Raw genomic sequence first — 144,179 nt, 5'->3', positions numbered from 1 at the left:
AGTGTTCCCTCCTTAAAGAAGGGAACACAGCCTATCAAATCACCCCATTTTATTTTCCTCATAGCCTTATTCACCATCTGAAAATAGCTTGTTAATCGATCAATCAATTAATTCTTTGATCTCTGCCTCTTAGAACATACTCTCTGCAAGGGTTATAACCTTGACTGTTTTGTTCATTGCTATACTCCAAACAATAATGGCTGGTCAATAGTATACTGGTAACCAACTTTCTGGAAAAAAAAAAATCCAAAAAACAACAAAACCCTGATTTGCAGCATTTGCCAGTTACTGTGGTGTTAATATTCCCACCATGGCCAATTTCAGGCTACTAACACAACATCAACCAAATTTGGAGTTGGGAAGAGATGTGCCAATTGGCTTTTACGAGCCACTACAAGCCAGCTGCACTGTACTTGGCATGTAGGTGGGGTGGTGCCCAGTAAATATTGGTTGAGTGAAAGGATAAATAAATTAGCATTAGCTTGAGCCATGATTCCATTAAAGATAGGCCTCTGGATGTTCTTGGAAGGTTTATATTTTTCCCGTTGCTTTTTAATCTGCTGTCTCTGCTCTTTTTTCTGTCCGCTGGACATTCTGTGCCTCCTGCACTTCCTTGTTGGAAACCGTCCATGATGTTGCACATACCAAACTTTTACTGAAGGTTTGAGGCAGTGGAGGGCAGTTCTGTCAGGTCCCGACTCTGGGAGCATCTTCCTATTTATCCCTCGGCACAGAGCTCTGGGGTGCAGGGTTATTGTTATCCTCCTTTCTTTTCTTCTTCATCAGCTGCTTTTTTAGAAACTAAATGTTTTCCTTTCAGGCCCACCAAACTAGCCTGGAGACCATCTTTCCATAGCTAAAATTCATTAATGTGTCCCCTTGCCCAAAGGACATCTCTCTACTCAGCATCTTCTAGCACCTTCGAGCATCACGGTGCAACAGGAGAAACCCTGCAATTCTTCTTTTCGTAATGGGCAGGGTTGCTGCTCTGATTCCCACCTCCTCACTCCTCCTCGACAGACTTACACATCTTAGAAGGCAAAAATGGCTTCAGTGAAGTTATTTCTCTTCACTGGAAAAAGTCTTTTCTTACAAGAAGAAAGTGTGTAAATGGGTAGAGAAGACATTTGCAAAAGCAGTCCCTGGGAATCGTACTGAAATGATTCTACTGTTTTGACTGCAAGTGTCTAATGGCGTCTCTGGTCAACATGGCTGTCTCAGATATTACCCGAAGATTCTCTAACTCAAGATTTCAGAAAGACAATAAAAAAATTAATGGATATGGAAAGTCCTAAAATGAACCTCTGATTCCTCTTCTTGAGTGGAAACTCACCTGAATGAGGTTCTGGAATTGTCGCTTCTCTGGTCCCACCTGGATTTCTCTTTGGTCCTGTTCCGGGTCACCTAATTCTGTTTGCGTGTCCTATGCAGACAGTGTCCTGGCCTATTCTTCCCTGTGTAGCTGCTTGCTTGTACTGGGGACTCCATTACTCAATGGCAGGAACACGTCAGTCTCTGTACCTGCAGCTAATCCAAATGAAATCAAACTCTTTTTCAACTGTGATGGAGAGTGTTTTCCTCTAGTGCTCTCTGCAAAAAGACCTGTTGTTTGTTATTTATAAATTTGGAAATGACTTTTTTTTTTCCTATTTGCATAGTTCTCTGCCTCTCTTCAGTATTCTCCACTAGCTGCCTTTGCATTTTCTCATTTTGTTAATTGTTCATCTGGGCTGTGGTGGGAAGGAATTTATGTGTGTTCTTTTCTTGTGGCTGGTGTTCATTACACAGCAATATAAAGGCCATTCAGCTTCCTGTGTAACTCTCTTAAGCCTCTTCCCTAAGGTTAGGAGAATTTCTGTTTTATCACCTTGCTCCAGAGCGAGCTATTAAAACCCCTTGACAACTTTATGAGCTGATTAAACACTCTTTTCAACTTTTCATTTCTTCTCCAAACAACAATGGAAATGGAAATAGTGACAAAAAATTGTTACTATTTATTGAATACAGGCCAAGTGTTCTACTCTTTTCACATATTTTTAAATTTGATTCTCAGAACAACCCTACAATTATTTCTATTTTCATATAAAGAAACAAACATAGAAAGGAATGTGCCCTAGGTTAACTGATCTAGTAAAGAACTGATCTAGAAATCAAAGCCAGGGCTGGCTGACTCCAAAGTCCTTGCTTCTAACCTTTTTAATAAATTTTGAGATCTGTCTCTGCCAGAGTCCATTGCAGACAATTTATTTTCAGGGCTGGAACACCAATGACAAAAGCCACACTCACCTTAGTGGAGATGAAATTAACTCAAGGGCTAGCCCTGCCCAATGGATGGAGGATTTCTACCTTTAGGTCTCTTGTGCTGTAACAACTTTTATTTCATTGATCAGCGTCCATTGAGGTTGCTTCTTTAAAAATTATTTACGTGGAGGCCCAAGAGAGACCCAGCACCATGGAAGGTATTTATTGCTCTGTATCAGATGGTCCAAGACAATTAATGTTAGTGAAATGGACGCGGGATCCATGATGATGACGGTGATGATGATGATTTTCTTAGTCTGGGTTTATTTCTTGACTCCATAATCAAAGTGTCAGATCTTGGACTTTTCTTAGAAGATGTTTTAATTCCTCTGGAAGGTACAAGGAGCTATCTTTCCTGGTTACACTCAGTTTATAATTAAAACCCTTTTTTCCAAAATCGCACTATATTCCAGATGTACCTTCGTCTTTGGGAACTTGGTAGAAATGTAGATTCTTTGGCCCCACCTCAGACCTACTGAATCAGAATCTCTGGGGCCCAGCCATCTGTGTTTTAAGAAGCTCTCCAGGTGACTCTGATGCATGCTCACGTTTGAGAACTGCTGGTGTAGACACTCATCTTGCTGGTGTAGACTACTCATCTTACCCTACTTCCTCTCCGGGGCAACCTCAACTACTCCCAAGGCTTCAGTGACTTCCAAATATCTGCATCCCAGACCTGCCTCCTGAGCTCTGAACTCAATATATCCACCTGTCCAAATGACATCTCTACTTGGATATATCACCGGGACCTTAAACCCAGCATCTCAATAAACATTTATGTTGCACCTTAAGTGGCATTTTCTCATTGGACTATGTTTATTTGGCCTTCTATCTCTGCCAATACACTTTATTAAAATTTCTTGTTTAAACTGTGCCTTCTCTGACACACTGGAGCTTGAGGAGGGCAGGGACTGGGTCTGTCTAGGGATGGCTCAGTTAGGAACACAATTAATATTTATTGAGTGAATAAATGAAAGCTCTTATATTCTTTTTTTTTTTTTATGAGGAAGATCAGCCCTGAGCTAACATCCATGCTAATCCTCCTCTTTTTGCTGAGGAAGACCGGCCCTGAGCTAACATCTATTGCCAATCCTCCTCTTTTTCTTGCCCCAAAGCCCCAGTAGATAGTTGTATGTCATAATTGCACATCCTTCTAGTTGCTGTATGTGGGACGTGGCCTCAGTACGGCCAGAGAAGCGGTGCGGCAGTGCGCGCCCGGGATCCGAACCTGGGCCGCCAGTAGCGGAGCGCCCGCACTTAACTGCTAAGCCACGGGGCCGGCCCTGCCCTTATATTCTTAATACCACAGGTTGTGGACTGAATTGGTATGTTGGAGCCCTAACCCCCATTGTGACTGTATCTGGAGGAGGCAATAAAGGTTAAATGAAGTCATAAGGGTTAGGCCTTAATTTGTTATGGCTGGTGGCCCTATAAGAAGAGGAAGAGACACTAGAGATCTCTCTCTCTCTTTCTCTCCACACCTGTACAAAGGAAAGGCCATGTGAGGACACACGGAGAAGGTGGCCATCTATAAGCCAGGAAGAGAGCTCTACCAGAAACCAAATGTGCCAGCACCTTGGTCTTGGACTTCCATCTTCCGGAACTGTAGGAAAATAAATATCTGTTGTTTAAGTCACCTAGTCGGTGGCATTTTGTTATGGCAGCCTGAGCAGACTAATACACAGGGGGTGACAAACTACAGCCCATGTGCCAAATCCAGCCCATCACCTGTTTTTGTAAATAAAGTTTTATTGGAACACAGCCACACCATTTGTTATGTGTTGTCTATGGCTCCTTTTGTCCTACAGCGGCAGAGTAGAGCAGTTGCTACAGAGACCTTCTGGCCTGCATAGCCTAAAATATTTACCATCTGGTCCTTTACAGAAAAAGTTTGCTCAGGCCCAGCCTGGTATGTCTCCAGAAAGGCCAGGTCCAGATGCTCTTCTGTGCTGTACTATGTCGAGCCCTCTAGGATGCCAGCCTGGCCCACCGGGATTCACATGGCCCCACAGCTGGCATAAACACTCCTGAGCAGAAAACAGTGTTATGGGGAAAAACTATCTATGGATATTAACCAGTTTTGCATATATTAGCAAATTCATTTCAGTCTTCCTTTGACTTGACTGACATAAATCTCAGTTCTTCAAAATCTCCTTTGAGGGGCCGGCCCGGTGGCGCAAGCGGTTAAGTGTGCGCGCTCCACTGCGGCGGCGCGGGGTTCGCCAGTTCGGATCCCGGGCACGTACCAACGCACCGCTTGTCAGGCCATGCTGTGGCGGCGTCCCATATAAAGTGGAGGAAGATGGACACGGATGTTAGCCCACGGCCAGTCTTCCTCAGCAAAAAAAAAAACAAACCAAAAAAAAACAGTAGGATTGGCAGATGTTAGCACAGGGCTGATCTCCTCACAAAAAAAACAAAAACAAAAACAACAAAATCTCCTTTGAACCAGTTTTAACATCTTTCTGCTTCTCTCGTTAGTTAATGAATTAAATAAAACCACTGACATATGTTTACTTTACATTTGTATGAGAGCTGTTTTTAGTCTTTTGGCAAATTATAACATAAATACAACCTATTCACCCCTTCATGGATTGCTCTGCGGCCAGCTGGGCAGAAAGAGCCTCGTGACACACAGGTAAGGAAGATGAGACCTAGCGACACTTAGAAGGGGACAGGATGGTGGAACACTGCGGTCCACAGTTAACACTCTTCACAAAGGCCATATGGAAAGAGTGCTGAGAATAAACATTTGAAAGAGGTCACAGTATTTGTCCAGTAAACCATCTAGGATTTATAAAGAGTTCTTAAGATTTGTGTCAGGGAGAAACATATTAAGGATTTGTTTGTTACTTGGGATTTTAACTGTCAGGATTTGTGACATGCAGTTCTTTTGTTTACGGGGACTTTTCGTCTTCACAAGGCAGGGGAAACAGGTAACTCCAGGCACCGTCACACCTGCTCTAGATGCTTGCTTGCCCCTGGCGGATGCTCTATGTACATCTTATTTCCTGGGGCCAGAGCCATGACGCTGTCTTAGTTATGACTGTCAGTCTGAGCAGACCCGTCCTTTTCTCTGTATGGGACCCCTCATGAACACACAAAGCGTTTGGTTCTGTCTGCCAATCGCACATTTCACAAAGAGCTCCCATTGGTAAGGAGGGCCCTCTTTATGTCGCCTCTGGCGTGGAGACACTTCTCCACCACACCTCACCTCCGTTGCCCATTAACTCGTGCTAGAAAATACTCAACTGCAGGGGTGAAGCTCTCCCCATGATAGGGTCCACTTACAGCAACCCACTTCACGTCCCCCCTTGAAAGACAGCTGTCTGCTGTGGTTATGCTCACCTTAACATCCAGATTTTTCTTTACTGTTCAAGCCACCATTGAGACTCCACTTTCAGGAAGCACTCACAGGTGGAGAATCTATAGGACAAGCCAGTGGAAGCCAATAGATTGTGCTCCGGTGGACGCTGTCCGGATGAGTATCCAGGTGCCATCTCACTGCTCCGCAACTTCAGACGCCCCCTTGCTCACTGCGTGAGTGCTCTGCGGGGAGCTCACTCCGAGCATTGCAGCCTAAGGGGAGATCCAGAGGACAGGATGCCTTGTCCCTGGGGACTCCTAGGCCCAATGAAGGTCCCAGGGACCTAGGAAGAGGGACAGATTAGATAGGGGGTAGAAAAGAGTCAAAGACACAGGGCCTTCTCACAATTGGAACTAAAACTTCTTTGTCTAGGTCGTAAATCCATTTATGCGCACATGAACTGCCGTATAGGAAAACCATCTCGTGCACCAAGTCATTATGCTAAAGCACGCTTATTTATAAGGAAATAACAGTACTTCTAACTTTGATTTTGAGCTATTTGGTTAGAGAGTTGAGAAGAAAATTCTACTTTTCCAGGACGGACAACAAGAGGAATTGGGAGAGGAAAAGGTAAGAGACACCTCCGCAGGGGCTTGTGCAATAGCAACACTCTGCCACCAGAGGGCAGTGTAGACTCTCTGGAGATTCTGGAGAGAGGACGGAGGTACCAGAGAACCAGCTGGTAAAATACAAATTTAAAATAAAAAGTTTCACCTGCTAAAGTTAGAATAAACAATAATCCCTGTAGTAGAGTCTTTCATTCCTTCATGTGCTTATTGGCCATTTGTATATCTTCTTTGGAGAAATGCCTGCTCAAGTCCTTTGCCCATTTTTGAATTGAGTTATTTGTTGTTGTTGAGCTTCAGAAATTCTTTATATATTCTGAATATTAATACTTATCAGATATGATTTACAAATATTTTTTCCCATTCTGTAGGTTGTCTTTTCACTTTCTTGATAGTGCCTTTTGATGCACAAAATTTCTTAATTTCGATGAAGTCCAATTTAACTATTTTTTCATTTGTTGCCTGTGCTATCGGTGTAATATCCTGAAACCATTGCCAAATCCAATGTCATGAAGATTTTCCCCAGTTTTCTAAGAGTTTTATAGTTTTGTCTCTTAATGTTAGGTCTTTGACCTATTTTGAGTTAATTTTTTTTTTTTTTGGTGAGGAAGATTGGCTCTGAGCTAACATCTGTGCCAATCTTCCTCTATTTTGTATATAGGATGCTGCCACAGCATGGCTTGATAAGCAGTGCGTAGGTCCACACGCAGGATCTGAACCTGTGAACCCTGGGCTGCCAAAGTGGAGTGCGAGAACTTAACCACTATGCCACGGGGCTGACCCCTTGAGTTAATTTTTGTTTACGGGATTAGGTACGAGTTCAACTTCATTTTTGCATGTGGATATCCAGTTTTCCCAGCACCATTTGTTGAAAAGACTCTCCTTTTCCTGTTAAATGGTCTTGGCACCCTTGTTGAAAATCAACTGACCACGTACATGAGGGTTTATTTCTGGGCTCTCTCTTCTGTTTCATTGATCCATATGTCTGTTCTTATGCCAATACCTTACTGTTTCAGTTACTGTAGCTTTGTAGTACATTTCAAAGTTGGAAAGTGTGAGTCTTCCAACTTGATTCTTCTTTTTCAAGATTGTTTTGGCTGTTCAGGGTGCCTTGCAATTCCATATAAATTTGAGGATCAGCTTTTCCATTTCTGTGAAAAACGATGTTGGCATTTTGATAGGAGCTGTGATGAATCTGTAGATTGCTTTGGGTAGTAGGGGCATCTTAACAATGTTAAGTCTTCCAATCCATGAACATGGGATGTCTTTCCATTTATTTAGGCCTTGTTAAATTTTTTTCAGCAATGTTTTGTAGTTTCAGCATACAAGTCTTTCACTTCCTTGGTTAGATTTATTCCCAAGTATTTACTTCTTTCAGATGCTAATGTAAATGGAATTGCTTTCTTAATTTTTTTTAATTGTTGAAGAATATCTCTCTGGGGATCAGCCTAAGGAGAAAGCTTAAGGTCTTTTCAGGTTTTTTCTGAGCCTACCTCTGTCCCTGGGCATGTGCAGTGGCTTTCTAAATTCCCCTGTATTTGTGGTTGCTATTGAGTGTCCTAATCTTAAATGTCTGGCTTTCAAAAGGGGAAAGGGGGAAAAAAACATGACAAGCCAAGTGCAGCTCCTTTAAATCTCCAGTAAACCACCTCGACCAGTGGAGGTTGCAACAATGGCTGCCTGCACCTCAGCAATGAAAAGCAGTGATCAGCAATAAGAATACAGTCCAATACAATATTTGGAGGACCAGTTCCCTACTGCCCAGCCTGGCTGCAGAAAGCCACCTCAGGAACGTGGGCACAGTTGCCTGCCACTGGGCTGCGAGGTGGGGAATAGGTAGCCACTAGAGCGCTCAACACTGAAATTGGCCAAAACTAGCCATACTTTACCAGTCAAACTTTCTCCTGGAGGCTGTAAGCATTCAAATAGACTCTAGAGTTCCAAAATAGTGACTTCAGACAGTTTCTGCTAGTTCAGTTGTCGTCTAAGTGAAGAGACAGATTCCTGGTGCTTCGTACATTGCTATCTTCCCTGATGTCCCCTCCCATTATTAAGCCCCATAGTAAAATTAAGGGCCCAAAAATCTGCCCTTCTTTGTAGGTTAAGCTCCCAAAGAAATTATAGCCCCAAAGTCTCCTGTGGCTGATGTTCTTGTTCTGCTCAGACTTAGCCGCAGAGGATTAGGTGCAGTCCAGAGTCTTACTGCCCTGGCCTCAGCAGCCTGGGCCCCTTGGGAGATGTGGCTCTTTGAGCACTACCGACATAGGTTCATCCAACCGTTGGTCTTCCACGTGTCCCACATTTCCTAAGTCCAAGAGGCCAGAGGGTCACCAGAACTAATGAGAATATCACAAGTCTGGTTCCAACCCACAAAATAAAAAAAATCAAAAAAGCAAATTTGTAGCCAACCTAGCAATGTATAATCTGTGACAATTCCTTGATCCCAGGACCCCCATAGCCACAGACTCCAGCAAAGATTTTCTCTTATCTTGGGGGTGGGGAACAGACAGATCAAACCATAGAGGGAAGAAAAATCATCAGTCAATGTCTGCAGTTCATTGTGGAACCTAATTTTGACTGGGAATAGCTTTCATCTGAAGATCAATTATGGCCTATGTTTTCTGCATCCTGGGGGAAATCTACGTATTTGAATGGCTTCCTTTTTCAGAGTGGCATTTGCCTGCCTGAAAATTTTGTAAATTTTCAGTAATAGCCTCCTCTGTTCTCCAGGTTTCTTGTGGCTCTCTTCTCCCCCATAGTGTCCACCCCAGATATTTAAAACTTCTCGATTTCCATTTGCCTTTTGAGCCCTGTGCTCTGGCACATCAATGATGAGTCAGTGTTGGACCTATCTAGGAGGCAACTTCATTTATAACAGGTACCTCTCCAAGCAAAGACTATAACTATGTATCTCCCTTGGTTTTTGTGGGGATTTGAGGAGGCCCCACAATAACACCTTTTACGTGCTTGATTTCAGAGCCACTTAAGAGAGAGATAAGCAGTCAGGTAGTTGGAGAGGATAACATCAGCTTTATTACTAATCAAAACTTGATTGAGGGCCATGGCTTAGATATGTGACAACAACGGGTTTCCTCATATGGGGCACCATGACTAGGGAACCCGCCCCAGCCAGGCAGGGCCTGATCTCGCAATGCCTATACCTGGAGCCTCAGTCTAGAGGCCTCCTTTCTGCCCCCAGGCTGGCTCCAGAGAAATAGGCAGGAAGAGACCACGCCTTACAGCCTGTACTCTTTCTTCAGAAACATCTAAGAACTTACCTCTCATGGGGAGGAGGAGGATGCAGGGAGGGACCAGGAGTGTCACATCAATAAATGTCCCCCCTCCTAGAAGGAGACATTGGGAGCTGGGAATAAAAGTTCCTACCCAAAGTTCCCAGGCTCCTGCTCTTTGCTTCCAATTCTCCTCCACAGGAGGAAACCTGGGCTCTTTCTTCTACAGCCGCAGAGGCCACTGTTGCTGCTGCTGCCTCCTGCCCTTGAATTCCACAGGCCCAGGGATCCTACTCCTCTGGCCAATAAACCCCTGGTCTCAGCTTGGCCTCACCCCTCAAAACAGAATCCTGAACTGAAGCTGTCCTTGGTGAAGCTTATAAAGACAGTTACCTCAGTTGTCCAGTAAGGACCAAAATGTCTGCTGGCCTGTGCTTTTCCCCAGCCTCAAATCTCCCTCTGCTTCTGAGTGTTCCAGGCCTTGAATAATCTGAGCTGTCTCTGTGGGAGCAGAAATGTTACATGTCGGTCCCTTCCCTGAAGCCATGAAAAGCCCTCTGTTATTCCATACTTCCTTCAAGTTGTTCCAGCAGGATCTTTCAAAGTTCAGCCTGCTTCTAGGTTAGTTCTGCCCTTGTCTTCTATATGTGGGTCTGGTGCTGTTTCTGGGATTAGAGAATCTTTTTTCTTTCCCACTCCTTATGTCTTGACCACTCGACCAAAACCTGGTTTTTAAACAATCCCTATTTCTTCCAAAGCCTTTTTTCTTCACATACTGAATTCTGAGGATTTTTAAAGTTAGTATACTTTCTGCTACAAGTTAACGAATACCTTGACTCAAACTGGCCTAAATAATGAGAAGATGTATTATCTTTCAAAACGGAAAGTCTAGCAGCAGGACACAGGTTTCAGGCTTGGTTGATTCAGTGGCTCAGTGATGCCATCAGACACCCGGGTACTTTCCGTCTTTCTGCTCTGATGCCATCAGCATTAACTTCATCCTGAGGCTGCTGGTCCCTCTTGTGGTGGTAAGATGGCTACCAGCAGCAACTAGGTGACATGCTTTCTTGTTTAGAGCCACATGGAGAGAAAGACTGGCTGGTTCTACATAGAAGCACCAGGGAAACTTCTAGCAACTCAGTTGCCCAAATTGGCTTAGTCCTGACCACCCGTGAGCCAGTCACTGGAAAGGTAGTGGGATGGATTACCACAACTGGCTTAGATGGGTGGGTTGTCTGGGACAGAGGGGTTTTGGGAAGCCAAACAGAATGCCCTCTTCCTTTGAGCTGAGTACTCCCAACATAGATCTTTTAATCTCCTTAGCACTTAGCTTGTGTTCATTCTACTGAGATTTCCTCTACCTCAACCAGGAACCTAATATACCCCCCTACATCTTAAGGGCCCTCATTCCTTTTTATCTGTCTGCTAATAAATCTACCACATCACTGGGGCTGAAATGACAATCAGTTCTCTGCACTTCACCACCATGGTCAGGCCTCTTCCACTGGGGGAACATGATTCCGTCAGAGGAGGAAGGAAGATGGGAGTTGAAACAGGCTTCGCCTTTACTGTTTGAACCTGGGTGGAGTTCCAAAGAAGATAAAGACGAATAGAAGTTGAGACAGTTAACATTGAATGTCCACGAATTCCCAGCTGTAATAGCCTGAAGACCAAAGGAATGCAATGTTTCTCAAGGTGGGGTTTACGGACCACCGCATTGGAGACGTCCTGCCTAGATCTCTCATAGCCTGGTTTTATTTCATGTCCCTGCTCTCATTTTCTTTTTGCTCCAATTTACATTTAACTTTTACTTATATATTTTAAGTACTTCAAAAAGTCACTTTAAATCCTTTGTTGAATGATGGCAGAGTATGGACGAAAAAATCATTGTCTATGAACATAAATGTAGCTGGATATTAGCCATGTTCATCTTGTCCCTTAAGATCTAGATGGTCTTGGTTCCTATCCCCTTGGCGTATCCCACGAGAAGCCTTCTTGACCTCCTCAACACTCTGCCTAGAAATCTCCTTAACTAGATCATTGAGTTCATTAGGTATATTTTCTATTTTCTACATTGATGCAGGTAAGAGTTTATGATATTTTCCACCACTGCATAACCAGGGTCTCCTTTCCTCCAGCTTCCACTAATATTTTTCTCACTTCCCCATACGCCCTACTGACATCTCTTTGGGGACATTTAGACTTTCACCCACTGCTTGGTCTCAAGCCAATGTCACATGTTTTATGTTTTTATTTCAACATCTCACTTCAAAATCTGTCCTAGTTGTACTACTGCAAAACAAACCACCCCAAAATGTAGAGATTTAAAACAACAAAGATCATTTATTTTGCTCATTCATCTGCAGTTTGGGCAGAGCTCAGTGGGGATGGCTTATCTCTGCTTTATGTGACATCACGGGGGCAGCTTGACTGGGGCTGGAGGATCTACCTCCAATACAGCTCCAAACCAGCTTCCAATATGGTGCACCACATGGCTGGCTGGTGCTGGCCTGTGTCTTAAGGCCTGGGCCTAGAAACTGACACAGCGTCACTACTGTCATATTCTATTAGTCAAGCAGTCACAGACCCCAGACTCAAGGAAAGGAGACATAGGCCCCACCTCTCAGTGGAAGGAGTGTCAAAGAATTCTGGGGGCATGTTTTGAAAGTGCCACACTACCTTTAAAAGGTTAACTATTTTTACCAACTTGGCTCCTACCTCTGTCCCCAGTGGCCAGGAGGTTCCTCTTTTTCTTCCCTGGCTGCTTTCAGAAACTCTAAGAACATTCTCCCCACTTTATAATGCAAAGCATTTTGGTTCCCTCCAGACTTGTATCCAAATGCTTGGGGTCTAACTTGTCCAGTCAAGGTCACTAATGTGCCTGACTAACTCACGGGCCTGAGATACTGGAATTTTCTGGTTTTCTCTTTTCCCTCCCACAGAAATCTCTGCAAGGGGAAGAGGCAAACGTGGAGCTTTACTTCCTTCCAGTGTAAGTGATGTCACCTAGAAACAACTTCAGTCTATTTTGGTCAAATGGACTTTTTGGCCCTCTTTCCTTTGCATAAACACATGGTCCCTTGTCTTCTGTGGCCTCCTTGGAGCTGGTCCTGTTCCTCCTCCCTGGGCTGCTCCTTCCCCTGGTCCTCCAAGCCTTGCCTCTGTAAGTCCTTCTCCTCAATCCCCTGCCACCATATTCCCTTGAGTGTTGAGAAACTTCTTGGAGATTGAGAAAGGAGATTAAAAACCTTTGTGTCCTAGTTTTCAATGTTCACTAATATTTGCATTTCTTCTCCCCTCTCTGGGTGAGTCAGTTCAGACTTTTTCTCTGAGCCCTGAGAGCCACCATGGGAGTCCCAGTCTGGACCTCATTGATCACAGATGTCCTGCCCAAGGGGAGTCACCCCCATCAGGCTCTACAGTTTAGAAAGTGGCGGGAACAGGAGGCCAGCAGGCAGAGGCAGCAAGCCAACAGTGAATTAGTTTTTATCTCCCTTCTTTTATCACCTTGTCAATGTGTGCTTTCATATTTATTATTTACTTGTGCCTAGTCTCATTCCAAAACTTCTTTGTATTGGGTTATAAAATGCATTATACTATTGTAATGTATAAAAAAGTGAGCAATATGAAATCAGGCAAAAACTGGCAGGGTGAGACACCATCTACCCCAACTTATTAACTTGCAAATGTTAGCAAGTGAGAGGGAACCATTTGAACCCTGAAGTCCCTTTTATTGGCTTTGCCTCATTGGCTGATATTTCCCCATGGCATCTAAATCCTCTCAATTCCCTCACCCTTCTTGTGTTACATGGAAAGAGACAGAGACTGTACACACCTTTTCTTAGAGGACAGGTTGAAAAAAATTGATATCGCACGTGAACTAGACTTATATTCCAATTTTAGGTGTTGTGGATGGGACCTAGTGATTGCCCCTGATAAACTCCTGTCTCCGTGGCCCTGAGCCTCCCTCATTCTTTATTTTTCTTTGGCGTACATCTCTCCACCTGACATGTTAGATCTTTACTTGGTTATTATTTCTTTCTGCAGTAGAGGGTAAGTTCTATGGCAACATGGACTTGGTCCATTTCATTCACTGCTGTGTTCTCAGCACCAAATTTAAGATTCTGGTGTGGTGTGCTCAACTCCTCAGTCACACTGGGAAATGTGAGACAAAAAGACACCAAGTTCTCATAAGAGATGGAGCAAAGAACTCTCTTTTATTGGTGGAGTGAGTGTAAAAGGGTACAACCACTTTGGAAAAAGATCCAGTGGTTTCCAATAAAATTAAAAATACACTCACCCTACGACCCGGCAATTACACTCCTAGGTATTTACTCAAGATAAATCAAAACTTATTTCCACAAAAAGACTTGTACAAGAATGTTTATAGCAGCTTTACTCATGATAGCCACAAACTGGAAACAATTCAGATGTTCATCAACAAGTGAATGGATAAAAAAATTGTGATGCGTGCATACAAGGGAAACTACTCGGCAGCTAAAAGAAATGTACTATTGACACACACAACCCCATGAAGGAATCTTAAACACATTGTGCTGCTTGGAGGAAGGCAGAAAAAATGAGTACATATTGTGTTTTTTCATTTATTTGACATTTTAGAATAGGCGAAATAAATCTATGGTAGAAAAACACAAAATAGTGGCTGCCTCTGGGACTGGCGTGATGATTGGAAGGAGTAAGAGAGAACTTTCTAGGTTGATGATAATTTTCTACGTCTTGATAGAATTTGGGTTATATGTGTGTATGCATTTGTCAAAACATGAGGAGTGGGGCCGGCCCCATGGCTTAGCGGTTAAGTGCGCACGCTCCGCTATTGGCGGCCCGAGTTCGGATCCCGGGAGTGCACCGACACACGGCTTTGTCAGGCCACGCTGGGGCGGTGTCCCACATATAGCAACTAGCAGGATGTGCAACTATGACATGCAACTATCTACTGGGGCTTTGGGGAGAAAAAGGGGAAAAGAAAAAGAGGAGGATTGGCAATAGATGTTAGCTCCGGGCCGGTCTTCCTAAGCAAAAAGAGGATGATCAGCATGGATGTTAACTCAGGGCTGATCTTCCTCACAGAAAACAAAAAAACAAAAAAACAAAAACATGAGGAGTGATACACTTAATATTTATGCATTTAAATGTATGTATATTTTATCTAAAAAGTACCCAAATATTTATTGAACTCTAGTTCTGAAGTGCTTACGGGTAAAGTGTAATGAATGTAATTTACTTTGAAATGCACAAAAAGATCCTGAGATGAGTTGACAGACGAATAGATGGATGGATTGTTGGATAGATATGTGATAAAGCATTATAGTAAAATTTTAATTGTAAAATCTGGATTTCATTCACTGTATAGTTTTTTCAACCTTTCTATGTTTTTTCTGCATGTTTTAACATTTTCATAATAAAATGTTGGAAGAACTGATAGTAAATTCAGGTCCAATTTGTAGAGATATGGATGTCTGGCTGCGTTATCCACTTAAGGTAAAGTGAAGGAGAATGGGAGTTATAGCATACCATCACCAAATCTCAGCAGAGGCTGGAAAAACTTCTAGGGCTAGTCATTTTCGCATTCTCTTAGATTAAGCTGAAAAGCAAAAGTGGGACATGCCCCTGGCACTGAGCCATTAGCCTAGGAGGACATTTAATGGGGTCTCAGAAACCAGAGCAGTGCCCAAGTTTTTATTGATTGTTTATTTTTATTGTTGAGATGTATCACATATGCAGTTATGTGCATTAATCTATTCTACAACCCACTACATATTTACATATGAATATACTTGGTAAATCACCACCTAGATTAAGACAGAGAACACTTCCACACCCCAGTAGCTCCCTTGTGCCCTGTCCAAGTCATAACCATCCCCCATCAGGTAACCGCTATTCCTACCCCTATCACTATGGATTAGCTTTGCTTATTCTTGAGTTTCATACAAGTGGAATTATGTGGTATGTTCTCTTTTGTGTCTGGCTTTTTGCCACTCAACATAAAATTTGAGTTTTCTTCTTTTTTTTATTGTTGAAAGATTATGCTATCATTTATTTTCCATTCTCCTGCTGATGGGTATTTGGGTTGTTTCTGGTTTTTGAGTATTATGAATAAAGTTGCTATGAATATTCTTGAACATGTATTTTAATGGACATACACACTCCTTTCTCTTGGTATAGACCTAGGAGTATAATTGCTGGGTAATATAGCAGCTTTAGTAGACAGGGCCATTTTTCCAAGGTGAGAGTACCAATTTTCACTCCCACTAGAAATGTATGAGTGTTCCAATCACTATATTCTTCTCAACATCTGATATTAATTTTTTTTAAAAAAAATCTTAATCATGTTGATGGTTGTATAGTAGTATATTATTGAGGTTTTATTTTGCATTTCCCTGATAAGTAATGCCTTTGAGCAGCTTTTCATATGTTTACTGGTTATTTGGATAACCTCTTTCATGAAATGCCTGCTACTTTGCCTATTTTTTTTAAAAAAACAAGGGGATCATTTGTGTTCTTCTTACTAATTACTAGCTATTCTTATATATGTTCTGGATATGAACCTTCTGTTGTATATATGTGTGTTGTGAATATCTTCACACATTCCCCTTCTCACTCTCTTAACAGTGTCTTTTGATGAACAAAAGTTCTCAATTTTAAGTAAGTCTAATTTATCAATGATTTCTTTTACAGTTAGCGTTTTGGGGTCTTGTATAAGTAATTTTTGCCTTCTTCAAGCCAAGAAGATATTATCCTACATATTCTGAAGCTTTATTGTTTTACCTTTCATATTTAGGTCTATGAGTCACTTAAAATTAATTTTTGTGTGAGGTAGGCTATTCAATTGCTCTAGCACCATTTAGTGAAAAGACCATCCTTTCCCAATGAAATGCAGCAGTGTCTTTGTTGTAAATCTGGTGACCACGTGTGTGTCTGTCTGTTTCTTCACTCTCTATTTCATTGATCTATATGCCTATCTTTGCGCCCATATTTCATTTTCTTAATTACTAAATCTTTATATCAAGTTAAACATTGTTATTCTTTTTCAAGATTGTCTTGGCTAGGCTTGGTCTTTTGCATTTCCATTTATATTTTAGACTCAGTTTGTCAATTTCCAGAAAAATCTTACTTGAATTTTTTTTTGGAAACCAACATTTTATTGAGCTCTCTCCACCCCTCAGAAATCTATTCCAGCAGATTTTCTTTTTGCCATGGGCATCACAGACAGGGAGGTGTGATCAGAACTTTCCCTGATGCCTGCCACATGACCAACCCAGGAAAGGAAGGCTTCTTCTTCAGGACAGGCAACCATAGAGTGGGCTGGGGTCAGGAGCAGAGCAGGCCCAGCCAGTCTTGCCTCAGGCAGTTAACTAGTAACGACTCCAGGGATATAATGAATTAATTTCTTTCACAGAAAACAAGAAAAAACTAGTATGACACCTCAGTAGTGTCCCAGCACTCAGAGTTTAAATATAAAAAAGGGGTCACAAAACAGTTAAAAAGACAACAAAACCAACAGGGTCACCTCCAGCGTGGTAGTCTAGGGAGAAGGGCCAGTCCCATCCCCCGAGCTGACAGGGAGTGGGCATCACTGGAGGTGGTGGAGCCCCTAGCTGAGCAGCAGCAGCACCATGGACAGTACCGGCCCCTGCCATGATTGGGGGTCACCTTTTTCCTGAGAGTCAGGAAGTTCCAGAACCTTATGTTCTCCCTGAGGTTAGTGAGACCATTGATAAAACTTGTAAAAACACCCTTCACACCTGTCTGGTTGTAAGTGAAAGCCAAGGTGTACATTGGCATCTGGGGCAGCTGGGCAACGTGGGCAGCATCCATCTCAATTCCATCTTGTCCCAAGGAAGGCCAGCCACAGGACCACGTAGTTGGGGTTGTCACTGTTGGAGGAGGACTCATGATCTACGTACTCCATGAGATCAATCATGCCAGGAACCTTCCCAGGTTCCAGGACATGCTTATACAGGGCACGTGTCCAAAAAGAGGTCCTTGGAGAGGGATACTGCTTGAGACATTTCTCTCCTGTTGGTAGTGATGGTGGCAGCATCTGTAACACTTGAGCTAGGAATCATATTGTCTACCCCTACCTGAATTTTATTGAAATTATATTGGTTCTATAGATCAATTGGAGAGAATTTACATCTTAACAATATTTAGTCCTCAATCCATAAACATGGTATACCTTCCCATTTGTTTAGGATTTAAAAAAATTCTCTCAAAAAATGTTTTGTGATTTTCAGTGTAGTATTCTTGAACATCTTTTGTTAGATTTGTCTTTGTTATTGATAGTTTTTGAAGCTTTTGAAAATGGTATTGTTTTCTGTTTTTATTTCAACTTCTTTGTTGCAAGTATATAGAAATTCAATATGTAAAACTCAAATGTATTTCTACATAGTTACCTTGATAAATTACTAATTAATTCTAATTGTTTGTCTATAAATTCTTTTATATTTTCTACTCCATCATCTGCAAATAATGGTAGTTATATTTCTTCCTTTTTAGGTTATTTTTTAAATTTGTTTTCCTCGCCTTATTGCATTGGCTAGGATTTCCAGTAAATGTTAAATAGAAATGATGACAGTGGCCATCTTTGTCTTGTTCTCAAATTGAGTGGGAAGTACTTAATATTTCTCTTTTAAATATGATGTTAGGCATAATTGTTGATTTTTTCTTCTTTTTTTGTATATACACTTTATTAGAGTAAGAAAGTTACTTTCTATTCTTTGTTTTTTGAGAGTTAAAAACAATCATGAATGGATGTTGAATTTTATCAAATTCTTTTCCTGGATCTATTAAGATTATTATATGGTTTTCTTCTTTATTTTGTCAATGTGTTGATATACATTCCTTGATTTTAAAATGTTAAAGAATTCTTGCATTTCTAGAATAAGTCCCACTTAATCATGATGTATTATTATTTTTTATATATTGCTGGATTTGATTTGGTAATGTTCTGTTGGAATTCTTCCATCTATGTCCATGAGAGATATTGACCTGTACTTTTCATTTTTGTAGTGTCTTTGTCAGATTTTTGTATTAGGATTATGCTTCCCTCCTATGGCAAGTTGGGGCATGTTCTTTTTTTTTTTAATTCACTGAAAAATTTTGTGTAAGATTGGTAATATACTTTCTTAAATATATGTTTTGAAAAATTGACAAGTGAAGTCATCTGGGCCCAATTTTTTTTCTTTTTTGGGGGGTATGAAGGGCATCTTGAAACATTGATGTTTATTTTATCATTTAATTTTTTTTCCTTAGAAGGTTTGCAATAGTCCAGAACAAGAAGACTTTCCATGAGATCTTTTTGAATCACTTCAAGGAAAATAAAGTAGAAGTAGCAAATGCAATAACAAAGCCATTTCCTTTCCTTGAGAGCCTCAGAGACTGCTCCTTCATCACCAAAAAAATCTATAAGTGAAGTGATATAATATATCTCCTCCTGGTAACCCAGCCCCACATTAATTTACGTTTGGCATCCTGGATTCAAAATTTAGTGTATCATTAACTGGCTGATAGCCCTTTTATGCTTTTCATGGGAAGACCCTTTTAATCATCCTATAAGGTGGTGGTGACACGGCAAGCAGACTTCACTAAAGATACTTCTATTCTAACTGAAGCCCTTCTCTTCTGTGGCACATGTTGGAATGGGGGGTGGATGGTGATGGTAATATGGCTGGGTTGAAACTTATGGACTTTGCAAATGCATAGCAATTTATACAATATAACAAAATAAAACAAAATTATAGTAATTAAGAGAACTGGGGCAGTATTCCATTATAATATTTTCTTATACCAAATGAAATCCCCAGAGAATTTGTGCTATTGTAAATCAACTTGCTGCCTTGCTATTGTCCTCTCCAATGTGTTTAAATTTTGTTAGGTGGTTCTGGAGTCTCAGAATGCAAGTAAATTTGATCTATTTCCTTGGGAAATAGAGGAGGAAGCCATCTCCCCACCGTGTGACTGTGCAGTTCCTTTTGTGCGTTTTACAGCAAGGGCAGGACCATCTCCCTACTTCCTGGAGCTCTTTCAAGACTTCTCACACCTGGGGGAGGGCAGTGGTTGCTGTGCAGTCAACAAAATTGCTATAAGATCCATTCTTGACACAGCCCAGGCAAGATGAAAGCTCAAAAGTGAAGAGAAAGTGTTCATTTGTTATTTTAAGCAGGTGATCAGATATTTAAGAAGTTCTAAAGTGTTACATGAAAAATAGTAGTCTATCTACAATGAGAAAGAGAATGAGTATTCTGTACAATTGCTTCCTAGGTGTCTGTTTAACTTTGCAATTATTATATTTTTTTCCAACTATTATTGTATATGCTTTTTCCATTGTACTTTTTAAAAGGATTCTCAAGAAGCCTGTAGAAACTTGGTTCCTGTAGAGAGTGGTATATCATATACTCTGCCACCTTGAGAAGGCATTTGATAGTGACTTCTACAAGCCCTGTTCAGCAGGGTTCGTTTGAGGGAGTATCCTGATTTAATTCAGGTTCACAGGAGCTTCAAAAATGGTTATCAATTCTCTCTCCTCCCTTTTGGGGTCCAGGTCTACTTTTCATACATTCATTCACTTAGTCATTCATTTGACAAGTATTCATGGAATGCTTACCACATCTCAGGCCCTGTGCTAGGCAGTGTGGGTGTCAGTAATTGTGGCCCAAACAGACATGTTCTCTGATCTCATCATTGAAATTATCAGTCAAATGACTACTCTGCCAGGGCCTAATTTGGGTTTAATTATGTCCTTTTTCCTTCTGGAAATGTGTGATTTATCCTCTGTCACAGGTGCCTGATAAAGAGGAGGCGCTCCTGAACAGGTTGTAACATTTTTCTAAGGTGACCAGGTTGTCACTGATTCCCACAGAAGGCTTTATCCGAGACAGTCTGGTGAAAGTTAAGTCTCCAAATAAACAATGGGGGAAATCACAAGAGCCCACTCAGCTTAGAAGGGCCAGCATATGGAAAGGCATGGAAGTTAGGAAGAGATTTCAGGAAGGCTGAGCTGACGGATAGAGGCAGACTGTGCACTATCTGACATCCTAAATGAGGAACTGGAATTTTATTTTCACAGTAACAGGGAAGTAATACCAGTTCTTAAGCAAGGAAAGAAAAGAATGAAAAAAAAAACTAATATAAAATATGGAGTGTATTTGCAAAAATAGTACATTGATTAAAATAAGAGCAATCTAATTTCTATACTGATACCCGTGTTAGAGAAAGAAATAGAGAGTACCAAACACGTGGGCACAAATTTCAAGTGAATAATTTTTAAAAGCTTTATTGAGACGTGATTCACGTAGTTTAAGTCAATATATTTGTAACAAGGATGTTCCCAGGCCATGGGTACAAAGGAAATAGCAGTTACCTTTACTGTCCACATCTCAGGGGCTCTGATCCTCTCCATGAACTGCCTGGACCCCGCTTCGTGGTCCCAGTGTCCACAACACACGTGTTACTTTCTGGGGCTCCCAGTGCTGGGGTGACCCGCACCTACACTCACTGCCGCCCACCTGATGCTGGGGAAGGTTGCAGTTGCTGCCTCTGGGACCCTGTTGTCCATAGGAGCAGAGAGTCAGCGACCCAAAGCTGAGAAGATGGGGACTGTGGTCCGGGGTGGAACACCCTTTTCTGCTGACTGGTCCCCACCTTCACCCCGTGTGCAGAAGCCATCCACCCCAACCCCAATCCCGATCCCTCATCAGAACGTCTGTGCACAGGCCTTCTTCACCTTTTCTGGGCTTCAGGCCTTTTGTTCTCCTTTTATCTACCACTTGATTTTGCTGGGATTTGACGACGTGTCCTGGGAACCATGATCCCCAAGTCCTTTCCATCTCACCTCCCATGGGCATTGTCCCAGGAGGACCTCCTGCCATCACCTCTGGGGCATTGCGGGCCCTACCACCTTCACCAGCATCTCCTCCTCCCTGGACTCCTTGCAGAGACCCACCCCTGGGCTTCTTGGTTTATTTCCTTCCCTCTAGGTTTCCCGGGTCACCTACATGCAGGGTCCCTGGGTTGGTGTCCTGGTTTCCCCTCTCTGGCAGCCTCCTTGGTCCCTGGTCCAGGTGTCTTGGGATGTCCTCCAGTGCAGCAATACGCACTTCCTGCTTGTAGCTTCAGAGAGTCTTTGCTTTGTTCCTGGGATCTGGGCTCCCTGGGAGATCTGTCCAGTTACTCCTCCTGTCTTCTGGTTTGTTTCTTTGGGAGCCACTCATCCTCCAATTAAGCCAAACCCTCCCCTTGTTTAGCTGCATCTTTAACGGACTTTCTTTTTTATACACAAGGATCTCTTTAGGATATTAGCTCTTCTCTCAAGGAAATCCCTCTGTTTCTTTCCCTAGGGTTTGTAGAGTTCACAGAGACATTCCACTTATAGAATTTATATTGAGATAAGCTTTCACTCCTTTCTGATCATCTTGTTGGGTGACTAATTACTGTTTATAACTTTCCCACTGCTCCACCATCCTTAAAACCCAAGAAGCTCATCACCTACAGGATTTCAGTGGTTTTTGTTTTTTGGGTTTTTTTCTCTTTGTTGTCCTTGGGAAAGGGACAAGCAACACCAAATCAGGAGCCACTGAGATTCAGAGTGACCCAAGGGCCAGAAGTTCCCCACTGAAGTCTGTGGATTCACGCACAGTCCAGATATGTGATCATGAGGTGGTGTCCCTAGTCACTTGCCTGCATCCTCTAATTAAGTTCTTACTCTGTTCAGTGATCCAAGACAAATATTTTTCCCAGGAAAGTGATAGAGAAGAGACACAAAAAATGCCCAGCACTCAGCCAAGCTATGAGCGAGGTAATTATGGTGGGACGCAAACTTTGTTTTCTGGTTATTAAGAGGAAAAGGAGACAAAGGAACCAAGTTCTGGAAGGGAGACTATGATGCTGGAGAAGTAATACCAGAGGAACTTGGGGCAGGTAGATGAGTATTACTTTGTATCCATTCTAAAATGATCCGACTCTGTGTGGAATCCAAGACATAATTAGCAAGGAGTGGCAAAGAGAGACTTTCTGCCCAATAACCTGGAGGGTGGAATAAGAATCTAAGTGTGAATTATGAATTTCCACATAGAGACCTTCAGTGTGAAGCTGTGAAGGGCTAGAACTATGGGCTCATGGTCAACGTCAAAGAGGAGACTCTTGATGATGGTAGAAGAAGGGACTGATTTAAATGTGAGGGATGTTGTTCAAGGGCAGGAATATTCAAGGAGAAAGGCAGTCATATAGAGAGAAGAGAGGAAGCGGTCAGGATGTGGAGAAGAGGATGTGAGTACTTTGAGAGCGAGAGGAAGAGGGAGGGGAAATGACAGATGAGAAAGGCATAAAGGACACAATAAAAACAACAATATTATTCACATCTCACTTGCCTGAGCATTTACTCTAGAAGTTGCGGGTCTAGTGCTCATGGCTGCCATTGGAAGGTAGTATTGTTTATGTGCCCCTTTTGCAGATAAGGAAGCTGATATCTAGAGACCATGTATGTAGTTGGCCTGAGGTCAAATGAGCAAGGATGAACCCAGGCATTCTGAACCCGGAGCCTGTGTTCCTTTTTTTTTTAAAGGAGGTAATGATACCACCTCAACACATGGTTGACATAAGGGAAGACATGTCATAGAAAAGAAACCCTGTTGTAACTTTGAGTAACCTCTGATTAACTAGCCCAGACATGCTCTGTGGATTGTATGGCTCCTCTCAGCTGCTATAAGTTGATAACTTTGTTCTCTTGAGTTCCTTGGGAATGTGATGACCCCCAGGCAGAGAGTCTATGCTGACAACCATCATCAAGGACAACTGAAAGACCAGGGAATAGGGCGTTGCTCCGGTCTCTGATGCATATCCAGTAAAACCAAAGACTGTCAGGAACTAAGACCAGACGTCTGTCCCCACCTGGAGATCAGATGGATGCCCCCACCCAGATACCAGCTGCCTCCCCCACCTGGAGACCAGCCCCCTGTATAACTGGCCTGTAGTCTTTGTTCTGTAAGATGGTTTTTTTTTTTTCGGACATCGGTCGGCCATCTTCCCTCTTGCTGGCAGGCTGTAATAAAAAGTTCTTTCTCTCCTATCACTTTGCCTCTTGACTGTTGGTATGTCTTGTGGCAGGCAGACAAACCCTCTTTTTGGGCGGTAACAGCAAGATTCACATAACGTAAAATTAACCATTTTAAAGTGTAAAATTCAGTGATATTTAGTACATTCACAATGTGCAGCTGTCACCTCTATTTGTTCCAAAACATTTCAATCACCTCAAAAGGAAACCTCACACCCATTAAGCTGTCACTTCTCATTCCCCTCTTCCCACCAGGAGACGTTGATATAACTAAAAAGTGTATCTTTTAGTTTCTGTCCTTTGAGTGGGGGAAATCATGGACAGACAGAGAGAACAAGAATGGAGCCTGAGATATAAGGTGGGGGAGATGTAGAGGAAGAGAGATGGGAGGGAAAATCGAGATAGCAGGGACTGAGCTGGAGAGCATGGCTGGAGGGAAGACAGAGACAGAAACACAAGGTGACAGGAGAAGCCAGGGAGACAGAAGACAGTGGAGGCCAAGATGCAGAAATATCCTCATGGGATAGAAGCAGCAATGCCTGGAGATTGGATCTTGGTGGAAAATTGAGAAAGAAAAAGAAAGAGAACGAGGTCTAACAAGATGGAAAGAGGCAGAGCAGGGCTTGGTTGGATTTCCAGTGGGGTTCTTGGGGCAGAAGAATGTCTTCACAAGGAGCAATTCACTTTCGTTTCCAATCTCAGAGTTCAATATGGCCATACCTTAGTCTATTTCCTGGCCACTGGCTCTGGCCTCTCCTTTTCTTTTCTCTCTCTTCAGTTCCTGGTAAATCCAAAGCTCTTGGAATGAAGAAGGAGAGAAGATGAGAAGAGTTGTGCAGCCCACAGCTGAATGGTGGACAAAGTAACTACAATTGAGTCCCACATTTTAAATGACCAGTTACTTGATTAGATCACTATGTGGAGGGAGGAGAGGCCACACACAAGAGCCCAGCCTCTGGCTACTTTCTAAGGTGTGAGGGAAGGAAGCTGAGACATGTGAGAGGCCTAGGGTACAAAATTTAGAGATATTTACCTGCACGAATCTGAGAGTAAGTGCCTCCTTAAATCTGGTGCCTTTGGCCTCTTGCTTTTCTCACCCTGGACCTGCCCTGGAGGCAAGAGAGAAAGGAGAGCTGAACTCAGTGGAGGAAGGTGACTGGGTGGAGAACAGGAGGATAATGGGTATAGAAAAGATAGATAGATTGGGCCATCAAACAATGCATTATAGGGACGAGCCTGGTTTTACCTAAGTGGACATGAGATCCAAACTCTTCCAGGTTGCGGGGGTGGGGGTTGCCAGGGAGATAATTTTTATCCTACATACTTGCCAGATGTTGTCACAGGAACAAGCAAATAATGTGGGTGACTGTCATATTGCCACATAAGAGAGACGATTGTAGAAGACCTTTAGAAGGGAGAAGTTGGGGGAAGGGGCTCTGGAGGTGTAGTCAAAGCCAGAAGAAGAGACCTGTAGTGATGAAAGGGTGCAGCCTTTGAGACAAGGACAACACACAGCAAGACAACGATTGGAAGAACAGAAGCAGACAGAGGGTCAAGGGAAGCCCTAGAGAAACAGCGACAGAAGGGGAGGAAGTGAGAGACCCGACAGAGAGGAGATGAAGGGACAACTCAAACAAGGGACAGTGACAGAAATCACATGCAGAGAGAAACCTAGGGGGCAAAGTCAATCCTAAGAAAAGAGCAAATGGAAAAGAGACACAATGAAACCATGAAGACGGAGATCTCAATTCAGCAGATGTCTGTTTCCTTTAGAAAGAGGAAAAGGAAATCATAATCAAACACATCGGCAAGTGTTAGTTGTTACAGGGTTTATAATTTTCATTAATCAGTTACTATGTCTTTTCCATGGATTTTATGAACAAAGTTCATTTGGAAATATATACTAGGTATAAGAGCAAATAAGATAACTCAATGTCAAAATGTACATTTTTTTCTACAAAAGATTCATTCTAATTGTTTGGTATATTTTTCATAAGTAAAAAACTAAATTTACTTTTTAGGGAGTTCTCACCGTCTGTTTTTAACAAATGTATAATGGCTCAAACACTAGAAGTCTATTTGTTACTCATGGAAACAATCTAAACAAGTTCTCGGTTGGGGAGGGAAGTTGAGTGGAACTGGGTGCAAGTGGGGAGGGAGGGAGAGGAGAGAGCTCTGATTTACACACTCGTTCAAGGATCCATCTTCCAATGTTGCCCTGGGCAAGAAATAGAGGCAGAAGAAATGTATAGAAATTAATGGGAAGGATAACAAGTAGGAAATCAAGGTGTAAAAAAAGGCAGAGCAAGACATAGCAGAACTGTCCATCTTGGGTCAATTTTCTCAGCTTCTGGTGATTGTGACTAAAGCAGCATTAACCTCAGGGATTAGTTGAATTCAAAGAGCAGACTAGAGTGCTGGGACTTACATGATTTTCCCTGGTCTTTCATGATTTCCTTATTAAGGAATTTCCTTCTATGTTGGCTCCTTGGCCGCACATTGAGACTTCCAAGGGATCTGATTCTTTTGTACAGAGAGCAGCAATGACTGGAAAGGAGGGCTGCCGAGGAGACTAGGAGCCTCTAGGTCATCATCTAGAATTATCAGCAGGAACATCAAAGAGCCGACTTAAGAGCATTCAGGAACAGAGAATTATATAGATGGTAAAAAGAAATGTCCAACTAAGATTGCTAAATTAGGTATGTAGCTGGTTAACTAACTATACCACTTTTGGGTTAACTTCTCTACCAGTCTATTAAGTTATAATAATGTATTAGTTTCTGCAGTTTACCTCTAACTTTACCAGGCTAACTGTCTGAACCTTTATCAGTTATAAATTGGTAATCAAATATATTGTAATATTTTCCAAGAGTGGCAGATTACGGTCAATCAGGCTGTTAAGAAAAATTATCCACACTTGGCAATAAGGCAAAAGGATGACTGCATGTCCTGATTTGTAATTTACTATTAATTAGGGCCCTGTCTTTGTGAAATTACATGTTAACTTATAGATTTTTGTTCAGTTGAGAGGCAAATTATTTCTTTGGTAGAAAAGATCACCCCAAAGATTATGGTTTTATTGCCTTGTAGGACGTTAACCAGTTTTGGCTTTAATTGAGGAAACTTGTTTCAGCCAGCATGCCTTTTTCAGCTAACTTTATAAACCTGTGTTCCTTGAATTCTATGTTGGTGAGTCACACACATTGCAATTAATAAGGAAATTCATTAATTTATTCAGAAAACATCAGAGGCAACTATTTGAAAATAAATGTCGGAAAGGGGAACCAGATAGCTTCTAGTTTACCACCAAAAATTGGGTCAGGTAAGGCACGCAGTCTTGGGTTTGAGGATTCCAAAAGTCTGAACTCATAGCTACTTTTTCCTGATGACTTTTACTCTGAGCATCAAACACATGAAAATGAATCAGTGATACTAAAATCCCGTTCTCTGCATTTCCTTTATTGCATGTGCAAAGGGACAAGAAATTATTATAAATTCATATTTAACAGTATGAACACTATTGATTAAATAGATGTGCTCATATTTTTATGTTTTAGAAATATACTCATAAAATGACATCTTTTTGATTACTTATTGCCATGCCTATTAATACTGAAGTCTGCAGATTTTTGCACATTGTTTATTAGATTTGTTTCCATGTATTCTTTTAAAAAATTTTTAGTGGTAAAAAATACATATAAAATTTACCATCTTAACCATTTTTTAATGTGCAGTTCAGTGGTATGAAATACATTCATAGTGTTGTACAACCATCACCACCATATTTCTCCAGAACTGTTTTAATATTGCAAAACTGAAACTCTACACCCATTAAACAGTAACTCTCCATTTCCCCTCTCCCTCCAGCCCCTGGCAACCACCATTCTTGTTTCTGTCTCTATCAGTTTGACTACTTTTAGTACCTCACATAAGTGGAATCGTACAGTATTTGTCTTTTTGTGACTGGCTTATTTCACTTAGCAGATTGTCCTCAAGGTTCATCCACGTGGTAGCATGTGTCAGAATTTCCCTCCTTTTTAAGGTTGACTGATAAGGAGGGACTTACTTCCTTCTCAATCACATAAGAAAGCTTTCAACTTCCAATCATTAAGTGTGAGGTATGTTGCAGGCATTTTATGGATGCCCTTTACTAGATTAAGGAAGTTTCGTTCTATTCATAGTTTGCTAAGCTTTTTTAAAATCACGAATGAATGTTGATTTTTATGAAATGCTTTTCTGAATCTATGGAGATGATCAAATGGTTTTTCTCCTGTAATCTCTTAATGTGTTGCATTACATTAATTGATTTTTTAATGTTAAACCAATCTTGCATTTCTGAAACAAACTCAGCTTTGTCATAAGAATTATACTTCTTAATATACTACAGGCTTTATTTTTTATTTTTGGGAGTTTTTCAACCATGTTCACAAATGAGATTCTTGTTTTAAAGCATTAAATTCTTGTTTTGCCCCTCATCAGGGTTTTGAATCATAATTATTCTGGTCTCACAAAAAAGTTAGGTGTTATTCTTTCTGTTTCTCGTCTCTGGAAGAGTATGATAAAGTTTGGAAAAATTTCTTCCTTAAATGCTTGGTAAAATACACCAGTGAAGCCATCTGGACCTGAAATTTTAATTGGGGAAAGGTTTTTAAATTACAGATTCAATTTCTTTTTTAGTTATAGAACAAATCAGATTTTCTATTTTTGCATGTGTCTGTTTTGTAAGTTGTGTTTTTTCATTTAAATTTTCAAATTATTTGGCATAAAGTTGATCACAGCATCCTCTTAATATATTTTAATGTATTTAGGATACATAGAGAAATGCTCTATTTTTATTCCTAGCATTTGTTTTTGTGACTCCTACCTATATTTTTTAATTATTATTATTATTATTTTTTTTTTTTTGAGGAGATCAGCCCGGTGCTAACATCTGCCAATCCTCCTCTTTTTTGCTGAGGAAGACTGGTCCTGGGCTAACATCCATGCCCACCTGCCTCCACTTTATATGGGACACCGCCACAGCATAGCTTAACAAGCGGTGCGTTGGTGCACGCCCAGGGTCCCAACCGGCCAACCCTGGGCCGCCGCAGCGGAGCGCACGCACTTAACCGCTTGCACCACCAGGCTGGCCCAGACTCCTACCTTTAAAAAATGGTCCAACTTGTCAGGGGTTTGTTAACTTGAGTTTTTTCAAAGAATCAGCTTTTAGCTTTAACTTTGTTGACCTTTCCTGAATGCTTGTTTTCCATATCATTGGTTTCTTTTCTCATCTTCATTTTTTTCTTATATTTACTTTCTTAGGATTTATTTCACAATTCGTTTTCTAGTTTTTTTGAGATAGATCATTGATTTCCAGTCTTTCTTCTTTTCAAATATAGGAATTGAAGGATACAATTTTTTCTTCTAAGTTTTGCTTTAGGTGCATCCCATGACTTTTGATGTGATACTTTTGTCATTCAGGAAAAGTTTTTCTAAGTTCAGTTGTGATTTCTTCGTTGATCCATGAGATATTTACAAGTTTATTTCTTAATTTCCATGTATATGGGAGATTTCCTTTTTGTTATTGACTTTTAGCTTTATTTTACTACTCTCAGAGAATATACTTGGCATGATTTCAGTCTTTCAAATTTGAGACTTGCTTTATGGCCCAACATTTGTCATTTTTACATATCTTCCATGTGTACTCAAAAAGAATGTATATCTACCAAGATCAAGAGGGATGCAAGGATGGTTCAACAAATGCAAATCAATCAATGCAATAGACCACATTAATAGAACGAAAGGTAAAAATAACATGATCATCTCAATAGATGAAGAAACAGCACTTGACAAAATACAACATCCTTTCATGATAAAAATGTTCAACACAGTAGGTATAGAAAGAACATACCTCAACATAATAAAGACCATATACGAGAAGCCCACAGTAAGCATCATACTGAACGGTAAAAGGTTGAAAACCTTTCCTCTAAGATCAAGAACAGACAAGGGTATCCTCTCTCACCACTCCTATTCAACATAGTACTGGATGTCCTAACTAACTAGAGCAATCATGCAGAAAAAGAAATAAAAGGCATCCAGATTTGAAAGGAAGAAGTAAAATTGTATCTGTTTGCAGATGACATGATCTTATATATAGAAAATCCTAAAGATTCCACCAAAAAATTATTAGAACTACTAAGCAAATTCAGTAAAGTTGCAAGATACCCATCAACATACAAAAAGCAGTTGCCTTTCTATACACTAACAGTGAAATCTCTGAAAAAGAAATAAAGAAAACAATCCCATTCACAATTGCATCAAAAATAGTAAAATACTTAGGAATAAATTTAACCAAGGAGGTAAAGGATCTGTACACTGAAAACTACAAGACTTTCATGAAAGAAATTGAAGAAGACACAAACAGATGGAAACATATCCTGTGTTCATGGATTGAAAAAATTAATATTGTTAAAATGTCCATACTACCCAAAGCCATCCATATATTCAATGCAATCCCTATTAATATTCCAATGGCCTTTTTCACACAAATAGAAAAAACAATCCTAAAATTTGTATGGAACTACAAAAGACCCTGAATAGCCAAAGCAATCCTGAGAAAGGAGGAGGCATCACACTTCCTGATTTCAAACTATGCTACACAGCTATAGTAATCAAAACAGGATGGCACTGGCATAAAAAAAGACACATAGACCAATGGTACAGAACTGAAAGTCCAGAAATAAACTTTTACATAAACAGTCAACTAATATTTGACATGAGAGCCAAGAATACTCAATGGGGGAAAAGATAGTCTCTCTAACAAATGGTGTTGAGAAAACTGAATAACCACATGTGGAAGAATGAAATTGGATTCCTATCTTATACCATTCATAAAAATTAACTTGAAATAGAATAAGACTTAAATGTAAGACCTGAAACCATAAAACTCCTATAAGAAAATATAGGGAAAAGCTCTTTGACATTGGTCTTGGCAACGATTTTTTGGATATAACACCAAAAATGCAAGCAACAAAAACAAAAATAAACAAGTGGGACTATTTTAAACTAAAAATCTTTTGCACAGAAAAAAAAAATCAACAAAGTGAAGAGACAACCTACAGAATGGGAGAAAATATTCCTAATCCATAAATCAGATAAGGAGTTAACATCTAAAATATACACAAAACTCATACAACTCGATAGGAAAAGAACCCAAACAATCCAATTACAAAATGGGCAGAGGAACTGAATGGACATTTTTCTAAAGAAGACATACAAGGCCAACAGGTACATGAAAAGGTGCTCAACATCACTAGTCGTCAGGGAAATGCAAATCAAAACCACAATGAGATCTTACCTCAAACCTGTTAGAGCGGCTATTATCAAGAAGACAAGAGATAGCAAGTGTTGGTGAGCATGTGGAGGAAAGGGAACACTGTCCACTGTTGGTGGGAATGTAAATTGGTGCAGCCACCATGGAAAACAATATAGAGGTTCTTAAAAAAAATTAAAAGGAGAACTGCCATACAATCCAGCAATCCTACTTCTGGGTACTTATCCAAAGGAAAGGAAATCACGATCTCGAAGAGGTCTCTGCATTCCCATGCTCACTGCGGAATTAGTCATAACAGCTAAGACAGAGAAACAACCTAAGTGTTTGTTTATGGATGAATGGATAAAGAAAATGTGGTATAATATACAATAGAATATTATTTAGCCATCAAAAGAAGAAATCCTACCATTTGTGACAATATGAATGGACCTTGAGGGTATTATGTTAAGTGAAACAAGCCAGACAAAGACAAAACACTGTGTGATCTCACTTATATGCAGAATCTAAAAAACATCCAGAAATAAAGAGTAGAATGGTGGTTGCCAGGGGCCACGGGATAGGAGAAATGGGGAGATATTAGTTAAAAAGTACAAACCTCCAGCCACAAGATGAATTAGTTCTGGGGATCTAATATTCACTGTGGTGACTATAGTTAACAATACTGTATTATATATGTGAAAGTTGCTGAGAGAGCAGATCTTAAATATTCTCACCACACACACAAATTTGTAATTATGTGAAGTGATGGATGTGTTAACTAACCCTGTTGTGGTAATCATTTTGCAATATATACATTAAAAAAGAAAAAGACTTTATTGTTACAGTCATGATGGTGTTTTGAGTCTCTTTATATCACTGTCTCCTTGAACCCTCTATTCAACAGCCTGTGAATGGACTGGCATTCCCCTTTTGCAACTGCACAGGTACTCTAGTAAAAGGCCCTTCAGGTCTCTTTGGAGAAGATTGGGGATTATTTGTTGTATATACTTGTGGCATATAAAGTCTTTCAATGAGTGGGTTCCAAGTCCATGAATTAGGTTAGATCTAAAAACTGGCTGAGTAATCTCAGTTTCCCTTTGTGGTAGTGGACGTAAGTTTTCTTTCTTCTTGGAACTCTGGGGTTGTGTTGTCTTAGATGCCCATGAGTCAAGGTGTCCTAAGTGCCATTCTGCCTCTGCTGCCCATTTTTGTAATTACATCCACCTTGCCCCTGTTGATTCTGTGGTACTATCTGGCATTTCCCTTCTGGAATTCTATCAGCCCTATTCACACTAGGAATTTTCATTATGTGGTACCATCTCCTAGTGTCAACTCTAGTTTACAGAGGACAGGCAAAAGTGAGGTTCTCAAAAATGCCAGCACTCCCACACCAAGGCATTTCTTATTGCTTTAGTGAAGGGAATGTCCTCTGGGCTTATATGGGTAATGAAGCCATATGGCATGTTTTCTGATCTTGTGTAATATGCCCATTTTAACCTTCTTACCTCCCTGAGCCTTCTGACTCCTTCTTCAATAATATGCCAAGGCATTTGGGGCTTCTCCACTTCATTTATAAAATGCCATCCTGTTTTCCAAGTTTCAAGGAGCCAACTCGGTCACAGATAGGACCAGCTCCAGATGCCCTCGCAAGTCCCTTATACCCTGATGCAGAGGAGAGGGCTTCCATGTCAATGAAGTCTCCATTATCCAATCTTATATTCTACCCTTTCTGGCCCAACACCCTAAAAATCCACTCCTACGAGTGTTTCTCTGTTGTTCCCAACACATACTAGCCAGGTCTTGCGAGGCTATGCTGTGGCAATAAACAACCCTCAAGTTCCAATGGCTTACACAACAAAGTTTACTTCTTGCTTACTCAAAGCCCACAGTGGATCTGGGAGCCCCTCTAGGGTGGTAGTGAATACATGTTCCAGCCTGTTTCAACCTTTAGGCTCTGTCATCTCAAAACAAGGCCTCCATAATCAATGTGGCAGGAAGAAGTGTGCCTGGAGAATTCTCACTGCTCTTCTGTGAATAAGCCTGAAAATGACATATGCCACTTCTGATCATACCCATTGGTCAATGTACGAGTCATTTGGCCCTGCCTAATAATGCAAGGGCCTAGAAAATTTAGGGGGATATATGTGATATCTGGTGAACACTACTGCCTCTGCCACAAATAAAAATGGTAGACTGGAAAAAAACTAATTCTAGATAATGAGGGAAGAATGAAGCCACATTACCGAATCCACCTAAACCAATAAAGCAAACAAAAAAGAAGTTAAAAAGAAAAAAAAATGAAAATTTAAACAATAAATCTAAATGAAAAATATAACTTTATTAGGAGGCAAAGACTGGAACTAGAATATGCTCCAAGAGAGCGCGTCAAGGATAAAATATTTTGCTTGGTCTGCGATGAGATTGATCAGTTTTTCTGGAGGACTGTAGTTCCAAAAAGCTTATTTTCTGGCAGGATCCCTGAACTTTTTACTTGTTTAGGAGACCATCCCCCTTGCGGTCATAACATGAGTAACAGGAGATAGAGATTTGGACACGTTTGTTTCTGAATCATCTCTAAATAATTTCGTCAATTGTAATAAGAAACTTTTCTGACTAGGTCTACCATGAGATCGAAACTGCATCTGTTACCCAAACCTCTTCTGTTAGACGGGTCATCATGGCAATTCAGGCTCCCAGAATTAAATGAGGGTCAGTGTTCAATGATCCTTTAAGGACACGGGAATTTTCCATTTTCCAGAGCATTGTTACCTTGGAAAATAGACATAGGTCTCTCTGGGAAAGGCTGAGAAACATATCAAGCTTGGTTTTTATGGCCTCCATTTGTCTCAATTTCCATCAGCTAGCTGAGCAGAGAACTAGAATTGCTCCCTTTTGTTTGAATTATCATTTTGAATACAGGATCCTTACTATGTGTAGCCACAATGATACATTCGTGTGTCTCAGACACGATTTAGAACATTTTACAAATTCATTTAATCTTTAAAATTATCCACTCCAACAACAAAATTTCATTATTGAATGGAGAAATGTTGTGTTGGAGACTCAACTTTGGAAACACCTGGAGACAATAACTTCTGAGGTTGAAGTACTTCCCTGAAGGGTGTAGTGTATGCTCTGAACCAGCTACCAATATGTGGTACTCTTTTTCCCAAAACAAGAATATATTAGGTCTGGGAACCTGTCAAACAAGGCTGACGGATTTGGCTGGTAAAGAAATCATGTGCCCTTTTTAGAGTCAGACAGTTTACTACTTACATACACAGCAAAAGCAAGAAGAGCAGAGGTTCCGTGTCCTTTGTCCCACAGAGTAGCACCACAGCAAAAGGGGATGTGGGTGACTTATAATGAGTGATAGTACACATTCATGTTGCAGCTAAGCAGTTTTACAGCCTGCAGCTGTACCCTAAAGAAAGAGGCAGAAGTCCTCATACTTCATCAGAACTTGGAGCACGAGGAGAGAGTACATCCTAATAGCCTCTAGAAGATAAGGCGGTGAGTGGGAAACGGCCTTGTAGCAGCTCCTCACAAGCCTCCCACGCTCTCATGTTCTGAGTGGATCACAGCGCATCCTGCCAAGACCTAATTAGATCAGATCGTCTGCAGTTGAGTCTTGCCTATGTGGTCTATATAGAGACAAGCAAGGTCACCAGGATGCCGCAGCAGAGCCATTCCCTCACAGAACCAAGAATTGTCAGAAGTTTTAGTGCCCAAGTGAAGAATGCTTCCATCAGTCATACCAATTATGATTCTGTGAATTGAAAATTGGAAATCCTATGCACGCATGACGGGACTCCTGATGTCACTGGGTATGAGGCGAAAAAGGATGCTATCCTGGGGCCGGCCTGGTGGCATAGTGGTTAAGTTCACGTGCTCTGCTTCGGTGGCACAGTGTACGCAGTTCAGATCCTGGGTGCGGACTGAGACACTGCTCATCAAGCCACGCTGTGGTGGCATCCCACATACAAAATAGAGGAAGACGGGCACAGATGTTAGCTCAGGGCTAATCTTCCTCAGCAAAAAGAGGAAGATTGGCAATGGATGTTAACTCAGGGCTGATCTTTCTCACACACACACACACAAAAGGATGCTATCAAGTATTCAGTAAGGTAATCAGTGACCAAAATATATAAATAACAATAGCTTTCTATAACAGACAATAATCAAAATAATAACAAAATATAATGGGAAAAGGTCACTTTCACAATAACAAGCAAAAAGTATAAAATATCTGAGAATTAAAAAAAAAGACATGAATAAGTCCTGTGCGGGGAGGAGAAAAGAAGAGAAAACTTTACAAGAACCCACTAAAAGATCCAAATAAATGGAAGCACATGATATGATCCCTTAGAGAAAGACTCCATATTTTCTATCATAAATTTCACTCCAAATTATTCAATAAGAGAACTTGACAATTTAAAATTTTATTTAGAAAAATAAATGAGCAGATATGGCAACAAAATAAGTTTGAAAAAGAAGTATAATATGATGTTGTATGTATAGTGGGACCATAGGCACGTTATCACGTAGCTGCTGGAAGCTCTGAAGGGGGAAACAGAAATGGGTTATATTATCAAACTATGGGCTCAAACTGAGAACTGTTTTTACTTATTTCCTGAATTGCAAAAATGTTTTTGAAATTAGTCTCAAATTTGGCCTCTAGTTGAAGTCCCAGCCTGACGAACTTCTGGTCCTGAAAAAGGAAAGACAAAAACAATAATAGCCATTGCCAATGAGTGTAGATTCCCAAAGTTTCAGATCATACGGGGCTTCATTTTAGACTATCCCAAACGTCAACTGAGAATTAATCCAGTTAAGAGTAGCTTACGTTCCCTGATAGCTTGATCATTTCTCTTTATCCGGAAGACAGAGAAGCAAAAATAGTACTATATTGCCATCTAATTTTTCATCAGAAATATATTGATTGATTTAATTTTACAAAATTTTGGTTTTTTGAGTTTGAACACAGCACATATTACTTGTAACAATATGATAGTACAGAAATGTCTAAGGCAAATTCATGGTGTCACCTTTTTTCCTTCATTCTCATCCCTGGAGGTAATCTCTGTTAACTTTTTGATACAGCACTAGGAAATTCGGATGTAAAGAAATACAAGATTTTGAAATTTGAGAAATTTGATTTGATGTCTTCCTTTAGAGAAGAGAAACACTGGTTGCCTTTAAAATGCACTTCTATCTCTTGTGGAAGGGAATAGGTCTGCAGTCTACTGTTGTCTATGGGGGGAAATCCACTATCTAGAGATGAGTAAGCTCTGAGGTCCTAGGGTAATGTTTGCAATGACACCTTGTGGTTTGTTGTTATTTTCCCTTCTGTAGAGTATAGGGCTTTTAGAATACTTCTAGAATTTTTACTCCTGTGGGCTTGCCACATCATGAGAGAAGTTGTAACGTTTACCTGATACAAGAAACTGAAAGGCAAAGTGACCTAATTGAAAGAAAAAGGGGTGTAAGTAGGGCCACTTACCTTGTAAAATGCCCTGTGGTTCTGAAAGATGAGGCGCACATCCCGCACAAAGCCCTCCACTCGGAGGTACATCTTCTTATTCAGCTTTTTCTTGATTTTATTTAACCACATGGGCTTCCTCTGGCCCCAGGATGCCTCTTTACTCTGTTGACAAAAGTCCCAAAGGGCAGGCTCTTAGCATGGTTCTACCTTCTACAGACTTCCACTGTTACGGACTGAGTGTTTGTGTCCCCCACTCCCCCCCAAATCGTATGCTGAAATCTTAACCTGCAATGTGATGGTATTAGGAAATGGGGCCTTTGGGAGATAATTAGGTCATGAGGGTAGAGCGCTCACGAACAGGATTAGCGCCCTTATAAAAGAGGTCCCAGAGAGCTCTTTCTCTCTCTTTCCACTGTGCGAGGATACTACGAGAACTTGGCAGTCTGCAACCTGAAAAGAGTGCTCTCACCAGAACCCGACCACACTGGCACCCTGATCTCAGAGTTCTAGTCTCCAGAACTGTGAGAAATAAATTTCTGTTGTTTAAGCCACCCAGTCTATGGTATTTTGTTATAGCAGCCTAAGTGGCTAAGGGCTGACTAAGTTGACTAGGACATCATCAACAAGGCAAAGAGAATGACAACTTGTACCCATTGGATTCATATGACAAATTCGACAAATGTCAGTTTTGGGCTTTGTTGCTGTTACTTACATAGTATGGTTCTGAGGCAAAAAAGGGGCTTTCTGAGCAGCAATAGATTTTCAAGAGGAGGAACTCACATTTCTGCAAAAGATCGAGGAGATCTTAAGTGAAAAACAGCTTGGAGAGAATGAACCCTTATGCATACTCAGACAGAACACACAACTCCCAAACTTGTGGACTCTGACACAAACATGGAATGGAGATTTTCTTTGGAATACTAATTTTGGTGTTAGGTCATGTGATCAAAGCACAGCAAAGGGACAGCAATTTGTCTTTGGGCACCATTCCTCCAACCCCCTACAAGACTGTGCTTCTTCTTCCAACTAAACACAAAGGAGGAGGCTTCAGGTTCACATGTCAACTCACCAACTTCTCCTCATACAGCATCTGCTTCTTCAGGACCTCAGATTCCTGATGACGTCGTTGGCTGTCTGAGAACCTTTCCTGAATAAACTTTACCCTGCAGAAGAGGCAACTCCACGGGTTCCTGAGAGGTAGAACATAATGTGAGCAAGGGCAGGTCCTCTGTGAGTCAGTCACCATTCCTATAGCTGCTAAAGTCTTCTGTTTAAGAATGACTAATGGTTTCCACCTTGTATCCAACTTCTCTCTTGGAGGCGCCTCTGCACTAGAGCCCCTTTTGGGCTCAATCACCAAAGACACCCCTCCCACCAATAGTGGTAGCAGGGCTGACAGTCTGTTGAGTGAAGTGCCATGGTGGGTGATGGACTCTCATCCACCTCAAAACTTAGGCTTCCCATATGACCCACTGTGAGCTTGGTAATGGGCCTGTCTGCAGAGTCGAGTATTGGAAGTCTGTGCCTTAAGCATTGGAATCTTGGGCCTCAACGAGCCATCAGACCATAGTAAAAATTAGGAATCCAGCTCTCATTTATCCCCTTTGCTGAATAAGCACAGGGCACAAGCTATAGGCATCCTTCCCTCTGGCACTGATATATCTATACCTAGAATCTGTGCTGCAGAAACTTCTTGGAAGGGAAATCGACCAACTGAGTGTCAGATATCTTCCTTTTGCCGCTAGAATCATTCTCCGCTCTTCCCTACCAGGCTCTCTATGCTGAGAGACTCTTTATAATCAGGTGGATACAATGATTCATCCTAGAGATGTCATTTAGCCTCTCTCCTGGGCCACCCCAGTGCTTGCTCAAGAGGCCCATTACAAAGTGCCCATGGTGCAGGGATGGGGAATATATGTGGGCTCAACATAAAAGTGGATTTGTCTTCTGCCTCTGCAGATTGCCCAACTGCAGATGTTTATGCTGAATCCCTGAAATGGCACCATTCCCTGGGAGCTACCTGAGAGTAGGTGGATTACATTAGATTCTTCCCATTATGGAAGGACAATGCTCTGTCCTCATAAGGACAGACACATTCCTGGTAGACGTTGTCCTCTGCCCACACCACCACTTATAGAATTGCCTTATCAATCTCCATGTTATCCTACATACCATCACCTCTGATACATTTTACAGCAAAGGAAATACAGCAGTGGGCTCATACCCTCAGAATTCAGGGTCTTATCATGTCCCCTGTGACACAAGGTCAGCTGACTTGATAGACTGCTGGGATGGCCTTCTGAAGGCTCATCACAGCTCCAGCTTTGTCAACTTTGTGATATTCCCATGGCAGGTGGAATATGCTTTAAACCAGAAGCCAATGTATAGTGTCATCGCCCCATCGAAGTGCAGGGGTCTGAGAGCCAAGTGGGGAAGATGGTGGTGACACCTCTTGATATTACATCTCAAAACCACTTGAAGAGTTTTTGCTTCCCATTAATCTGCTGCTGCCAGCACCATTAAATAGCTCTGGATCATACTTCTGGATCCTAATACTTAAGAATACTGCTCCCTCTGCAGCAAGACACATACAACCAGCAAGACACATACAACTTGCAGGCTGAGTGTGCATGGTGGGAGGAGCTGTGCCACAAGAAGGAAGGGCAAGAGGGGGCCGGGTCTCACTGACCTGTTAGCATCTATAGGCTGGATGTAGCATTCCTTATGAAAGGATCTTGAACAAGTATCACAGCAGAACAGCAGTCCCCTTCTTTGGCATACCTCACATACATTTGAGTTTTGCGGCTGGAAGGGGAGATAATGTAGACATCACTGGGATTAGTGAGACCCTGGAAGGTCAACACATTGGAACTCTAAACACATGGCCTTTGCTTGTGTACCAAGGTGACACTTGTAAATTTCTCTCCTCAAAATATTAAGGAAGAACATTGAGCAGAGATTCCAGAAGAAGACATCCTGGTCTGCGGCAAAGTTCAAGAGGAAGTGGCTGTGTTTTAGACCAGAAAAGTTTTCTTTATGAAGACAAAGATTCTGACACAGAAAGGCTAGCAACAAAAAAAGGATGAATTAAAGGTGATCTGAGAAATTCATTATTCTGCTGGCAAAACCTGGCTCAATACAGTGCCTTTTCTAGTTGTCTACATTGCATCATCTAAATCAACTCATTGAAGAGTGATTTACTGAGAATTTAATATGATGGAATAAACTTCTGAGATATCATTGCATCCCATTTTCTGAGCCATAAGTTCCCCATGAGTGGAAGGGTGTGGGAATAAGTTCTTGGACTATGAATTCTGTCCCTGGAGCGCCTCTATGTGACACTACCTCTATTTTGGAAAGACCATGGACACAGATGACCAGGTGAATGCCAGGGAGAACGGAGCTCTGCAGCTGTGGGAGCCTGGAGGAAGATGCCCCATGACTTAGCTTGGCATGTAATGTGTAGAGATGCCATCTCTGAATGGCCAAGGAGTATAGTAATGGCAACCACTGGGGTTGAAGGCTAAGGCTCTACCCTCATTTTCTGAGCCCTTGGAAGACTTGGTGCTTTGTTCTATGTAAGGAAGATGGAGGAGTCCACAAAATTGATTAAGGCTGGATTTTTCACCCATCTCAATATGTAGTACTTTTAGACAGATTTAATTTCATTTAGTGAAGTTAAAAATTTGACATTGTTTGCACCAACGTATTGGGGAATAACAAATACGTGTTAAAAACAATAAGATTTATAGACCAAAATAAGAATTAGTCAATGAATGAGCCCTATGGTGAGCAAGGGAAATCACATTTTTTCCCTTTTTTTGGTGATAATATATGTGGCAATAACATGTGAATCCCTACATACTACAATTTCTATGTATGTGGGTGGTGTGTCTGTGCTTGAAAAATAAATGTCCAGAAGGATAGGCACCTGGCTCCTCTCCTGGGACCACCTAAGCAGAAAGAGAGTCTGAGGAGAACTATGTGGTGGAGAAACATTTCATCCAATGGGTAGCAGCTCTACACCAAATCATCCTGTCTACAGCAGAGCTGGAAGGAGGAATTCACATCCTCGTGTGATAATCTAGGTACAAAATAATGCACAGACTTGGGGAATGGCCCACCCACTGATGGGTGGTTGGGACTCTGGTAGGTGGAGAGGAAATTGGGAGGTGACAGGGAGCACTGTTCTACCTCTTCCTTCTAGAAACACTCACTCATTACGCTTTGTTCTGAGACACTCCATGCTCTTGGATTTTTTTTCCTAACACTCCACTTCTTTCTTTTTAGGTTCCTTACTTAGAATGTTGGAATTCCTTGGGGCTCTGTCCTATGTCCCTTGCTCATTTCACTCTCCTGGATGACCACAACTACTCTTATGACCACATCTACCACATTTAGCTCCAGACTTTAAGACCTGTATCTCTGGTCTCCTTTTGAACCTCCAAACATCCAAACTCTACTTTCCACCATGTCCGGTTAGATGTCTTTCTTCACATCTAAACTGCATCCTACTCCAACCACATTCCTTCTCTCCTCTTTTAGTGCTCCCCATCTCACCAAGCATCGCACCATCCACCTAGGAGCCCCATCCCAGATGTCCAATCCATTTCCAATCCTGCTGATCCCAATTTTTAAATATCTCATCTCATTTTCAGTGCTTCTCTGAGGTCCTCTGCTACAAGGACGCAGAGGCCCTACTTATAATACTATCCTATTAGCCAAAGCAGAGTGGCCTGCTATTTGGGTTACAAATCCTCACAGTCAGAACATCATCTTGGGCCCAATGAGCTGAACTGAATAGGGATACACCTTAATTTGTAAATTCGCTTCATTTATAAATTCAATATAAGAAGAAGAGACACAAAAGTCACATTTATGAGGAAATTCCAGGCTGCAAGATATATCTTGCCTGTGTGCTCCTTTTCAATAGGAAAACTTGTGGAATGGCCTGGTAGGGACATTCTTGGGCACATCCCTACATGGGCCTGGGTTGCCCTGGCATGGGGCCATGTAACTGTTTTTCCTTTTTGTCATAACAGATGAGACTCATGGATGCTGACCACTATTTTTAGGCTGCTGGGTCAAGGTTTGTGAACCATCATCCTATAAAGTACACTGCCAGTGGGCCCTGGAAAAGAATGAATAACACATGTGAATCGCACGCTTGAAGTTCCATCGTCTAGGAAGGCTGCAACCTTGATGTATGTCTCTTTAATCTTTTTAGCAAGAAATTTATCCTTTTGTTTAGCAGTGGTTCTCAACCTGCTGTACAGTAGAATCACCTGGGGAACTTTAAAGAAATTCTGATGCCTGGGGCCCCATTCCCAAAGATTTGGATTCAATTAGTCTGGGTTGGGGCATAGGCAGTATGGTTTAATGTGCAGTCACTAGTTGAGACCTCTGGCCTTCTAAAGCAGCGGTCTCTGAACCAGCAGCATCAACATCATCTGGAACTTGTTAGAAATGCAAATTCTTGGGCTCCACTCCTCACCTACTGAATCAGAAGCCCAGGAGATTCTGATGGACACTACAGATTGGAGTGCACCAGTCTACAGTGGCCCACAACTTTGTGCATTCAAAGCACCAGAGGAGCTTTGGAAAATCTCGATCGTTAGGTGGGCAGCTCAGAACAATAACATCAGAACCTCTGTGATGGGACCCCCCAGGTAACTGGAATGTGCAGCCAAGGTTTAGAGCCCAAGATCTAGAGGAATCTCCCAAGCAAGGGCTGGGAGTTGTATGTAGAATCATTGTTAGCCTACAAACTCTGTTAAAAGAAAGGTTATGAAAAGGGGTGAGGACATCCTTGCTGAAAGAGTTGCTTTTTCATCTTCACAGAGGGCTTGGCCATGGACTGTGAGAAATAACTCTCCATGTCCACTTCAGTTAAAAAAATGTTACATGGACCCCAGAGAGGAGAGCTGTTCCACTACTCAAGTGTGGATATACCTAGATCTTGCTGGGCAACACATTTGCTAGGAAACCAGAGGGCATGGCAACCCTTTTCTATCTCCTCTCTGTTGGTGTCCTCTATCAGTCCAGCTGCACAACATTCTATAGTGAGAGGCACCCCCTGGAGTTGTGAAAAAGGGTGACGCTGCCTAAAATGTCCACCTTATTGCAATGAAAGCATCTAAGTATGATTTAGCTTAGAGAGAGGAGTCATCTATGATTTTAGCAGGCCTTAAAGCAAGCAGTCATATGGCAAGTAGAGAATGGACAGAGCCTGTGGGATCAGAATGGTCTGCACATTATTGAGCACCCACCAAGCAGTCTGAGTAAAAATGCCTGTGATTTGCTAGATGGTTATGATTTCAGTCCTAACCAGCTCAGCACCTTGGTGTCTCCCTCAGGATGGGCTATAGAGGTTTCATAAAGGACCCACTTGCCCTGCGTACATTTCTCTGCAGGACTCACAACAGGGTCTGCACCTTGAACTCACCAGCTTGGCCTGGCTTGTTCCTTCTGGCTGATGCTTAAAACCATCTTAGCCCTGCCTTCACATTGGAGTGGATGTTTAGGATTTTCCTTCCTTTCCCTATTGTCTTCTTTAAAATGCTGCTGTCCTCTCAAATTTGTTCCTTACCCCTAATCTGCAGGCCAGCTCTGCCCATTACCACTTCAAGCCCCATCTCTAGAGACCTCAGTGGTCTAGAGCTCTGTCTCCCATACTCACTTTTTAGGGGAAATGAGGAAATGGGAAGGTTTCCACTGAACAAATGGAAAGGATGCTTTCACCCTGAGATACCCTACCCCAGAACCATCTACCTGGCGTAGGTGATGCGTCTGCTGTTCTCTGCTCATCACACACAGCAACATGTTCCCACTGAGTGTGAGTGTGCTTCAGGGAAAAGCAGCAATGACACAGACAATGTACCAAGGGAAAAGGCCTGGATTATTCTGGGGTACAGGTGGGAGTTAGTACTTACATAAGGGTCAACTAAGGCATTGTCACGAGACTCTGGTACTGTCATCTGAAAAGAGAGAATGATTGAGTGACAATATTGAATATGATATTTCACTAACCACACACTTGAGCAGACTTCTTTATGTAAGAGATTTATGCCACAGCCCTCCCTTTGTTTCATATCTGCTTTTATGGGTCTGTATATCTAATTAGAGAATAAAAAAGCATTAAATCATGTGTCAGTGACAGTTTGGCCCAATGCAAGTTCCATTCCCTGGCTCTCAGACTCTAGGAAAGACTTTGTGAAGCCATGCAGGGAGTATGGCCCTGAAGTCCACAGATGGATTTGGAGCTGCAGTGAGAGAATCAGGCTGAGGACTCATCACCTACCACCTCCAGTGACCACAGGGCCCAGAGTCTTGGATGCCGTGCAAGTGTCCCAGAGAATTCCACCACCTCAGTTTTTATCTCCAGCCTGGGGTAGAAAGGCCATTGACAAAACACCCAGTGTGCTCCAAGGCATAATGACCTGGGAGGTGGCCATGTCACTGGCCTCTCTGAGTAGCCTAGAATCCCCCACCCAACCCCATTAGTTATTCTCCCATGTTAGAAGATGAAGTTGAAACGATCCTTTGGGGCTATCATTTTGGCCTCCTTGGCATTGCCATTGGCCAAGCACATTACCCGGTGCTTCATAGTTGCCCCATAGCTGTTTGTTGAATGGATGCATGTGTGCACGAACAAATGAAAACAGCTGTCGCTCAAGAGAAGAGATTTTTTTAGCAGCCAGTAAATGATCACCTTGGACTTTTATATCTTACGATCTTGGAGCACCTCAGCTATCACTAGTGGGTTTAACAGGAAACTGCCAGCAGCACGACCTGCTACCTGCCATTTGACGCTGAGAGGGACACAAGCAACAGAAGATAAGGGGCTGGGAAGGAAGAGACCCTCTGAAAACTGAGGCGTGATACCTTAAGAGCTGTAAGCCTAGAGGGAACAGCGAGAGGGTGCCTGTGATGAAGGGATGGGAGATGGCCAACTCAATTAATTAACACATACTGAGTTACCCTTGGCTCCCTAGGACTGGGTAGAGATGTTTGGTCTTAATGAACAGATCAAATAACATCTCTTTCTTCAGAAAACCCAGTGGATGCAGAACCTAATTACTGAGTCTCTAGCATGAAGTCAGCAGGGCAGGTAGCCCCAGAAACCAGCTTTGTGAAGACCACGACTTTATCATGTGGCAGAGATAGCCAAGGTCACCTATGTTGGAGGTTAGGAAAATGGAAATTCTCGCATCTCTTTCTTCACCACACAGGTTCTCTCTCACATCCAGTCTTGGAGAGACCATGGAAGGCATCAACTATCTCACCAACTTCCCTGGAATCCACACAGCATGGAAATCACTGATCCATGAGCTCCACATACTACTTCGAAGGAAAGAGAATTCACCTTCATAGATGGAACTGAGGTCTGCAAAGCCCCTCTGATGGAGCCAAAGAGCCTTTCTTCCACAAAGGAAAAGATTTTCCAGGTCAGCAGCCTCTCCCACAGGGCACATCTGCCTCCTAGCCTCTCTATTCTCTGAGGTGTCATCTCCATAAAGGAAAAAAAAAATTTCCCTTGAAGAAGGACTTAGTGTGAATGTGTGTGTGTGCATGTGAAGGAAAGCAAATATACAAAAGAAAAGGAGAGAATGTGCTTTTGGTTATTGGCTTCCCTGGGTAACATATGGCTATCTGTCCATTCCAAGGGAGAATTCTCTACATTAGGTTGGCTGGAGTGACCATGGGACATTTCTGGGTAAACTTTTGCTCCATTCTTATTTAATTAAAGCCAGAACCCAGGGCTGGCCCCATGGCTTAGTGGTTAAGTGTGCACGCTCCGCTACTGGCGGCCTGGGTTCGGATCCCAGGCGCGCACTGACGCACCGCTTCTCTGGCCATGCTGAGGCCACGTCCCACATACAGCAACTAGAAGGATGGGCAACTATGACATACAACTATCTACTGGGGCTTTGGGGGACAAAAAAGGAGGAGGATTGGCAATAGATGTTAGCTCAGAGCCGGTCTTCCTCAGCAAAAAGAGGAGGATTAGCATGGATGTTAGCTCAGGGCTGATCTTCCTCACACACACACACACACACACATACACACACACAAAGCCAGAACCCAGAAAAACCAATGAAAAAACAATCAGTGTTGCAAAGGCCACAGTCATTAAATGTATCATTTTGTGTATTTCAAAATCATGCTTTTCCAACTCCAGCCCCAACTTTTGTGTTTAATTTTAAGACACTATGGCATGTATATCTTTTTCTAAAACAAACATATAAGGCCAGTTCTGTTTCATTATCTATTTTTAAATATTATTCCCACCTCTATCTCAAATGTTTTAATGCTCAAAGTAGTCCCGGCCTCCTACACTGTAAGGTTTGAAAGCAGCAAGTGCACCATATTATAAACCAAGTTTAATCATAATTGGTTAATTTAGAAACTATTAAAAATAAGGTCAAAGAGAGGAAAATCAACAACATAATAGATAAGACATTGGCAGAAGGTCATGTAATAATCACCTTTTTTCTTGTTCGTGGCGGGTTTGGTAGAAATCCTTTCTGAAAGAGAAATGAGATTAATGCTATGATGGATATTTGTTTTTCTTTTGTGAGCCTGGTATTGCCAACTTCCTACCAGATATGGCCCATTGTCAACACAAAGTCAAGGTATCTTCATGGAAAATAACCTCTCTCTCCAAATCTGTAAGATGCTGGTCTCTGTTATCCAGACTCAGCTCTATAAACAACACCCTCTCTCTTGCTCTCCTGATAAAGTCTTGCCAGGTTTTCCTTCACAACCTCATCTACACCCACTGCTTCCTTTCCATTCCCCACAACCCCCCACCGTGCCCCGGAGCTTGTGTATTTATACCTCACATCCTACAACTACTCCATTAGAACACACCTGGTGAGTGACTGGAAAGTGTCAGGCCTAAGTGGCCTTGGGCACACAAAAGTGTCCAGACCTTTGGGGAGACAAAGGGAAAAAGAAGGCATGTAATGGGTGAGGATGACAGAGTGTAAACTGTCCTCTTGAAGAGTATTTTGGGATCTAGAGATGGATGAGTGTGGTAGGTTGAAAATGGTCCCCCAAAGATGTTCACGTCCTAATCCTCAGACCTATGACTACATTAACTTACGTGGTAAAAGGGATTTTACAGATGTAATTAAATTAAATAATCTCCTTGAAATGAGGAGATTATTCTGATTATCTGGGTGGGCCCAATGTAATGTAATCATAAGGATCCTTATAAGAGGGAGTCAGGAGGATCAGAGTGAGTAGTAAGAGATGTGATGATAGAACAAGAAGTGGGAGTGATGTGAGGAAGGGGCCATGTGCCAAGGAATGCAGGCGGTGTTTAGAAACAAAACAGCAAGAAACAGATTCTCCCTGGAAGGCTCCAAAAGGAACCAACTCTGTCAGCACCTTGACTTGAGCCTAGTAGAACTGATTTCAGACTTCTGGCCTCCAGAACTATAAAATAATAGACCTGTACTTTTTTAAGCCACTAAGTTTGTGGAAAGTTGTTACAGCAGCGATAGGAAACAAATACAGTGAGTTTTAAAGGACTTCAGAGAGTGTGCCATTTGAGATGGGCCTTGCAGTTTGAGTGACAGTGTATCAGGCAGAAAGGCAGTGAAGGTCATTTGAGGTCTCCATGGCTTCAAGCCCTCCACCCTCCAATCCATCTTGCATTTTCCAGTCAGATTAATGCTTCTTAAATACTATTTCAACTATGTCACTCAGTCCTTAACTCAAATCTCCCATGATTAAAGGAAGGGTTTAGCTTCCTTGCTCTGGCCTCAAGACCTCTACTATCAGCCCAGCCTGTGTATTGAACTTTATTACCTACTACTTTGTAACAAGTCATGGAGAGGGTTTTCATGCCATCCTTTCTATGTAGAATACCTTGTTCCTGCATTTTTGTTTGTCAGAACTATTCTTCTAAGACCCAGCTCAGTGCAAACTGTTCCATGAGACTGTCCTCAACCTCAAAGCCAGAAATGACCTTCCTTCCCACAAGCTACTGCATCTCTTTCTGCCAGCATCTCTCGTTGCTGCACTGATGCGCTGTGCAGTCCTGTGGTTATGAATGTGCAGCCTTCCTCCTGGTTAGAGACTGGGGCTCACACGTTATAGTCCTTGTGGCTTTAGATACATCTCAATGGATATTTGCTGAGCAAAGAGCTTTTCATGATCATTGGAGTGGCGCAAGAAAGGGCTGTCTGGGGTGTATGATAGAGTCAGAATGCACGGGTTCATCAGCAACCAAGACCTGGCCTATTTTGTCCACATCAGGGAGTTGATATGAAGACCAAAGGAGGTATCTTAAAATGCAGTTTATTTATATTCTCTTTCAAGAATGAATTTCAGATGGTTATCAAAAGAAGTAATATTGAAATATTCTATAATCTAGGAAACACCCATACTGACGTATTATTTTCAGAATCATAGTTCTTCTGTTACTTTAAACATTGGCCCCCAAAATCTAAGACCCTCTTTCCTCAATTTAAATTACTTTCCTGTGACCAGATTACACAGTGGCAATTATTAGTGGCAGAATCAAGGCTATAATTTACTGTCCTACCTTCAAAAGGATAAGAGTTCATGCATTTAGAGGATTAAGCTGTAATGTAAGCCAGACAAGATAACACCTGAGTGGAATGTTAGTAACAACATATGCATTGTGACCTGGGCAAGAGGGGTCGTGACGGTTTTCTGGACACTGAGAAATTCTGCTAAAGCCTGGAGTTGGTGAATCGTGACACTAAATCTTTGATTTCAGCCCTTTGTCACTAGAATACCTCAATCAGGATTTTCAGGGGCCATCCGCCGCAGCGTATAGTCAGCCTCCAGTTCTTGGATGCTCCGTAGTTTCCTTTAACTTCAAATTCCCTGAGGGTGAACCACCTTTCATCCTCACTCTGTATACACTTCTCCGAGACTCCTGTGAGATCAAGACAAGCTGAGCTCCCTTCGTCACCAGGGAGTATCCCTGACTATGAAAACCCCAGAACTCGGCCTCCCACCACGTGGATCTGGGCCACCTGTTTTGGGCTCAGAATCAGCAGCTGGAGAGCTGAGTTCCCTCTCTGGGGCCCCACAGCAGCCTGAAAGGCGAGGGTGAAAGGGGACTTCCTGCCGTGTGTGCACACATCTTTGACCTTTGTGCAACAATTACCACCAACATTTACTTTTAAAAAGCATTTTACTACGTTCAAAAGAGATAAAAAACGAACAGCTCTAAAGAAGAATGAGCAGGATTCTTTCCCTCCCCTTCTCTGAGACCTGAGAGAGAGCCAGGCTGAGTTTCAGGGGCAGCAGATGAGGGCACTGGAGGCTGTATGGCAGCTGCCTCCATGGCCACATCTCCCTCGTCTTGTACAATGTTGATTATCCAGCTAATGGTAATCAATTATTTCTCATATTTTGGGCTCATGGCTATTTTATGTTAAAAGTGATTACAGAAATGTTATCAAGAGGGAAAAGTTAAATTATACATATGCATTATAGTCATAGGGCAAACATTTATACTTGTTGGTGCCTAAAGAACTATATTTTGGGAGGGGGGAATCAATCATGACAGATGAACATTTGTACTGTATTTTAGCAATTATAATTTGCAAAGTATTTTATATCTATTATCTCATTTTTTTTCTCATAATAATATGGTGAGGCGGGCCAGCCCCAGTGGCCTAGTGGTTAAGTTTGGTGTGCTGTGCTTCAGTGGCCTGAGTTCAGTTCCCAGGCGTGGACCTACACTACTTGTCTGCCAGTGGCCATGCTGTGGCGGCGGCTCACATGCAAAATAGAGGAAGATTGGCAGCAGATGTTAGCTCAGGGCAAATCTTCCTCAGCAAAAAAAAAAAAAAAAAAAAATACAGTGAGGCAAGTTTTATTATTATTCCCATTTTGTAAAGGAGGAAGTTCAGGATGAGAAAGACCGAGTAACTTGGCCCAGACAAAACAGCCACTCTTGGCATAGCTGAAACTTGAATCCAGGTCTTCTGATTCTGCATCCTGTGCTCCTCCTGGTTAGCACAAGGCCGTACAGATGTTATAGGGAACGGGGCTGTGAAGGTTGTTGTTGGGTTTCTCAAGTGTGTCCATTTTCCACCCTGATATTGAAGCACTTGCTCTTGTATTAGGTGCTGGATAGGTGTGCTGTGGACCTTTCCCTTGGGGGATAGTGGAGATGGCCTGTTAGGCTAATGTTCATAAATTTTTAAAAGTGTGGAAATGCCATCTTTCCTCCAGCCTATCTGGGACGCTGTGCAGAAACGAGCTAACAGAGCAGTCCTGAGACTGCTATCTTTAGCAAGGTCTGCTTGCAAGTTTGGCCCTTGTCTGGCATCTAGGAACTGGATTTTGCAAAGGGTCCCACCTTTGCCAGGACTTAAAAGAGTGGCTCACTGCGCCTAAACTGTTGATACAAACAATATGATTTATGCTGAACACTTGTGTTCCTTCTGGGAATCTGGAATTTTGGCATGTGCTAGGCAGAGGGTACCTACATAACTAACCCCTGATAAAGACCCTGGACTCCTAGGCTCAGGGCAGCTTCCCTGGGGGACAACATTTCACACATGTTGTTACAATTTGTTGCTGGAGAATTAAGTGTGTCCTGTGTGACTCCACTGGGAGAGGACTCTTGGAAATTGGTACCTAGTTTCCTTTGGACCTTGTCCATGTGCCTTTTCCTTTGCTGATTTTTCTTTGTATTCTTTCAATTTAATAAATCACGGCCAGGAATCCGATTATATGCTGAGTCCTATGAGTCCTCCTAGTGAATCACCAAACCTGAGGATGGTTTCGAGACCCCCAACACAGGTGTTTACCCCCTGAACAATATATGAGTCACATGAGTATTTTCTAGTTGAAAAGCATAGAAGACCATGAAACCCACCTTGTTTCATTTTCTCCTTATATAAAGTCCCCTTCACCTCACCACAGGTCACGGGAAGTTCAGGAGGTCGAAAATTCATCTTTTTGTCTCTGGGAATTCTTGGACCTGCAAGGAAGCATTATTTTTTTCATTCCATCTTTCTCTACAGCTGTACTCTGTCTCTCCTCACCCATCTTGAGATCCTTCTTTTAGAACTTAGAGTGTATTTGAGGGATTTTACCCATGAATTAGCTATATTTCTAGGTCTTTCTTTTATGGCATATTAGATAAATGAAGAAAATATTCTCCACTCCTGTCCTCTAAAATCCTGCGTAAAAGCCTCACGTGGAAGGATCTGAATTCCCGTGCTTCATGGCCAGAACTGCCTATTGCACAATGATTTTCCTCCTGATGTTTTGAAGGGAGATTTCTAGTCATATTATTGCTTTGAAGTTAGGTGGGTGGAGAAAAACCCCCTCAAATTTAAGCTTTGTCTCCTCATTGGAGGCATCAGCTGTGGGAACAGAAAGCAGGATTGCAATGGGGCACCTAGCAAGGGCAGTGTCTGTCTTCCTTCCTTGTTCTCTGCTTTGTTTTACTTCTCCTTCATGTGAGCTTTCTCTGTGGCTAAATAGGAAACTCAGAGTGTGGGGTGCTCTAGAAGAAACTGAAAATTGCTCAGGAAGAGGGCCTCTGCACCTTTGGGTGGGGGCACTGGGATCTGATTCCGTTGAAGCAGGTGTTGAAAGTCTTACAATTAACTTCAGTAGCAGGAGCGTGTGCTCCTGCCCTTCTGGCCAACATTGAGGGGGATCCATGTGGGGCTTCTCTCTGAGACAGGGAGATGGGCTGTCCATGGTCCTTCCAGAGTCAGTTCAGAGATACATAGACCATTAGAGCTGGGCGGGGGCCTAGGAGGCCACTCAGTCTAATTCACCTGCCACCCACCCATTCACAGATGGGGAAATGGTGGCAAAAAAGATTAAATGACAAGCCAAAGTCAGACAATCAAAGGAAGTTTAGGAATTAGGATTCAGGTCTTATATTACTACCCAGGGTCACCCTTGTGGGCATTCTGTGGCTTTCTATATGAGCAAGAGAAGGGTCAGCTAAATATCATGTGAGTCACACACTTTATATTTTTTCTTTATATTTTCCTCCTCAAAAGTTATCAGTGCAGTGAAGGGAGCCCTGCACAGGCCCAAGGAGGCCTGGGGTCTCTCCCAGATAATTGGCTAATCAATGGAGTGGGTGTTATCACCATCCTGTCATGTTGTTGAAGTTGACCAAGGCCAATGAATATCCTAATATTTGTTACTGGCTCTATAAGGCAATTAAGAAAATTGATTGATCACTCAAAACACAGATTATAAAATAAAAATTTAGATGCTTAATTTTTAAAAGTATATTAATCACTTCTTTTTACCTCTTTTTCTGCGTCTTTTCAAAGGCCCAGTGATGACTGTTTTTCTCCCTGAGAAAGTAGAAAAATAACATAAATGTCTCTTGTTTATAACATTGCATTGTAAACAGTAGTATTTTACAAAACCACCATTCAAAAGTGACTTTTCAGGAGCCTGTCTAGTACTTCAAGAAAAATATCGAATGCCTAAATCAGGAGTTAGGAACTTTTTCTGGAGAGGGCCAGATAGTAATTATTTAAGGTCTGTAATCTCTCTTGTGACTACTTAACTCTGCTGTTGCATTGTGAAAACATCCATAGATAGTATGCAAATGGAAAGATGTGGCTGTGGCTGTGTTCTAATAAAACTTTATTTACAAAACAGTCAGTGGGCTGGGATTTGCCCCGTGGGCCATAGTTTGCTGAATCCTGGCCTAGACTAGTTACAAAAATGACATTTAACTGAGATTCATCCTGTATTTCTTTTACTAATATCTCCAGATCACTTCAAATAAATATGAAACAGTGTTTTATGTATTTCCCAAGCAACAGGGTGAGAAGAATAATGAAATTGCACATCTGTTGAGCGCTCATTATATGCCAGGAACCATCCTTAGACCTTGCCTCTATTAACTTACTTCATCCTTAGAACAAATTTATTAAATAGGGACTAATACTACCTTCGTTTTACAGATGAGGAAATCGGTGTACTCAGATAAAAATACAAATTAAATAAAAGTATTGAAGATTTCCTTTGATAAAGAGACAGAGATAAAAGGCAATAATATAAGGTCTCAAGGGAGACCTCGTGGCAGATTATACCGATCAGGTAGCTGCCACAAACCTAAATTTGAAAGTAGATTTTTGTACTGAAGATGGTGGCAAAAATGAGCAAGGACTTCAAAACTAACCCAACGAAGGAGAACTTATAGAAACTGATGCCCGAGTTCTAAAAGTTGTAGGGTTAGAGATAACACAAAGTGTTGACACAAAGATGTCTCAGAAGGTTGTAGCATCTGATTTATGTGTTGATTGCGCCCCAAAAAAGAGCGAGTCATGTCCATCTGCATGTTTAGGTCTGCCGTCATTCAAAGGTGTTTGAATGTTGAAGTCGGGAACCTACAGTGGGTGGTCTTTCTTTCTAAAGGTCTGTGCTCATCGTTCTGGGCCCATGGCTGGCATCCTGGGGTGCTAATTTCGGTAGTGCAGGTCTCAGAAGAAAATCTCCTTCAGGTGCTCAATCATGACTGATCGTTTCTTTAAGCAGATTATGATCAGGTGAGGCTGGAAAGGAATCTTTCCTTCAATCAAGTACAAAGAGTTTTCAAGTTGGTGATGTTATTTCATTTTCTGGGTCTTTGCCATAATAATTACTCAAAAGGTATTTTTTTTTTAACCTCATCAAGATAAAAATGAGACATTTATTGATGATTCCCTCCCAAGGGGAATCACATCCCAAGATCAAGCATGTTCTACTTTATAAGGTGTTGCCTTTAAGAAGTTTATCAAGATATTATGGAGGTACATTGAAAGGAGAGATTGCTAACCCTGCATAAAAGAATCATAAGTAGATGAAGTTTTCTCAAAAAATTGCTCTAGATTGATCAATTACAAAGAACGTGATTGTGTCAAATATAGAGGTTGGTATGGTTGCCAGGTGTAAAAGGTCATCCACACAGGTGTGACTCTCTGTGGATCAATCCTCTCCTGTCACTCATGATGCTGAGTGATAGGAAAATTGGCCAGTTCTGATTCTCTCTTTCGTTCTCTCTCTCTCTCTTTTCCTGCAAGGGTCAAGGCCTACTGTCCCATGCGAAGACACCCGTGTGCTCTCTGCTTTCTCCTTGCTCTGTCTATCCTCTCCTTCCCCCTAAGATGACCAAATTGAAACCCCAGCCCCGGCTATAAACTGAGTTCATTCAGCAGTAGCCATTATTGGCAAATATACACTCTCTTGCTCTCAGTTTCTCTCTCTTCAAATCCTTCTGGGACAAGTGTGTGAGCTAGACTCCACTTTCATCAAAACTTATTGCAGAGAAATGACTTCAGGGCAAACAAACAGAAGGTCATTGTGCTCCAGCCCAGTTCTCAGCACAGAGAAATTTGGGCTGAAGACTAGATCACAGGTATCAAAGTGTTGCTGAGCTTTGCTTCACAATGGTTCTTGTGTGTTTGCTTGTTCCAGCACCTTGTTGTTATCTTACGTCCAAGAAGTAAAATGCCTGGACAAAGTAGGATTTAACCATTCTTGGGTCTACCATCTTAATAACCACCTAATAACACTAAAACCCCATGTTAACCCTTGTAAATAATAATGTGGTCAGAAAAATTAAGTCATTTAAAAATAATTTTCCTAATAGTTGGGACAAATCAGTATGGGCAAAAAAGCGTTATCAGAACGTTTAGGTGGCTTTTTATTTGCCTCAGAGTATCAGCAGAGTCATCAACATCCCAGAACAGTGCAATAGGGGCCCAGTATGCCTATAGCCAAAGTAAGGTGCTGGTCTAATCCTGCTATAGAGAACATGGGGGCGGGTAGTGAGGCTGGTTCTGCCAGAATAGGCCTTCCCCACCTCCAGGCCTTATGAGAGAGGCTACCTTTCTTTGGAAAGAATTGTCAGACACCTCCCCTCAAGCCAAGAGAGAAAGTGTTAAATGATCCACACAGGAGATAGACCTCTGTCCTTGGCAATGTCAGAGAAGGAGAAACTATCAGACTCGTCCCTAAGAAATGTAATGGTGAAGGTCATGGCTAGGCTGTTTTGTGGTGGGATGTAGGACTGAGCCAGGAACCAGCAAGGGAATCAATGAAGAAGCATGGTTTCCATGGCCTGGTGGAGGCCCTGTGGATGAGAGCTGAACTGGATGTTCTTGAGAGACACTCTGCCCAAGAGAACCACCTGGAGTGACGAGGTAACTGCAGCAGGGATGCGGACCTTCCAGAAGGACCATCCAATGTCATAATTCCCAAGCAAGTTGGCCATCATCAACTACCGAGAGGTGGTAAAATATATTGCTTTTGCTATACTAGTGGGAAATTTCTAGTCAAATCTTTTTTTTCCAATTATGTGTCCCAAGAAAGAATTTTAGACTGTAATTTGTCTATAATTTGACAAATTTGCCTATCTATTTGGGCCAGGGACTGGCTGAGCAGCGAGCAGTATCACAATGGAGCAGCCTGTCAGGAGATGGTGTCTGTCTTATCTGCTTGCTTCATTTCTCCTTCACAGCAGCTTTCTCCTGGCTGAAAAGAAAGCTCAGCGGAGTTCTAGAGTCATCTGCAAATTGCACATGGAGGAGGCTTTGCATCTTAGAACTTCTACATGGTGATGGGAGGGCGAGGAACTGAGAACCTGACTCCATAGAAACAGATCTAAAGGTTTTAAAGTGAACGTCAGAATCATGAGCTGCTGTTCCTGCCCTTCCAGACAGCAACACTGGGAATCCATTACAGATTTTGGGAATTCATTAAAGACACTCCTTGGGCTCCCCATTCACAATGCAGAAGTGAGAGCTGTCCACGGGCCTTCCTGAGTCCAGTGGGAGATCCACAGGACGTGAAGCTGTATATGAAGCTGGGATGGACCTTGGAGGGCAATCAGTTTATTTATTATTATTTATAATCTCAGTTTACTTCACTTTACAGAGGAGTAAACTAAGGCAGAAGAGGTGAAGCAACAGACCCAAGTCCACATGCTTACCTCAGGGGGTGGGATAAGAGGAAGGACTGTTAAGTCACTCATGAGTTACACACTGTTTTATGGCTACGACTATTTCCAGCCTTGGAAGTTATCAGTTCAGCAGAGGGAGCACTGCAGTGGCCCTGGGTACTGGGTACTGGTTGCAGATTCATCACCAAGTTACTTGTTTGTGATATTATGAACTTTCTCTCCCTGTCATGTTTGGGAAATTGACTAAATATGATATATTTATCAACAGGCAGCACAGCTACATAAAGCAATTATGGAAATAGGCACAGAAGAAAACATGAGAATTTAGATGTTTAGTTATTGAAAATGTATCTTTTTACCTTTTGGGTTGCCTATTTTCCATGATGCTCTGTTTCTCAGAGTTTGGGTTTTATGTCTGCCTCTCTTTCTCACTGAGAAAATAGAAAAATATGTAAACAGATGCTGCTGAAAAGTTGCATTGTATATAATAGTGCTTTTCAAAAATTCCATTTTACCATAACTTTTCAAGAGCCTAATGCAGAAAGAAAAACATACAACCCATAGCCTTGCACTTACCAAGCCTTTGATGGTTAACCTGGGTTCATCCTAGATTTCATTTTCTTTACCCTTACATTAATCCAAATTCATTTATATCCACATAAGTAAAAAAAAGAATTTAAGACACATTCTCTGTCCTTGTATCTCAAGAAACACTGTGAGAATAATAACAATGAGAACTAACAGTTATTAAGTGCTTATTACATGCTACATACAAACACCAGACACTTACATCTACTAATTTGTTTAAGAGATAGGGACTTTTACTATCCTCATTACCAATGAGGAAACTGAAGTATCTAGAAATTTAAAAATTAAGTGAAGCAATGCAGATTTCCTTTGGTCAAGAGGCAGAAATCAACGGCAGAAATGCAAGAATTTAGATTGTCTGGAGAGATGTGATGGTGAGCTATACAGTTGAAACACTGGCCATCACCTTAGCCCTGAATGAAGGCTTTTGGGCTGAAAATATGGTGAAAATGACCAAAAATCTCATGTTGACATGAGTTTGGATAAAAAATTAGGATCTAAGAAACTAACCAAGAGAATATTGCCCAAAGGGAATTTGTAGAAATAGAAGTTCAAGTCCTAGAAAGCCTTAGGGTTAGAGATATCAAAGAAAGGTTGATTAAAACCCTGTCTCAGGGGAATATGCTCTCAGATTCAGCAGGTGACGAGCTGCAGGTGGAAAGATGGTGAGGCATGTTCAGTACATCTCCTGAGAGCTATGTTCAAACATGTTGATTTCCAAGGCAGGGCCATGAAGTGTTCACCCACCCTTGTTTCCTTCCTCCCTCCCTCCTGTCTTCCCTCCCTCTCTTTTTCCCTCCCTCCATCCCTCTCTCTCTCTTTCTTTTTTCCTTTCTTCAATTCTATGGCTGGACTGCGGTTTGGGCTTGTTCAGCCACAGATATCTTAGACAAACATATTCTTTTTCTGGCCCTCTGTGTGTTTCTCTTCTACTGTTGGATTCACCTTTCATCAAAGCCTATTGAGGCCAAATGAGTCAAAGGTATAAAAGTAGTCTGGGTCAGCTTACCAGAGCTCTCCTTACTGGGAGATTCTAGGCTTAAGACCTGCTAATAACATAGAGCTATTGGACTTTTCTTTGTAATTGTTCTTTGCTCAAATACCCCACAGGAAGTAGAGTGGCTGTTCTTGGGTTTCCTGTTCAAATACTATCTATTGAAACCGCAGACTTGTTCTAGAAATCGAGTAAAGGGCTCCCCTCCCCTCCAGGCAAGTGAGAAGGTTCAGCTTCAAGGTAATTGATCTGTGTCTCCAGCAGTTTGAGGAAGGTAGAGACATTTTTTAAAGACTTGAGCCTGGGAAGTCTAGACGGGGTGACTACGTTGGGAACCGACTACATGACCACTGACAGGTGGACCCTGAAGGGGCATGATTCTCATGGGCCTCTCTGGGGAAGGTAGGAGTTCAGTTAGTTCTTGAGAGATACTCTGTCCAGAAGGATCATTTGGACGCATAAGGTGACCCCAGCAGGAGTGTGGAGTTTCTAGAAGCTGGGAAACTAAGAGGGAAGTGGTAAGCAGTCAGTTGGAGTTCCCACATTAGGGAACTTCAGCTGTCTAAAGAGGGGGGGGGGTCTCTGAAGAACTCACAAACATGGCTCATGCACCCCCCATATCTGGGAGACATGACGGATATATCATAAGAGGGTCATTATTACTCCTTACCACTTCCTTCTCTCTCTGTCCTCCCCAAATTTGAATTAGCTAAAAGCAACAAATACCTAGTGTGGTTAGAGAGGAAGCATGGATGAGAGGAGAGGCTGGCCTCAACCAACTTCCTCACTACCTATTTCCTGTTTTAATATTATATCAGCTCAGCCTTTTTAATAGTTAATGAGAATATCATGGCTGCTGAAAGGGACCAGCACAGCTCTGGGGCGGAAACTTCATCCTGGGGCAGAAAAAGAACTATTTGAGAGAACACATTTGAAAAGAAAGCAAGAGAAGGAACAAATGTGATTTGTGGTTAGACTACCAATTCCCACTATTTTAATAAAGAAGGTGAGGTACAGAGGTTTCACAAAAACTCAGAGGAAAAAAATCTTAGACCCAGTTAAGTATAACTTGGGAAATAAACAAGATGATAAAGATAAGTATAGAGATAAAATGATAGAGATGCTAGAAATATATAAATATATTTATATTTAAATGTGTTTATATTTTTATTATATTATTTATGCAAATATACATGTATAAATTTGTGACAGAGATAATCAGAAGAAATGGAGAGGAAATAAAATGTATCCAAATATTTTTTAACTCTAGAGGAAAAAGCCCTGTCACCTCTACAGTACCAGATAAAATTAGTAGCAGTATTTTTTTTTTTTTGGTGCGGAAGATTGTCCCTGAGCTAACATCCGCTGCCAATCTTCCTCTTTTTGCTGAGGAATATTAGCCCTGAGCTAACATCTGTGCCCATCTTCCTCTATTTTGCATGTGGGACTCCGCCACAGCATGGCTGGATAAGCAATGCCTAGATCAGGGCCCGGGATCGGAACCTGTGAACCCCAGGCCGCCAAAGCAGAGCACGCAAACATAACCACTACGCCACTGGGCCAGCCCAATTAGTAGCAGTATTTTATAAAATACGACATTAAAGAATGAACAAAAGAAATAAAGTCTACAAGAGAAACATAGGTAGAATGAGAAAGGGAAGGGAAAAAGAAGAAAGACAAAGAAGAGGAAGAAAAGAAGAAATGCAATAGAAATGAAAAATTGCAGAACCCAATGCAGAAAATGGAGCATCACTCATTTTTTTCATCCTCTACTGCACAAACAGTGTGGTGTCTGCTTTGATTGAGTTTGGTTTAAACAACTGTGTTTCCCAAGATCTGTTGTGGTACCAGGGCTCTGTCTTCTGCTTAATTGACTCAAGTTCCCTGTGTCTGTTTCTCCTTGTTCTGTTGAGGGCTGTGTTCATTAGTTACAACAAACCTTTCCAATGTTTTCTCCTGGTCCCTCATTTCCCACTCAAGGCAGACTTGTCTCTGTCCACATAGCTCTGTGTGCATCCAGGTTCCAGCATCTTTTCTTGACAAAGGCCAACAGAGAGTATGAATTTTCCTCCTTATTTGAGGAAATCAGTGACTTTGTACAAAAACGTGGAGGGCAAGTAGGCAGATTGCTATTTGTCACCCATAATCATTCTTTCTTCTGTAAGAATAGAATTACAGCTGGACCCAGGGATGCCTGACTAAAGATTATATTTCTCAGCCTCACTTGCACCTAGCTCTGACCATGTGACTAAGTTTTGGCCAATGGGATATGAGCAGAAGACTCTGGGTCTTTCCATTAAAAGAAATAGATGGGTGATTTCCCTGTCCATTTCTCCCATTCCCTCTGGTTGGGAGACTATGGCAACCAGATCAGTTTTCTTGGACCCAGAGAGAGAAACTGTGTGTTGAGGAAGGCAGGTTCTTCCTACCACTTCTGGATTGTTTGATGAAAGAGAAACAAATTATGAGATTTAAGCCACTGTATTTTGAGGTCTCTGTGTTACAATGACTCAGCCTGTACTCTAAATAATCCATTAGTGATGAAGCCCATAGGAGATTTCTGGGCTTCAGCAAAGATGGGGGCTGGCAGGAAGATCAGGGCTGCAGTAAGATCACAGGTGTGAATCCTCACATTTATTCTTACCTTTTTGGAGACTCTTTATCTTATACATACAACTTCTTTTTTCTCCTTCAAATAGAAAAGAAAAGAATCCTTTAGAATTTTGAACAGAGATTTATAAGCTTTGCATGTAAGTAACCTTCAAGTATTTTATTTTTAAGTCTTCATTCCACATTTGTTGGGCTAACTCTGTAGCTACCAACATACCATCTTGGTTACACTGAAAACAATAAAAGCAATAAAAACATTTACACAGGACCAGGCATTTACATTATTCTTTTACATATTCACATGAGGTGTTCTCATTCACAGTAAAGGAAATGTAAAAAGCAGTTGAAATCAGGCAGAAGCTGATAGCAGAAGAGAGGGAGGGTCATAGGGATCAAGCAACAGTAGATGTCAGGAATCGCCAGTCCAGTGCATGTCCTGGAATTTAGAGCCTTGCCATGAAAAGCTAAAGCTATCATCCACGTTTATAACAGCCAGAACATAAGAAAGAAGTAAAAGAAAAAAAGCCCATCAGAGAAACGAAGACAAGTTTAGAAGGAGAATAAAAGAGATTAGACCTTTCAGAAATTAACGTGAAGGAATTGATTATAGAAAGTAGAAAAGGAAAAAAAGTTTAAGAACAATTAAGAAAGATTGGAGAGAAAATAATCAATGGAAGACAGTGGACAAATCATTGGAGTTCTCTAAGAAGAAAATCAAAATAATGGAAGAAATACTTCGAGATTAATTCAAGAAAAAAGTTTCTGAAATTATAACAAAAAATTATGTACATATATTATGCTCATATATTTTCACCCTGAGGCAGTGAAAATTGACTTCAAACAGTCAACACTGAAATATATTCCAGCAAATTTACTGGATTTTAAAGCTAAAGAAATAATTGAATAGTCAGACTAGGCAAAAAGTCATTTTCAAGGCAGGGGTATATTATTGGCTATAGAATTTTCCACAGCAACATTTACTGCCACAGGAAAGTGGAAGAAAATCTACAAATTACTTCTAGAAATAAAGAGTGAGTAAACAGTGAGTAAACTATTTCTCATATATAAATAACAAAAAAATACTTTTGAATAGAAAAATTCTGGAAATATTGTTTGCACGAATCCTTATTGAGAAAACTACTGGAGGATCCACTTAAGCAAACCAAGACAGGATTGGAAAATTTTGGCAAAGGGATTAAAATAAAAGTGGGGAGTGAGGTGACAGACCAGAACGATAAACAAATGTGCCCTGGAAATATAGAAAATAGTATAACAGCAAAAAAAAAAAAAAAAAAAAAGTGGGAGGAAGGGGAAAACAGAGCAAGGTTATTGTCTGTTTTATAGCCAGGAGTCAAAGGGTGTTATTTGGACAAATCAAGGAGTAAACATAACGCACATTTAATACCTGAGAGGTAAACATAAAGGGAACATCATGGCCTAAATTGGGCTAGAGAGGAAAGAGACTGGACAGAGGAACAGGACACATGCTGATTTTATAAATCCTCCAGGTGGGAAATTGAGTACTGTCTAAAAGAGACTACCAAAGGTGTCATGTAAAGGTAATTCTAAGAGTAATCACTAGAACAAAAATACTAATCTTCTTAAATATCAAAAATATATACTCCTAACCAATGAAAATATGGGAAATGGGCAGGGGCTTAACCTTTCATTTCTTTTAAGGGAAAGACCCAGAAGTGGCTCAGATTTCTTCTACTCAGACACCATTGGACAGAACTTAGTCACGTGGCCAGGGCTAGCTGCAGGGAAGGTTGAGAGGTTTAGTCTCAGCTAGGTAGCCATGTGCCCAGCCGTAACCACTGGAACAAAAATGCAAACCTTTAAGGATCAGAAGTATACATGTGCACATAAATGCATAGAAGAGAGAATGCAGAGTTTAAATTTTTAAGACAAGACACTAGAATATATAATATAAATTCAGATGACTGAAGAAAGATCAAACATTTTCATCCTATCAATAAAAGTAAATGGGCTGGGGCCGGCTGGTGGCCTAGAGGTTAAGTGCGCACACTCTGCTTCAGTGGCCCGGGGTTCAGAGTTTCGGATCCCGGGAATGGACCTACACACCTCTTATCAAGCTGTGCTGTGGCAGGCATCCCATATAAAGTAGAGGAAGATGGGCACGGACTTTAGCCCAGGGCCAATCTTCCTCAGCAAAAAGAGGAGGATTGGCAACAGATGTTAGCTCAGCGCTGATCTTCCTCACACACACAAAAAAGTAAATGGGCTTATTTATTTAAATAAGAGCTTTTGCGAATGAATTACAAAGTAAACTCCAACTTTCAATCATATTAGGGACTCGTAAAAACATATTAAAATATGTGGAACATAAACGTATAGGCAAAGGTATGTTCAGCATGCCTGAGCAAAAGAAACCAGGGAGTCATGATCTGAACAGCAAAAGTAAGCGTAATTCAGGCCAAAAAGTTTTAAGCAAGTAGAAATTACAGGAGATACAGTGAGAAATAGGTAGAAACACCCTACTAGTAGCCAACTTTTTTTTACCTCCCTCTGTCCATGAGAGATCAAGGGGACAAAATGAGTAGGCTATGAAAGACTCAAATAATACATTTAACAAGGTTGATATGATCGATACATATTCAGCTCCATACCCAGAAAATAGAGAATATACATTTTTTCCCACCCTCTCTTAAACAACGCTTGGGTCAAAGAGGAAAAATAAATCCAAACTGAAGGCTATCTAGCAGATAACAATAACAAAAATATTGCCCATGAGAGCCTATGTATTATCTAATTAAAAAAACACTAATTTTAGAAAGAATGAAAAAAATATATATATACAGCCAATCTTCATTATCCATGGATTCCACATTTGTGAACTCACCAACTTGCTAAAAGTTATTTCCAATCCCCAAATCAACACTTATGGCACTCTCATGGTCATTCACAGACAGGTGCAGAGCAGTGAAAAATTTGAGTCGCTGGACGCACATGTTCCCAGCTGAGGTTGACCCAGGCCATGCTCTGCCTCCATGTTTCAGCTCTCATTCTGTAAACAAGTGTCCTTTCGTGATCTATGTAGTGCCATGTTTTTTGCTTCTTTTTTCTTTTCATACGCGATTTTGCCGTTTAAAATTGCCCCCAAGTGTAGTGCGGAAGTTCTTTCTAGTGTTCTAATCACAAAAAGGCTTATGTGATGTGTCTTGTGGAGAAAAGTGTGTGTTAGATAAGTTTCATTCAGGCATGAGTTATAATACTACTGGCTGTGAGTTCAACATTAATGAATCAACATATATATTAGACAAGGTATCTTTAAACATCAACACTCATAAAACATAGGTATGTATTTATCAGTTGACAAAAAATGTTGTGAACACAGGCTCACAGGAACCCTATTCCCTTTAGCAGCAATGGTCCCATATTAGCTAATTCAGTGTTTGGGTGACTTTATAGCACATATCTACCATGAATAATGAGAATCAGCTGTATACGTGTACATATGTGTAGATATGAATACACACACAATGTATTTTCAGAATTCACACACTGCTTTTTCATTGTTTTTTATTTCAGTTATTGTACTTTTCAATCTCAGAATTTCTATTTGGTTCTTTTTTTATAATTTCTATCTCTTTATTGATATTTGCTATTTGGTGAGAAATCATTTTCTTACTTCTTTCACATGGCTTACATTAGTTTATTGAATATATTTAAAATAGCTGATCTAAAGCCTTTGTTTAAGACCGATGTCAAAGAGCTGTCTTCTAGGAATTTTATGGTTTCAGGTCTTACATTCAAGTCTTTAATTCATTTTGAATTTACTTTTTTATATGGTGTAAGATAGTGGTCCAGTTTCATTATTTTGCACATAGCTGTCCAGTTTTCTCAACACCATTTATTGAGGAGATGTCTTTTCCCCACTGTATATTCTTGCCTCCTTTGTCATAGATTAATTGACCACATATGTATGGATTTATTTCTGGGACCTCTATTCTATTACATTGATCTATGTGTCTATTTTTGTGCCAAGACCATACTGTTTTCATTACTATTGCTTTGTAGTATAGTTTGAAGTCAGGGAGCATGATGCTTCCAGCTTTGTTCTTTCTCAAGACTGTTTTGTCTATTCAGGGTCTTTTGTGGTTCCATACAAATTTTAGGATTCTTTGTTCCAGTTCTGTGAAAAATGCCATTGGTATTTTGAAGGAGATTGCATTGAATCTGTAGATTGCTTTAGGTAGTATGGACATTTTAAATATATTAATTCTTCCAATCCATGAGCATGATATATCTTTCCATTTATTTGTGTCGTCTTCAATTTCTTTCATCAGTGTCTTACAGTTTTCAGAGTACAGTTCATTTAGCTCTTTGGTTAAATTTATTCCCAGGTACTTTAGTCTTTTTGATCAATTGTAAATGGGATTGTCATCTTAATTTCTCTTTCTGATAGCTCATATTAGTGTATAGAAATGCAACTGGTTTCTGTATATTAATTTTGTATCCTACAACTGAATTCATTTATTAGTTTTAATAGTTTTTTGATGGAGTCTTTAGGGTTTTCTATATATAGCATCATGTCACCTACACATAGGGACAGTTTTACTTCTTCCTTTCCAATTTCAATGACTTTTATTTCTTTTTCTTGCTTAATGGCTGTGGCTAGAACTTGTAATACTATGTTGAATAAAAGTGGCAAGAGTGGGCATTCTTGTCTTGTTCCTGATCTTAGAAGAAAAGCTTTCAGCTTGTTGCCATTGAGTATGATGTTAGCTGTAATTCCACTTCTGGGTATTTATCCAAAGAAAACAAAAAAAACTAATTTGAAGAGATATGTGCACCCCTACATTCATTGCAGCATTATTTACAATAGCCAAGATATGGAAGCAACCTAAGTGCCCATCAATAGATGAATGAATAAAGAAGATGTGGCGTGTGTGTGTGTATATATATACACACACACACACACACACACACATGCACACAATGGAATATTACTCAGCCATAAAAAAGAATGAAATCTTGCCATTTGTGACCACATGTATGGAGGGTATTATGCTAAGTGAAATAAATCAGACAAAGTTAAATACCATATGTTTTCACTTAAATGTGAAATCTAAAAAACAAACAAACAAACAAACAAACAAAGACTAAACAGACACAGATTCATAGATACAGGAAATAAACTGGTGGTTACCAGAGGTGGGGAGGGGTTGGGGGTGGGCAAAATAGGTGAAGAGGATTAAGAAGTATAAACTTCTAGCTATTAAGTCAGTCAGTCATGGGGATATAATGTACTGCATAGGGGATATAGTCAATAATATTGTAATAACTTTGCATGGTGACACATGGTAACTAGACTTATCGTGGTGATCATTTTGTAATATATATAAATATTGAATCACTATGATGTACACTCAAAACTAATAGGACATTATATGTCAATTATACTTCAATCAATCAATCAATAAAATCTTTGTCTAGTAATTTCAGTGTCTGGTCTTCCTTAGGAGCAGTTTCTATTTTTCCTGAATACAGGCCATACTTTGTTGTTTCTTTTTTTTTGTTTTGTTTTTTTAATTTTTTGTTTATTGCAGTAACATTTGTTTATAACATTGTAAACATTTCAGGTGTACAGGTTTGTTGTTTCTTTGAACATCAAATAACTTTTTTAAAAAACTTGACATTTTAAGTAATACAATGTGGTAACTCTGGAAATCAGATACTCCTCTCTCCTCAAAGTTTGCTGTTATTGCTATTTATTGTTACTGTTGGTTTTTATTGTTTATTTATTGCTTTTTTCTGAACTAATTCTGTAAAGTCTGTATGTTTTGCCACATGGCCACTATAGTCTCTGCTCAGTTAGTTTAGTGGTCAGCTAATAACTGGAAAGAGATTTCCTTAAGTATCTAGAACTGATAAGTCTCCCAGTCTTTGCCAAAGGGCTCTATGCCTGTGTTGATGCTTGCCTTCGACACACAGCTAGGCCGTTTATGACTCTACCTTAGCCCTCACTTCCTGCTTGCACAGAACCTCAAGGTTAGCCAGAGGTGAGAGCTCCAGGCTTTCTTAGGTCTTTCCTGAGTGTGTGCACAGCCCTGGGTATGTGTACTTCCCTAGACACGTGTGTGCCTTCTAGATGGCCAGAAACATGTTGGAGTTTTATATATAGATATATTTATATTTATTATATATATTACATTTATAATATATAAATATATATTTATGTATTAAATATAAATATTTTATACAATATACTTATTTATGTGTAATTTATATTTTAATATATTTTATTATAATTTTATATATTTTTATGCAACATCTTTATATTTATGTATATTTATCTACATAAACATATTTCTACATTATATAAATATTTATATGTAATATATAATTATATATTTACAAATAAAATATACAAAATGTACGTATTTATATACGTTGGAGTGTTATATATGTGTGTGTGTGTTTTCAGAATCCACCCATCCACTGCCACCAGCTAGTGCAATCCCCCGTCATCCTTTCTCCAACCACTCCAATAGCCTCCTTACTGATCTTACCCTCCTAAAGTCTATTCTCTGTGAGGACTACAGAGCAATCCTTTAAAAACATAATTCAGATCATATCATTCCTCAGCTCACAACTTTCCAATGTCTTCTCCTTTTACTAAGACAAGAATCTAAAGTCTTTACCAAGACCTACGAGATCTACATGATCCTGACCAATCACTTCCCACTCCATCCTCTCTACTTTCGCAGCCAGTGCTCTCCATGCCATTCCCCAAAAGACCACGCACTTTCTGTCTTGGCCTTTGCACTAAAGTCTTCTCAGTCTTAGCTCTATGTCTTAGCTCATCATCTCATTCGGATATCTACTTATATGTCAATTTGTCAATGAGGCTTTCCTTGGACACCACCTGTAAGATGGAATGTTTCTGTTACTCTGTATCTCCATTACTCTTTATTTTATATACTTATTTGTGTATTGTCTATATCCCCCTTTAGAATGTAAGTTCAATAAGATTTTGTTCACTTCCTTATTCCTATTGAGTAGCTTTGACAATAAATATTTGTTGGGTAAATGAATGAAGAATCTAAAAAGAAAAGAGAATAAATAAGTAGTGAGATATCATGTTCATGAATTGGAAGACTCAATATTTTAGAGATGTCACTTCTTTCCAAAGTCATTCTATGCAATTTCAATACAAATTCAACGGAGTTTTCTAGGGAACTTGACAAGATGATACCAAAATTTATATGGGGGACTGCCCGGTGGCGCAAGCAGTTAAGTGCGCGCGTTCCCGCTTTGGCGGCCCGGGTTCGCAGGTTTGGATCCTGGGCGCGCACTGACGCACCGCTTATCAAGCCATGCTGTGGTGGCATCCCATATAAAGTAGAGGAAGATGGGCACAGATGTTAGCCCAGGGCCAATCTTCCTCAGCAAAAAGAGGAGGATTGGCAACAGATGTTAGCTCGGGGCTAATCTTCCTCACACACAAAAACACAAAAATTTATAAGAAAGGGCAAATGACTGTAATAGCCAAGACAATTTTGAAAAAGAAAAAAAGTTGAGAGAAACTTGCTCTACCAGATATCAAGATATTATAAAGTTATAATACTTAATAAGGTATGCTATGTATTGATGTAGAATAGATAGAGCAATGGATCAGACTAGAAAGCCCAGAAACAAATCCATATATATGGCAGATTGATTCATGCCATATGTGACATCATACATTATTGGCGAAGCTGCGACAATTGGTTACCCATGTTGGAAAAAAATTAGACCCCTACCTGATAACATTCCAAAAAAAAAATAAATAAAAAATCAATTCCAAAAGGAGTAAAGATCTAAAGGAGAAAAGAGCTAAGAGTGTATTAGCCTGGTATTCCCAGAAGCAGATGTTGAGATGAGGGTTTGTGTTCAGTAAGTTTATTTGTGAAACTATCTCAAGGTTCAGCAAAGGGGAACTGGGAAGAAGGAAAGAGTAGGAGAGAAAGCCAACTGAGTCGGTTGCCCCTGTGGTCAACTGGTTCCTGATCCTGCTGGGGATCCTTTGAGGAGCTATAAAAAATGATCCTCAAACTATTCATCCTAGAAAAGGATTCACTGGATTTTGTTCTCCATTGGGCAAGATGTCCCACAAAATAGAAAAGATATGAAAAGATAACCTGAAAGGTAGCCTCAAGTTGGGTCAAAATTTCATAAATAAGATAGAGAAGCATAATCATAAAGGATAATATAGACTAATTAGATTACACAAAGATAAAATCTTCTAGGGCCGGCCCAGTGGTACAGCAGTTAAGTTTGCAAGTTCTGCTTCGGCGGCGCGGGGTTCACCAGTTCTGATCCACTCATCAAGCCATGCTGAGGCGGTCTCCCACATAGAAGAACTAGAAGGACCTACAGTTAGGATATACAACTATGTACTGGGGCTTTGGGGAGAAAAAAGAAAAAAAAAAAGAAGAAGATTGGCAACAGATGTTAGCTCAGGGCCAATCTTCCTAAAAAAAAAGATAAAATCTTCTGTACATAAAAAACATGATAAATCAGGTGAAAAGACAGGTCAGAGAGTGATGTAAAAGAGGCTAGAGGGGATATGTAAGAAATGGAGATTAAGGAAGGCCTCTCTGAGGAAGAGTGGAGGGTAAAAGTATTTTATGTAGTGTCAACATCATCTGCAAATTTCCTGAGGCAGAAACTTGCTCAGTTTGTTCAAAGAGGCCAGAGTAGTCTGTGAAAGAAAGAACGCTAAGAGATGAGATTTAAGAGGTGATCAAGGGGTAGCCTATGTAATCCTTTGTAGGCATGGTAAGGAGTTTAGGCTTTTGTCTAGGTTCAACTGGGAATCATTCAAAAGGTGTAAGCAATTGGGTGGCAGACTACTGAATGGAGAATGAATTATAAGTGGGCAAGAATGGAAGCAGAGAGACCAGTTAGGAGGACTCTGTCATAATCCAAATGCAAGATAATGGGGCTTGAACTGGGTAGTGGCAGGGGAGACAAAGAATGGACACATTTAATACATAGTTTTGAAACCTGATGATGAATGAATGTGGGAAGGTTAGGAATAGGGAGGAATCAAGCATGTCTCCTACATTTTTGGCTCAAGCAACTGACTAGATACAGTGCCATTTACTGAGATGAGGATGACTGGTGATGGAGAACAGGTTTGGAAGTGAAATAAAGAAATCCGTTTGGCATGTCAAATTTGAGACACCAATAGAATACAAGTGGAAGTTTGGAGTAAGAAGTTGAATTTATGATTTGGCAGTTTGAGAGAGGGATCAGAGGAGGAGAAATATAATTGGTAGTCATTAACATATTGATGGAATTTACAGCTACCAGACTGGTGAAATACCTAGCGAGGGAGTATAGTCGGAGATGAGTAAAGCACTCAGGTCTAAACCCTGGTGTACTTAGCAACCTGGAGATATCAGGAAGCCAAGAATGGTCTACCACCTCTAACCACTATCAATACTACCAACAACACCACCAACAAATGATCAGGAAGGAGCTATAAGCAAGTAGGAGAATGAAGTGTCCCAGAGGACAAGAGAAGAGAGTGCATCCCTCCACATGGCCTGAAGGGGACCAGGTTCTCCCAGCTTACTCACCTGATCACAGTGATGCCAAGGCCTGCCAGGTGTTAGGAGGCAGGGGGCAGCCAAAAACCTCCCAGTCAGAAAGCCCATGATCAGGTGGTGATCACTGCAGGCCACCCTCAGACAAGCCACACCAGCTTGATTCTCTTGACTGGAGAAATCAGCTTGTGATGGACAGATCCCTTTGGGTCTAAGGCCCCAGGCTCCTGGGAAGAAGTCTGCCTCCCCTTCCACCACTACTCTCCACTTCTGTTGCCTACCTCTGCTTCACCTGTGAGGCTAGCAAGGCCACTCATCTATGGTCAATCTGTACAGTCCTCCTGAGAGCATGCGGCCTAGAGGCAGCCTCACCCCCTTAATGAGATCTACAGAGAACCCCCATTAGCCAATAACATTGATTACTAAGTTACCCTCTATGACAAACAACCAACAACGAAAAAGCACCAATCTTCTAATTTGTGGTTTCCTGACATTTCTTTATCCCTCTTTATTTTAATGTTCTTTTTTTTTGCTTTAGGTATATATTTTTTACAGTCATATATTTGGATTAAAATTTCCACAAACTGATAGAATTAATTTATTCATTTAAATTACCCATCCAACACATTCTCGGATGCATCAATATGCAAAGGCTTTACTATTTCTAATGCAGTCTCTTCTCACCTGCCCCTCAGCAGCAGGAAGGAATTCCTGTGGGGCTAGTACCTCTGCCCTGGGGCAAGGGCAGCTGGAGGAGGAAAACACTGTAAGTATTTGGGGTAGGACACTGGTCTAACCTTGCAGAATTAGTCCTTCTCTGGTTTATCATGGTGGGAAAATATGGAGGTTCCCACCTTGCATTTAGCTCCCAAGGCTGCTACATTGTGGGGCTGTGTCAACAAGCACATGTGCCACTGGGAACCAGTGTTGCGACTGTACACTGGGCTATGTTGCAAATGAGACCCTTGACTCTGCCTCTGGGTGAAACTTAGAGCTTAAAAAAATAAAGAAAGTTCTGAGTTCACTGCCTTAGTCTGTGGAAGTAGGGGTCACTGTGAATTGTCCTTCCATGTCTTATAGGCTGAGCTATGGGGACTTCATCTCCAGCCAACAAGATTCTACCCAGTCTTTAGCATGAGCACAAGCTTGGCCAAAGTCTTTCAAAATCTTAGCCTCTCTACTGAAGCCATCCACACTCCTATTCCCCCCAAATCTGGCTCTTCCTCCCATTCTGCCAAATGCCCCATGCTGCTCCAGTAATGAAGGGTGGTTTTGAAGTCTGTTTATATATCTTCACCTGAAACGAGCACCTTGAAGGAAGACTGAGTTCGAGTAGTCCTTAGTATAGATGTGGTCTGATTTACAAGGAAGAAGTTGTGGAAGGGCTGGGGTGTGAAATGGGTAAGTGCAGCAGTGCAAAGGGAAGTGTGATGAGATCCATAAGGATGAGATCTGGTAAATGGAAAGTGTATAAAGAACGGTCATCAGTATTTGGAGATGAAAGGAAAAAATGTAGAAAGTATTTCGATGATGCTGCGAATAATAATTAGCCTATAAATAGCCTATAAATAGTAATGTTTATAAAACATTATGTAAGATGTAGTCTTTAAAATAATATCATAAGCATCTTTACCTAAATACTGAGCAAATCATTCACATGATGTATTTAGGTGAAGACAAGAAAGGGAATCTGAAAATAGAAAGATAGGGGGTTGCAAGCTGATTCAGATTTAAGTAACAAGATGGGAGGCTGTAGGGGAAAAATCTAGACACATCCTATTTTACTGCTTTTAGGTAGAATCCTTTTCAGGCCCTTCTCTGGTTCTACCAACAAAACTGAACACTACGGGTCTGTGTTTCTTATAAGGCTAAATAGAGAAATTCCAAAGACCACATTTTAAAAATGTAAATCATCGTAGCTAACAAAGAATTACAGAAAGAGATGGAAGGAAAATCCCCTCATCTCACAGCTGTGGAAGGAGAGAGACCATTCTATGCCATAAAACTAATGTAAAAAATCTGAATTGACAAAGCGTTAAACTGAGAAATTTCATAAGAAGAGAAGCCTTATTCTCTTGTAAAATATGGAGACATGTCTATTCATAACCATTATCAATTTGTTCTCTTCTCTGTTAATATAAATTTGTCCTTGGAAGAGTTATTTGAAGGGGTCTTGTAATACGCCCCCAAATTAGAAATTATTTCCACTTCTTCTGAAACCAACTGCCAAAGAAACTTTAATTCTGATCGATTGTCTTGATAATTTTTGGGCCTGGCCATAATATTTTAAGTGATATCTGGGGCTCTAAACAGTACAAATGCTTGTAAGACTTTTATGTAAAATCAGAAATAGATCCTTGGCATTCTAATTTCCTCACATGCAAGGAGGTAATAAAATGACCACCGATTTCCTATTTAAATAAAGATTTTGAGAGTCTTATCTTGTTTAAATTCACTCCAGCTATTATATAATGGGGGGAAAAAAGATATTCATAGTAACAAACAAGTTTGCATAACATATAAAACTTCTTAAAAAGAGTGTAAGAAAATTCTTAGCGGAAGAACATTAAATGAGGTGTGAATAAATGGGTCAAAGTTTCTGTTCTCCTCAAATTAATCTGCAAACTCAATGCATTTCTAATCAGAGGTTCCAATGAACTTGGGAAGAAGGTGGGGGAATCTTCTTGAGCAGATTCTAAAATCCACCCCCAGTGAATCATCAGGACGGTGCTACCTCTGAGCTCCACTTTCTATTCTGTAGCTCCTTCGATTGCAAAAGAAAAACTAGTATACAGACAGGTAAAGACACCCTGTGATCAAAGTGGTGATTCAAATCACAATGTAATAGTGTAGGGAATATTTTTTAAACTTCCACCTAACATACACACAAAGAGGTAAAACCCACGGGATTATAGATGTAAACATTAAAAATGATCAGGTACTTCAAATGCCCTAGAATCAAACACAGAAAAATATTTTTTAAAATCTTCAGTGAGAGGGGCCGGCCCGGTGGCGCAAGCGGTTAAGTGCGCGCGCTCTGCTGCGGCGGCCCAGGGTTCGCTGGTTCGGATCCCGGGCGCGCACCGACGCACTGCTTGGTAAGCCATGCTGTGGCGGCGTCCCATATAAAGTGGAGGAAGATAGGCACAGATGTTAGCCCAGGGCCGTCTTCCTCAGCAAAAAAAGAGGAGGATTGGCAGATGTTAGCTCAGGGCTGATCTCCTCACACACACAAAAAAAAAAAAAAAAAAAAGAAATCTTCAGTGAGAAACGGCTGTTGTAGATATGATAGGAAACCCAAGAACCAGAGAGAAAAAAGCTGACAAATTTGACTACCTAAAAACTTATAATTTCTCTAGGACAAAAGATTCTATCAATAAACCTAAAAGAAAAACAACGAATGGGGCAACATATTAGCAACATGTATGACCAAGATTTAATATATGTATCATATAAGGATTTCTATATTCATTCAGCACAGTAAGAAAAAGATGATTACCACAACAGAAAACATTGACATAGCATTCTATGACAGAGGATTCTATGAAGAAGAAAAACAGATCACAAATTAAAAACGCTCAATCACACTAAAAATGAAAACAGTGCCATGTGAAAGCAGCCCTTAAATACTTTTTGTAGTTCAATTAAAAACATTAAATGTCTTCATTCTCTAGGATGATGTACTAATTTTAGAAAGCAAGAAAAGGAAAAGTATATATACTTTTTGAAATATATGTAGAATATAGATATAAATAGGGTAATTCTATATATTACCCTATTTAGATAAATAAAAACATATTCCAAAATGTATAAATACATGCACAGAAAAATTCTGGAAAGATATACACCAGTGTTGATAAGAAACATATGTTTTAAAATCAGAATAAAAAGCAACAGGATGATATGAACATTTTGAAAAAAATAGTTACTTTAAAAGGCATTCATTTTTTTGTTGTATGAAAGGTATAGAAAATAATAGTAAACTACAGCATTAAAAGATAGCTCAATTGTAACATAAAAATCAAGTAAATTCTTATTCACTCTTACTTCTTTCCTCACTGTGTTTCCCCAAAGTAGAATTGTTTCCAATGTCCATGGTATCTAGAAAGTAACAGGTGGTGGTCAGAGAACTGCAATTTATAAATAAAGGTTACAAATCTTACGACAATTCACATTGTGGAAGGCTTGAATTTATAATGATGTTCTGTGTATCGTTTCCCTGTCTTGTTTCTAAAGGAACCAGACAGGTACTACAGTGATATCTAAGGTCTTGCTTTATTTCTCCGAGACTTTGAAAAAGCTCTTTTTTACTTATGTACATCAGTTTCCTCATTTATGAAACAAGGATAACAACAGTTATCCTGTTCAGGCTTTAGATTTTTTATGAAGATTAAGTAAGATTTTATTTGCAAGAGTTAACAAGAAACCACTATATAAATCAATAACATGCTGGAGGACATCCTTCAAAACTACACATTGAATTTAAGAATAGTTATCAGAGATCTTTTTTCCTAAGGACCATTTGTCTTTTGAAGCCTTTCCAAGGTAGTGACAAAGTGACACTATTATCTACCAGCAGAAGAACACTTGGATTTCTTGTTCCATGGACAAAGTGGAAGGCACTATACAAATCCAACACTTTGGCATTGATATGCCAATACAGTAAATGAGATACTGCTGTTTTTACCAGTGTATTTCTACCACATCATCCATGTATAATCAACAGGGCCCATTCTGTTAAACATGACTTTATAATGATTTCTTGTCTGCCTGCAGTTCCCAAAAATATCAAATCAAACAAATGCAGAAAATGGGATTCTGGCATGGACTGGACGCATCCATTCCTTGTCAAAGTGTGCTTGGAGTCGAGCGCAGCAGGAAACAGGAACTCTGCTTTCAGACTCCTGACATCCTGCAGCCCGAGCCCTGTGGCTCTCACCTTCGTAACTGGCCTACTCCCTGTTGACGAGTTTCCTGATGTTCTTCTTGAACCCTGATCACCTACCACAGACATACCCAGGGTCTGTTGTATCTGCTGAACCACCTCCACCCTAAGATCCGTGGGCGGCCTTACCCATGATGTCAGATGCTTGGCTATTTTCAGTCCTTGCTTCTTGGCCTCTTGGCACACCTTTTGAAAAACACATGACACAGGAACACCTCTCATTTCCAAGTTCTTGTAGCACTGCTCTTAAGCTGTGATTTGTAAGGAATTTTCATTTGCGCCTTCTCCCTTCAATGGATCCAATGGATCCAATGATCCTCCTTTCCTCCACTCCTACATCAAAGGATGGCTCTACCTCTGAAATCGCTTTCTCTTTTTTTGCTCTTCATTGTCTCTGTCCCTTCCTTTCAATCTATTTTTTTCTCTTTTATCATTTTCTCTTTGCCCAAATCTGTATTTTTGTTTTTCTATTTTTTCTTTATATGCTTCTCTCATCCATTCATTGATGACTTTTACATACTTTAGTATATACTTTTATGTGATGTTACTCTTTTCTAGAAATATTATTTATTACATTTATATGTATATACAATATGTGTATATAGAATCCAATTATTAAAATAATTTTTGTAAATATTCTGTATAAATACTATAATAAACTAACTTTTCCAGACAAATTTCTTAATGTTGGAATACAGAGAGTGAACAACTTTTTTCACTCACTCAACAAGTTTGCTTCTTTTATGTGTCAAGTGCTGACAGTAATGCAGGGCACAAGACTACTGAAAAGTCGGTGCTCGTCAATCTTATGAGCAACCAGGGAATTGACACATAAATGAGTGAATATATTGAAATAAGAAGAGTGTTAGGATACGGATCATACAGGATACTCTGGTGGGGCATAAAGCAAGAAGAATTGGCCTAGTTTGAGATGAGAAACCTCTTCCAGAGGATGTGTCATGGAAGCAGGAGTTAGCCAAATTAGGGAGGAAGGGGGCCAAGAAGTGAGTCCTAAATGGATGGAGAAGCATGTGCAAAGGTCTAGGTTCAGCAAATGCAAGTAATCAAAAGGAATTTAGTATGTCTGAACATGGAGTGAGAGAATGAGGGGCAATGATGAGGATGGAGAAAGAGGCAGGAGTCCCTCGGTAGGTGTCTTTGGAGACCTCACAAAGGAGAATTGACTTAATCCTAAAGGATATTGGATTTTATGTAGGAAGCAGTAGGAACATATTTGTATTTTTGAAAGATCAATTTAACTAAATCACTTAGAATACATTTGGTGGGAACAAGTTAGAAGAACAAACAGGAACCCAAAGCTCTAGTTCAAATGAGAAGTTATATAGATATGGATGGAAATGGAGATAAATGGATTGAAGACATTTAAAGAGAAGAATTGATGGAGTTAGTGACAGATAGGGTATATCTATTGAGGAGATGGCAGTGTCATGGATGACTCAGAGGATTTCAACTTGAAAGAATGGGTAAACTGATCATGTGTTTTAGAGATAGAGAGCACTGGAGGAGCAGATGCTGGTTTTAAGGGAAAAGATGAGGTGCTCGGTTTTGGAAGTGTTGAGTTTGAAGGTCTTGAGAGAGAGCTACATAAATAGAGAAGGCCAGAATCTTCAGAACCTCGGAGACAGGTCTTCCTAATACTTGGATGGATGAGTTTAGACACTTAGAAGACAGGGTTGGGCTGGACATGTATGTTTAGGAACCGTTAGGTTGGGACGGTGATTGAAGGCATAAGAGTGGATGAAATGCCTGGGGTGAGGTCTCTTGCAATCTAGGTGAGTTATAGGGGGCACTTTGATTTCTGGGGACACCTTACCCCGAAAACTCACTGCTATTGTGAGCCACTTATTGTGCCAGTGCTGCTTTCGTCTTACGTTCATTTCAGATCCCACAATTTCTCCGTGTCTCTCTTCTCCCCCTTTTTCACTGTCCCCTCTCTCTACCATTTTTCTCCCATCTTTTAACTTTCTCTACATAGTTCTCTTTGTGCCTCTTTACTCCTTTCCATTTATTACCCCATGTATGTATCTCCCTCCATTCATTTCCTATGCTTCTCTTCCTGGATCTAGTTTTAGTATTGAAGTAATCCTTTTTCTACTGTCACTTCCCTTTCTGTTTTTTCTTTCCTTCTAGTCTGTTTCTCTCAATCTTATCTTGACCTTTTGCCTTTTTTCTTTTTTACAATTACAATCTTTGTCTTTATCTATATTTTCTTGATCTATATTCAGCTTCATCTCACAGATTACTACTTACAGCACCACCAAATTCCTGCTCTTTTGACACTGACCGCATTATTGACCACTATTACATTTTCCAGTTCCCCATGAGCTTTCTACATTGCAGGTCTATCAGTCAGTCATGGGCTTTATTACCATGTTTCTGGTACAACTTCTGAGAGCTATCTTGAAAATCATCTCTCTTCCCCCACTAAACTCCCCGATCTGGTGATATTTGGATTCCATGTCCACTTGGAAAAACTTGAAACTTACTCAGAGAGGTTTTCGTTTGGAGACCCCAGCCTACCGTCTCCACTCTTTCTCCTTACATTATCCACTCAGTGTCACCTCCCTCCATTCAGGAGCCCAGCTATTCTTTCTCTTTTGGCTCCCTCAAACCTGTTGAAAGCAGACTGAGTCTGTGCACAAGTCTCTGTCTGTGTATGAGTGTGTGTGCGTGTACATGCAATGTTTAAGGGGAGAGGTAAGGTACAGAAGGAAGAGCTTTTCCTCTGTGCAGACACGAAAACAAAGATAATCGATAATATCATAATTGGCTTTTCCATCACATGCTAATAGGCTGGCATCTCTTCCGATTCTCTTCCTCTACTCACTGGAAGAGCTTCGAATCCACAGAACACTAACGGACAATGTGGAAATGATAGATTATAGACTGTGACCCAGGAACACACTTCAATGGGGTAATGCTCGTCTATGTTCACTGCTCAGATGAGCTGAGAAAACACCTACTCCAATGACTACATCTTATATCCAACAGAGATTTGCTCTTTCCTTTTCCATTTAGCTACAACTCATTCTGTTCCCTGTCTATTAATTTTCTGCCCATTGCCCTTCCCTACACATTTCTAGCTCCATTGCTTGATTCTCCATCGCTGGGAGCTTCTCTCTCCTTGATTTCTTGTGTCCCTTGTGTTGCTTTCTCTTTTCATCATTGAATCTCTTAATCTCTGTTCCTTTTTATTTCTCTGTTCATCCTTTTTGGCTCTATCTTTCTAGGTATTTCATATACCACATAGCTGGCTCCATGCCTACCCTCTTTGTTTCTTTAGGACTTTCATTTTTATCTATCTATCATCTATATTTCCAACATCCACACCAATATTGAAGCTTATATATCCATCAATATATTATATACATATATAAGTGTGTATGTGTATATATGTATATACATATACATATATATACATGTATATATTTATTTATTGTTGTTGTTAAATAAGTTTTCTTGCATCAGGCACTGATACATCCCATTGTGAATATGCCAAGTCCCTTGTACCTCTTCTTTGAACTTTGATCATGTGACACAGCTCTTATCTTCCTGCCTGTTACACACAACAGTTACCCTCTTTGACCTCATACATTTGTACATCTATTTTCTCATCCTAAAATGGGGATGGCAAGAGTTAGCCTAAGTATTAAGTATTTTATAATGACAAAGTAAGATCCTATTTGTCAAAGTACTTTAAAATAACATGATATAATCAAATTACAGTGGGATGGACATCTGTCAAAAACTATACTAAAGTTTGAGAGTGGTTGATCTGAAGCTTTTATTTCCGTCTATAGTTACATAGAAGGACCAATTGTCTTTTGAGGTTTTTACAATTACAAATGACATGAATGCCAACCAATATATCACTATAGAAATCTAAGATCTTAGTGTTAGTAGGCATGACAGCAAGCATTAAAAAATATACCATCATTTTGCTATTCATTTTTTCTACAGCAGTGATATATAATTACAAACATTTAGTCAATAGGATTCATTTTGTGATTCATGAGTTCATAATAATGTCCTGCCTCCTTCCATTTTCTAAAATGCTGAAAAAGAGTTCTCAAGATTAACTGGATACAAGTTCATCAAGGTGCTTAGAATAAAATGCATCTGGAAACAGTAGCTTTTAATTCAGATTCCTGACATTCTGCAGGCCAACGCTTGGCATCCTAATCTTCTTTACCTGACCCACTTCTTAGGGCTGAGCTAGAAGTTTCCTGAGGCTCTTCTCTGTTACTCAATTCTGAAAAGTCATCACTGGTGGTCCCTGCAGAAAGAAGTAAAATTCCTTAACCGTCTCAGTCTGTGTCCTAGGAACCAATTCAGCATGGAATTCTTTAAAAGGAAAATTGGAAAGAGAAGCTCATGTAGGACCAGTAGGAATATTCCTACCACCAGGCCACCTTGTGGTTCCATCTGACCTATTTATCATAGTTGCTCCAGGAACCATCCCCAAGGACTGGGAACAATCTTGCCACGGAAGGCACTCCCTTTTGTCATCACTTCTTATACTTCTTACCCTTTCCACTTGTATGCACATACTTCTTCTTCTTCCAGCTCTGGATCTCATCCAGATAGGCTGTGGAAACAACATTTCCAAGATGTCAGGGCCTCTATCAGCTGGGCCCTGAATAACTGTGTGGAGACGAGCACCCCTCCACCCCGGAAAATACTTTACCCTATTTATGTGAATGAAGAATAAACTTGTATTGCACTTGTGTCATTGAACTTTTTGAGATCTATGTGTTATATCAATTAGCCCATCCCACGTAATACAAAATGTGTAATTCCAACAAACTAAATATTTTAATTTTAAAGGGTATAACAAAAAATTTGAATGAAGCTTTGTAGCAAAGAAAGACATTTGTTACATCAAGAGTTTTAATGGCTCTTACTTCTTTTCCTATTACTTAACCCCCAAAAAGATTTGTTTCCAATATCCGCAGGATCTATAAAGAAAAGGAAAACACAACCAGTAATATATAACTGAAAGAATTGTAAATCTTATAGCTATTCACATTGTAGACAGGATTTGGACTAGAAAGATGGAATGATGGTCATTTCTGGCTCTTCCCATCTAAGGGAAATAGACTGCTACCAAATGGAGCAAAGACCCACGTTCCTTTAACCCCAATTGCAAAATCAAAGGAGTTTTGAAAACCAACGTTTTTCCATAGGTTTGCAGCTAACTAATCTGGCAGTGAATCTGGATCTGAGCTGTCATGGGTCTATGTAAAATCTTTATCACACTCGATGTGAATTCACATAATTTACTACAGGAAGATTAATACAGTATATTTGAGAATGGGATTCTGCCTTAGACCCTCTTGGGAGTGTTTTGTAATATATAGTCTATATAGCACATTATCTTTTAAAATAATAAAACATTATTATTTTATATCTGGCTTCAAAAGCTTTGAATAAAGGTTATGGATGTTTGCTAGGAGTCCAGCAAAACTAACAAACATGTTAGTTCTGCTTCTTCCAGTAACTTTCCGTATGTGATGTGTAAAAGATCCTTAAATGTTTATGTATGGAGTTTCACTATCTGTGGAATGGGGGAGAACAACAGTTATCTGGCCTACCTTTTAGGTTGTTGTCAACATAAAAGGATATCTTATTTGTGAAGATATTTTCAAATATCATTATATAGGGCATTGTCATGTTGGGGACCATTTGTGAAGAGCTACAAATTGAATTTGATGGTAATAACCAGAAGCTTTTCCTTCTGTCAATAATTAGAGAGTATGACCAGAGTCTTTTGAGTTTTGAACAAGTTTGTGACAAAATCAAGCAACAGCAGACTGCCCCACTTTCTCTGCTCTCTACAAAATAGGCGGTGGGCAGGGGTGGAAATAACTATATAATCCAATGCTTTGGGGGATAATATGTCTGACACCATCTAGTAAAAACAGCACTGCTGTTCAACTACAGCCACCTTGTTAAGCCTGAATTTATAATGATTTCTTTCTTTGCATTTTTCAAAATGGCCACATGAGATAAAGGCAGAGAATGGGCTCCTGGTCTGTAGAGTGTGCTCAGAGTAAAATATGCCAGGAAACAAGAGCTCTGAACTCGGAATCTTGAAGTCCTGGAGCCCAGTGATGGCAGTCCTTACCCTCCTCATCAGGTCCACTTCCCAATGCAGAGCTCCAGGCTCCCGGGGATGCCTCGTCTGCACTGGACTCTGAAGAGTCTCCAGGTCTTACCACTGCAGAAGGAGCAAATGTCCCTTGAAGGTCTCAGTGTGTGACAAAGGAACAAAGATAGGAAAACCCCTGGTAACTCTGAAAACTCAAGGTAAGAATGTTTCTAGGAGAGCCTTAGAAGTCTGGTATTGAAGAAGGCAGATCTCCCCCTTGGTGGCTTCTCTGAACTCTACTGGAAACAGAGCTCCACTCCTCCCCCATCTAATACTCCTTGGAATGTTTACTTGAGAAAAAAATTTTAAATTCTATTGTGTTTGAGCCCTTGTCTTCTTTGGGTGTACTTGTTACAGTCATTAGCCTAACTGATACAAAAGTTAAAATACAAATGATCTTAAATTAAAACAAATTTATATTTTACTTTGAAGGATATACCAAAGAGTTAGGATGAATCTTTTGTAGAAAACAATGTTCATTTATAACCGTGAAGAGTTCTTATTTGTTCTTACCTCTTTTCCAAAGGCTTTTTCTGCATGTCGGTGATTTTCTGAAATCCATGGGCTCTATAAAGACCGAGGAAACAGTTATTTGTTTGCAAAAGTCTTACAATTTCTACAACTGACATGACAGACGGGTTTGTGATGACAATAACGTTTTGACGATCATTTCCCTCTCTTTCCTTCAACCGAATCCAGCTCTGGTGGCCCAGGGTCATAATGCTGCGTTCCTGCCTGGCTCTCCCTTTTACTCTCCATGTGAATTTGCGAATGACTCTTAAACACCACCAGCTCCAGTTCCTCATCTATAAAGCTGGGATAACGTGGTTACCCTAGCTCCCTGTTAAGGATTTTGTGGAAACAAAATAAAACTTTATTTACAAAAGCCCTGTGAAAAATCACAGGGTAAGCCGATGGTTTAACTAATTTGGGTTTGAAAGTAGTTGATCACAAACCATTTTTCCAATAATAATTATACAGCAGCACAAATTATTCTTTCAAGACTTTCTATGTTTGGGACTAATGACAATATTGTCAACAAATAGAGGAATACTATGCTTCCTATGCTCAATAGAATATAAAGCATCTTGATAGAGAATAAGCACATTATTTCAACTCTTTGGCATTAATAGATATGCTAGTGTGTAGTAAAATATATTGTCATTTTGCCAGCATATTTTTGCTACATTTTCTATCCCTCAATCAATTGGAACCATGCAGTTAAACAACAGTTTATAACACCTTCTGCCTCTTTCTATTTCCCAATATAGTCAGAGAAGTTAAATGCAGAAATTGGTATCCTAGAAATAAGGGAATCAAGCCATATGGAGAATGCTCAGAATAAGATTCATTAGGAAAATATAGCCCTGGATTTAGATTCTGGATATTTGTCGTCCAAGGTTGCAAACCTAATATTCTTACCTGGTATAATCTGAGGTCGTGAGCAGGTAGCTTCTTGGGTCTCTGCTCCTTCACTTGATTCTAATGAGTCCCGGTTATTGATTGCTGCATAAAAGAATAGGAATCCTCAGGGGTCTCAGTGTGTGACCAAGGAACTGATGCAGCAGGAAATTCCCTAACAGGAAACTTGGAAAAATCCTGAAAACCAATGCAAATCGTGACCTACACTCAGGCCACTCTGGTCAACCCTTCTAAGTCACCTGCCTTGTAGGTTAGTGATGCTCCATTCCCTGTCCCCACGGCAAGGGACAACATTACTGTGTCTAAACCTTACCTTCCCACACTTCTCTCTCGTCTACTTCTTACTCCTTCTAATTGTCATATCACACTTCCTTCATCTCTGCTATTTCTCATGCAAGAAGACCTTAAAAATCTTGTGTTGATGATGGCAGAGACTCCTTTACCCCCTCCCAACCTAGTGCCTCCTTGAACTGTTTGCAAGGCTGAGACATAATATCCTCTTGTGTCTGAACCACTGACATATTTTGGGACTACCTTTTAGAGCAGTTAGCCTACACTAAGATAAAAGTTAGAATGCGCACTCGCTAAAAACTGAAGCCAATTTAATTTTTACTTTGATAGATCTACTGAGCAATTAGAGTGAACATATTATTTAAAAATACTGTTCTTTTGTAACATCAAGATCATGTAACATTTTTATTTGTTCTTAGGTCTTTTCCTAGTATGTTTCCCCAAATAGGCATGTTTCTAATATCCTCTGGGTCTAGAAAGTAGAAAGGGAAAACAAACCACCAATTTGTACACTAAAGAGCTACAAATCTCATGACAACTCATGGTACAGATAGGATTGAGGAAACACAACATGTTGATAATCATTTCCGGCTCCAACTTTACAAAGCAAATAATGCAGAATACAGGACGCTAGTCTTGTCTTTCCCTTTAATTGTCCAAGAGACTTTGTAGAAGACCTTGAAACATTTTTGTGATTGTGCTTACCCCTTAAGGTTGCTGTAGAGGAAAAAGTAAGACATTATTTGCAAAGGTCCTTTGAAAAATCACTATTATGCCATGACTTCCTGAAGAACTCTGTCAAAAAACAATACTTTGTGTTTCAGAATATTTTATCTGAAGTCTTTTTTCTGCTAACACTAGATAGCTGGATGAGTTGTCTTTTGACACTATTCAAAGTTTGTGGTCACATGACAAAATGACCTTCCAAAAAAGGAATATTTAGGTTTCTGTTCCCTATAGAAATCACTGTACAAATCTAACACTTTATAAGCATAGAAACTAGTTTTAAAAACAAGCTCATTACTTGCCTAGCCTATTTCTACTATATTATCAACAAATGGATGCATATATTGATTAATAGAACCCATCATTAATGGGCCTCCTCTTCAAAAAATATATACATAATGATTTCTTATCTCTTTGCAGATCCCAAAAATGTCAAGTAAAATAAATGCAGAGAGTGGGATTACAGGATAAACTGGATCCGTCATACAAAAGGGGCTTAGAATAAGATGCCTCAGGAAACAGTAGCTTTTAATTCAGATTTCTGCAGCCCAAGCCTTGCTCTCCCACTTCCTTACCAGGCCAACTTTTCAGTATCGAGGGGGAGGCTTCTGAGGGCTCGTCTTCATCACTGGATTCTGCGGAGTCCTCACTGCTGATCACTGCACAGAGGATAAAAACCTCTTAGGGTCTCAGGATTGGGCCAAGGAGCCCACACAGCAGGAAACTCCATAATGGGAGCACTACAAAGACCTAGAAACTAAGTTAATTCAAGGCACCTTGGTCTGTGCTTGAATGTGTGTGACCAGCAGGTTGCTCCAGGTCCTACACAAAAGGTGATAAAATTCATGCATAGAGGGCAGCTTTGCCCATCCTGAGATTCTTCTTACCCCCACCATCATGCTACCTCCTACCCCCACCCTCAGTCTACCTCCTACCCCCACCCTCAGTCTACCTCCTACCCCCACCCTCAGTCTACCTCTTTCTTTCTTTCTCATTTTACTTCTTCATTGTCCTCTTGGCCCGGCTCATTTCCCCTACCTATGTCTGTCTCTCTTTCTGGCGATGGTATCTCTTAATACCTCACTATGTCTTCATGTGTTTCTTTCTCCATCTCCTCTCATGAATATTTTGGGTCTCCAATTTTTTCCCCTTTCTTTATCTCCTACCCCCATACTTTCCTCTCTTGCTTTAGAAATAATCTCTCAGACATCAATACTTAAACCTACCATTTCTGTCTTTTGGTATTTTTCCAATTCCTGGAGACTGTCTTCTGCTGAACTCACTCTATAGGGTGCCAGTTCCCTCCCCTTCCTGCCTCTGTCCAAGGACACTTGGACTACCTCAATGGACCCTGATGACATGTTCCAGCCCTTTGCCCGGTACTGTAATTCACATCACACATTCTTTGAGTCAGCCTTACCTATTATGTCAGATGCCTGGTTACAGTTAGTCCTTGCTTGGGATTGCTGTTCAACCCTTGTGTCAAAAAACGGCTTTTCCTTCTTTATATCCACCAGACGTACAGAACAGGAATTGAGTTGGATTCCATGGTTGCGTAGCTGTGCTCCTGGGCCAAATTGTAATGAATGAAGAATTTTCATTTGTCTCCCCAAAAAGGAGTAATCACGCTTCACTACCATTAGTAAGTCCTTTTCCCTGTAATTCCACTGCAGTGGGTAAAGCTAACCCTCCCTCCCCTCTCTTTTCCTGCTGCTCAATTCTGTCCCTTCCTTTGTGCCTCTCTTAATTCTGGGTTTTTTGTTTGTTTTTACTTTCTCTTCTCATCCTTTGATGAATAAATTTTTGCTTTTTTAAAAATAAAAGTTTTATTTGCAGTATAACATACATAGATAAAAACGGGTAAATCATAAATTTTGAATTATCACAAAGGAAGCATATCTGGGTAATCGCCACTTGGTCAAGATTACTAACATCCCTGAAGCCTCTTAATGACACTTCCCACTAACTTTCCCCACCACCTAGCTCAAGCTAACCACCATCTTGGTTTTTGACACTATTGGTGATTAATTTTGCTTGTTCTGAAATGTATATCAATTTGTAGAAGTAGAATCATGTCCCCTTCTCTTATTTACTCTCTCTCTGTCTCTTTGTCATTTGGGGGTAATTTGGTTTCCTTTCTCAACATATGTTTATGAGAGTTATTTGTATTCATTTTGTATATTTATTTTCACTGCTGTATAGTATTTCATTGTAGAAATGAACCACTAAAAAACAAAACCATAAAAAATCTATTTGTGCTGTTTCAAGATTTTGGCTATTATGAATAATGCTGCCTTCCTATGTGTTTTTTTGAACACAGGACGCATTTCTGTCGGTTTCTGCTGAGTAACGTAACTAATGAGTCACACGCTATATGTAATTTCTCACTTTGGAAGATTATACCAAACTGTTTTGTAAAAGCATATGTAAAGGCAGAGATATAATTGAGTGAACTTGGCAAATTCAAGTAACTAAAAGGAGTTTGGTGTGATGGGAATGTGGCGTGAGGGAGTGAGAGGCAAGTGATGGTGGAATATGTAACTGCATGGTAGGTGTCCCTCAATACTCCAACCAGGAGCAAGATAGGAGGGAGGAGGCCAGCAGGAGACCTCTCCTCTATTTGAAGTGAGAAGTGATAGAGATCTGGATTAGAGTGAGCATGCTGGGATGAAGAGAAGTGGACAGGTTGGAGATATTTTAAAGTTGGAATTGATAGAAGTGGCAAATGAAATCATGGTTGTTTTAATCCACTAAATTTTGGGACTGTTTGTTACACAGCAGCAGATAACTGACACAACCTCTGAATAGAGATGTCTTTCAGATCTTTGAATAAAGGTTTTCAGGCACTTGGAGGAATGAGTCTAGAGGACAAGTCTGGGCTGGAGATGTGTGTTTAGGAATCAATAGATCACAGATGGTGACTGAAGCCATGGAGAAGATGAGACGCCTGAGGAGAGACCTATTTTTATCTGAGGGGGTTACACAGCCATTTTGATCATTGCAGACACCTTACCCTTCTCAATCATAGTAGGAACAGCCCCTTGTGCCTTCTTTCCTGGGACTGTCTCCTCGAATTGAACAATATCCTGATTTGTCTTCTCTCTCTCTTTACTTGGTCCACTCTCTACTGATTTTTCATTCATTGTCTTTTATCTCATTCTCTACATAGCTCTCCTGTGGCTCCCCCCATTTTTTTCTATTTATTGATATTCATTTCCCTCTGTATCTTTCTCTATTCACACTATTTTTCTCTACATTTTTTATCACTGCCCCCGTAGTGCCCAGCAAGGTCTAGGGCACAAGAAGGTGCCGAGAGTTAGATGCTCCTTACATGTGCCCTCGGGCTTCCTTGTCTCACCCTACACCTGGCCCTGCTGTCCTCTGCCTGACTTTTTGCTTTATCCATTCTCTGTTACCTTTCCTACTTTCTCCTATTCTCTGTTTCTTAATTGTTAATGTGACTTTCAGTATGCCTCTTCTGTATCAATTTTTATCTTATATACATTTTCCTCATCTCAAGCATTCCCATCATCACCAAAGTTCTGCCCCTGTGCCATTGTCCACCACACCGAGTCCCTCCACCTGCCACTTCCTTTCTAAAGGTCCTTCACCTGGGCTTCCTTACTTGCAAATCTGACCAGCAGCATCATGCATGATTTCCACGTTTCTGTTATAAATTCTGAAAAGCAAGTTGCAACTTATTTCTTTTCCCCAACTCTACAACATGGCACTGTTTGGATTCCATGTCAATTTATCTGAAACCTATCTCACTCGTGTACTTTGTTATTTGGTGTCCCCAGTCTACCTTTCCCATATTCTCTCTCCTTACATTCTCTCCCCAGGGACAGCCCCTCCATTAAAGAGCTCAGCTCTCTTTCTCCTTTGCATTTCACACCTGTTCAAAGCAGCCAGAGGCTGTGCATAAGGTTATGGGTCTTGGGAGGTGTTAGGGCTGGGGTGAGGGAGAGGCGGTTAGTATGGGAGAACAAAGGAAAGCTTTTGCTGTCATAGAAAAACAAAGATATAATTTAAAAATTGCTAAGATAAGTAATAATTACGTTCTTCATCACATGGCAATGGGCTGGACGTCTCCTTTCTTGCTTCTCCATTATTCACTTGGATAGGTGCTTGTTCGCAGGACTCTGAAGATAAAAAAGACCATGGCTGAGATCCGACAAAGCCTTGCTCCGCCCTATTTCCCTTTTGTTACACCTCACCCGACTTCTCTTCCCTTCTTATATTTCTACTTATAGCTTGTCTGCAGATATTGCCACCTTGACCCCATGGAAGTGTTGGTGCTTCATTGATTCTCCAGCCAATCTCTCCGTGATTTCTTTGGAACTTTCTTTCTGTCTCTCTTCCTCAATGAGTCACTGCAACTCTTTACCCTTTGTCTCTTAGTTTTTCTTTTCTAAATTTCTTCTGTCAGGTCTCTCCCGTCAATATATCAGCCTCCATTCCTGCCCTCTATGTGTCTATGTGATTTTCCCCTTCTTTGTTAATAGATGCCTCCTTGAGTCACACATTACTCCATTCTCTGTCACTAGCAAGGACTCCTGGCCCCTCCACACTCATGCAAACCCAGTCAGTCAGTCTTACCTGCTGGCTCAGACTCCTGGGCACATTGCTCATTTGCTTGTTGGCTTTCTAGTGCATCATTTTTGTCACTGGTTCTGTCTTTTCTCTTTGCATTTATCTGTTCTGTTTCACGGAGGTGCTCTGAGAGTCCATTTTCAGGTGGGATTGTACCTAAACCACGTTTTGATTCATAGATATTTTAATTGCCCCCTACATCAATCAGAGTCCAACAAGAAAATACAAATTACTCTAAGCTTTTAAAGCAGAGGGAATTTAATTCAGGGGATTGGTTACACAGTTGATGGGAGAGCTGAGAAGTCCCAACGGAAGAATGCAGCAACCAGAAGGATTGTCAACAGGAAGCTATGCGAGGGACTGAGGGTGAGCACAGGGGCCAGTGTCACTGGGTGAGTAGAAGTTGGACCACAGCTGGCCTGCTTGTTGAGAGATAGAGTCATGAGTGAGATGCATCCACTGCCAGAATTGCTGCTGGAGTCAGTGACAGGGCAATATTTGGCTTCTCCCTTGCTCCCCTCTCCAATCTCTTGCTACTGTCTCCCATGTCAGGAACCCAGCAGGAAGCCAGCAGCGAGGGAGCCGGCCAGCAAGGCTGCAGGGGCCAATGGCCAGAGATAGAGGGCAGAGTGGAGCAGGGGAGGGTAAGGAATGAATTCCTGGCAAACACCCCAGAACCAACACATCCCCTTTCCCCTATGGTGAACCTCCTCTGCTTTTTGTGGATTCCATCATCCCATCCCACTTTGCTCCCACCAACCTCCATAGAGTATCAATGGATAAATATATTTTTTGGAGCAGTCTAGATTATTTCCATTGGCGCTATTTTTCCAAACAAAGTAATTTATGTAAATTATGACTTAAAAATAATTCTCTAAGTTTTAATATAGAACATGGGCCCTGGTGCATGTTTTGTGCCACATCCACAGCTCCTTGGAGCCTCCCACTGGGGTAGTGGACATGAGACACAGCTCTTCCCTCACCTGCGTGTGTCACAGCCAGCCATCTCTGCTGGGTCAGACTTTTAGACACACTTATTGGTGGCTTATTTGCACATCATTTGGGTTGTAGGTTGAAATTTCTCTCTTTCTTTTCTTTTTTTAAATTTTTTATTTATTTATTTTTTCCCCCAAAGCCCCAGTAGATAGTTGTACGTCATAGTTGCACATCCTTCTGGTTGCTGTATGTGGGACGTGGCCTCAGCATGGCCGGAGAAGCGGTGCGTCGGTGCGCGCCGGGGATCCGAACCTGGGCCGCCAGCAGCGGAGCGCACACACTTAACCGCTAAGCCACGGGGCCGGCCCCCCTCTCTCTTTATTTTCATTGCTCCCCATCACTGAGATGATCTGGGATTCCATTTCCAGGCAGAGTTGCCCTCAGACCACATTGTGAATTATAATTTCATTACTTCCTCCCCTCATGCCCTACACACACACACACACACACACACACACACACACAGAATCCCTTCTCTTCTGCTCATTACTAGTCACAATTCCATCTACTCACCTTTTCCTCTTCCCACCAGCTGCACTAGTAGATGAATGGCTAAGAATTTGGATTCATGCATGTTGTTTGTTATATTTTTAAATAACTTTCTGAATAAACGTAATTTGCTAAAGTATAACTATGCTTTCAAAAATCACTCTGATTTTTTTCTTTTATAAAAATGTGTTATTAATTAGAATACCCTTTCTTAAACAACACATCCTAACTGGAAGCTACATAACAAGGGTCTTCCACAGTGCTGGAAGTTCTCTAAGACTCTACAAGGCTACTCATTTCCAGAGGACAGTCATGGAATAAAGACGTAAAATTTATTATAGACTCATGTGCTCTAAGGACAGGTCACCAATGACCTTCAATTGATCTTGATTGGCCAGAGGTTGGTATTACTTTTATCACTGCTTCTACAGTCTGGGGAATAATTAAATCCACAATGGACATCTATGAGAGAAGGCAACTCAAAGTTTACTGTAATGGTTAAAAGTTTAGACTCTGGTGCTAGATACAAAGTATGATGATAATAATAGTAATAATAACAAATGCATGGAACACTGACAAAGTACCAGGCATGATTGTGCATGCTTTACATGACTATTTAAAGTCCATCACGCTGTAAAGTAGGTATTACTATCTCATCCATTTTATAGATGATGAAAGTGTAGATATAGTAAAGAGGGGAAGTAATTTTCTTAAGATTACAGGGAGAATTAGAAGCCAGGTCGTGGGCATCTAGACTCTGCTCTGACACTATCTTACAGCAGAGTTCAATCCAATTCTCAGTTGAGTGAACTTGCACCAATAACCAAACTCTCTAAGCTATTCTTTCTCCTCTGAAAAATGGGCATGGTATGCCATCATTTTAAGGTGTTTGAGAAGATTAAATAAAATATTATCTGCATCACTATATGGGATACTGTGACTGATCACAAAATTAAATCATTATGATTAATGTCTTAAATTTATAATATTTAATAACATTTTTAAGAGTGTTATGGATTAAGGGAAGTCAAGAGTTGTAAACAGTGGTTATTTGTTGCTAAAGTATCAAAGCATTTTTTTAGAGACCCGTCTGGTGTTTGGAGGGCAGCTCCTGGCCTGCTGCCCGAGGGATGATGAGAGAGGGTTTGCACAGGGGGCACATGGTGTCCATGGTCTTGTGTGAGGGACCCAGTGTGGGAGGTACCCTGCCCATATGAGGAACGTTTATCTCCCCATCCCCCATCACTCTCGCTGCAGCGACGGCCACCTCTGGATGTGACCTCAAAGCACCGAGGCAGCAATCAGATTCAAGCAAGACAGAGGCAGAACACTGTGAAGCCAGGTGCATGGGCAAAATGTCCAGGCCCACAGCCATCAGGAGCTGGCAGCAAATGCATCTGAGGAGTATGGAAGGAGCGACCCTCCTAGGCAACCCAGAGTACGAACACTATTATCTAAATCCTTGGAGAAATTGCAGAGGCAAAGACTGACAATTCTGGGCGATCAGTGATACAAAAAAGCAGGCCCCACCACAGCACATTCCAGAATGGGACAAAAACAGCACAGGTTCACAGAACAGTCAACAGGAACAGACCATCATAAGACGAGGCTTCTGCACATGAGCAGGATGGGCTTCGATGTGAGTTTTCACCTGTTCCTAGGGGGAAGAAATTGGAAGTTTATTTCAGGAATTGAAATATGGGCTGTGCATTCTCTCTTAATCCCTTTTTAATAAAATATCTTTTTTATAAAGGGAGTTGAAGACTCCCTCCGGGGGTCAATACGATCAATAGAGAGCCCACCTGACCTGGCGGATCCCACCCCACTCCTACAGTCAGACTCCATCCCCCAGAGTGCGGGACTGGGGTCAGCTGCACCCCTGGTGGAGAGGGCTTGCCCAGGCCACCTCAGTGTGTCCTCCATGAGCCCCTCAGGTAACTACTGATGCTTTTCTTGTTGCCCACGGCCATAGTGAACCTACCTTTGTCCCCAGAGCTGCCCCTGACTGGTGGCCTTACCTTACTTCCTACAAAATCCTGGTGCCTTGTCCCCACCCCCTTTCACACCACACCCTCCTTCTACACATCTGTTCTCTCTGTCTTGTTGACTTTCAATGAAGATTCAGTGTCTGATTCTCCTCTACTTCCTCCTGCACCTGATATTCTTTTTTCTGTGTGTTTCTCTCTGCATATATTTCCTTATTTTTGTTTCATGCTTCTGTCTTTTCTGTTAGATTATCTGGGTAGTGTACAGGGTTAAGAACACAGACTCTGGGTTCAGAATTCCCAGGTCCATCCTTGCTCATTTGACCTGAGGCCAACTACATATATGGTCTCTAGATTTCAGTTTCCTTATCTGCAAAATGGGCACATAAATAATACTACCCTCTAATGACAGTTGTGAGCACTAAAACCCACAACTGACAGAGTAAATGTTCAGTCAATGAGATGTGAACAGTATGGTTGTTTTTATTGTGGCCTTTACCCCTTTCTCCTCTGTCATTTCCCCTCCTTCCTCCTCCTCTCTCTCTCAAAGTGCCCGTATCCACTTCTCCAAATCTTGACCATTTCCTCTCTTCACTCTGTATCAGTGCCTTTCTCCTTGAATATTCCTGCTCTTGAACAACACCCCCCACATTTAAATCGGTCCCTTCTTCCACCATCATCAAGAGTTTCCTCTTTGATGTTGACCTTGTGACCATAGTTCTAGCCTCTCACAGCTTTACACTGATCTTCTCCTACAGGGGCCTCTCTAAATCACAATTACTTCCAGGTAGTCATTCTCTTTAAAACTGGTTTACTGACAAACTGGATTCCTCTTCCTTTGTCTTGGTCATTGGACCAACAGTCTCTTATCAGAGCTACTCCTCCAGGATTCGGCCTCGGGTTAGACGCCCAGGCAAACACCCTCCTGCCTTCTCCATGCTCCTTCAACTTCTCCCTGATTCACAATCTCCACTCAGGGTGCAGACCCCCATCTCCCTTTCTCCCTTTCCTTGTAGCAGATGAGAATCGGTGTGTATTAGGTTTCAATCACCTTGTTCAAGGCTTAGTTGGATATTAAGCCTCTGCTCCCTCTCGTCTCCCTCACTTTCATGGAGGAAAAGTTTCTCTTGGACTGCTGAAGAGAAGGCAGGAGAGAAGAAGGCCATTAGAGATCTCCCTCAGAAACCAGAGACAACACCTCAAAATTACAGTTAGGAATTTCCAACCCTCGGGTCACTCAGAGCTCAGTGGGTCTGATCCTCAAGGTAAAGTTCCCCCATCTTCCCTGGGACAGAAAAGAAAAGCCCCAAGAAGGGAGCCTCTATGTTTCCCACATGGAAAGGAGCCACTCAAATGTGAAAGGCAAAGGAGTACTGGGACATCATGAGCCTGTTGCTCATGTAAAAAAAAAACTTCAGATGGCCAGGAAACATATACCAAAATAAATAGTAGAGGTGAAATGTGTTTTCTGAACTGTTCAAAGGTATGGAAGAAACAGAGGGGTTTTCTCAAGCGAAGAGCTAAGATCCTAGAGAGATCCGTGTGTATAAAAGAGAAAGCCCAACAGCTTGAAAGACGCAGCTAGAGAAGAGGAGGGTTTGGCTTAATTGGGTCGGGGAGGATGAGCAGTTCTCAAAGTGACAAGCTGGAAGACACAGAGAGGAACTAGACAGAGCTCCCGGGGTGGCCCAGATCCCAGGAACAAAGGAAAGACACTCTCTGAAGCTACAAGCAGGGAGGGCATATGGCCACGCTGGATGACGTCCGCTAGACGGGTGGACTAGAGGAGGCTGCCAACAAGGGGGCCCAGGACACGAGCCCAGGGCTCCTGCATGTAGGTGACCCAGCAAACACAGGAGGAGGAAATAAACCACAGAAGCACAGGAAGTGCGTCTCTGCAAGGAGTCCAGGGAGGAGGAGACACCACGAGAAGTGGTGGGGCCTGCGCTGCCCCAGGGCTGATGGCAGGATCTCCTCCTGGGACAATGCCTGTGAGGCAGGGGAGGTGAGATGGAGAGCACTGCGGGGACCACAGACGCTTTGTCATCACAGGACACAGCTTCAAATCCTGGCAAAATTAGGTGGAAGATATGAGAAGAACGAAGGGCCCAAAGTCCAGAAAAGGTGAAGGAGTCTTGTGAGCAGGCGTTCCAATGAGGGGTCGGTCTTAGGGTAGGGGTGGAGGGCTTCTGTGCACGGAATGAAGGTGCGGACCGGTCAGCAGGACAAGCTGTCATGCCCTGGACCACAGTCCCCAACTTCCTGGCTTTGGGCTCTTGACTCACAGCTCTTGTGGACAACAGGGTCCCGGGGCAGCCACTGCGACCTCCACCAGGGGCAAGTGGGGGGCAGCAAGTGTAGGTGCGAGACACCCCAGCATGGGGAACCCAGAAACTAACATGTGTGATGTGGACACTGGGCCCGGGGAGTGGGGTCCTGGCAGTTCATGGAGAGGATCAGAGCTCCTGAGATGTGGGCAGTAAAGGTAACAGTCATTCCCTTCGTGCCCATGGCCTGGGGACATCTCGGTTACAAACATAATATTGACTTGAAATTTGCCTTTCTTTATACCTTTTCTGAGTTGAATGACCTGCTGTAGAAATTATTTTGTTCTTAATTAGATAATGTTACTATTGACACAAATCAACAAGCTACATGCTTTACACTTATTTTTAATTTTTTTTCCTTGCTTATAAACCTGTTAGTATCTCTTTATTGCCTAGTAATAAACTTCAAATTGCTTAGCTTTATATGCTATACTTTCCAAAATTTCTTCAAACTTACCTCTCTTGAATCAGCTCCCACAGTCTTCTTCTCACTCTCTGAGCCAATTGGAATTTGTCTTTGTTTTGAAGACACATTAGACTCTTTCACAATCCATGCCTGATCCCATAACATCCACCCTCCTCAGGACATGTGACCATTTTTTTTGAGATGTCTGTCTCTTATTTGGACAACTCTATTGAGACCAAACTGTGTTGGAATAAAATGTTTTCTAGACAAGTCTATACATATATAGTAGAGCATTCCCTTAACTGTGTTTCATTAAAAAAGATAAATCATGCCTTGTCAGGAAAACGTCAAGAATCAAACCTTTAGTTTTGTATAGCATCAAAAATAGACCTTGGCAGAGCAATAGGTCTTATGATTATTTGAGTAATGTTTGTTTCACTCCTTGTGGAGAAAGAGTTAATAAAACTATTTCTCCTTTAAGGGCAAATTTGATGTTGGGTTAACTTTGTTACTCTAGCAACCTGAAGAAGGTGGCCTTTCTTCTGAGTTACTAGGCCAACACTGGGTTTAGGGTTAAAAATGACCCGTGAATGGTAGATTGCATGTGGATGGGGAAGAGGGGTCTCGCTATGGACCAAAAGCCATACTTTGGTCTTCCTTCAATGTGATGACTCTTGTCACTCAGCTTGTCCCACGTGGGGTCCCTGGATGTTATGACTATGGGTTGTTACATGACATATTGACTCCCATGGGCATGGTGTGCTAGACTAGTGTGGATCCTGCATTCACCACTAAGCTGTCCCTTGAGGCGGGGAGTAGTCAACTGGGTAGACTGCTGTGTGGACTGCTGCAAGGGGTCCCACAGAGAAGGAGCAACTGATGCTGCCCTATTGGGATGCTGTGTTTCCTGTCACTTGTCCTTCTAAGTAAATCTGATGCTTGTGGTTCTGGCTGTCCTGTGAGTCTAAACGCCTAGTTAAGCAGATCTCTAGCTGGGTGTTGTGCCATAGCCCCTATAACATAAGCTTCAAGAAGGCTCATGATATGTGTGTTTTGTAAACTGCTATGTCCCCACTGACCAGTACCATGTGTGGCACATGGGAGGAGCACAAAATATATTTATCAAAGAAAAAATTGGCCCGGACATCAAAAGGTCAGTAATAAACCTAATTACCATTTTCGAAGCTTTTATAAATGTAATGTAAATCGGGGTATTCCTGCATGTTGACCTCGCTGAACAATGCTTCCAGAAGTGGCAGGTCAAAAGTCTTCTCCAGTTCACAGAGCACATTGTACACCACTCTTTCTACAGGGACCAGGTTTCTACAAGAATCTTGAGAATCCTTAAAAAAATATTGAATGGAGAAAATATAAATACAGACTTCCAAGTTACAGAAGAGCCCTTGAAAGTGATTTTATGGGTAACATATTCCAATTTCTCTACGTAGGTATCGTCTCATGGAACGTTTTAGGATTTCTATATATCTGTATGGCTACTAAGTGAAACAAGTAAATCCTTCCTCCTTAAAAATACCCATTTGTGAATCTGATCTCCTCACCCTTATTTACATTATATGTAAGAAGGAACAATTTTGAAGAATAAAAGTGGGTTCAAAGCTAAATGTTGGGTGGCCCTTTAAGAACCTGGTCAAATGTTTTCGGAATAGACTTAGCAAGTGATGAGCAGAAGTTCTGTTGACTGGACAACTCCTGAACTGACTTGGCCTGGCAGAACTCAAGGAAGCCATGTGACAGCTCTCCCCTTTGTGAACTTGACTGTAGAGAAAGCATATTCATAGGGCAAAGGGAAGACTTGCATCTCTGTATCTCCAACAACGCCTGTTGCTAAAATTAACCCAAATTCCCAGACTCCAGAAATACCATTAAAAAAAAGAAAAGAAAAGAAAACTGAAAATGGTTGGAGAAAGCACAGCAAGCATCTACTCTCTGTCTCTGTCCTAACAGGACATCAATTCTCTGTGGGTTTTAAAGTTCTCAGATCTAAGTATTTAAATTGATATTCACTGAAATAAAATATTATGTCAATTAGTATTTCATTAAATCAATTCATTTAAGTTATTCATTCATTTATTAAAATTACTTTTAAATCTTAGCTTATGTTATATTACATGCATTCCTGCAAAGCAGTATACATCTATGGAGCACACCTGCTTCAGATCCAGCCTATCTCCAGCGCTATTCACCCCAACTCCAATGGGCACCATGGAGCACCCTTCCTTCAGTTAGAAGCAGGACTGTCTCTGGTGATGTCTGCTTCTCTTCTTCCTTTTTATGTATAGGTATACTTACAGCAATACTTGAAAAGTTCCCCCACTCATAGGAAACTCTTCAGTCAGCTAGCCCTGATGTTTGTGTCCAGGATATCAAAGCATAACTTAGTTTGGGGCTGGTTTACCGGATTGTGACATAATAAACCTTACTCACTTCATACATTTTGTTGGTGATGAGTTCACGGTCACGGAGTCCCTCAAGGAAAGGATACGTTTTTTTTATTGCATTTGAAATTTCCACCTTATATCTTTTGAAGTGCCTGAATACAGCCTCATAGACAAGCCTCTCTTCTATGTTCTGGTCTTCTGTGGATATTCTACGGAGAAAAAGACACCATGTGAAATTGGTCATCAAGATTTCCAGATGCTTGTGGAGGCCATAGGATTTTTTTTGTGTGTGTGTGAGGAAGATCAGCCCTGAGCTAACATCCATGCCTATCCTCCTCTTTTTTTGCTGAGGAAGACTGGCCCTGGGCTAACATGCATGCCCATCTTCCTCCGCTTTATATGGGACGCCACCACAGCATGGCCTGACAAGCAGTGCGTTGGTGCTTGCCCGGGATCTGAACCCGGGCAGAGGCCATAGGATTTTATATATGAAGGCTAGGCTGTGAAGAACCACCATATATAAAATAAGTGGTCCTGAGTAGAGACCAGAATAAATGGAATTGAAGCAATAAACAAAGATATAACAGAAGGAAGCATGGGGGTTAAGAAAGACTTATACATAGGACTGAAAAAGTTGTCTGTCCCAATCAAAGCCATTGTAAAGATATCTTCTCTTAAATATATTTGGAATATTTTGTTAATTAAAATTTTTTTAATTTGTACAAAATTGAGATGGAGTAAACAGGTTATCCACACAGCAATAAAAAACAATGGAATAAAAATAGAATCTAACCTTGAAAATGCGTCTTAATTAACAACAAAGAGAACATAAGTCTCAGAAAGATAGAAACCTCTATGACCTATAGACGTTAAGAGAAATACCATCCTGCATTATAAAATTAGTTCATAAATGATAAGATGCAATTTGACAGTGATATGATAAAGTATAAATTGAGAATTTCCCAGAAATATCAATTATTTCTCCTGGGACTTCTGCTTTGTGTTAATATAAATCTGTCTGTGCTATTATCACGTATAGTAAATCTTTTTAGGCATCTGAATTTCAGAAATTGCTGCTCTTTCCTGTAAAAGTAATTTTAAACCTGACTCTGTAATTCTGGTTCTCAGTTGATCATTTTATTGTTCTGATAATAATGTTTTCATCAACATCTTGTATACCTAAATATTACGAAGACTCATAAGCTCTGTTTGTGAAACCAGAAGAGGATTATTGGCACTTCCAATATTATTGGTACCCAACATGCATCAGGGAATAATAAAGTCACACTATTGGGTCAAATTCCTGAAAAAAATGTTTCTGGTTAAAGATTGCAGATTGAAAAGAAACGTTTGTCTTCTCTTTTATTAAAAACCCCACAAAAATAAAAATAAAGGAACTGGGGTCACAAAGACAAAGAGAATGGCAGAGGACAGTGAGCAAATGAGAGGTTTCAACCAAAGTCTATAAGACAAAAACTGGTCAGAGGAGCACTAATTGCTATTGTAGGCGGAGGTTGCTCCCAGCAGTCAGGAAGCAGCCCGTGTGCCCTGCAGAACCCTGAAGAGGCAGCGGAGATTGTGAGGGAGGCATGGTGCTGAAAACTGGCACGTTATTTGAAAAATGAAGAAGAGAACAGTGCACCCTCTACCTCTCAACCCACCCGGAGCCAGGCAGCCTCTCAAAGGTAGACGTTGCTGTCCTTCCTATCACCAGATGTTAATTTTGCCTGTTACTGAATTTTATATATGGAATAACACGTCATATATGCTTTTGTGTCTGACTTCTTTTGTTCATCATCTGTGTTGTCGGATAAATAGAAGTTTGTTTTCTTTTATTATTGAGTGGTATTCCATTGTTGTGGATCTACCATAATCTGTTTATTCATTTTCTTACTGATGGACATTTGGGTTGACTCCAGTTTGGGACTAGTATGAATAAAGCTGCTCTTCTTGTCCAAGTCTTTTGTGGCGTGATGTTTTCATTTCTCTTGGGTAAATAACTAGCAGTGGAATTGCTGCGTCATTGTGTAAAAGTATGTTTATCCATTTTAGAACCTGCCAAACAGTTTTCAAAGTCTTTTATAAATAGCCTTTCTAACTTAACCATTCTAGTTTGTGATGTGGTATCTCATATAGTTTTAATTTGTATTTCTTTAACAAGTAATGATGTTGAGTATATTTTCATATGCTTATTGGCTATTCATATATCTTCTTTCCTGAAGTATCTGTTCAAGTCTTGGCCCATTTATATTATTGGGTTGTCTTTTACTAACTGATGTGTAGGAGTTTGTTATATACTAGGAAATAAGAGTTTTGTTTGATTTACGTATTGTGAACATTTTCTCCCAGCCTGTGGTTTGCCTTTCGTTTTCTTCCTTTTTTTTTTTTTTTTATGAGGAAGTTCAGCCCTGAGCTAACATTCAATGCCAATCCTCCTCTTTTTTGCTGAGGAAGATTGGCCCTGGGCTAACATCTGTGCCCATCTTCCTCTACTTTATATGGGGCGCTGCCACAGCATCGCTTGATAAGCGGTGTGTTGGTGCATGCCCAGGATGCGAACCCGCAAACCCCGGGCCGCCACAATGGAGTGCGTGCACTTAACCACTGCGCCACTGGGCCAGCTCCTGCCTTTCATTTTCTTAATCATGTCTCTTGATGAGGAGAAATTTTTAATATTGATGAAGCCAAATATATCAGTTTTTTTCTTTTGAATTTAATAACTTGACTGTACTAAGAAATCTTTGCCTACCCCAAGGTAATGAAAATATTCAAAAAGCAATTAACAATATAAACATGGGTCTGCTTCTGGATTTTCTATTCTATATCATTGATCTATTTGTCTATCCTTATGCCAATAGCACATTGGCTTGAATACTATAGCTTGTAGAAAGTCTTGAAGTCAATTAGAGAAAGATTGTTTTGGCTTTTCTAGGTCCTTTGGTTTTCCACATATATTTAAAATAAATTTGTTGATTTCCACAAGAAAAGCCTTTTGGATATTTATTGGGTTTGCATTGAACCAATGGATAAATGTGGTGAGAACTGACATCTTAACAATACTGGACTCCAATCTGTTAACATTATATAGCTCTGCATTTATTTAGTTTTCCCTATGTTTGCCTAAAAGTGTTTATAGTTTTTACTACAGAAGTCATGCACATCTTTCATTACACTTATTTCTAGTTATTTTATTCTTTTTGGTGCTACTTTAAACGGTATTGCTTTTTAAATTGCTTGTTACTATTGTATGAAAATAGAATTGTTTTTCAAAAATGTTAACCATGTATTTATAACCTTGCTAAATTCGTGTATTCTAGTAATGTATTTGTAGATTTCCTTTTGACTTATAGACATAAATAATTATGTCATCAGCAAATAAAACTCTTTTACTTCTTCATTTCCAACAATTATCTCTTTTTCTTTCTTATTGCACTTTTAGGAGTTTAAATACAATGTTGAGGAGAAGTGGTGAGAGCAGACTTTCTTGCTTGTTTCCTATCTTAGAGAGAAAGCATTCAGTATCACCATTAAGTAGGATGTTTGCTGCACATTTGTGTGTGTGTGTGTGTGTGTGTGTGTATGTGGGTATTTTAAGTGAGACTGAGGAAGTACCTGTCTATTCCTAGTTTGTAGAGAGTTTTATCATGGACAGATGTGGAATATTACCAAATGCATCTACTGAGATATTTATACGGTTTTCCTTCTTTATTCTTTAATTTGATGAATCACATTGATTTCCAGAGCCTCCTCTTAAGTAGGAACAGATAACCACAGGTCAGCAGACTTTTGAGGAAATTCTCCAATAGCATATAGAAAGAATAAAATGAAAAAGAGGAAAAAGCTACCCCAGAAAAAACAGAGATATTGTCGGAAACAGGAGAAACTTCCAAAACCTCTAATATTTTTAGAGAAATCTGAGATTACATATTGCACCCCAGAAAACAAAGAGAAAGAAGTTGTCAAAGAAAGAGATAGTGGTCTTAGATACTTTTTAAAACTGATTTTTGGAAATTGACTAAAATTGACTAAAATGGTTGTAAAATAAAATTGAGGAAATTTCCCAGAAAATTAAGAGACTAAAAGGGGGGAAAATGAGTAAATTTGAGAGAAAATATAAGAGGGTAAAGATTAATTTGGGTGGTCTAATAGCCACCTAGTTGGAGTCAAGAAAGCCCTGCGAGAAAAAGGCACAGGAGGAACACAAGAAGAGAATTATTTAAGGAGATACTATGGAGTAGAAGGACAAGAATTTTTTCAAAGGACACAACTGGATACTTAGACGAATGAATTTTAAAAGAACCAAACACGAGCACATCCTTATAAAATTAAAACACCTAAAAATCAAAAGGAAGAACTTAAAAGCTTCCAGAAAGAATCAAGAAACCAGTCACCTATGGAGGAATGACGGCGAGAATAGCTTGAGTCATCTCATGAGTAACAGTGACTCTAGAGTCAGCCCTTCAAAACTCAGAGGGAATCAGGACAACTTCAGACACATAGGGCTGAGAAATTTTACCTTACAAACATCCATTTTAGGTGTTTTCCCTAAAATTTTCTCTATTTCCTTCATGTATATACTAATACGTATATATGAAGTTTTAAAAATGCATTTTATACATGCTCTTAAATTTTTATGCAATCACTACAGTCATGTGTTGTTGCTTAATGATGGGGATCTGTTCTGAGAATTGTGTCATTAGGCGATTTCATTGTTATGTGAACATCATAGACGGTATAGCCTACTACACACCTAAGCTATATAGTACTAATCTTTTGGGACCACCATTGTATATGTGGTGGGTCGTTGACCGAAATGTTATGCCATGCATGACCGTATTTTACTTTTTATGTTTTGCTTATTTCCAACCACATTGCTCCTTCCTTTCCATCTACATCACTGTTCCCACTCCTCCTGCATAATCCATTTTAATAACCTTGCATGTATTCTTCCCCAAATTCTCTATAAGCATATAATTCCATCTACCTATATCTATAACTTCCGCACATTTTGCAGAGTTTTTTTCATCATATTATATTGTAATATCATATCATTTTATTTCTCTGTATTACAGACTGTTTTTTGCATGAAATTTGCCTTATACATTGATACCTTGCAAAAAATTCTCTAAGTCATCTAGTATGATTCTAGTTTATTTATTTTGTAAATGTATAATATTGAGCAGCACACATCCACTCAGGAAAATATAATAGGATAGATTCAAGAAAAACAGGGAAGGAATCCTGTAATGAGGAAAATGTGAAAATTAGAAACCAGTAGATTTAATCCTGGAGACATTAGAGGGAAACCCAAGATGGCAGTCTGGCAGCAGACCAAGAACATGAACATCTCAGATTGGAATAGGTGATGATTATAGCATTTAGATAAGTGCAATGAATGACAGCAATGTCATAAGGGATGGGAAGAAGGAATTGGGAATACTCTGTTATAAAGTACCTGAGCTACAGGTGAAGTGATATAAATGCACATTGCAAACTCTAAGCAACCACTAAAAACATTTAAAAAGAAGTACAGTTAATATGTTAACAGAAGAAGTAAGATGGAATCATATAAAATGCTAAATTAAAACCAGAGAAGGCAGAAAAAGAGGAGAAAAAGAGAAACGAAGAGCAAATACAATGAATAAAGTACAGTTACAAACACGGTAGATATTAATCCAATATAGCAATAATCACTTTCAGTGTGAATGATCTAAATACTCCAATTAAAAGCAGAGATTGTCAACATGACTGAGAAAACAAGACCCAACAATATATTGAAAACAAGAAAAACCAGTAAATACAAAGACTCAGGTTAAGAATGGAGAAAGAGACCATGCTAACACTAATCAAAAGAAAGATGGAGTAGCTATATTATTTCCAAGCAAAAAAGACTTCAGAACAAGAAAAATTATCAAGGAGGAAGAAAGTATTACATTTGATGAAGGGGTCAGTTTTCCACAAGACATAAACAAGCCTTAATACGTATTTACCTAAACGCATAGCATCAAATTATGTGGGGTAAATATTGATAGAACTGCAGTTGAAATAGATAAATCCACTATTATACTTGGATACTTGAACAACATTCTTTTAGTAATTTATAGATCAATCAGCTAGAGAAGCAATAAGAATACAGTTGACCTGAACATCACTACCAATCAACTTGATCTATTTGACATCTTTTGAATACTCCATCCAACAACAGCAGAATACAGATACTTCTCAAGATTACATGGAATAACCACCTTCACCAAGATAGACCACACTACGGCCATAAAACACACCTTAACAAATGTAAAAGAATAGAAATCATAAAAAGTATGTTCTCAGACCACAAAGGAATTAAACTACAAATCAATAGCAGAAAAATAGGTGGCAATTCCCAAATACTTGGAGATTTAAAAATACACTTGTAAATAACACATGTCAAAGAAGAAGTCTCAAAAGAAATTTAAAAATATTTTGAACTAAATGAAAATGAACATAAAACTTATCAAAATTTTAGGAATGCATAAAAAAAGCAGTGATTAGAGAGAAATGTATTCCATTAAATGCATATATTAAACAGGAAGAAAGATCTAACGTCAATAATTTAAGTTTCTCCACTTAGGAAACTGGAAAAGGAAAAGCAATTTAAGCCTAAAGCTGTAGAAGGAAAGAAATAAAAATTAGAACAGAAATCAGTGAAATTGGAAATAGGAAACAAAAGAGAAAAATCCACAAAACCTAAAGCTCGTTCTTAGAAAAGATAAATAAAATTGATAAACTTCTACCCAGGCTAACCAAGAAGAAAAAAAGAGAGAAGATACAAATTACCAATATTAGAAGTGAAAGTAGAATTATCACAGCTAATTCCATGGACACTAAAAAGATAACAAAAAAATACTTTGAACAAAGCTACTCCAATTTTATTTAAATAAAATGGACCAAATCCTAGAAAGACACAACCACTAAAACTCACAAAGGAGAAATGGATCATTTCAATAGGCACAGATCCATTTAAAAAATTGAATCAGTAATTAATAACTTAGAAAAAAGTAAGCACTAAGCCCAGATGGTTTCACTGGTAAATTCTACTAAACATTTAAGGAAGAATTGATACCAATTATTCACAATCTTGTCCAGAAAATAGAAGCAGAGAGAACATTTCTTAACTCCTTCTATAAGCCCAGCATTACTATAATACCAAAAACAGATAAAGACAAACTACAGACCAATTTCTCTCATGAATATACATGCAGAAGTCTTCAAGAAAATCTTAGCAAATTGAATTCAACAGTGTATAAAAAAAATTATACAGCATGATCAAGTGGAATTTATTCCAAATATGCAAGGCTAGTTCAATATTCAAAATCAGTGTAATCAACATCAATAGGATAAAGAAGAGAAATTGAATGATCATATCAATTAATGCAGAGAAGTCATTAGACAAAGTCCAGCTCATTCATGTAAAAACTCTCAGCAAACTAGAAATAGAGAGGAACTTCTTCAACTTAAGAAAGAACATCTAGAAAAAACCTATAGCTAATATCATACTTACTGTTGAGAACCTGCACACTTTCCCCTTAAGATAAGAAACAAGGTAAAGATGTCCTCTTTTACCACTCCAGTACAACATGGTACTGGAAGGCATAGCTAGTGCAAAAAAAGAAGAAAAGGAAATGTAAGGTATGGAGTTTGGGAAGGGAGAGATAAAGCTGTCTTTGTTTGGAGATGACACGATTGTCTATGTAGAAAATCCCAAAGAATTTACAAAAAATAATCTCCTGGCACTAATAGGTAAGTATAGCAAGGTTGCTAGACATAAGGTTAATATACAAAGGTCAATTGCTTTTGTATATATCAGCACTGAAAAATTGGAATTTGAAATGAAATGAAATAATATCATTTATAGTAGCACCAAAAATATGAAATACTTAGGTATGAATCTAACAAAATAGGTACAGGATTTATATGAAGAAAATCATTCTAGAAAGAGAAAAATTTTATTTTGCTAAATAATATAAGAGTAACTATCTTGATGTAAAGCTTCAAATTATATAAACAAACAAAGTGTTGAGCTGAGTGGTAAAGAGAAATTTGAGTTAAATGATTTCTTTTAAATATGAAAAATTTGAACAATATAGTTTCAAATTCAATGCTAAGAATTACAGAGATACAGATTAAAAAATGATTCTGAAAAATTGAAAGTAATCACTGGTTGAGTGAAATCAGACTATAAAACCTTATGAAACACTAAAAAAATAAAATCAAAAGGAAACATAGGTTGCATTTTTAGAGAGAAAAAACAAGGAAAACAATAGAGGTTCTAAAAGTTAAAACAGAAAAAAATAAGTATGAAAAATATATTGTTTAAAACACTAAATGTAAATGAAACAATGATGATATTGAAAGACACAGGATCAAAAATGGAATCCAACGAGAGACACAATGAAGACAAAGTGCCACAAAATTTGTTAAAATCAAAGATAGGGAAGTTATGGTGTTCAAATGCAAACAAAACAAAAAATAAGGGTGTTTATATCTGTATCAAGGTAAAATTCAAGAAAAAATAATGAGACAGATGTTTTATGAATATTGAAAAACAATTCACTTCTAGTTTTTGACTCTTCGCATATTCAGAAAATGGTCAAAATATACAGGCTCTCAAGAAATTAGCAAGCTTGATATATTATTTAATCTGGTAACCTAAAAACAAAGAACACACCATTTTTCCCCAATGTCCTTGAAATGTATATCAATATGGATCATAATCTTGGCCACAAAAGAAGTCTCAAAAAGTTATAATCAGTAGAAGCTAAACAGGCCGCATGTTCAAGCAAAAAAGCCACCCACAGATTTTATAAAACAAAACAAAAAGTACTGTGTTGGGTCAAAGATGAAATAAACTTGCAGTTAGAGCCTATTTCAAAAAAAAGAAGGAAAAGGAATATAATGAAATGAAAATGAGTGAAGATGATTCAACATTAGGAAATCTCTTTACGTAATTTATTTATCAACAAACAAAAGGAAAAAATAGTATGTAAATATATCCCTAAACGATTTTAAAAGGGAATTTGATAAGACCTAGCAGCTATTTTTATAAAAACTATGTGAAATAGACACTATCACAATAGAAAGTCTCAAAAATAGCAAATACTACAGGAAACATGGAAATGCTGAAGTCATTTAAATGCAAAAAAGACAGCAATGCCTACCATTACCACCATTCTTTTATATATATTTTTAGAAGTTTTAGCTAATGCAATTGGATAAGAAAATGAAGTCATTGGTATAAACACTAAAATAAGATACAACGTTATATGTCCTGTGATTATATACATAGAAACCCTAGAGACCTAACTAAAATCCCTAAGAACTAGAAAAAGAATTTGCCGGTGTGCATGAATAAAAGCATAAATAAATAAAACTTACAGATTTTATTTGGAGCAACATAAATTGAAAAGAAATATAATAATACCTCAGATGCAACAGCAAATACACATGCATATATTTATAAACATCTGTAAAGTATGGACCTAAATGAAGAAAACTCTAAAATCTTATTGAAGGAAATTAAACAAGATCTAAATAAACAGAGATATATAAGGTACCCCCAATTAGGAAAATATAGTAATTTTAAAATGTTAATCCTTTTGAAATTATTGTATGTGTAGTGCACTTGTAACGTGTAATCCCATTGAAACTGGATGAAGTAATATCAAAACTTATGTGACAGAATAAATATCTGAGTCAAGCCAAGAAAAACATAAAAAGAAAGTAAGTAGAGGAAGATTTAATAGATTTAAGTGTAAAAGAAAAAGCAATACCGATATTAAAAGAAATATAGGAAAATATTTTCAACACATATGACAAAGGGTTAATATATCTGATACACAAAGACTCCAGCCTATTAATGAAATATGACAAATAACCCCAAAAGAAAGCAGGCCTGAACAGGCAGGTTAGGGAAGAGAAAATGAAAATGTCCAATAAATATATGAATACATACAAACTAAAACATCAATGAGAAACCATTTCTCACCCATTAGGTTGGTAGATACAATATCATAAGTGACACTGTAGTCTGGGAGAAGATTCAGAGAAACCGACATGCATTGCTGGTGTGAGCATGAACTGCTAAAGTCTTTGCAGAAAAGATGTGGCAATATCCACTAAATTTTAGATACACTACAGATTGACCCAGCTGTCAGTCTCACTTTTGGAACCTATCCTACGGAAATAAAAACACCAATATGTATCTTACAGAATCAAGAGCTCCAGAACTTTCAGAGGCTCCCGATTTCCCCAGAGTAAAAGCCAAGTCTTTGCAGAGTTCAAAGGGCCTGAAATGATCCAGCCCTTCTCTCCTGTCCCCTAGCTCACTTCTCGCTGGCCAACCCTCCTCTTTGCTGTTTCTTGACTACACCAGGCACACTATGGCCCTAGGAACTTGGTGCTGACTCTCTCCTCTGCCTGGTTTGTTGTTCAGATATTCATGCTGTGACCTAACCCCCTCATCTCTTTAAGGTCTTTCCTCCATCTCACCTTCTCAATGAGGCCTGCTCTGATGAACATACTTAAAAGCACAACAATAGTCCCCGACCCTGCCCCCATACTCCCAACTCCCTAATCTAGCCTTATTCCTTTTGTTCATGTTCTTATCCCTCCCTAACATACTAAATTAATTCCTTATTTATTTTATTTAGTGTTTATTGTCTTATTCACTGTCTCTCTTCTCCCAAAAATATAGATGCCATAAGCACAGGGATTTTTTTCTGTTTTGTTCCTTGATTTTCCTTGAGTACTTGATACACACAAAGTGCTAATAAATAGTTGTTGGTTGGATGCCCATAAGTACACAAGTTTTTATTGAAACGTTGTTTTTTGTAGCAAAATAGGACAATAACAACATAGTATGATCCCTAAAGCTGAAAACAACCTGATTGTCCACTTGGCCGAATAGTTGAGTACATTATGGTAAATCCATACTGCCGGAATATTACATAGCTATTTATTTCTAGTAACTTGAATGGAAGGGCATAGTTTTATTGATGAATAAAAACATCAAGTTCAGATTAATATATTATGACCCCATCTATTTTACACAAATCAAAGTAATAAAAATCCTTTATTTGTGTATAACGTTTGGGAAAAATGTTGAGAAAGGCATGGAATGCTACACCCCAGGCTGTTAACACTGACTTAGAGAAGAGTGCCAGAGTTCCACCCACTTCCCTTCAGATCCTTCTTTTACCATTTTTTGGCAACATCAGAGGAAATAGAAATAACAGAGCCAACAGAACAAGACTTTCGAGTAAGTATATTTAACAGTCCCACAGTTTATGAGATAATACTGTTTTTATAAAAGAATTAACTAGGAAACTTAGAACTTTAGGAGTTTTGTTTTCAAATTCAAAAACAAAGGTGGGCAAAAATAATAAAATATTTAGGAATAAATTTAACAAATGGAACACAAGACATATGTTGAAACTACAGAACATTGCTAAGAAAAATTAAAGATCTAAATAAATAGAAACATTCTGGTTCATGGATTGGAAGAGTCAATATTTTTAAGACGGCAGTTCTCCTGAAATTGATCTATAGATTCAAAGCAGTTCCTATCAAAATTCCAGCAGGACTTTTTGCAGAAAGTGAGAAGCTGATCCTAAAATTTATGTGGAAATGCAAAGGACCCAGAATAGTGAAAATGATCTTGAAAAGAAAAACAAAGTTGGAGGACTTATAATTTCTGATTTCAATACTTATTATAAAGCTACATTAATCAAGACAGGTATAGTACTGGCATAAAGATAGATATGTGGATCAATGGAACAGAATCGAGAGTGCAAAAACGAGCCCTTATGTTTTGGGTCAATTGATTTTCAACAAAAGTGCCAAGGCAATTCAATGAGGAACAGATAGTCTTTTCAACAAATGGTGGTAGGACATTAGGATATCCACATGCAAAAAGATTAATTTATACCCTATTTCACACTGTTTGCAAAAATCAACTCAAAATGGATCATGGACCTAAATGGAAGAACAGGACCACATTCAGGGGCATGCATCCTGTGCAGTTGTACAGGCCTTGTGCTTGGTTCAATGTTCTGCTCTCACCATTTTGAAATTCTTAATGATTTGTGAACAAGGGTCCCCCTACTTTCTTTCTCACTGGGTCCCACAAATTATGTAGCTGGTCCTGTGTAAGAATGAAAATGATAAAACTTTTAGAAGAAAATATAGGAGAAAATCTTTGTGACCTTGGGTTAGACAAACAGGTAGATACAACACCAAAAGCATGATTCATGAAAGAATCAATTGAAATTTCACAAAATTTAAATATTTTGTGCTTCAAAAGTCACCATTAAGAAAATAGAAGACTAGTCCCAGTCTGGGAGAAAATATTAGCCAATCATATTTCTAATGAATGACTGTATCCAGATATGTAGAATTCTTACAATTCAGTAATTAGACAAACAGCCCAATTAAAAGATGAATAAATGATTTGAATAGATATTTCTCCAAGGAGATAAGTAGAAGGTAATAAACACATGAAAAGATGCTCAACATCATTAGTGATTAGGGAAAAAGCAAATTAAAATCAAAATGAGATACCAATGCATAACCACTGAATTACCTACAATCAAAGACATAAAATAACAAGTGTTAGCAAGATTGTGGAAAAACTAGAACCTTTATACAATCCTAGTGGGAATGTAATATGGTCCTTTGGAAACATTGTAAAATAGTTTCTTAAAAAGTTAAACATAATGTTACCATATGATTCAATAATTCCACTCTTAGGTATCTACCTAGAAATGAAAACATATGTCCACGTAAAAACATTTATGCAAATGTTTATGGCAGCATTTTCCATAATATCCAAAAAGTGGAAACAATCCAAATACCCATCAACTGGTGAATGGATAAATAAAATTTCACAGATCCATCCAATGGAATACTCAATAAAAAGGAACGGAATACAAATACATGCTACAACATGGATGACAATCAAAACATTATGCTCAGTGAAAGAAGCTAGATGCAAAAGCCAACATAATGTATGACTCCATCTATATGAAATGTTCAGAAAAAGGAAATCTACAGAGACAGAAAGTAGATCAGTGGTTACCTGGGTCTGGGGGATAGGAATAGAAACTGACAGCAAATAGCCGTGCAGAAACTTTTTGAGGTAATGTAAATGTTCTAAATTTGGATTGTGGTTATGGTTGCAGAACTCTAGAAATTTACTAAAAATCATTGAATTGTACACTTAAATGAAGCAAATTTTATGGTATGTAAAGCATACTTCATTAAAACTGTTTAAAAAATAAAGGCAGATGTGTTAGCTGAATAGACTCAGTTGAAGAATAGTTAGCCACATTTTCTTTCTGGAATGCAAGAAAAAAAAAGAAGATATATAAAATATAGAAAAATTAAGGTATACTGTATAATCTGATATTTCAACATTCTGCCAATGGGAATTCCAGAAGGAGAGAAGAGAAAGAATGAGAACAAGGAAATCAAATAAAAGGAGGAAAAAAATTTCTCCTTTTGTTATTGCTGAAGGGTGTCTTGCAATCATAATAAGAACCACAAGAATTGGTCCAGTCATAACATTGGTTTGGAAAAGGGAGATGTCTGTGGGAAGCTCAGGGGCCCGGGTAGGTGTCCCCAGGCATTTCTAGCTGATAACATTGCTGTCCATAGGCCGAGACCAGAACAAAACACAAATGCGAAGTAAAGTGTGCTGTGTAACAAAACTAAAATCAGAAACAAATAGAATTTAGGTTGAAAAGTATCACAAAGAAAGCAGAAGGTTATTTCACACTGATAAAATGTACACTTTACCAGACTATATGGTAGAAGTCATGATCTGTAAGGAATTATCTTTAAAATATTCTGGGGAGATGTTTTACAGCTATATGGTGGCAGAGTTGTGGTAAGAACACCTCCTCCCCAGTCTTCCTACCCATCCTCTCACCTTCTACCCTCCCTCCTGACTGGCACTAGATAGCACACTAATAATCACTACATTATATTGCCTTTCAAACCAGAGAAGCCTCACGAATGACATGCATTAGGCCACAAAAGAAATAACAATGGGGGCTGGCCCAGTGGCACAGTGGTTAAGTTCACCCCTTGGCTTCGGCGGCCCAGGGGTTCACAGGTTCAGATTCTGGGCGTGGCCCTATGCATTGCTCAAGCCATGCTATGGCAGCATCTCACATACAAAATAGAGGAAGATGGGCACAGACGTTAGCTCAAGGTCAATCTTCGTGAAAGAAAGAAAGAAAGAAAGAAAGAAGGAAGGAAGGAAGGAAGGAAGGAAGGAAGGAAGGAAGGAAGGAAGGAAGGAAGAAAGAAAGAAAGAAAGAAAGAAAGAAAGAAAGAAAGAAAGAAAGGAAGAAAGGAAGAAAGGAAGAAAAGAAAGGAAGAAAGGAAGAAAAGAAAGAAAAGAAAGAAAGGAAGAAAGAAAGAAAGAAAGAAAGAAAGAAAGAAAGAAAGAAAGAAAGAAAGAAAGAAAGAAAGAAAGAAAGAAAGAAAGAAAGAAAGAAAGAAAGAAAGAAAGAAAGAAAGAAAGAAAGAAAGGACTCTCAAATGAAAAAATCTTAAGGAACACATTTTCTAACCACATGTGATAAGATCAGAATAAACAACCAGGAAAAGGAAGACCTCTCCCAGTCTATCCACTGAGAAGTTTTCAAAGCTCCTTCCAAACAGTCCGTCGTTTAAAGAGCAAATTAAAATAGAAATTACAGGTGATTAAGAAATAAACTCCAATGAAAACGTTACATAATAAAACCACAGACACACCCAAAGTGGCACAGAGGTGAATATTCATGGCCTAAAATGCATTTATTAAAAAACAATAAACAGGGGCTGGCTGTTGGCGTAGTGGTTAAGTTTGTGCACTCTGCTTCAGTGGCCCATGGTTCATGAGTTCAGATGCCAGATGTGGACCTACACACCGCTCATTAAGCCATGCTGTGGTGGTGTCTCATATACAAAAAATACAAGAAGACTGGCACAGATGTTAGCTCAGGGACAATCTTTCTCAAGCAAAAAGAGGAAGATTGGCAACAGATATTAGCTCAGGGCCAATCTTCCTCACCAAAAGAAAAAAAAAATTGAAAAGTAAGTTAAGTTTAAATCAAGATATTAGAAAAAGAAGTCAAGGTGATCCCCCAAAGGAAGTGGAAGACAAGAATTAGGAAGGAAAAAAATATATAAATATAATAAAGAAAAGTAGGATTTAATTAAATCTCAAACAAAAAATGAGAGTAATGGATCAATATAACCAAAAGCCAAAAGGTGGTTCTTTGAAGAGAATAACAAAATGGAATGTTTGAACAAGAGAACGAAGGAAAAGTATAAATGAACAATGTTGGGAATAAAGAGAAAGATATGTCTCTAGTTAAGGAAAATATTAAAACTTTATGAAAGAAATCTTTGTATAATTTTCTACCAATAAATATGACAATCTAGGAAAAATGGTTACTTTTAGGAAAATATGAATGATCAAAACAGAGAGTGAATATGAAAACTAATAACTAAAAGTAATAGAAGAAATGTATAACGTACTTCCAGACCTACCCTAACCCTGCCCTCTTCCCACACCCATACACACAGATAGTTTCAAACAGTTTTATGGACAATTTCCAGCAATCCTTCAAGGAATAGAAAGTGTTCATGTTAAATAAACCATTCCAATACATTTTTTAAAAAATTTCAAATCATCCCAAATCATCATGAAACTGCTACATATCTGCTATCAAACACCAGATAAATACAAGATAAATGAAAATTGAAGGTTAATGTTGCTTAACACATAAAGTTAAAGCCCTTAATAAAATTTTAGTGAGTCCAGTCCAAGAGTGGATGAAAAAGTAGCATGGTATGACCAAGTAGGTGTTATCTCAGGAATTCTAGGACAGATCACATTAGAAAATCTGTCTATGCTTTTGATTAAATCTGGCAGATTGAACACACCTGCATTTATCTGCGCTCCATCTGAAACCCCACTAAATACTTGTCAGAGAGTTACATGGCAGAAAGTGGCAAGGACGAGAGAACAGACGAAGAAAGGACATCAAACACCAGATGTCAAACATTTTGGAAGATGGGATGTGGATGTATAAATGGTAGCCACCTTCACAGGCTGAAGGAATGAGAAACCTAATTGGACCTCTGTCTTCTACCATGTACAAAAATCAACTCAAAATGGTTGAAAAACTTAAACGTAAGACCTGAAACTGTAATGTAATGTACAGCATGGGGACTATAGCTAATAATACTGTATTGTATATTTGAAGTTGCTAAGAGAGTAGATCTTAAAAGTTTTCATCACAAGAAAAAAAATTTTGTAGCTATATATGGTAATGGATGTTAATTAGACTTATTGTTGTGATCATTTTGCAATATATACAAATATTGAATCATGTACACTTGAAACTAATATAATGCTATATGTCAATTATATCAAAATAAAAAAATTCATAAATTAAAAAAACACAAAAACTCAACATACTCTTACCATATGACCCAGCGATAGTGCCCCATGGTTTTTACCAAAAGAAGGAATTGAAAAATTATGTCTACACCAACACCTACATGTGGATGTCTACAGCAACTTTATTCACAACTGCCAGAATTTGGAAGCAACCAAGATGTCCTCCAAAAGGTGAATGGGTAAATAAACTGTGGTACATTCAGACAATGGAATATTTTTCAGTGCTAAAAAGAAATAAGCTATCAAGCCATGAAAAGATATGGAGGAACCTTAAATGCATGTTACTAAGTGCGGTGACATACTGTATGATTCTAACCATATGACATTCTGGAAAAAGCGAAACTATGGAGACATTAAAAAATCAGTGGTTGCCAGGGGTTAAAGGGAGGGATGAACAGGCAGAGCACAGAGGATTTTTAGAGCAGAGAAACTACTCTATATAATACTATAACATGTCATTATATATTTGTCCAAACCCATAGAATGTACAACAAGAGTGAATCCTAATTAATGTATGGACTTTGGGTGATAATGATGTGTCAATGCAAGTTCATAATTGTAACAAATGTACCACTCTGGCGGGGGATGTTGATAATGGAGTAGGCTATGCATGTTTGGGGGAGGGGATACAGGAGAAATCTCTACTTTCTACTCAATTTTGCTGTAAACCTAAACTGCTATTTAGGTCTATATAAAACATGTAAAAAACCCCACAAACCCCTGAAACCATAAAACTTCTTGAAGAAAACATAGAAGGCAAAAGTTCTTGACATTGTGGCAATAATTTCTTGGATTTGACACCAAAACTACAGGCAATAAAACCAAAAATAGACAAGTGGGACTACATCAAACTAAAAAGCTCTGCACAGCAAAGGAAACCATCAACAGAGTGAAAAGGCATCTTATGGAATGGGATAAAATATTTGCAAACCATCTATCTGATAAGGTGTTAATATCCAAAATATATAGGAATCTCCTACGACTCAATAGCAAAAAAACCCCCCAAAAACAAAAACAAAAACAAAACCAAACGGTTAAAAAAATAACCAAAGGACTTGAATAGATATTTCACCAAGTAGACATACAAATTGCTACCAGGTATATGAAAAGGTGCTCAACATCACTAATCATGAGGGAAATACAGGTCAAAACCACAATGAGATATCACCTCACACTTGTTAGGATGGATATTATATATTTAAAAAAAAAAAGATAAGTATTGGCGAGAATGTGGACAAATTGGAACGCATGTACACTTTTAGAGTGAAAAGAGTGGGGCAGCCACTATTGAAAACAGTATAAAGTTTTTTCAAAAAATTAAAAATAGAGCTACCATATGATCCAGCAATCTCAGTTCTGAATATTTATCTATAAGAATTGAAATTCTTGGAATTGGAAGAGATCTCTGCACTCTAATGTTTATTGCAGCATTATTTACAATTGCCAAAATATGGAAACAAGCCAAATGTTCATTGACAGATGAATGGATAAAGAAAACATGGAATATACTTACAACGGAATATAATTTGGCTTTAAAAAACAAGGAAATACTGCCATTTGCAACAACATGGATGAACCTAGAGAACATTATGCTAAGCGAATTAGAACAGTCACAGAAGGATAAATACTGCATAATTCCACTTATATGAGGTATCTAAAATAGTCAAACTCATAGAAGTAGAGAATAGAATGGTGGTTGCCAGGGGCTGGGGGAGGGGGAAATGGGGAATTGTTTTCAATGGGTGTAAAGTTTCAGTTATGCAAGATGAGTAAGTTCTAGAGATCTGCTATAAAACATAGTACCTACTGTTAACAAACATGAGGAACTTTTGGGAGGTGATGGTTATGTTTAGTACCTTGGTTGTGGAGATGGTATCATGGGTGTATGCATATGTCTAAACTCATCAAGATGTATACATTAAATGTGTGCATTTTTTTGTATATCAATTATACTTCAATAAATCTTAAAAATATATAATTACTTACACAGGGGAAACCAGCAAGAGGCAAGCCAACTTAGGCTTCTGAATTGTAGAAAGGGTCAGGAATCAGAGGCACCATGACTTCAGAAGACAGGTTGGGAGGTAAAAATAAAAACTGGCACAAAAGAAGCTCACCAGCCAACCAGAGGCATCCTTTACCTAGAGCCCTAATTAGGTTTTCATGTCTTATTCCCAAATGTGGGTGTACACCCAATGGACACCTGATGGAATCTTTGAGAAAGACAAATAATGGGGCAGGAGTTGGGAAGAAACTAACTCCTAAAAGAACCTTGGAAGAAACAGATGGAATTAAAAAAATTATCACCCTCAGCAGTAGAGAAAAAATATTGGATTCATTAAAAAAAGAAACAAGGATGGTGTAAAAAAGAAGGAACTTTTAAAAAGAGCTTTTGGAAATTAAAAGTATGATGGCAGACATTTAAAAATCACTAGAAGGAATTAATGAGCTGAGAAAATTTCACAGATGGTAGATTCAAAAGAAAAAATATAAAATATTGCCAAGAAAAAACAAAGAACAGGAAGCTTGTTGAGGATCAATCTTGTTGCTGTCAAGTCTGACTCCTGGCGACCCTAAGAATGAATGATGTTCACAATGTCCTGTCCTCAAAAGCCCTACTCAGCTTCTGTAGACTCATGCCTATGGCTTCCTTTATGGAGTCAATTCATCTCACACTTGGTCTTCCTCTTTTCTTGCTGCCTTCTATTTTTCCCAGCGTTATTGTCTCTTCCAAAGAATCCTGCCTTCTCATGATGTGCCCAGGGGACAGCCTTGGTTTTATCATTTTTGCCTCCAGCCATAGTTCCGGCTTAATTTTCTCTAGGACCCACTTGTTCATCTTTCTGGTGGGATCAACCTAAGAGACCTAATATCCAACTAATGGGAATTCCAAAAATATAGAAGAGAAAGCAGAAGGGAGGAAATTATCAAAGAAATATTACAAGCAATATTATGTCAATTGAAGTAAATGTTTCCATTTGAAAGGGCCCTGGAGTACCCAGAACAATGAATTCAACCAACACCCAAAGCAAGGCAAACCATTGTGACATTTCAGAAATCAAAAAATTAAGCAGAAGAACCAGAAAGTCTCAGAGAGGCAAAGCAGGTGCCATACAGAGAGAGGATCAAGAATCAGAACAGCAGCAAACTTAAGAAAGCTGGAAACTGCAGGACAATGGACTAAATTACTTTCCAAACTAGACCTTTACACCTACCAAATTTTCATATAAGTGTGAGGATAAAAAAATAAGGATTTTTTTTTTTTAGCACACGAATGATCTTAAAAATATATGTATGCCTTCTATGAACTCTTACTCAGGAGGCTATGGATAATGTGCTACACCAAAACGAGGGAGTAAAACAAGAAAGAGGAATCATGTCGCCCTGTATTGAGAGGAGTTTTAGAGTTCTGTGGTGAGTTTGGGAAGAATTGGTAATGAAGACACACAAAATCCAGGCAAATATATAACAAGGCAATAGTTATTTATGGGGGGGGGTAGGTGTTGCATAGGAAAGAAATGTGATAGTAATATATTACATGATTTAGCTATAAAGAACATTTAGATAGTCATAATAATGGTAATACTGACTAACGATTAACCCCAAACTGTGATGTATTGCATGAATGGAAAGTGAATGGAAAGGAGTATTATGAGAGCTAGCTCCTTCTTCTGCAGTGTTATGTGACTAGATTAATGTCTGAAATTTAAAAAAAATCACAAAACAGCTGTACGAGTACATCATTTAGACTTATGGAAGTAAATACCACAGGGAAGAGCTAAAAGATTAAAAAGAATCCATCTGAGAAATTGGACACAGGGTAGGGAGGATGGAGGCAAGGACTGCTGGTTTTTTATAAAGGCCTTGTTGACTATTCGATATTTTAAATATGTCAAATATCAATCAATCAAACATACATATTTGATATATGTATGTGTATTACTTTGGTGAAATTAACTAAATCAATAAAAATATTTCAATACAATTTACTCTGGATTAAACAGATTAAGGGAGAAAAATTATATTATTGTCTCAAAAGATTCTATAAAAATTGATAAATATCTAACACATGGTCCTGATAAAAAGAAACAACTTATAGTAAACCAGGACTAGCAGTAAATGTCCCTAACTTGATAAAAGGCATCTATCAGAAAACCTCAATTTAAACACTGTAAACATCCTCCTAAAACCAGAAATAAATCTAAACTGTTAATTTTTATTGCTACTATGTAGTATTGTTTTGGCGATGCACCAGCTAATGCACTGACCACGTACACGAAGAAAGAAAAAAGATAGAAAGAAAGAAAAATGTAGAGGTATAAATTCTGAAAAAGAGGAGACAAAATTACTATTACTTGCGGGTGCCGGCCCCCTGGCGTAGCGGTTAAGTGTGCGCACTCTGCTGCTGGTGACCTGGGTTCAGATCCTGGGTGCGCACCGAGGCACCACTTGTCAGGCCATGCTGTTGCGGCGTCCCATATAAAGTGGAGGAAGATGGGCGCAGATGTTAGGCCAGGGCCAGTCTTCCTCAGCAAAAAGAGGAGGATTGGCATGGATGTTAGCTCAGGGCTGATCTTCCTCACACACACACACACAAAACTACTATTACTTGTAGAAGATGTAATTATTTATCTAGAAAAATATAAGACAATATTAGACGGGAGAAGACCACTTGTAAAATTCATATCTATAAGATTGACAAACTCAATAGATTTTTCCTATGCCAGCCACAAAAAATTAGAAATGTAAAAGAAAAAAGAGTTCCCATTTACAAATACAATTATAAAATGCCTAGCACTAAACTGACCCAATGAGAATATCACAGGGCTCATTAAAGAACAACTTTACTATAGAACTTGACTATATACTTGAATAAATGGAGAGAGATACAATGTTTCTAGCTGAGAGCATTCAGAATTTTTAAAAATGTAAATTCTTCCTAAATTTGTCTATTCATTCAGTGTCTGTTAATTGAATCCCAGCAAGATAGGTTACAGAGCATTAACAATTTGTTCTAAAATTTATTTAGGAAAAAGAAGATACTCAAGAACATCTAAGAATATTATGAAAAGAGGAACAATAAAGAGCTTTACCTGTTAAACCATAGTAACTGAAACATTTCAGTATTGCAATAGGAATGAAAAATAGAAATATGGATCAGAACAGAGATCACCTATACATAAAAGAGAATCTAGTGTATACTAAAGATGTTATTTCAAATCAGTAGTTAAAGGATAAACTACTAAGTTAATACTACTGCATAAATGGTCCTTTTTTTGTCAGAAAAAAAGTTCTGTATCTCATTCCATACACAAAAACAAATTTCCCATGGAATTAAGAATGAAATGTAACCAACCATCCAGCTAAACAAACTATACAACCTTCTACTTTTCCTTTCTATTTGCCATTCTACTGGCCACTCCCTCTTATTCAATGAAGATTTTAGCACTTGCCTTACCAGGACTCCTTACAAAATTCTTGATTACTTCAACATCCACAGAGAAATTCCATTAAATACCATGATCTTTCAACTTATTGACCTTCTTACTGCTAATAATCTTGTCTTTCATTCCATTGCTGCAACTCACCTCCATGGCCACATTTTAGACCTCATCATTCCTCCAATTTGTGCACCCTCCAAAATCTCAATTTCAACTGTGACCACTGCCTCATACATCCCAGGTCATGTCTTCTAATTCCCGAACTCCAACATATCTTTGATCCTCTCCCCTCGGACCTTCAATTATACCACTGTTTTATTATCCATAACCACTTCTATGTCTTCACTTCTTTTCTCACCCAGCTAAAGTCCATGGTCTATTGTTACAATCCAGTGTTCTTAACCTTGGCTATACATTAGAACCACCTGAGGAGATTTTAAATATCCTGATACCCAGCTGCAACTGGGAGTGGTATCTGTAAGTTCAAAGCTTCCCCATCATGCAGTCAAGTTCTAGAATTGCTGTTAAAATCCGCCTCTTAAATTCACCCTCAACCTCCTTGCTTACATCTCCCTCCACTGAATTCATCTAACAAATCATTAACCCTAGATAAAACCAGATTAGTCCCTTTTCCACTCATCTGCATCCAAGCTGTCTGGAGAAAAACAGAATAGTGCTAAGTACTCTCTCTTTAAGTTTATGATCATTAAGCTGAAACAGACTCTCAATGTTGTTCATTAATTATAGATTTTGCGATTCATTTCACTTTTTCTTTCACTGAATGACTGTGTTACAGCTTCTCTATCCTCAAACTCCGACCATTCCTTCTCTTCTTCCTTTCCTCCCTTTCTCACCCGAGACTATAGAAGCAACCAGAGAGTGTAATTGCACCCTCTCATCATAAAATATATCAGCCTACCTATATCTGTTCCCACTGGCCTTCCCTCCTGTTGTAGCACATGAAATGCGTAGCTTCAATCTAAGGGCAATCCACCCACCTGGGCACTGCTTTCCATCACCTCACCCCTACTCAGGCACAATCAATACAGAAATCATCCCCTCTCACTCCTGCCTCATCAACTTTTCCTTCTCTATTGGAATATTCCTATAAACGCAGTGCTTCAATATTACCCATTTAAAAGTCTCCCTACATCCTACCCTCCACTCAATTACCTCTCCTTTTCTGTTTCCCCTTTGAAATTGTTATCTATGTTCACTGTCTCCACTTTCTCTCCTCTCACTCTCTCTTGCACCCATTCAAATTTTATCCCTATCGATAGTCTATACTTAAGACCCTGACTTTCTATCTTCCCTGACCTCCACACACTAAATCCAAAGGCCAGGTCTCAGTCCTCCTCTTCCTCCATCCCTCAGCCTCATTGACCTCATCGTTCACTTCTTCCTTCTGGAAGTGCTTTCTTCATTTGGCTTCTGAGATGCCATGTTTGTGGCTTTCCTGCTGCCTCCTTGGCTGCTCCTTCTGCTCTTCCTGCATGTATTGGACTGCCTCAGGGCCAGTCCTGTGACCCCTTCTCTATCTGCACTCCTTCCGTGTGCAATCTCGTCTATTCCCACACCTTTGAATACCAGCCACACGTGGACAATTCCCAAACGTGCGTCTCTACCTTACATCTCTTCCCTGGACTCTAGATTTATATTCAACCATCTCCACTTTGATGACACTGGTAGGCTTTTCACACTCAGCCAGGCAAGAACTGATTATTGATCTTTTGAATCACCTCTTGAAACTTTCTCATTTTCCAGTTTTCTTATATATGGGATTCAGCAAATACATATAACACTTACTAAATGTTATGCATCATTCCAAGCACTTACATATACTAACTCATTGAATCCTGACAGCACCTATGAGGTATATGCTATTATTATCCCATTTTACAGATGAAGAAACAGAGGTATGGAGAAGTTAATCAATTTCCCCAAAGCCATATAACTATTCAAGAACAGAACGAGGCTTTGGAACAGAGTCCAGGCCCTTTATCACTACACAATTTTGCCATCCAGGCAAATGACAATTCTATCCTTCAATTTATTTGGACAAAACCTTTGGAGCCTTCTATGACGCCTCTCTTTCTCTCACACCTAGCATTTAATCCATCTGCAATTGTCCTTGGCTCTACCAGAGAAGTCTATCCAGTATCCCACCCCTTTTCTTTACATCCATTGCATCAATCTGGTCTCAGCCACCACCATCTCCTGCCTGGACTATTGCAATAGCTACTAACTAGCCTCCCTACTTCCACTCTTGCCACACTGCAGCTGTTCTCCAAACACCAAACATAAGCAAAGAGAGATCTTTTAAAAACTGAAGCCAGATCATTTCTCTCTACTGAAAACCCTCCAATGGCTCCCCATTTCACTTTGAATAAAATCTAAAGTCTTGACGTGACCTACCAGAAAATACATGACTGTCTCTTGGAAACTCTCCAACCTCATTTCATACCCCTCCTCCTCTAGATCTTCTAGATCATTGCCCTTTGGCACCCTAACCTCATAGCTTTGCTCAGACATTCCAAGCATGTTTCTATACCTGACCTTTCATTGCCTGTTTCTTCTGCTTAGAACATTTCTTCAGAAATTTTCTTGGTGCTTTTCTTCATTTCATTTAGGATTCTCATCAAATATCAACCTCTTAGAAAGCACCCCCAGGACATCCTGTATAAAATAGCACTCCCATTATACTCTGTGTACCTCATAGGTTTTTTTCTTCATAGTCTCACCACTTTCTGCCATTACATTATATATTTATTTGTTCATCTGTTTATTGTTTGCCTTCCTCACTGGAATGCCACCTCTGTTAGGGGAGGGCCTTGGTCTGCTTTGCTCACCATTATATTCCAGCACCTAATCAAGCATTGGAAACATGGAGTCAGGAAATATTTGTAAATAAATGAATAAAGTATTAGAATAATATATAGGAGAATATGGTTAGAATTCTGAGTACATGAAAGGCATTCTTTAACAAGACACAAGAAGGATAACGTTGGTAAACTTGAGTATATAAAAAATTTTTTTAAATGTGATTTTTGAGTGAATGGGAAAATGAAACTAAAACTAGACTAACGCTTGCTTAGTACCTATATAAAATAATCTAAACAAAAATTCATCAGAGGGTAGGATGGAATAGTTTGAGGCAGTCCAGAAGTCCAGTCTAGAATAATAGAAGTGCTGGATAGAAGAACAAAAATCCTATTAAAAAGGGATTATAGAGCTACGGAAACAACACAGATGACAGAGACTAAGATTCTAGAGACAGGAGAACTTTGGGAGCTGAGGAGCTGAAGTTGTTCTTTTTCTGGGGAGTATTTGCTGATTCTGGAAGCAGAGGCCGAGAATCTGGGCTTGGCCAAGGCCAAGGAGTGCTGATCTGAGCAGAAAACAGAAGAGCTTGTAATGGCCATGCATGGCTGAAGAACTGAGGGGCCCAACACACAGCCAATTACCCCTCCCAAGACCTTTGGTAAAGTTGTTTAGGCCAGGAAGCTGGAAGAACTACGTCAAAAGTCTCTTAAAACCAAAGCAAAATTACCTGTAGGTTCACCATGCCGAAAAGACAAAGACAGTCATGATGAGGTCCAGAGAATATAAAGAAAGAGAGTTGAAATCCCTGCAGGGGGTGGTGATCTGGCTATGGGATCTGCAGTCTTTTTTTCCCTGAGTGCACTTTTTAACTCTGGACAAGGCTAGAAGATGAGAATATGGACTTGGCACAGGTAGAGGGCTGTGGCTGGAGGACAAAGAAACTAACAGAACTTTTGAGGGCTGGAGCGCAAAATTAGACTTCAAGGAAACAAAAAACTTGGTTGGTTTTCTCCTCAAGAACTTTTCTCAATTCTAAAGCTGTATGAAGCAAGAGACTGAAAATATGACAAAATCTTTGAAAAACAGAGAAAATTTGATGGCAATCTCTCAGTCGAAAGCCCAGGATGTCCTCATCTGGGATCAGGGAAAACCAGAGGTATTTAAAATCTTATTAAGGGCCAGCCCCGTGGCTTGGTGGTTAAGTGCGCGCGCTCCGCTGCTGGCGGCCCGGGTTCGGATCCCGGGCGCGCACCGACGCAATGCTTCTCCGGCCATGCTGAGGCCGCGTCCCTCATGCAGCGGCGGGAAGGACGTGCAACTATGACATACAACTATCTACTGGGACTTTGGGGAAAAAAAAGGAGGAGGATGGGCAACAGATGTTAGCTCAGAGCCGGTCTTCCTCAGCAAAAAGAGGAGGATTAACACGGATGTTAGCTCAGGGCTGATCTTCCTCAGACACACACAAAAAATCTTATTAAAAAAATGCAAGCTAATCTTGAGTCATTTTGTACCTGATTTGCTTCAGGTAATCTGCCTCATTATTTTACTTGCCTAGCAGAGGAAAGGGGATCACTCTCATGTGGAAGACAACAACAACTGGACATTGTATTCACAATGTCTGGCATTCAATCAAAAGTAATTAATGTCAAAAGGTAGGACTATACAACCAAACCAAGAGAAAAAAGACATAACAGAAGCAGATGCACAGAGGATTCAGAGTTTAGAGTTAGCACACAAAAGGTATGATTAAAATGGTCAAGAAAATGGATGAAAAGATGGAGAAAATAGAAAGTTAGACAATTCCAGCAGAGAATTGGAACCCACAGAAAATAATCAAATGAACATTTTAGAACTGAAAAATACAATTTCTTAAATTAAACTCAATGGAAGGATTTAGCGGAAGATTGGATTAAAAAATTAGTAAATTAACTAACTAGAAGACAGATCAATAGATGATATCCAACTAAAGTACAGAAATTTTAAAAATGGAAAAATCCAGAAAAGCATGTAAGGAACATGTGAGAAACAGTCAAAAGGTCTAGTGTAATTTACTTTTGAGTCCTAGAAAGAGAGAGGAGGGAGTTGGCGAGAGGGCAGAAGAAATATCTGAAGATATAGTGGCTAAAAATTTTCCAAAACGGCTAAAAGACATCAACTTACAAACTCAAGGCTCTCAAAACCTCAACAGTGTAAATACAAAATAAAAACAAAACCAAAAAACAAACAAATCTAGACTCATTACTGTATAAATGCTGAGAGAAAAATGTTGGAAGCAGTCAGAGAAAAACTTCATGAGCCACAACCAAACTTCAAGCCATAAACTTTGAAAAATGGCAGTTAATCAACCAGTCGATCAATCAGTGACCATAAGTTTCTGGTATGATGGGGCAGGATTCGAAAAACCTTAATCCCTTCTAATTCCCACAAGCAACACAGCCTTCTGTTGAAAAAACTTAAAAGTTGGGAAAAGCATTTTAAAATGTTATTAATCATTGAAAAGATGAAACAGTAAAGATTTACCATGCAAAAGTAAAGAGGAAGGAGAAACAGAGAGGTAAGCAAGCACAGAGCCACTTTTGACTTGACGGCATTCGCTGATCCCAGAGACTCGGATCCTCGGGTTTGACAGCTTTAAGGGGTGAGAGGGACAGAGATAAAGTTGAGAGTCCACACACGGTGGAGGGTCTAACAGGACTCCAGACATGACCATCACATCTGCACAGTGAGAATAAAGGGGAGGGGACAGCTCTGGCCTGGAATTGTTTCCCAGTAAACCCCTTGGCTTCCTCCAGGTCCTCTCAGACCCTGATCTTGTGTTGAAGTGTTTCTGGATAGGTTGTGCCCTCAGGCACCTGGACGTGGACATGGCAAACAGAAATCCTTTCCAAAGGCTAGTAGGCCTGCCCTGCAGGCCTAAATTTTACCTATAAATAATTTTTTCAAATACAGTTGAGTACACAGTCAAAGATAACCAGCAAAATAATCTTTGTGAATAGACTGTGGAAAGGGAAAAATAGTAACTTTATAGTGGAGAAACCCGGCAAACACGACCATAACCACATGATCAAGGGGAACATCCCTAGTGATAAGTTGGGTTGACATATCCCCTGATAAGTGTGATGAGAAGGGCACTTCACCTTTGGGGTATTCTTTCATAAAACCCATAACCCCAGTAAATCATGAGAAAAACACCAAGGCAAACCCAAATTGAAAGACATTCTACAAAATGCCCTACCAGTACTCTTCAAGCTGTCAAGGTCATGAAAGACAAGGAAAGACTGAAAAACTATCACAGACCAGAAGAGAGTAGGTGACAAGGTGGCTAAATGCAGTGTGGTACCCTGGACTGAATCCTGGAACAGAAAACAGACATTAGTGGAAAAATTGATGAAATTGAAAAATGTCTGAGGTTTAGTTAATAGTGATGTACCAGTGTTGGTTTTTTAGTTTCGACAAGTGTACCACAGTAACGTAAGAGGATAAAGCACAGGAACTGAAACTGGGTGTGCTGTGTACAGAAACTTCTGTACTACCTTTGCAACTTTTCCATAAATATAAAATTATTACAAAATAAAAAGTTTATTTAAAAAAATCTTTATGAGTGAGAATAGCAGAAATAATGGAAAACAGGACCATGTTGAAAGTGTCAGGTGACAGCTATAAAACTTCTTTAATCTGTGTAAGTCTTTCATTAGAGAAGAAAACCTACAGCAAGCATCATCCATAACTGTGCAATGATGAAGGCTTTCCCTTTGGGATTGGGATCAAGACGCAGATGATGACTCTCACTGCTTGTAGTCACCATAACACTGGAAGTGCCAGCCAACACAGTAAGGCAAGAAAAAGAAGTCACAAGTATAAGGATTAGATTGGAAGAAACAAAACTGTCATTATGTAAATTCATATATGTACATATATATCTCCATTTATTGTCAGTGCCATTGAGTCAATTGGACTCTGTGTACGGCAGAGCAAAACCCTGCCTGGTCTTTTTTGGCCTTCCTCTCATCTTCTAGTGCTATATCAGACAATGCTCCCCTGCTATTCACAAGGTTTTCATGGCCAATTTTTTTGGAAGTGAGTGGCCAGGTCCTTCTCCCTAGTCTGTCTTAGTCTGGAAGCTCCATTGAAACCTGTCCACCATGGGGACCTTGCTGGTATTTGAAATAGGGGTGGCATAGATTTCAGCATCACAGCAACAGGCAGCTGCCACAGTATGACAACCAACAGATGGGTGGTGTGGTTCCCTGACCAGAAATAAACTTGGGCCACAGTGAGAGCATTGAATCTTAACCACTAGACCACCAGGGCTGGTTTATATCTCCACGTAAGTCATTAGAATAAAAAAGAGTTTGGTAAAGTTTCAACTTATTTTTTTATCTTAGTAACAAGCAGCTAGAAAGTTGATTTTAAATTGTATAGATTTAATAATATAAAGATAACAAGTATCTGTGAATAAATTTGGCAGAAGATGTATAAGAACCTCTAGGGAGAAAAATATAAATTTTATTAGAAAATATTTTTAATTCAAATATACATATACCATATTAATGAGCTAGAAGACACAATATTACAAGATGTCTATTCTCTTCAAACTGATCTATAGATTCGATGCAATCCTAAATAAAATCCCAGCAAGATTTTGACAAGGTGATTTAGAGATGCAAAGGCCTAGATGCTTTGGAAGAAGAAAAGAGGATGGAAGGTTTACTCTATAGAAGTCAAGAGTTTATGTGAAGCATGGTCATTACGACAGTGAGGTGCTGGCATAAGGAGGGGGCTCTCCTCGGCCAACGGCAGAGAAGAGAGAGACAGAAACAGACATGTGTATATGGGACAGGAAATGGGAAAAAAACTTGACCCAGATGAAGACGTGCAAACTGGGGGAGCGGGGAGAGCTGCAGGCCAAGCAGGAGTGAGAGGAGCTGTAAAACCACGGCAGGCAGGAGAAAAAGAAGGTAAGGCAACACGGAAACCAACCTGCAGACAGAATCAACCTGGAAGAATAACCCAGAGGATGGGAAAGATGTCCCCATGGCCCTTATCGTCACACAAGACCTAAGCAAATCCAGCCGCAGTGTGAAGATGGGAGGATAAAGTAACAAATGTGGGTCACAGTGGAGCCTGCAGAGCTGTAGAAACAAATTAAGATCCCCCCCAAAATAAACACAATCAACTTAAAAAAAATCAGAGATAGCAAGAAACCAAAAAGCTACTAAAAATTAAATAATTGTCATGGAAGAAAAGTTGGAGACAACCATTATGAACACAAAACAGAAACAACAGGGTTGAAAGTATTAGTGGGCAGATAAAATCTGTGAAGGCTCACGTTGTGCCAATGGAAGAATAATTTTGCCCAAAAATTGAAAAAGAAAGTTTTTGGAGATATTTGAGAAGAAACGTTCCCTGAAGTAAAGTTACAGTGGAATCTGCCACCCTGAAGAAGACAGTGTGCGTGGAATTCACCAGTAACTTTCTGCATGGCTTTATTTATTTATAATAACAAGAGTGCATCTACCTTATAAAATCAATACTATAACAAGTCTATACTTTAAATTTTTTTTTTCTGGAGGAAGATTCGCCCTGAGCTAACCATAAACAAAGTTAAAAGACAAGGAGACTATATTTATAACTTGTAGAATATTTAGCAAATTCTCCCTTATCATTAAAGACAGGACAATCACCCCAACTGAATGACACTGGCGATAAATAAACCACCAATTCATAGAAGAGGAAATTTAAACGGCCAATAAACACAAAACACTGTTAAACCTCCCATGTAATCAGAAGAAAGAAAATTAAGAAGCTGCAACTCTGTATCCACCACCTTTGCAAAGTTTGGGCGTGGGGAGATGGCTCACCTTATTCCCTATTAGTAGGAGAATATAGTGGTTCAGCTCCCTAGAAAGGCAATTTGGCAGGATTTATAAACATGTAAATATTAGCACCCTTTGCCTCAACGATTCTACTTTTTCGATTATCGACACGGGACAAATACACTTATATGTGCAAAAACCTAAGGAAATATATAGTTGTTCTCACAGCCTGTTGGTAAAGGTAGACAATTGAAAATAACCTAAATGGCCATTAACTGAGGGGAATGGTTTAGAAATTATGGTCTATCGATTCTCTGGAATAGCACGTAGCTGCTAAAAAGGGCGAGGTAGAGATCTCTATGATTATTAAGGTGATCTCTATGATTTTCACTATTAAAATAAGTGAAAACGCAAAATGCATAATGGCATACACAGTATAATCCCATTTATTAAAAAGCAAGCACACAAATTATGTGTTTAGGAAAATGAGCTAGATTTGTAAATGCATAGAAAAAGATCTGGAAGGTTACACCCACAGCACTTAGCAGGACCAGGATGGGAAGCTGCGGGGGAAGGGGGGCTGGTGAACAGGACTTTTCCCCTCTGTATACTTCCGTCTCATTTGAAATTTTACAAACAAGAATGTATAATGTATTTCTTTTGTATTAAAAAATAGGAAAATTAAAAATATTAAGTAATGTTATTTCTGACCCATTACTGGAGAAAAAGGTAGGATTTCTACCATTTTTCTTGTCAGAGGTATAACCCATTCTAGAACAGAAAATCAAAGTAAAAATGAAAATACCCAGCCTGCGTTAGTCTTTGGCGTCTTGGGCCTCTCTCTTCCTTTTACTTTCTTTGATCAAGATCAAGGGAGGAAGAACACAGACCCCCACACAGAGCTGGGAACAGGCCCGGAGCTGACGGAGGCCCGTCCACAGGACAGGTACGAGGCCCCAGCATCCGGTGTTTGAAAAGAAGTCAGGTGTTTCCCTGAATTTTATATTCTCTGAACTCCCTTCTTTGAAATGACCGACGTGAAGGCAGAGGAGGCTGGAGGAAAAGGAGAGGATTCAGAGGTCATGAGGAATAATAAATCCCGCCACAAAGCCTCGTCAAGACAGCTGACTTCAGGTCGGCCTGCCAGCTGAGCAGCAGCTATACAGCAAGCAAGTCGTGTGCGTTGTGGCAGCTGGACTCACACCAGCAGGCGGCCTGCTGCAGTTTACACTCCGATTCCCTCATTGCATATGCCTGCATTTCATTATACTGCCTGTGAGTGTTCTTGTGAAGCAGATCCAAGGGCCAGGCTTCACTGAGCGTCTACACGGCTGACACTGACGCAGCAGCCGTGGCCAGAGAGAGAGGTTAAAGGAAGGGAGATAAAGACTGACCTGGTGCTGAAGTCACTGCCCCCATCGGCCATCTTCCCGCCCCAGGCCCTGCCTGGACCTCGAGCTTGGCCTCCAATGCCTCCAGTGTCCCCAGCCTGGGTCCAGGGTGGCTGCTGAGCACTGACCAGGAAGTTTGAACTACTCACCCAAAGAGGGCCCCGCCCAAACGGGGAAAACAAAAGTGAAAGTATCTCAGTGTGCCGTGTAGACGCTGTCTCCCTCCCCTGCAGCTTCCCCGTGGTCCTCAGCAATCAGGACATGTTACAGCAGGAATGGACGAGCAGTGACACTCAGGGCCTAGAGGTCTGGGGAAGGAGGACCCGGGGAGGAGCAGGGCCAGCCCCCAGGAGTCCACTTGTTTGTGCAAAGACACCAAAAACATCTGTGTGGACCCCCCTGTCCTCAGCTGCTTCTGCCTTCTAGGAGGGTTTCAGAGTTCACATGGGGTGGTGGTGAACCCCACGCCTGCCCCTTCCCCTGTCTACATGGCTGTGGGGGAGAGGGAAAGACAGACACTTCAAATCTTCTCTCTGGCCAGTGGGAGAGCCTGGACCTCACCAATTTAGGTCTCAGCATAGGAACCCAGAGCTGGAGAGAGCCCAAATGCTCAGCACTGTAAACCGCAGAGAATGTTCTTAGACATCAGGCAGGGGTGAGAGAGAAATCTCCATGGCCCTGGAGCCAGAGGCTGGAGCCAAATTGATGGTTATGGTTAACGTAATGGCGAACATCTTCAGTGCCGGGGTTTAAGGTGCCCTGACTCTGAGGCTGCTTCACAGCTGCAGCCAGGGATGCTGAGGAGAAACCTCAAAAGCAGTCCCTGGAATGCCCAGAGGGCAGAGGCTTCTCTTTGGATAGAGATGGAGGTTGGAACTGAGACGATCTAGAAATGAAAGGGCAAGTGACCCCAGCTGGGAGGGTGACCCTTGGCTTCGGAGTTGTGTCTGTCCACAGATTTTTCATTCAGCTTCTGAGTCATCATTCCAGAAAGGATGAGAAGTCACCTAGAGACGTACTCTACTTCAGCATAAAAGGAAGTTACATTTGAAAATGCGGGGGAAGTTTTCTTCCCTCTCTCCGCTTCTGTTCTTTCTTTCCTCCAAAGGACTGAACATCGATCTGGTTGGGACAGATTCCAGGACACTGATGAGACATCTTTTCCTGTGGGCATGGTCTCTGTCTGTACCAGGTGCTACACACACCTGGATCTCTCTGTCTCTCTCTCCCCCTCACTTTGTGCGGTAGAAGGGCTGGTAAGCTGAGCCTGTGTTGGGCATGACTATCCTCTGCTCCCGGCCTCCATGGGGCATGTGGCCCAGACACGGCCTGGCACCGATGACACCAGACTTTTCTGGTGTCCCCTCTCTCTCCTTCTCTGTCCCTGGGCAGCAGGTCAACCCAGGCCACCATCGTGTGGGGTGTTGACATAAATGTGCCAGCTTTTCCGCGCGTCTGCTTAGAGTCACCAAGATGCCAACGAACAGCTGGCTGGGTGGGAAATCCACAGGCGCCAGCCCTTCCGGGGTGGACACTCCCACGCTGGGAGGGAAGGAGACGTTCCTTTGGGCTGGAGAAAGCTGGGCACACACCACACTCTGCAAGAGCAGCAGCACTTTATGAGGAATCAGGAGGCCTCTGTGGAGAAAGCAAAGTCTCTTTGACGAGAAAACAACGTCAGACCCGCCCGGGTTAAGAGACAGGACCAATTTAAGAAGCAGATAGAATTCCTAAAAATCCTGCTGCACTGATTGGAAGGAAATAAGGGAGCACTTGGGGCATTTTCCATGGCAACAAGAAGCACTGAGAACAGGGACCATTTCTGCTGTCGCAGAAGTAGCCCAGCTCCTGGACCTGGAGACCTGGAAAGCAGGCGAGGCCGCGATTGAGGAGGGACCGCAGGGCGGAGGACCGGCCAAGGGGATGGGCTTCTTCAGCTTCACCAGGAGCAGCTTCCATTCAGATTCAGTAGTGGGGCTCAGTCTGCACCCTGGGAGGCCCCTGTGGGGGCCAGAGGTTGGTCCCTGAGATGAGGCAGTAGCCTCCTGGACCTGAGATTGCAAGGGCAGGAGGAAGCGGCAGCAGCAACAGCAGCCACTGGGGCAAGAGGACCAGACCCTGGGCACCTCTGTGGATGCAGTAATGGGAGGCAGCTGGCACCTGGGACCTAAGTGGGAAGAACAGCCAAGCCCCACTGCAACGTCCCCTTCCAGGGGGCGGCACACCAATCAGTGTGACTCGCCTGGTCCTTCTGCCCCCTCTCCTCCCTGGAGAGACTCTCTGGTTGGGGGTTCAGTGGAAGGGGTGAGTCTGCTCCTTGGTCGTCTCCCTCAGCTCATCTGCCCAGAGAGGCCAGGGCTCTGTTGGCTCCTCTGAGGTCAAGTGCACAGGGACAGGGGTCTGCGGGGCTGTAGGGGGTGGTTGATTGGAGCAGCCTGAGGTTGTGTGGATAAGCCCAAGTCTGGGGTTCAGGGATCCCTTTTTTCCACACACTAAGCCAGGACTCCCGATCCTGCTTTTATCAGGAAGAAAGCTGGTATTTTGATCTCCGTCTGTCTCACCTTTTGCCTGTCTCTTGGTTTGGAACTCAGGTGAGGGAAAGAGATGCACTTTGTGGGGCTCAATAACACCCTAAATTGGGTCCAGCACGTGGGTATATGTCTCTCTCCTCAAGTTCTCATCCACCTGTGCCCCAAATGGGTAAACAGGCCCAGAGTCATATCCCCTTGCGATTGCATGGTTGCGACGCAATTATCCCGTGTGTGGGCTCAGCGGGCATTTGGTGGCAATATTTCACCCCTGCTGGGGTGAGGTGGAGTCCTCTTCTCCCACTTAGTAAAACCTCAGTGATTGGCTAAGCAGTGATAGAGCTGTGGACTCCTGAGGCTGCATAGTTTGTAAGAAGCTTAAGGGATTGCTGGGGGTGGAAATGTGATTGTTTCTATAAGGAAGGGAGTGAATCTTTGGAAAAGGGGATGGGAAGAGCATCTGGGCAGAGGAGGAAGGGGTTAAGGGGTGAGGGGCGTAGGGAGTGAGGAAGAGAAGGGGTGCATTGGGGAACACAGGAAGTCCATCTGAGCTACTTCCAGAAGGTCTGGGGGCCATCCATGAGAAACACCTCTGAGGAAGCCCACAGTCGTTGTGCAGCCCAAGGAGGGTCCCTACCCACAGTCGGCACCATCACCCACAGCCCTCAGTTGGACCCCTGGTCTCAACCTCAGGGAAAGTTGACCTGGCATCCACTGAACTGAACAGGACTGTCCTGTACCCTACTGGGCAGCATCACATTCCCTGCGACCACTGAAACCACCTCATGCCTCCCTCCCATGGCCACCCAGCCCCAGACACACCACGTGGACACAGAGCAAGGAAGGAGCCTGTTACTGCCATCCCATTTCTCATTTTAGTACCCAAGTGTCTCCATCTCCTCTGGCTGGGTACTCCTTTCCTTCCCGACTTGGCTCCAGCCACCCCTGCACTCCCCTCTAGTGGTCATGCTTGGCATTACAGTCTCCTTAGAACTGGGTTTTGTTTCCTGTTCAGAGAAACTAAAACTGAAAATCCCTCTTGTCTCAAGGTTGTAACAAACCCCTCGAAATTAGTAGTAGAAGCACCATTATTTCTTTCTAAATAAAGGTGAACCGACTTAAGGATTGAGTTTTGATATCTGGCAGCTCATGAGCACACAACAAGCTTATGGCCTGGACAGAGGTGTCGCGGTTTAAATTGTGAGGGAGGCTGGTGACACTGGCCCCTTCCACCCCCTCATTCGGTCTTCCCAGAGAGCTTCATTCGGTCCCGGAAGCCCAAGGTGACCCTGCCTTCTCCACCTTCCTGGAGGCAGAACTGCTTAAACCTGCCCCTCCTCACCCTGAGACCTGTGTTCCCAGGGCCTGAACAGCTGCAGAATCATCCCAAGGGCTCTCCCAGGGATGGGAGTGATTTAAAGCAATTAAAATTGTTAAGCAAGCTGCAAGAATGGATGGCACACAATGAGTTTTCAAGAGAAGATGCGACTTCAAGGAAAGTGTGGGTTTCATGCAGACATCTTCAGACAATGCCCCCCATCTCCCGGGGGGGGGGGGAGTTTTCTTCACCTTCCTCCACCATTAGGGTTCTCTGCTGCCAGGGTGGCTTGGAACCCAAGTGTCTTAGCTTCACCCAACTGTTACTGACTTAGATGCCCAGCTGCTTGACTGGAAAATATTGACATTTTAAGGAGTTCACCATATTTAATATTCTGGGAATCCTGGTGGAATCTCCACGTGTTTCATGAGTGAGTCTCCTTTGGCATTGCCGCCATCGCTGGCAGATCTGGGACCAGGCATTTCCATGTTGGACTCATCCCACAAGGAATAAACTAAGGCTGCAGGTATCAGCTCTGCCCTCAGGAAGTGGGGGGGGGGGAACGTTTCTTGGGAGTTACCTCGGCCTGGGGTGTCCCAGCGAGCTCCAGAGTGTCTGCTGGTGGGCTGGGCACCACCAGGAGCAGAGATGGACCAGAGAAGGAGGCAGCTGGAGCCTGCAACGGCTTCAATGAACCAGAAATCCTTTGCAGAGTCCCCACTCCTAATATTTCCGCAAATCCCTCCATGCAATTATTACTAGTCGTGGTGGCCTGGAATGGCCTCTGGCCTGTCTTGGATCATAGGACAGCCAGGTGAAGCAAGAGAATATGTGCACCTGGTAGCTCATCCAGATGACCTCCACCCAGCACACAGAAGGAGCCCACTGGCAGCAGCCTTTGCTCCTTTTGGCTTGTAAGTGGGTGCTTCTGTCAAGTGGAGGATCCATGGCAGGGACCTCAGTGTTGCAGAACAGAACAGAAATGGTGAGAATGGAAAATGTGGCTTCACGAAGACTCGGGCTGTGAGACAGGAGGTAGGATGTCAAAAGGAGGCTCCTCCATGGGAAGAGGATCAGCTCGATTGTCCCTGCACAGAGGGACTCAGAGGGAGGCACACACGGAGGGATGAACAGAAGACTTGGCACCCAAGTATATTTCTAGCAAGGCCGATGCACACCTGCTGACCATTTCCTGGAGGTGATGTGCAGGACAGGGATGGAGCCTGCCTTACCCAGAGGAGCTTGTGCTGGGAAATGTTGTGGATGGGGAGACAGCTGAGCCGGAACACCTTGGTCACTCCCAGGGCACCTGTGCCCAGGGCTGAGAAAGTCCTGCGCAAAAGATGGGTCTTCTTGGACCATCAACTATAATAGCTCTGGCCCAGGGAAAACCCAAATATAGTCTAATGAACTCTCCCCCAGAGCCAAGCCCTGCACTTTTCTCCTGCCTGGTGCATGTGTTTCTCACACGTACTAATACTGTGTCCATGAAGTGGGTTGGCATCCTAGAAGGTCCCAGCACACTAGAACAGGAGGACCACGTGAGTCTGGCCAGCTTATAAAGTGGCCCTGGGAACACAGAGGTGTGGTCCTGGAGCTCCACCAGGCTCTGCTGGGCATCATCTATCTCACCTTGGGGTGAGGCTTGTCAGGTGCCAGTGGGCCGCAAAACTGCACAGTTTTTCAAGAGCAGGTGGCCTCCAGGGTCTCCTGGTACAATGGCTTTCTGGACAAGACCACAACCACCATGGTTGTGCTAGTTTCTCAAGACAATGACAGTGAAGTTGAAAACTCACCCACCTCATTTGACTCTGATCCACTTTCTTGGGGCATAAAGAGAATAGAAGGCAAGTTCCCTGGAGTTCAGATGCCGTTTCTGCAGCTACTAAACATTTGAGAATGGCGGGAGGGCTCAGTCTAGTGGGTGACACCCTCCCCTCCGTAGAGAAGGGAAGACCCTCTGCCCTCCTCACATATCCCATCTATGGCCTATGGTACTCCCACCCATGAATAATACCGGGAGGATTTCAGTTCACTGAGTGTGGAACCACGGTGAGTGAGGTGCTCACATACACCCAAGAGCCTGGATTCCAGGCTGAGTTGTAATGACAATCATGGTTTTCTTGAACTGTGCCTGCAGGAGACAAATATTGAAATTGTGTCCTTACCCACTGGGGTGCTTGGACAGGTTGGACCTGCATTTATTACTTGCCATCAGACAATGGTACAATGTAGGAACCCTGGGGATGTTTCTTCTGTTTCCTGAATAAACACAAAGTGAAGACAACCAGCCAGCTCCTGCACAGCACTCCAGACCACATGCAGTGGCACAAGACTTTGCAAAAACTTCTAAGAGCAGATATGTCCATGGGCATACAGAGTGCATCTGCCATGGGCTCAGTTGCAGTTCTCAGAGACCCTGAGGAGTGGTCACAGACACCAGACAAGCCAGAAACTGGGGCCACATCATTATACAGCTAAGACTTGTGTGCTTGACATCTCAAGGCTGAGGTCTCACATCCTCCTCCCATCCAGTGAACTCAGGCAACTGTGGATGACCCCCTGGGGGGTGCACAGAACATGTTCCTACCCACCTCCCCAGCAGCTCTGACAAAATGCAACTAAAAATGTAAGACAAGTGTCTCCGCACAGGAGCCACCCTCTTCCCGGAACAGTCCACACCCTAGTTTCCAGCTAAGACAATAGTGGGGTTACCACCATAGGAATTTAGAATGCACTCACCTTGTAAGAAGCAGAATAGCCTCTTTCTGTCCCACATGCTATAGGGTTCAGGGGAAACCTTGAGTGAAGGTTTCAGGAGAGAAAAATCCCAGTATCAGTGGAATGTAGGAACAGGTGGTTTGAAGTCAGATGAAAACCTTCAGACCAGAGGATCTGAGAAGTGCCAGCTGAAGGTCTGACAGGCATCTGATTAATGACACTGTTCTGTTGACCCCCTGTGTCCGGGCTGGATCTAGATATACAAACAGGCAGCTAATTGCCGACTCTGCTGGAATCAGGGCAGGATGACCATGTCTTAGCAGGCGGCTAGGCGCAAACTTCACACCCTGTGTCTCTGCAGTGGGGCAGCTCAGACCTTGGTTCAGACTGATTTCAGTTTGCTCCAGCATCAGCCAGAGACTTGAGAGGGCTTATACACAGAATTTGGGGTTCCTGTCTGCAACTTTCTCCTTCCTGGGATTTCCCCCTCTCTCCCCAGAAAGCCTGGTAGCTTTGGGCTTCTTCCCTGGCTCTGCTGACCAGAAAGAAGGTGGGCTTTCTACCGAAGTCTGGCTACCCCATTAAAGACTGTGGCTGCTCTCAGAACCAGTCAATAATAAACAGGGAGCATTTCTCGCTGGCTGCTTGCTCTGAGTTCGACTTCCCTCCAAAGTCAGCCTGCTTTTGTCCCCTTTCCAGAAGCCTCGGGCAGTTGTTATTTGAGGTCGTCCAGAGTTTCTAGCTGTTATCCACTAGAGGCCGGTTGGTCAGGAGCTCACTCCTGTGGATCTAAAGCAGAACTCTCTGTCCTCGCTCCTAAGCAGGAGCCCAGCCCTGCTCACTCCCACACCCAGCCCTGCATCTGGAGACACCCTGGTTCTAAAGCCTCCCAAGGCTCCTGCCCAAGGAAGAGAAATGCTACTGTGCATTGCATCAAACAGAAAGCACACCTTTATCAGGAGACAAACAAGCCAGAACTATGCATACTTTGTACTTCTGTACTCACGGGAGCATAAATACACACCTATTTAGAGTGGGCTTGTTTCAGTAAACAAAATAGAGCAAATAACATGCCTGGGGAAAAGACATAGATTATTCTAGAATTTCAGTTGGAGTTAGTATTTACAACCTTCTATACAGACGAGGCGTATAAGTTGTTGCCAAGAAGCCTAAGAATTTTTTTTTTTTTTTTTTTTGTAAAAAGAAGGTATTGAGCAATCATTGAATCTGGTTTTTGTTTCAAGGACTTGTTTACATGTCTGTCTCTTTCCAAGGAATTTGGGCCACAGCCTTCCCTCCAGCTCCTTCTGCTCTAACGTCCGTGTGCATGTAACTAGGGAAGAAAGAACACTCAACTGTGTGTGTGTGTAAGAGAGACCTCAGCCTAATAGGAAATAAAACCAGACAGATTCAGTTCCTGGGGTCTGATCTGGAGCCTTGTGAAGCCTTCCAGGGATGTCTCCCGACCCAGTCTACACAGAAAGACCTGGAGAAGCCCCGCGCCCTCCTCTCAGGCAGAAGGTGCTTCTCTGCAGCACAGCAGAGCAGGGTGTGTGCTGAAGCCAGAGGAGCCACACAGGGATATTCAGGCTGAGGGGTCGTTACCAAGGGCCCCAGGACCTCAGTGGTGCCAGGTCCTCCTGCATCTTCCAGGGACACGGGACACTCCTCCCAACTCAGACCACAGCTGGGCTCCCCAGTATCGCAGCAGACAGCCCGCATCTGAGTCCAGGTAAATGGGACTGACTGGGGTGACAGGCTTAGTGGCCTTCCTTGCCCTTGGCTGTCCAGTGCGATGGGATGGACGCCCTCCCTTCTAGAATGATGAGCAAGTCAGCCTTTATCTCCACAGCACAGGGCAGTGGGAACACAGTCAACCTGCTCCATTGAGGAACTGCCAGGCTCTGCGGCCCCTCTGGCTGTCCTGGGACTGCCCCATTCCTCCAGTTGTACAGCAAGGCCCACCTCTGCGTTCCATCAATCAGCATGTTTTCCTTGGTCATCAGCCTCCTCCTCCCTTTCCTAACAGACCCCACATTCTTGGGCTGGAAGACTTCTCCTCTTTGTGTGCAGGAGTAGAGAGACTGCTGCTCAAGACACTGGCCTTTGAAGAAGCCAGGCCATCCAGACTCTCTTTGAGAAGTTGGACTCGAGTGAAATTTAAGGAGTTAAAAAAACAGTTGGATCACATTCATTCTGCGGCAGCTCCTTGAGGAGATGGCCGAGTTGTTCCTGATGTCAGTTCCTGGAGCTGCTCTGGCTCCCTCCCTGGTTCTGGGGCTGTTTGCAGGCTCAGCACCCAGCCTTCCTGCCCTTCCTATGAGCCACTGTACATCTCATCAGTGAAGTCTCTTTTTGGCTAACCTAGATAAAGTTAGTCTCGCTGGCAAAGAGCCTTAATAGATACAAGGACATTTGTGTGTGAGTTTTCTTAGCTTATTTAATTATTACTTTCAGGATCAGGGACTACCTAAGTGCACAACAAATATTAACACATTAATCCTAACAATGATCCAGTGAGCTATGTACTACTAGTATCTCCATTTTATAGATGAAACTACTGCACGGGGAGGGTACGTAACTTGCCCAAGGACACACAGCCAGTACATGAGGAGCTGGGTTTCCACCTACACAGGCTAACTGCAGGGTCTGTGCTCTTGTAATCTAGGCTCTGCTGTCTCTCAGCACAAATTAGCATTGTTCACAACTCCGAAATAATCAATAGGAGCCAACGGCAATGGAGGCATGATGAAAAATAAAAGCTACGATAGGGATGATATAGAACTATATTTACTGACACATAACAATGTCCATGATATATTAAGTGGAAAACATTTTTTTCCGCATACGTTGAGATATAATTGACATACAACATTGTGTAAGTTGAAGGTGTACAAAGTGATGATTTGATATATGTAAATATTGTGAACTGTTTACCACAACAAGGTTAGTTAACACATCCATGACCTCTCATAGTAACAGTTTCTTTTGTGCGAGAACTTTTAAGATCTACTCTCTTAGCGTCTTTTGAATATAAATAGAGTGTTAACTATAGTCACCATGCTGTACATTATATCACCAGAACTTATTCATCTTATGACTAGAAGTTTGTACCCTTTGACCAACTTCACCCATTCCCCAGCCCCCCACCTCCATACCTGGACCACCAATCTACTCTCTGTTTCTATGAATTAGGTTTTTTAGATTCCACATATAAGTGAGATCGTCCAGTATTTGTCTTTCTTTAGACCACTTATTTCACTCAGCATAATGCCCTCAAGCTTCACCCATATTGCTGCAAATGGCAGGATTTCCTTCTTTTTTGTGGCTAAATAATATTCCGTGATTCATTATTACCACATCTTCTTTATCCATTCATTCATTGATGGGCATTTAGGTTGTTGCCCTGCCTTCACTATTGTAAATAATGCTACAATGAACATGGGGTGCGGGGTGAAGATATCTCTTCAGGTAGGGTTTCATTTCTCTCTACCCAGAAGTGGAATTCCTGGATCATATGGTAATTCTATTTGTAATATTTTATGAAACATCTGTTCTGTTTTCCATAGTGGCTGCACCTGTTTACATTCCCACCAACAGTGCACAAGGGATTTCTTTTCTGCACATCCTCCCCAGCACTTGTTATCTCTTGTCTTTTTGATAATAGCCATTCTAACAGGTGTGAGGTGATATCTCATTGTAGTTTTGATTTACATTTCCCTGATGATTAGTGATGTTGAGCACCTTTTCATGTATGTGTTGGCCATTGAATGTCTTCTCTAGAATAATTTCTATTCAGGTCTTTTGCCCATTTTCAAATGGATTATTTAGTTTTTTGCAATTGAGTTTTATGAGCTCTTCATATACTTTGGGTATTAACCCCTTATCTGATATGTGATTTGCAAATATTTTCTCCCATTCCACAGGTTGCCTTTTCATTTTGGTGATCATTTCTTTTGTCATGCAGAAGTTTTTTAGTTTGATGTAGTCCTGCTTGTTTATTTTGGCTTTTGTTGCTTGTGCTTTTGGTGCCATATACATAAAATCATTGCCAAGACCAATTGCCAAGGACCTTTTCCCCTATGTTTTCTATTAAGAGTTTTGTGGTTTCAGGTCTTACATTTAAGTCTTAAATCCATTTCGAGTTAGTTTTTGTTAGTAGTGTAAGATAGGGTACAGTTTCATTCTTTTGCATGTGAATATCCAGTTTTCCCCATACCATTTATTGAAGAGGCTGTTCTTTCCCAGTTGAGTATTCTTGGTTCCATTGTCAAATACTAGTTAATCATATATACATGGATTTATTTCTGCACTTTCAATTCTGTTCCATTGGTCTATGTGTCTGTTTTTATGCCAGTACCATACTGTTTGTTTACTATAGCTTTGTACTATAGTTTGAATCAGATAAAGTGATGCCTTCAGCTTTGTTTTTCTTTCTCAGCAATCTCAGGATTGCTTTGGCTACTTAGGATCTTTTGTGGTTCCATAGGCATTTCAGAGTTTATTTTTCTATTTCTGAAAAAATTTCCATTGCAGTCATGGTGAGGATTGCGTTGAATCCATAGATAGCTTTGGGTAATATGTTGTGTTTCCATTTTTGTTGTCTGAAGGTATTTTTTATTTCCCTTTTCATTTCTTCTTTGACCCATTGGTTGTTCAAGAGTGTGTTTAATTTCCATGTATTTGTGAATTTTCCAGATTTCCTCTTGTTACTGACTTCTAGTTTCATACCGTTGTGGTTGGAAAAGACACAATATAATTTCTATCTTCTTGACTGTGTTGAGACTTGTTTTGTTACCTAACATATGATCTATTCTAGAAAATATTGTGTGTGTGCTTGAGAAGAATGTATATTCTGCTGCTCTTGCATGGAATCTTCTGTGTGTCTGTTACATCCATTGTTTGAATCTACTGTTTCCTTATTGATTCTGTCTGGATGATCTCTCCATTGTTGAAAGTGGGGTATTAAAGTCCCCAACTATTATTTTATTGCCATTTTTTGCCCTTTTAGTTCTATTAGTATTTGCTCTGTATATTTAGGTGCTCTGATGTTGGATTCATAAATATTTACAATCATTATTACTTTTTGATGAATTGACCCTTTTTCATTATATAATGACCTTGTCTCTTTTGACCACTTTTAGTTTAAAGTCTATTTTTATGACATAAGTACAGCTTCCCCTGCTGTTCTTTTTTGGTTACCATTTGCTTGAAATATCTTTTTCCAATCCTTCACTGTCAGTCTATGTGTGTCCCTAAAGCTAAAGTGAGTCTCTTATAGGCAGCATATACTTGGATCTTGTTTGTTAAATCCATTCTATGCCTTTTTTTTTTTTGGAGAATTTAATCCATTTGTGTTTAAAGTAATTATGATAGGTAAGAATTTACTATTGCCATTTTGTTAATTCTTTTCTGACTGTTTTGTACATACTTTGTTCCTTGATTCCTCTCTTGCTCTCTTTCTTTGTGATTTTATGCCTTGTGGCAGTATGCTTGGACTCAGTTATCATACTCTTTTGTGTATCCACTACAGATTTTTTCTTTGTGGTTACCATGAGACTTACATAAAATGTCTTATGTTTATAATTCATATTTTAAGCTGATAACAACTTAACTTTGATAGTGATATAAGAAAATGTTTATCTATTGAAGTATATGGGGAAGCCATTCTAGTTTGGCCTAAATTGTATTTGAACCACAGGAGCCTGACTTGTGGCCTGTCAAACATACATTGTACATCTACTTTAGTCATTACCCTAAAGTAAAGAATATACTCTTTGAAGATAAGAATTAATGCCTCCCTCCTTATGACACCAGTACTCTTTGAATATAATTCTCCCTTCTCACGATGCCAGGGTCATGTTCACCAGCTGTGTACATGCTAATCTGTAACAAATGTCTCCTTGAACACTTGAAGGAATGTATCCCTGTCATGCTTGATGTATGCGTCTTTGTTTAGAAATAGTATATAACTGTGCTGGAAAATCGCTCTTCTCTGGAGTACATTCTTACCTTGTGAAGGCTGCAACTCCCAGGCTACAGTCCTCAGTTTGTCTCGAATAAAACTCTCCTTTATTCTTTACTACAGAATGATTATTGATTATTTGCATCGACAATAGCATAAAGAAACTTTATATTTTTACTTCTCCCCCCTCACATTTAAGGTTATTGATGTTAAAATTTACGTATTTTAAATGCTGTGTATCCAATAACAAATTATTGTATTTATGGCTAATTTTAATACATTTTTTTAACTTTTAAAGTGGAGTTGTAGTGACGTACATACCACCATTACAATATCAGAGAATCTGACTTTGACTCTATGTGTACCGTCACCAGTGTGTTTTACACAGTCATGTTTTTGCGATGTTAATTAGCATCCTTTTATTTCAGCTTGAAGAACACTCTTTAGCATTTTTTATAAGGCAAGTCTAATGGCGATGAACTCCCTCAGCTATTTGGAGCAAAAGAAGAATGAAAAAAAGGTGAAAATACCTTATTCAGGAAAAGTCTATTTCTCCTTCATTTCTGAAGGACAGCTTTGCTGGGTACTATTCTTGACTGATAGTTTTTTTTTCCTATATTTTGACTATATCATCCCACTCACTCCTGGCCTGCAAAGTTTCTGTTGAGAAATCTGCTGACAGTCTTTTGGGGGCTCTCTTGTATGTGACAAGTCACTTTTGTCTTGCTGCTTTCAAAATACTCTCTTTGTCTTTGATTTTTGGCAATTTAGTTATAAAATTTCTTGGTGTAGCCCTTTTCAGGTTCAACCTATGGTGAATCTGGATGTCCATTTCTTACCCCAAATTTGGGAAGTTTTTGACCACTATTGCTTTATGTAAATATTATCTCTCTTTCTTTTTTCTCCTTCTGGGATTCCTATAACGTGTACATTCTTTCCTTAATGATATCTCATAAATCCTGTAAGCATTATTCACACTTTTTCATTCTCCTTTTGCTCCTCTGACTGGATGATTTCAAATAACCTATCTTCCAGTTCACTGAATCTTTCTTCTGCTTGGTAGAGTCTGCTGTTGAAGCTCTCTATTGAATTTTTCAGTTCAGTCACTGTATTCTTCACCTCTAGATTTTCTGTTTATTGGTTTTTTTGATGGTTTCTTTTTCTTTTTGAACTTATTTTGTTCATGCATTGTTTTCCTCATTTTATTTAGTTGTCTGTCTGTGTGTTCTTTAGTTCACTGAACTTCTTTAAGAGAATTATTCTAAATTGTTAGTCAGACAGTTCATAGAACTCCATTTCTTTAGGGGAAATTATAAGAGTTTATTAGTTTCCTTTGGTGGTGTCATGTTTACCTGATTCTTCATGATCCTTCATTATTTGTGTTGGTATCTATGCATTTGAGTAGTGGTGTCAGAGACTTTAAAGGTTCACTTTGGCAGGGAAAGATTTTCCTCAGTCAGCTTAGCTTGGGGTACTGAACGGGACAGCTGGTAGTGTCCATGAGCAGGTGAAGTGTGCTATCTATAGTTGGGCAAGGCCATTGACCACGCTCTGAGGTCTGGGGGTGGATGCTGGCTGAGCTTTGTGGTTGGGTGACCTGCTGATTGGGCTGTGTGTTCAAGTGGGGTCACTAGGTGAGCACCCTGATTGGATAGGGCCGCTGGCTGTGCTCCATGGTCAGATGGGGCCACTTGTTGGGCTCTGCAATCACCTCTGGTTGGATGAGATTGCAGGCTGTGTTCCCTGGCAGAGTGGTGCCACTTGTTGGACTCCATGATTGGGCAGAGTTACAGGCTGAGCGTTGCAATATCTCCTGGTTTGGTGGAGTTTTAGGCTATTCTCCACAGCCTGATAGTGCTACTAGATGAAATCCATGTTTAGGAGGAGCTCAAGGCAGGGCTTCACGATCACACAGGGCCTTAGACTGTGCTCTGTGATCAGGTGGGACCTCAGGCTGTTCCCTGAAGTTGGTGGGGCTACAGGCTTGACTTCACAATCATTTAGGCTTTTGGATGTGCTCTGCTGTTGGGTATGGTTGTTGGTCAGACTTTCTGGTTGGAAGGGGCATCCAGCTGTATCCTGCAGTTGGGGGAGGGGTAAGAGACTGTGCTCCACAGTTAGGCAGAGTCACTGTCCAGGCTCCATCATTGGGGCTGCAAGGTATGCTCCATGATTAGGTGGACTCATTGGCTGTGCTCCTTGCAAAGGTGAGGCCACAGGCTGTGTTCAGCAATTGGGCAAGCTGGGCTCTGCTGCTGAACGGGGCTATAGGCTATGTTCTGTGGCTAAGCTGTACCATAAGCTCATCTCTGTGGCTGCCTGGGTTCTCTGGCCAGGCTATGGCCAGGACTGGAAGCTACACTCAGCAGTTGGGCAGGGCTGCACATTATCTTTCCGCCTGGGTGGGGCAATAGAATGGGTTCCATGGCTGGTATGGCACAAATGGGAAACCAAATGAGGCAGAACTGAAAACAAAGCTCTCTGGCCAGATTGGACTACTGGCTCAGCTCTGCATAAAGGCAGAGCCATTAGCTGGAATCTCTGCTTAGGCACCACTACAAGCAAGAATGTGGTCCACCAAGATCTAAGTGCTGGTTGCTGTAAGTCCTACCTTTGCTTAAGTTTCTAGTAGCCATCTAGTAGCCATGAACCACCTAGCTTCTGCAGAAGCCAGACTGCTGAATCAAATGGAGATGTAATAGGAATTACAACCCCTGCATTCTTAAATCTTTGCAAGTGGCACTAATCTTTGTTTTCCCTCACTCCCCAGGAATACGATATTGCTTTCACCTTACTATTTTCACCATGGGAAACTTCAGTTTTAGGGCTTTTCACTTGGCTTTTCCTAAGACAGTCATTGTTATTTCATAGATTAAGGAACATTAGGTTAAAGAACCGGGTTGGCCAACAGGCTATGTGTGTCCTGATTATACATTCCGGAACTGGGGAAATGACTGCTGGCTGGCTTTGTGGATAGAGTGGACTCACTGTTCGGTGGACATTACCTGACCTCCATACACTCTACTCTAACAGGGGCCGTGATGGTGCTTTGGGTCTCCAGGTATTAGCATCAGCTTCGATGCTGTATCAACAACCCTTAAGAGATCTGTGTGTTTTCCTTTCTCTGACATATGGTTACTATGGATAAATGGCCATAGGTGCTTTTGGTGAAGAACTGAGGGAATCACTATGTACATTTGCAACGTTCTTTCTTATGAGTCCTGCCCTCATTTCGATCAGCAGGTTCTAGGTCTCAGAATTGGCTCCATTCTGGATACGGAGCTAAGGATCTTCACTTTTTATTGAGGTAGTTGATCTCAGCCCTCTACTCATCTATTTTTAATCTCTTTTGATGATATATATGAAACAATATTCCTATTGGCTGCCCATCTGTCTTGCCTGTAAGAACACTGTGTCCTATTAGCAATCTCCATACACATCTATAGGCCAGGTACCCCTGGCTGTCATTCTAACCTTGCTGCCCATTACAGAAATTATTTTTTCTTGCTCTGACAGTTAAATGCTGCCACCTGGCTTCTGTTACTCTGGAATCTTATTTTTCCATTGCTACTAGGGAATCCAGTTCTGTAAAACATTCCTACGTTATTCTGACTTACAGAGGACAGTCCTCGATGAGCATCTGAAGGATGCTGGTGCGCCCTCAGCCGTGTGTTCCTTATCACCTTGTTAAGTTAGCGTCTCTGAGGCTTCCTGAGGAACACACTCACCTGATGGATGTGTTTCCCAGTTGTGGAGAGTAGAGCCATGCAAATTTCCCTAGGCCTTCACATCCCCCTTCTCCATAGTCTGCTCTGGCACATCTGGTATCTCTACTTCCACTTCATCTAGTGTGTACTGTGGCTTATATCAAGCCTCTAAGAGCCACCCAGGAGCATATTAGAGTCACCACCTTTGGCCTTTGCCAGGCTAATTAAA

General features: G+C 40.6%; 1 protein-coding gene and 1 pseudogene across 4 annotated transcripts; both read right to left on the bottom strand.

The window, feature by feature from the left end:
* Window positions 1–16,988: 16,988 nt before the first annotated feature.
* On the bottom strand, window positions 16,989–17,494 carry LOC131399261 (bcl-2-interacting killer-like; annotated as a pseudogene).
* A 17,812-nt stretch (window positions 17,495–35,306) lies between these two features.
* LOC131399108 (nuclear autoantigen Sp-100-like) lies at window positions 35,307–127,846 on the bottom strand. 4 transcript variants are annotated; one of them, XM_058533178.1, is made up of 29 exons: window positions 127,715–127,846; window positions 95,789–95,951; window positions 94,518–94,686; window positions 91,662–91,745; window positions 90,220–90,282; window positions 87,147–87,296; window positions 86,606–86,689; window positions 83,968–84,114; window positions 83,123–83,206; window positions 81,531–81,614; window positions 80,622–80,675; window positions 80,085–80,177; window positions 78,862–78,915; window positions 78,478–78,545; window positions 78,150–78,234; window positions 74,066–74,122; window positions 73,039–73,092; window positions 59,466–59,510; window positions 55,599–55,670; window positions 51,593–51,640; window positions 50,188–50,292; window positions 48,086–48,228; window positions 45,800–45,838; window positions 43,244–43,288; window positions 39,001–39,116; window positions 37,381–37,501; window positions 37,024–37,095; window positions 36,330–36,473; window positions 35,307–35,537 (listed from the first exon to the last, which is right to left on the bottom strand). In XM_058533178.1, exons 1-29 carry the CDS (start codon window positions 127,744–127,746, stop codon window positions 35,418–35,420), a joined length of 2,595 nt encoding a protein of 864 aa, XP_058389161.1. In that variant the 5' UTR covers window positions 127,747–127,846; the 3' UTR covers window positions 35,307–35,417. The 4 variants fall into 4 exon arrangements, with proteins under 4 accessions (XP_058389161.1, XP_058389162.1, XP_058389163.1 ...); XM_058533179.1 differs by having other exon boundaries at window positions 78,150–78,233; window positions 78,486–78,545; XM_058533180.1 differs by lacking the exon at window positions 78,150–78,234 and having other exon boundaries at window positions 78,486–78,545.
* Window positions 127,847–144,179: the final 16,333 nt, after the last annotated feature.

This window comes from Diceros bicornis, chromosome 37, assembly GCF_020826845.1.
Source record: "Diceros bicornis minor isolate mBicDic1 chromosome 37, mDicBic1.mat.cur, whole genome shotgun sequence".
Lineage (NCBI taxonomy): Eukaryota > Metazoa > Chordata > Mammalia > Perissodactyla > Rhinocerotidae > Diceros > Diceros bicornis.
Note: the sequence above shows the minus strand (reverse complement) of the source record. Positions and strands in the feature narration are given on the sequence as shown.

Bases quoted from the DNA above. Each gene is read 5' to 3' on its own strand.
- LOC131399108 (XM_058533178.1), bottom strand. From the start codon at position 127,746: ATGGCCGATGGGGGCAGTGACTTCAGCACCAG. The intron at 86,690-87,146 runs GTAAGACTGACT...TTTTATCTTCAG, and splicing joins CCAGGAGTCTGAGCCAGCAG to AGTCCTGCGAACAAGCACCT. The intron at 39,117-43,243 runs GTAAGTACTAAC...CTCCCCTTCCAG, and splicing joins ATGCCTTAGTTGACCCTTAT to CCGCAAAACTCAAATGTATG.